This window comes from Micromys minutus, assembly GCF_963924665.1.
Source record: "Micromys minutus genome assembly, chromosome: 3".
NCBI classification, from domain to species: Eukaryota; Metazoa; Chordata; class Mammalia; order Rodentia; family Muridae; genus Micromys; species Micromys minutus.
Genome location: NC_137972.1, coordinates 3,371,018 through 3,504,042, shown reverse-complemented (window position 1 = coordinate 3,504,042; position 133,025 = coordinate 3,371,018). Strand labels below are relative to the sequence as shown.

The 133,025-nt window shown below is 47.3% G+C and overlaps 2 protein-coding genes across 3 annotated transcripts; one reads left to right on the top strand and one right to left on the bottom strand.

Moving 5' to 3' along the window:
- Positions 1-12,393: 12,393 nt before the first annotated feature.
- On the top strand, positions 12,394-72,832 carry RASSF8 (Ras association domain family member 8). Of its 2 annotated transcripts, XM_080913895.1 has the most exons (6): positions 12,394-12,597; positions 35,649-35,750; positions 61,603-61,767; positions 67,080-67,969; positions 68,534-68,678; positions 69,098-72,832. In XM_080913895.1, exons 3-6 carry the CDS (start codon positions 61,665-61,667, stop codon positions 69,217-69,219), a joined length of 1,260 nt encoding a protein of 419 aa, XP_080770021.1. In that variant the 5' UTR covers positions 12,394-12,597; positions 35,649-35,750; positions 61,603-61,664; the 3' UTR covers positions 69,220-72,832. The 2 variants fall into 2 exon arrangements, with proteins under 2 accessions (XP_080770021.1, XP_080770020.1); XM_080913894.1 differs by lacking the exon at positions 35,649-35,750.
- Positions 72,833-104,210: 31,378 nt separating this feature from the next.
- On the bottom strand, positions 104,211-108,565 carry BHLHE41 (basic helix-loop-helix family member e41; the record flags this gene model as incomplete). The annotated part of the gene is given in 8 exon segments (XM_080913935.1): positions 104,211-106,744; positions 107,124-107,235; positions 107,567-107,674; positions 107,978-108,041; positions 108,171-108,337; positions 108,339-108,449; positions 108,451-108,492; positions 108,494-108,565. Coding segments are annotated over 8 exon segments (1,563 nt in total). The 3' UTR covers positions 104,211-105,857.
- Between the last annotated feature and the right edge of the window lie 24,460 nt (positions 108,566-133,025).

Here is a 133,025-nt window from a genome sequence, read left to right as displayed (position 1 = left end):
TTGGAACCACCCGGGAGATACACCTCTGTGCGCCCCTGTGACAGTATTACCAGGGAGGATTGACTGAGGATAGAAGTCCACCCTAGAGGTACACCGCACCCTCCCACGGGCTGAGGCCTCCCCTAAATTAAAGCAGGTAAAAGAAGTGAGCTGGGTGAGCAGTGAGTGAGCGTTCTGTCTGTCTGTCTGTCTGTCTGTCTGTCTGTCTGTCTCTCTCTCTGCTTCCTGACTTCAGAAACAATTCGAGCAGCTGCCTTACACTCCCACCACCATACCTCCTGGCCAGGACGGCTGTTGGCTCACTCCGGGAGCCAAGTTAGACCACCTCTCCCTACAATGACCAAATGTCAGGTTTGGTCATGTGGTTGAGGGTGACTCACAAGCATGCCTAGAGAGCACACAGCACGTGAAGCAGCCACTCCTCCAAGTGCCCTGTGCTCTGTTCCATCACCCTGTTATGTCTGCAGAAAGCGAGGCCCAAACACATCAAATTGCTCAAAGTTCACCCCAGAGCTGCCAGGATAAGCAGGCACTGCCCAGCCTGGTGGCGTCCTCCTCCTTCGAGGATGGGCTTCGAGTCGCTGGGAGGGGTGAAGGGATAATAAACATGGACAAGCAGCATCCTCAGATGCCAGAAGTTTTCATCCTCAGACATTCTGTCTTCTTGAGTCCGTCTTGCTTAGGCTCGGGTTTCTGGAGAGAGCTCTGAACTATTCATGAGTTCACTTTCATCTATTTAACCAAAAATCTTACCGGAGGCACTTCTCATTCTCATCGTCCTCTGGGTATTGGAAAGTCAGTTGGAATAACAGAGAACTGCAGGATGTCCATGCTTCAGAGGAACGGCAGTCCACACCCACACCTTCCAACCCCTTCTGAGCCCATGTGCTCTCCGCATCAGGCCCCTCCCACCTACACAACTGTGTCTGCCCAAGCTGGGGGATCAAATACACTAGCTCTCCCTTTGCATCTGGAGGTTTATGTTCTATTCATCCACATTAACCAAACACTCTGTCTAAAATACATGCTAAAAGCATTCATGAGTTCATGTCGTAAAATGCCTGCGTGCAAAAACTTCCTTTTCCACTTCCAGTGTTTCAGAAATACCTCAATTAAAGCCCTCTGCCTTGACCACTGGTCTCCCAGGTTTTCCTCTGCACAGGGTTGACAATATTCAAGCCTGAAGCTTCAGCTCAGTGTTTTTTTTTTTTAACCTTACAACACTTTTCTTTCAGACACACTAGAAGAGGACATCGGATCCCATCACAGACGGTTGATGGTGAGCCACCATGTGGTTGCTGGGAATTGAACTTAGAACCTCTGGAAGAGCAGTCGGTGCTCTAACCACTTAACCATCTCTCCAGTCCACTTACAACACTGTCCTAAAGCTGCTTCCTGTCACATTATCTGCATCTGTGTAGTGTGGCCGGTTGGTCTGGATTGTCACTTGTAGCCCTTTCCTGGAGCCCGGACATTACTGCTCTCTTGTTACAAAAGAGAAGGTGGGAGAACACCTGTGGCTTTCTCTTTGTTTTCCGAGACTTGCATTCTAATAAATAATGCGTTTGTTTGAACTTTGATGTCCCCAGAGACTATCAAGTGGCAACAATTTTAAAGGCAAAAACGAGAAACTGTTTTCTTTGCCTTGAGAAGAAAATGCTTTCTTTGCCTGGCCCCTTCCTGAAACCCCGCAGGGCAGAAGTGACTCGCCTCCATCCAGAGCCAAGCAGGAGTGTTCCGCGCTGCCTCTGCTTCATATGCCCTCAAGACCCACAAGTGTGTGAATGTCCCAGTGGTTTTTTGTAAGATTGCTTATTTTTATTTAGTGTGTATGAACATTTACCTAAACATTTGTATGTATACTGCACGTGTGCATTGCACGAGGTGGCCAAGAACAGAGTGTCAAATCCCCTGGAACTGGAGCTACAGGCTGACCTGTGAGCTGTCCAGTTGGTGCTGGAACCAAAGTCAGGACCTCTGCAAGAGCACCAAGTTCTCACGTCAACCAGCTCTCCAGCTCCCGTTCTCTATTTTCACTGCCCAGGTCAACAAGCAACACAAGGCAGATGTTGGGCTTTTGGCTTCATTCATTCATCTGCTGTAAAGCTCTAGTGACCGATAGAACTCACAAGATAAGGCCATTGATGGAAAACAACGCTCAGGAACTAAGGCAGACTCAGCACCCCCAATCCTAGACGAAGACCCTGAGTCCAGAGCTTCCTATGGTTAGTGTGACATTACAAGGGGTGTTGTAAAGGTAAGTGTTAGAAAAATGGAGCACCAGCCCTCGCTATGACTGGCACTGTAGGGCCACATGGCACCTGCGGAGTATTTTCATGTCAAACTGCAAACATCTTCACCTGACTCTCTAAGTTCCCAATTCCCATCCCAGTCTGTTGCCTGCTACTCTCTAGTCCCCACCGTGCTGGTGACCATTCTCCTGCAAGTCTCTGTTGCTGGCAGAGGCAGCCTTCTTGCCTCTCTGCCCCCAGTGGTCTCTCTGCTGTGGACTCTGCTCACATTCCCAGCAACTGCCCCCTGTGGTTATTGTCACAATTCCCACTAGCCCGACAAAATTGAAACTCTAGAGGCTTGTAATTCATCAATCAGACTTATAACAATAAATCCCCACTCCACAAAACGTCCACACAATAAACCCAGAGTCAATTGATATTGATACAAACTGCCCACCTATATAAGACAGATTGTTTTATAATAATCCATCCCTTATAAGATATTCATACCTACCGTTGGCTATTTAAAGCCATACAGAGGTGGGTCATCTTTCTGATCCATTTTTCCTTCTTCCCTTCCTCCCCTATCTCTCCGGTCTTTCCAAAACTCTCTCCCCATCTTTCTTTCTCACTGTCCAATCACAAGCCTTGCCTTAGCTTGTGCCTGCGCTCACCTGCATATCGTCCACAGGATGTTTTCTGATTTTTCAGTTACACAGACTGTCTCCTGTGTAAAGGTGTTCACAGTACTGTTGATGGTCATCATAGATACTCTATATGAAGCCAGTGAGCTTCATGCTAATATGTAAGTCCCAACCAGAAGATAGGTCAATGTATAATACATAATATATAATTATAATATATAATATATAACATATAATATATAATAAATATATTATATATAATTATAATTAATATATGATATGTGATATATGATATACAATATATAATATGTGATATACGATATACAATATACAATATATAATATATAATAGACAATATATAATATATATGTGTATGTATGTATATGTGTATGTAGATATGCAAATATTCTATATTTTCCCCAAATCTGAAATAGGAAACACAGAAGAAACTCACTCACTCTGTCCAGGAACTGAAGGGCAGGAGTGAAATACATAACAGAATCAGAAACTGTGTTATGTACCTTTGGCAAGCTGTCCGAAAGCCTTACCTAAACGCCCCTGAGCATTGTGTGTTCAGCTCTACTCACCCCCAAAAGGGAACCTGGCTTAGACCGAGGTAACAACTGCACCAAAGTCCAACTTGGTGAACCATTGATTGAGTTTCTATTGAGGTTGCTTACAGGAGAAGCTACATCGCTGCAGAACCGGCCCCTGCGAGGTAAAAGCCCCGTGGGCGTGGTCAAAGCATTGTGGGCGTGTGCGGCCATAGCACTGACATAAGGGTGCGCGCACATTTGGGAAAGGCCAATCACAGACTGTCGTCTGTCTCCCCGTTTATTAAGGGTTTTAACATTTTTACCCATGTGTCTATGTCTGTGTGACTGCTTACGAAACACGTGCATTTAAAGTGCACTTTTAAAATGCTCCTCTTGCCTTTCCACAAAGAATGGTGGTGAGGAGGGCCGATCTGCCCTCAGCGAGGTGGTGACCCGAGAATCAGCATTCACGAGCGCATCCACGGAGTGGGCTTCAAGAAGCGTGCTCCTCGGGCACCCAAAGAAATTCGGAAATTTGCCATGAGGAAAATGGGGACTCCAGATGTGCGCATTGACACCAGGCTCAGTAAAGCCGTCTGGGCCTATCGCGTCCGAGTGTTTGTCCAGGAAACATAATGGGGCTGAGGAGGCACCAAACAAGCTCCACACATCGGTAACTTACGTGCCTGTTACCACACTCAAAAATCTACAGGGGTCAATGTGGATGAGAACTAACCTGCTGAATGCCAAATAAAAACCTGTTCCTGTTGTTCCCATGACAACACATGACATGTTATAGCTATTAAAGCAATCAGCTACCCGACACATATCACTAACAAACACACCTGTGACAATTCCTTAAAAATGTGGAGGGATGATAACATTGTGTCCCGATAATGGTTCTGAGAATGGCTCCTGTCCGGATAACACTCACATTTTAAAATCTGCTGTGCTGTCCTGGCTTTTTCCTTTTTCTCTCTACGAGCTGTAGATTCTATGGCTGGTGGCGACGCCGGGTTTCTTTCTGACAAGAAGGCTCTGGTCAGTCTAGCTGTGCTGTGAGACAGATGGATTTCCTAGCTTGCCACTAATAAAACTATAATTAAATAGGCGAAGGCAAAACAGAGTGTAGTTCAGTCTCCTGCTGTGACTCAGAAGTCACACCAGGGTCGTCACTATGAAACTCCAGTTACAGTGTTGCAGAGGTGCAGGGAGGCTCCAGAGCTGCATCTGGCTTGAGAGAATGCGCAGAGCTCAGATTTGACCGTGTGTTTATGAGGCTGCAACTTCAAAAACATCTGGTCCCTGCTTTACTGTCTCCCAATATTCTGATCCTAAAATAGGCTCAGGCAGAATCTTAATCTCGATTATCCAAATCATTCTCCAGCCCATAATGAAAAAACCAAGACTTTTTTCATTTTTGTGGGATTATCTTCTTAAGTAACTTTGATCTAAGGAAGGGCCCACTATTTTAAATCTTGTTTTTGATTATATTTTAACTGATCCCTTTCAGTTTAAGCTGTTACAGTGGCTACCTGTAGCGTATGATTTCACCACCACCCCCCGCCCGTGTTGTACTTTATTGCTTGACAAAATACATTGACTATTATCTTCCTGTCCTATTATTACTGGGGGGAGGGTCGTTTAGACTATTGAAATTTAGTAATTAAAAAATTCTTTGAGACAGAGCCTTACCATGTATCTATGGCCGGCCTAGAACTCACTACATAGTCCAGATGGGCCTTGAACTCTTAGAGCTCTGTTCTGCTCAGCCAGCCAAGCACCAGCATCAAAGGCTTTTACCATCATGCCCAGCACTGAACTTTACCTTTTAAGAAAAAAAAAACATTTTTTTTTTTTTTTTTTTTGTGTTAAAGTCCTGGATATGAGAGCTCTTGGTTTTTCTCCAAAGACTTTACATTGGTTAAGTGCACAACATTCAGAGGTGGCTGCAGCCTTCAGCACACGAGGAAGGCTTTACTGAGGAACGGTAAGATGTCACAGTTATTTAACACACCAACCAGGGTAGGAGATGTGATTTCTTTTCCTCACTTATAACCTCTGTTAAAGTAGAAGGCACAGCAATTCTGGCTAAGGACCCAGGACCTCTAATGTCCCCATTTATGCACTCTGAACAAAATGACTAAATCTTTGAATTAATCAAATTAGTACAGGGGAAAAAAACAATTATTTTCTTTTCAAAGCAGGAAGAACATATAGGAAGGTAAAAATTCACAACTGGCTCCCCAGCAAGAGGGCTGACCTAACATGCCTGAAACCCTGGGTTTGAGCCTCAGCATCGTATCAAACAGGTAAATTACACACACCTGTGTCCCCAGCACGTAGGAGGCAGGGTCGAAAGGGCCATCCTTAGCAACACAGCAGAGGCCACACGAAACCCAACGGGGCATTATTAACAACGTACCAGTCTTAGTGTCCTTCTAAATAAAAACCAGGCACCTATTAGACCACCATCTGTCTTCACAGACTCCCCAGCTTCACCTCAAACATTCACAGAGCATAAGATCTAAAGTCCCCCTTTCCCAGCCTCTTAAACAGCTCTCAGCTTTTCAGTTATGTTCTCTGGGACTTCCTTTCCACCTTCACCTTTCCAGATAACTGAAAGGAAAAGTCACGGGGCACCAATGTTGTTAGAAGATGACGTCCCGGGTTTCAGTGCCAATGTTAGGAAAAGGATGAAGAGAGTGGGGGGGGGGACATATGGTCCATGGAGGTGCGGCGAGGCCTGGGGGCAAGGGAGATGCCTCTGGGGGGCCCATATTGAAAATCCCTTCCCCCTGTGGGACCAGCCACACGATGGTATAGTACAGAATAGAGTTTATTCAAGTCATGGGAGAGTTAAGAGGGTGGTAGAGGCAGAGAGGGAAAGAGAAGAGCAATAGAAAAGTAGAGGCCGGCCATGAGCACGTGGGGAGAGAGGCGGGAAGGGAAGGGGAAGAGGAGGGGTAAGGAGGGAGAGGATGGCTGCAAGAGGCCTAGAAAGGTGAGAGGCAAAGGGGGGGGGAAGCAGCCCATTTTATAGTGTCAGGTCACTGGGGCGGAGCACACCTGGCTATTGCCAGGTAATTGAGGGGTGGGGTTTACAGAATCCCAACAATAACAATCTGTCATTCTGAAAATGCCTATATCTCTTAAACCCCTAACACCATCTCACTGCAATTAGCTGTTATATCGGTTGGCAGTTTAGCCAATAGTAAGCAATCCAATACTTCTCTCTCTGATACATCCAGAGATAAGTAGTCTGGGGTTCTTAGATCGGCTTTTTTTTTTTTTTTCAACCTTCTGCTGTCTCTTTTAGCAGGACTTGGAGCCCCTATGATGCCATAAGACTCTTGGGCTATCAGCTATCAGATCCATGCTTGAGGCCAGGAGATCACTACCAGCATACAAAGAAATTGTTTTCCTAAACAACTCTTGTCTACATACACACCATAGGCTAACTAACCACGCACATCTCCAAAGAAGGGTATACGAATGAAAGCATTTCAGCTGAGCACCTGTGTAGAAACTTGGCAAGAATTTGACTTTGGGCTAGGACAAGGAAGTAGGCTCTAGATTTTGATAATTTTGATAAGTCTCTGAATACCACGGGGCTTTGTTTATTGCCTTGTTTGCTCCTTGACCTAGAACTGACCTTATTCTTTGCTTATACTTAGAATGGTATAAAAGCAGACTGGAAAAAAAAAATAAACCCGCCTCAGCCTTAGAGCTGTCTGGAGTCATGTCATATTGTTGTCTAATTGTCTTTTTCTTTTCAATCTTGACTCCCTTCCTTGAGACCTGATTGACTGAACTGGCTTGGTCAAACACAAAGCCAGGTTGCTGTTGTTCAAGAACAAAAAGAGAACAGGAGAATGAAATGGACAGCCACCAGCATCTGCCTCACTTTCCTTAAAAATAGTTTTAAGGTTTTAGTTTTACTTATGTGTGTATGTGTGGGTCTGTGCACCTGGGTTCCGTGGCCATGAGGCCAGAAGAGGGCAGAAGCTCTCCCAGATAGTTGAGTTTGTGATCTACCAATGCTGGTGCTGGGAACAGAATTTGGGCTTGCTGCAAGAGCCATATTTCTCTTAACTGCTGAGCTCCCAATCTTCAGCTCCCAAATATCTCTTTTAAAAGCCTGTTTCCTCAGATGGCATATGAGTTCATGAAAGCTTGACATTATATAGGGTTCATTGTGTAATCCCAGTATCATGATCTATTTAATTATTAAATGAAAGAGTGAATATCTCACATATTACAAGGAAAAACAAAGAAAGAAACAAAAGGAAATGACGTTTAATCACCAAACACTCATTTGTCACTAGTTGAGCTCCTAGTCTAAGTCAGGCATGGGGACAATGGAGGAACACACCAGGATCCTGGCTTCAAAAAGGGTTTAGGCTGAGAATGGCAGGGGACCCTGGGGTTTTTCAGGTAATCAATTTCAGGGACATGGATGAACTCGAATCTGAGGCTGAAAAGATGGAAGTTTACTGTGGCTTGGAGTAAACTTTGGTGGAAAGGAGGAAAGAAACCTGTAAGTTACACTCAGGTAACTGACTCCTGACAGTGCTACATACAATTTCATAAGTTACACTCAGTTACATACTGACTCCTGACAGTGCTACATACAATTTCATAAGTTACACTCAGTTACATACTGACTCCTGACAGTGCTACATACAAGTTTCACTTCTCAACTACTTCCTAGACTTCCTCACAAAGGGACTTCCTAGGATTTTGCACCTAGTGGATTCTGATCCACTGACACCCTGTTTGGGGTTATGAATACATCTGCCAGTTTAAGGTGGGTTCACAATTGTGTCACCTCACTGACTGCCTTGGTTAACTGTCACTTTGACACAGCTTAGAGCTATCTGAGAGAAAAATACATAGGCTGAGGAGTTTTTCAGATCAAATTGGACTGTGGGCATGTCTGTGAACGTATTGTCCTGATGGCTAATGTATATATAGGAAGGCTCAGTCCACTGCGGGCCGCACCATTCTCTGGACAGGTGGTCTTGAGCTGTATAAGAAAGCTTGTAATGAGCCAGCAAGCAGCATTCCTCTATGGTGCCTGCTTTCAATTTTATGCTTAAGTTCCTGCCTTGACTTCCCGCAACGATAGCCCATGGCCTGGAAGTGTAAGTCAAATAAGCCTATTTCTCTCCTATGTTCGCTTTTGTCAGAGTATTTTATCATATCGACAGAGAAGTAATGCACGGACAAGTGACTTCCTAGAACCCGGTCTTATAGGTTGGTGTTCTCTGGTCGGCAAGTTTGGAAAATGCTGTTTAAGCATGTACCATGTAAACTTGCCTAAATGACTCCACTAGACATATCCAAGAGTTGTCAGGGATTTCTAGAACATTTCTATAAATGTTCTCTGAGAACTGGGTATAAGTCCCCTGCTTTAGAAGAAGCACAGGGATGATAGATACCCCATTAAGATTTCTAAGTTTCAGGACTGTAAGATAATACATTCTCCTTGTTTTAAACCATCAAGTTTGCGTCTATTTTCTACAATAGCAATGAGAGACTGGCCACAGAGGTGGAGGCAGTGTTATTGTTTCAGACTACCAACCAGCAACAGCTGGAAAGATTGGGGACTTCGCTCAGGTAAAGCCAGAACCCTAACTTTAAACTTCAGGACAAACTGATATAAAGCAGAGATGGAATTTTTTATTAAAACATATTTTAGCATAGATTTTAGACAGGAAGGGGGTATGGTCAACAGAGAGTCATCCAAAAAAAAAAAAAAAAAAAAAAAAAAGGTAAGGCACACTTGGGACAGCATGGGTATGAACGTATCAAAGGGGGTTGCAATTCATTGTCTGTACAATAGGATATTGTACAAAGCTCTGAAGTTTTCATTGTCAAAGGGCTGCCAAGAAATTTAAAGGAGATGGCAATGAAGTTCCTAAGGTGACCCTGACAGGCACACCAGATGTCAGAAATGTAGAAAGTTGAGCCATCTTATCTTTGCTGTGAACAAAAGTTGGACGGTTTGCTCACAAGAGTCCCAGAAAATATCTGGGAGAAAGTGAGGGCCTGTCCAAGGTCCTGTGGCTCCAGGACTGAAGCTGGACCATTGGCATTTTTTACTTGAAAGTGTTGTTGTGTAAGATAAACCTGTCAATCACATGACAATATTAATATGCCAGAATTATTAATTCTCAGCCATTGAGAGGCTTCACAGACTCCAAAGTGGGGGGCTCCTTTGTTTTCCATGTCCCATAGCCTTCCTTCCTGCCTTACTTCAGAATGACTGGATACTTGCTAATGCATCTCTGTGGGTAGCTCCTCTCTTCTTCCTGCTATCCCTGTTGGCTCCTATTCAGAGTTGCCTCTTTTCTGAAGTCTTTCTCTCAAGTTGTTTCCTACAATCGGATTATGTCACAGACTTTCAAGTGTTCTCAGTCAGGCTGGGTGCTTTTCCAGGAATAGAATCGGAAACAGGAAGTATGAACTGTTTATCAATCCTTCCAAAGGCATTTGGTGGCATCTCAGGAAATCCTAACAGGTACACCACCCTGGCTGAGAAATCTTAAAACAGTCTGTATTATACACAGGAGAGGAAAATTGGGGCCAAATGGGGCTGAGGTAGGAGACAGATCTTTCTGTTTATCTAGAACTGGGTAAAAATTCTGACTTTGCAAGCTATCTAATAAGCCTGTGTCCCAGCGAGGAATAAGATTGCCTCACTGCGTGTCTGGGTCTTAGGAAAGGCCCAGTGGTGGACACAGCTACTCATAGTACATGAAATTCTATTCCCTTCTAGTCACACGAGCTGTGTCATACTGTCATGGGTAAGTTAACTTGTTAACTTGTTTATAGGGAAAAAAGGAATAGATCAAGACTGGCAAATTCTGCAAAGGGCACGGACAGGGCATTAAGATTTTCTACTAGCTTTGGCAGTCAGGCAGGAGGCTGATCCTATTCAGTGGAGCAGAGGATTGGCAGGGGAGGAGATGTTTGGGCTAGTCTACCTCAAGGCCAGAAAACCTCTTTGAGAAGATCCTAGTGGGGTTATGGGAGGATCTCAGGTCCTGAGTCACTGAAAGCCCATTTCCTTGGATTGTGCATTTGACTCCAAGAGAAGGTCTCTCATCGAAATTTTCAATTGTTGCTTCTTCACATTTGTGTCTTGGCTGGCATTCCTTGTTTCTATGCGCTGCTGAAGAAGCTATAGTGAACTGGGGAGTGACTCCAGGTCAAAACCCGAGGAAACAAAGTCTAAACAAGAAAGTCCTCGGACAGTGAGAAACTGGAAGTCATTTTTAGTATCCTTATTTTGATGGTAAAAAGCAAGTACCCGGGCACTAAAGGGGACATTTTACAACTGGAATGTATTCTTGCCTCTCACCCACTGCGCGCAACACCGTCTCTTTTCAAATGAATAACTATTGCTGAGCTTTGGGTATGTGAGAGCATTTCTAGTCCAAAGCCTGAATTGTGTCCACTTCAGTCACTGCATGACACAAAAGCAGTGAAACAACATTCGAAGCTGCACTTCCAGGTCAACGTCCCGATGTCCTTTGCTGATTAAAAGCTATTTTTAAACGTGTGTGGGTGCATTTTTTGAATCTGAGCCCTGTTCTTTCTAAACTTTTGTTACTCACCTCTGATTCATTTATCGTGGTTTTTTTTTTCTCTTCCTCTTGTCTGTTGCCTCTATCATGGTCTGCTGCTGGGGGGGGGGGGGGGGGTTGGTGCTGAATCATAGCCAGTCAGAGGAAAAGCAATCCAAACCATGCTTTGGAGAATCGGAGAGTGCAAGACTTTTTTCTCATTTTTGACAGTCTCACTCTGTAGCCCAGGCTACCCTGGAACCAGAGTATGTAGCCCAGGCTGTTTTTGTTGTGGCAAAATTCCTGCCCTACTCTCTCAGATCCTTCTAACTTCTGTAATATATGAGTCACTCTTCAGGAGTCTGATACTGCCTGTCACTGAGGATAGCCTATACTGACATCGAATTTGAGACGATCCTCTAGCCTCGGTCTTTCCAGCGATCCTAGCTCTTTTAAAACCTTTGTTACATTCGATTCATTCACTTCAATTTTATTTCTCCTCACTTGCAACGATGATAGCTGGTTGCTGTGGTGGACAGCTATATTCACAGTTACTCTATAGGAAAAGCCATTCGAACCAGGCCTTGGTGAAGGCCGGGCGGTTTCTCTCTTCTTTCCTGTCAGCAGACACAGGGATCAGCGGCTGGGTCTCACTCGCCCAGCGACCCCAGCCGGCGAGCGACTGGAGGAAAGGTTACCTCAGCCAGGCTCCAGCCCACCGGCCTCAGCGCCTCCCACAAGGCCACACCAGCGCTGGCGCTCTGGTACCGGTGTCAACAGGCGGGGCTGGCCCGTTGTAACCCGAGCTGGTGAGGGGCCTAACACAGCTCCTTTTTCTTCAGACCCGACCAGAAGAGGCGGAGCCTCTGGCTCTCGGCCCGCCTCCCTGGCCCTCCGCCCCGCCTCCTCGGCCCTCTGCCCCACCCTCCTCGGCCTCCGCCCCGCCTCCTCGGCCTCCGCCCCGCCTCCTCGGCCCTCTGCCCCACCCTCCTCGGCCTCCACCCCGCCCTCCCTGGCCCTCGCCCCGCCTCCTCGGCCCTCTGCCCCACCCTCCTCGGCCTCCGCCCCGCCCTCCTCGGCCCTCTGCCCCACCCTCCTCGGCCTCCGCCCCGCCCTCCTCGGCCCTCTGCCCCACCCTCCTCGGCCCTCCGCCCCGCCTCCTCGGCCCTCCGCCCCGCCCTCCTCGGCCTCCGCCCCGCCCTCCTCGGCCTCCGCCCCGCCTCCTCGGCCCCCCAACCACGCCTCCCAGACCTCGTCCTCCCCGCCCTGGAGCGGCCTCCCTGGCTGGCTCGCGCTCGCGGCCCTCATCCCGCCCCTGTGCAGGCTCCGCGTCCCTTTGGTCCCGCCCTCCCTCCTCCGCCCTTCCTCCTCTGCGCCTCTGCGCACCGCCCTCCCTGCCCGGCCAGGCCGGCGTGCGCCCTCCCCGCGCGTCTCTCCGCCGGCTCAGCCCTCCGCGCGCCGTCCTGCGGCCCGGCCTCCTCAGCCCCGGCCCGCCGCTCGCCCTCTGCCTCCGCTCGCCGCGGCCGCCTCAGCCGCCGCCTCAGCCCGGGCGGACCGGGCCTCAGCCGCGGGCCGTGCACCGGGACGGCGAGGACGGGCTGCGAGCGCAGTAAGTACAACTTTCCCGGCCCGCGCCCCCCGCGGCCCCGCTGTCACCCCCGCGCCCTCGCCCCGCCGCCCGAAAGTTGGCCCTGCCCGGGGTCGCCTCCTTCCCGGTGTCCTTGGCGAGCGACTTTAGAGGCCACTTTTGTGGGCGAGGGGAATGCGCGGCCGGCCCTCTCCCTCTCCAGATGGAAATCGGATGCTCGCCCGGAGGGAGAGCTTCCCCTCTGGAAAAGGAAAAGTGGCGGTTGGAAGGCTTCTGCATTCTGTCTGCACCGTGGCCGCCCTGCGTCCTCGCCCAGCCTCCCGGGTGGCCAGCCCCTCCGGGAAAGCGAGTCGCCCGGAGGCGGCTTGCAAAGTTGGCTGCGTCCTGCACCCCGAAACTTGCAGAGGGCAATCGCGGGGAGACTCAACTTTAAGGGTCGGGGGCTTGGCGTGCGAGGCCGCTGCGGCCCGGCGGTGGGCGGCTGAGACTGGCTTGGGGCTGGGTTGCTCGGCTCAGCATCGCCGAGCTGCCCGGGGTTCCAGAACCACTACTAGCCCAGCATCTCGAGCCCTTCGATCCTAGGTAGGGTTTAATCGCAGTCAGTACTGGTCCTAATCTTTGGAGGCACAGGAGGAAATATGCAGGACACGTTTCCTAGCTGACTCCAGCTTGTCGGGTCAGCTCTGCCAACACATCAAAGCCTTGCGTTAAAAAAAATAAATAAAATAAAAATAACCTCCCCCGACCCGCTGACAGCAGGGACAGACACTTAGCTACTTGACTGTAGATTGGGGCTCAGCCATTTTCCATGAAATATATTTCGTCCCAGGGAAGTATCTTAAATATGTAGTAATCTCTACGTTTCTGCCCAGTTTTGGGATGGATGTATGTGGGGGATGGAGGGGGGTGGGAGGGTGGGGGTGTAGGTAGTTTTTCTTTCCTCTTTAGGAGTCTTTAATCCGTGGTTGCCAGGGGTTGTGACCCTATCAAGGAGGCACAGAAAGCCGGCACCGTTCCTGTTTTGATTTTTAAACCCGAAAAACCCTTTGCTTGAGGCAGTGGGGAATGTCAGCCTATTGCAGGGAGAGGCGTTGGTAAACACAGGGCTCGGGACAACTGCGCTATCAGTTTGGGAAGTGGTTCGTGCTTCATCCTCCAGTGGTCGTGTTAATGGTTCTTGTGACCGAATACATTTCCTCGGAGAACTTCCCCCAAACCTCGAGATTACACATGACCAGTACTCCGTTTAAGAAGACTGGGTACGGCTTGAGGATTCTTCTATTGAATGATCAGATTCAACACAGCATAATTTGCAGTGTAGACAATTAAATCTTTTCAAAAAAAAAATCTCCTAATCATTTATCCCTCCCTTTAAGAGTCTCAAGATGGTACTTCCCATACCGGACTCAACTGGCCATACGGGACTGAGATCTTTGTAGCCCCGTTTCTGGGCTTACAGGAGCTTTGGGGGACAGTAGAGAGCCTAGAGCCAAGTCACAGGACTGACTGCAGACAGGAAAGGTAGAAACACACAGTTCCAGAGGTGCCCATGCCATTCCCGGGGCCACACTTTGCATTTTTTTAAGAGCTGTTTGGAAATTGCAGATTTGGCATCCTACAGGGTTGTTGTGTCGTTTTTCTTCCCATTTTTGTCTTTATAGTGTTTAAGCTTGTGGCTTTTACAATCATAGTGCTCACTTCTGCAGCTGTTGTATTCAGTGGCGTGTGTTAGGGCTTGACCCGAGTGCCTAGCATTCTGAGAAATGGTTAATTTCTTAAGAAAAGCTCTCCTGTTTCTGATTGGACCTCCTATTGTCTCATAATTTGGGAGTAAAACTGTTGTTTACTGCAGTATATCTTTGTTCTTTTTGTTGTAATTAATTTTGGCAGAGTGGCTTTGTCCATTTACAAAATGTTGAAGCCCCAGAGAATTTGCAAGTGTTCAAAACTTGGCAAAGTTCATTCTAGGTGGAGGTGGACTGGGGTTGAGATGTGGATAGGAAACATTAGGAATTGTAAACACAGGATTCAAGTTAAAAAGTAATGTATCAACTACTATCTCTTCTTGGATGTTACTTTGTTCCCATCCTAAATACTCTAATGTAGACATAGTACCTGGTGTTCTATAGGCTTGGGAGGGATGCCTTGTAACAGCTAGCTAGGCTTGTCAGCATCTAGGGAGCTAAGAATGGCCCCGTTCTCTAGCTCTAAATTCACTGCCTTTAAAATGGAGATACTAAAGCTAGGACGGACAGGCACCTCAGCTGTGCCTGGCACGTCTTTGTCTACAATGGCAGCATCTCTCATTTCCCCAGAACTTGACCTGTGCCATCCAGACTTGCAAACTCTTCCTTGCCTGTTCTGAACTCACCTATCCAAGCAAGGTGTCTAGCTCCCTCTGGACTCTCCTCTGCCCGTCAGCCCTCCCAAACAGTTGAGCACCAGTCTCTGCCATGTTGTCAGTTAGTTCAAGCCACTCTGACCCTGAAGTCTGCCCATATCCTTTGCCCCTTCCTGCTTGTTTTCTTGCCAATAGCCTGAAAAAGAAAGTCACTTTTTCTTCAGGCCTTTGAGATTCCAAAGAATCCTTGCAGTAAGGTACAGAGTCCCCAGCAGGCCTTCCTGTCCTGTGTCTTAAGGCCCCAGCCCCTTACCCACGTCTCCCAGCATGTAGACCAGTTCTCCAAGCATACTGGCCTCAGGGCCATTAATTATCCAGCTCCTGAATAACTTCTCATCTTTGAGTACTAGCTCCAGAATTCTTTCTTATGGAAGTCTTCTCTGAGAAGGCTACCGTTTTCACATTTGTTAGACCCACAAGGACAATCATCCTTAATTTTCCACAATTTATAATTATACTGTATTTTATTTAATTATACTGTTTCTTCTCCCTTATGGGCGATAGTGCCCGATTTACTCTCCAGTCCCCGGTGTGCATAACGGAGCTCAGTATAAAGTGGTTCAGTGTCTACTTTTCGTGTCCCACTCTGTGATTTTATAAGTGCAGCATTAGAACAACTATGTTTTATTGCATGAACTCTGCTGTGCCTGATGTTTTACAGTGGGACATGGTTGTGAGTCAGACCGATGATGGGACTGCTCAGTGCCAGATGTCCAAGGAGGTTGGGGAAGCTGCCGCAGGCAAAGAAGGGCAAGGTCTAAGGATGCCCACTAGTGCCCCGGCAGAGTGTGACTTTTATCACCAGATGCCATCTGCACCGATGACTGCAGAGAGGAGCCACCTAGAGGTGGGGACGTTCTTTTTCCTTCTCACTAAAACTTTTTTTTTTTTTTTTTTTTTTTTTAGCAAAAGTAGGCATGATCTTCCACAGCCAGGGAAGCTTAGAGCATTGTCGGCTGTTTCTGTCCGTCATTACCACACATAAAATCCTGCGTCTCTGTGACGTCTCGGCTGCTCGCGCTGCAGGAGCTGGTGTTTTGACAGTCCTCCTTCTGGTCCTTGACTTCTTCCTAAGTCAGTTACTCCTCGCTCTTAGAGCACACGTGACCCAGCTTCTTTCTTGCTGGTCAGGGAATGCACCAAGGACTTTGGACCCGTTGCTGTCCTCAGAAGGGAGTCCTCCTCTGTGGGGAGATGGCGGATACTCCTGTGGCATGGCTGGTCCCATGCTGGATGTAGCCAGGAAGAGCTGCTTAGGTCTTCAGGCCTTCATTTTATTCAGGGAAACCGCCCCCCTTCTCTCTTCTTCCCACTGAAGATAGGGCTATGCCTTCTGTAGGACCTCATGCTTTACAGAGACTCAGACTTCCCTGCATGAAAGAATAGGAGTGGTTTTGGAGGGGTCTGGCATGGGACTTGCTTTGCGCAGGACCTCTGTGCCCCAGGACATTTGCATCACCACTGTAGACATTATTGTGGTTGGGCACCCTTGTAATTTTTGGTCTCTTAGGTATATATGCTACTGGCTACCTAGAACTTAGTTGCCTGGAGTGTCTTGGCACTGGTACCATTTATTACCTTTTATTTCCCCACCCTAATGTCAGAAACAGGTTGGCTTTAGTTGTTTGTATAGGTTATACACTCAGGTTTTATCATCAAGCTACAATGTATTTACTTTTAGAGCTGTCCAGGTTTTATGCATTGTAGCTTGCTTTCAGTAAGCACCCAGTTTTTACTCCCTGTTTCAGAAAAAAAAAAGATATGGATATATGCTGTCAGAAGAGGGAAATCGTAATCATTTTCTTCCATATTTTATTCATGGAGATGTTTACATTGTCTTTCTTGTTGAATATCATTGGCTTTTGAGTGCTAAATCAAATTTACCATTAAGTGTAGTAATTTTATTATTGAAAACCAGCTAAAATAAAATGATCCTTTCAAATGTAAATACATGTAAAAAATTAGACTCCCTTTATTAGATAGACATTAGTCAGAAAAGTAAAGTAAAAATTTCTTATTTTTCCTTAATCTGGTTGAATACATTTCTAATATCTGCAGCTCTGTAATAGAAATACCATTTGGGAATAAGTTAGGCATGGTAGTGTTGAACTCTTTGTGAGTGTAAGGTCTGATGGGAATCCTCGCCCTCCTGAGCTGGGCTCCCTGAACTGTCTTGCGGCCTTATGTTTTACTCAGATAAAATTGTAGTGAACTAAGCTGCGTGTGCCTGACTGCAGGCTGACAGGCTTGGGTCTATGAAGCCCTCGCCCCCGCCAGCACAAGAGGCCCAAGTGTCTCAGCTCTCTGAGGGTGACACTGCCCCAGCCTCCCCTTCAAAGCTTCCCTCTGCTCTGTCCCTGTAGAAGCCTGACTCTTCTAGAATCTGAGCACAGTGGAATCATTACTGTCTTGTCTGACTCTGCTGGTATTTGTGGCAGTGGGGCTGGGGCGTAGCTCAGTTGGTAGAGAGCTTCTTGCCTCCATGCACAAAGCCCTGGCTCAGTCTCCAGCACCCTTTATAGGCCGGATGACCAGAAGTTCAAGGTCACCCTCCATTGCTTGTGAGTTTCAGGGCAGCCTGGGACGCCGAGGGCAGTTCTCAAAAACAAACATTCCACATGCCTGCCTGCTGTTTAACTGTATCTCCACTCGGGAATCTGTTGATGGACTTCTGAACCCCTGCCTTTGGTTGTGAGCTTAGCTTTTAAAGAAAGTGCCAAAGTATTTCTAGGCACACTCTACCATTTTACATTTGCTTTGCTTCTGCTTTGCAGTGTTTGCCTGGCCTTGAACTGACCTTCCGGCCTCTACCTCCAGAGCTGGGGGTTGGGGGCTAGAGGAGGGGCTGGTGGGGTGGCTAGGGGAGGGGTTGGGGGTGTTTATGTGCACCACCATTGCACCTTCTATATGTGAACACACTCATGTGTGCTTGCTGCACATGGTGTAACCCGTCTCTCTTTATTAAGAGTCCAGGTGTCCAATGGTCTGTTTCATTTGACTTGTCTAATGATTGATGCTGGACATCTCTAAATTCACTTTTATTTTATAATAAAATAAAAGTGTGGGTGTTTTGCTGGCTCGTGTGTCTGCGCATGCCTGGTGTCCTCTGAGGCCCAAAGAGGCTGTTGGGTCCCCTGAGACTAGAGTTACAGATGGTTTTGAGACACTGTATGGGTGCTGGGAATTGAACCCTGGTCTTTTGTGAGAGCAAAAATTAATCTTAACTGCTGAGGCATCTTTTCAGCCCTGTTCACATTCTTAGCTGGGTTTTTAGAGTGAATTTTGAGAGTTTTGTGTATTTGGGCACAGTTACTCATCAAATAGATTTTTCTGCCAAAGTGTCCGAGGCCTGCCTTTGACTCTGTGCATGGGACTTTCTAAGAGAGTTCTACATTTCAGTGAAATCTATCCTATGGGTTTTTTTTCTTTTTATTGGTGGTACTCCTACAATGTGGTACTCAAAACATCTTTGTTAACCCAAAGCCATAACTATATTTTCCCACGTTTTCTCCTGAAAGTGTTATAGCACCAGGTCTTAGACCCATGATCTATTTCAAGTTAAGTTTTACACAATGTGCATTATGGGTCATTTTCCACATATAGAAATTCAGTTGCTCTCACATTGTTTATTACAGTACTTTTGCCTGATAAATTCTCCCCTGCCCCATCTCTAGTCTTGTTAGTCAGTGGCTAGTCAGCTGAATGGAAGCTAAGTCCAGTTCTTGATTATATGTCTGGGGCATGTTTAGTGATGCTTTTGGTCTTTTTACTGTGACATATGGAAACCTTCCTTTCTCAAAGCTTCCTTTATTATTTTTGAGTTGTTGTGAGGTGAGAAGCTGTTGTCACAATGATGTAGTCACAGCAAGTCACAGACCTTGTTATTTCTTGTCAGTCAAAGTCCCCACTGCTGTCTTCCATCCTAAGTCGCTGCCTTCGGTTTTGCTTTTTTCTAGTTTTATCTTTCCTTTCCTCTGCTGTATTTTACTGAACTCAAAGTAGCTGTTAGAGTGTCCACTTCAGCTGGAAGCCCAGGGCAGGGCTAGAGAGATGGCTCAGCTGTTTAGAGGCCCTGTGCCTTCCCAGAGGACCCAAGTTTAGCTTCAGGAGGGACTTGAGAATCACACACAGTGGGGTACCTAGGCCTGTAAAGGCTTGGTCAGCCCACATTCCCCCAGCCTTTGGCAGCCGTCCCAGTCTGACCTTTTAGCTAGCACCATGCTGCCCACCTGTGGTCCAAAGGCAGGTGGGTCTTGGAGTTTGAGGCTTCCCCTCCCCTTTCCTCCCTCCCTCCCTCTCCTCTCTGCCTCTCTCTCTCAAGGAAAGAAAGTTTTTATTCAGAACAAATCTTAATGATTCATTTTACACTCTAAGCCACAAGGAAAGTCCCACAGCAAAGAGAAGACTACAAACTGAAATGAAGCTGTTTAGCGTCTTTCCCTGTGATCTGAAACACTGAATTGACCCAGGCCCTGTCTTGGCCTCTTTTCCCCAAGACATTCTCTAGTTTACAGCTCGCTCATTCTGGATTAAAACCACCTTTCTCCTGAGGGTCAGAGATGAAAGATCAGGGATGAGAGTCTCTAGGGTCCCGAGTGGCCGAGGCAGAGGAGAGAATGTAAATGTCTGGGTAAGTCTCTTTACTGAGGGGAACCGGTTCTCACTGGTGACAGTGACAGTGGAAGAAAGGAGTCTTTTACACGTTTGTGAATGTTTTAGCCTGTGGTCGCTGTAGGCAGCGGGCAGCCCACGGGCTCTCTGAGTTCCTCTCAGGATGCCTGCTCATGGGCCTTTTCTCTGTTTCTGCATGCCTGAGAAGTGCACAGCTTATCTGGCTCTAAAGTCAACCCAAGAGGAACGGCCTCTGCACTACGTTGCTTCTGCTCGAACATTCAAACATGGCTGTTCTTCCCTATCTGTTCCTCCAGAGCTCTCCAGAGTCCCAGCTCCCACATGGCAGGCCTCCAGGACTGGTGTGGCCACTCCTTCCTTAGTTCCTACCTAGGGCTACGGCACACCGTGCATCGAGTTCATTCTTCCTTGTCTCTGTCACCCCACTCTGACTGCCTTGTTCATAGCATAAGTGTCCTTCGCCTTCCCCCATGGCCCGGATTTATCGTCTCTCAGACAGACAGTGGCCACTTACCCGGGCTCCTTATATGACATTGCCCTGCATGCGTTGCTGGCTCAGGTGAAGACTGTTGGTGTCTGCAGGGCTAATTCAAACCCCGGGATGTAAGTAGGACTTAAGCCAGGGTATTTACTGCTACCTCTGCAACAGTAACTCTGGTGTGCTTTGTAGAGAGCACAACCCACATGACTGGTACCAAGTCCCCTTGCTCATCACAGTGTCCTTCAGCTGAGGACAGAGAGAGCAAGGGGCCTGACTGGTAAGAAGAGCAAGGGCCTTGGGGACCTGTGACGTGGGCAGCTCCTCACCTGCTGTCCCCGGTCAGAACTTTCAGGGATCATTTCTGTAGGTTGTCACCTAGGACCTGACTCTGGTCTTGCTTGTACACTAGGCTCTAGTCTCCTGCCCTAGCATGAGGTGACTGTCCTGCCTTCTTGCTTCATCTGTCCTCCCGTGCCTCATCCATCCTGTGTGCCTAATAGCTGGAGCAGGACCAAATCAAGGTGTCTTGTGGTAATGGCTGATAAGACGCAGTTTGTTCATGGGAATAAGAGGTTCAGCCCCTCTTCCATGGAGTAGCTTTAAAACCAGCCCGACGGTGCTTGTCCCTTGTAGAGGTGCTCAGTTCCCTGGGAGCTAGTCTTTTCTCTACGTGGGCATGCCTACCTCTCTATTGCCTTGTGTGGTAATTTTGGAGCACTCCACTTCAAACAGGTGAGCTTCTGAGGGGCTCCTCTTGGCTCATTTGTTCCTGAGTTCAAAGGGACTAAGCAGGCTGTGAGCTCGCTCGCAGTCCCCTGTTGCAGTTCAAGGAGTGTAAGTAGGCTCTTTGAAGCTGCACAGCCAGCAATGCCCTTGCTGTGGGTGTTCTGTGAGGTATCTTTTTCAAAAGTGGAGCAGCTTTGTCTGCATGAAAGTCTCTTGAGACCAGAGGCTTCTTCATAATATTTTGTGGCCTTGCAGAACCCCTAAGTGACCCTGATGTCCAGGTTCACCCCTGGCCATGATTCAAGGGCTTTGGTGTGTTCATCAGTAGCCAGCCTTTCAGATCTCAGGCAGTTTCCTGGCCCCTGAACTCACGTGGACCAGTTTGGCAATGCCATGTAGATTGATGTTAATGTGATATACATGATTGGACAGTGGAGAGGCAGAAAAGGTAGAAAAACGAAAGAGGAGGCAGAAAGAAAAGAAAAATTAAGGTGGAGCTGGAGAAAACAGACCTAGATCCTGGTGGCCATGATTGGCGATAGGTAGATATGAATATTTTTAAGGGATTTTATGGTCTTTTTTATCTCTTATAGAAGGGCAGTTTGTATCTTTTTCCATTGGATGTAATCTTATTGTGTAGAGGGTTTGTGGATTGAGAATTTAATATCTAAACCCACCATGAAAGGCTTTGGAGTCATGTTTGCGCCAGGCGGTGGGGTAAAGAAATGCATGGGGTTGGGGGGTCGTATCCACCAGGGACAGAGTCAGCAGGGTGGGTGGAGTGAACCGCCTGGGAAAGGAGCCAGTTTGCTCGGCTCCATACTAAAGCAGTGTCCGAGAAGTAAGACCGCGGGGGCCCGATAAAGAGGTAAGCCTTTCATTTTAATATTTACTGCAACAGAGCCATCCCACAGATTTAAAAAGAGCAAATTTCTGAGTCGCTCCTTCTGTCCCTTGGTTCATCATCCCCGACCCTGGAACGGTGAGGGTCTAGGTGAGGGGGTGAAGAAGCAGAAGTCTTTCACTGTGCAGCCGCATTCAATCTCTTTCTCTGCAGCCACACTGTACCGTACTTGAACAGTACCATGATCTTCATGCTCAGAGATGATGGACTAGCAGTATTGGTAAAACACTTAGTGTTTTTGGCAGCAGGCATAGACTGTAAGCATGAAGCACCACACAGGAGTTTTCTATGCTCCCAGAGTAGCATTGCTGTCTGCAGCTGAGATGGGAACACTCAGGAGTGAGGCTTCCCAGGCTGGTTCATGCAGTCTTCCCTGCAAGTACACCATGGGGCTTCTAGAAAGCATCATCCAGCCATGCTGGATATCTGCTGGATACACATGTAGCCCGCAACTGTTTTTCCTTGGATTCTTGGTGTAGTTGTCTGTTGAATGGATTCACTGTCTTGTCTCAAGCAGAACATGAAGCAAGTGCCAGATCAGGAAAAAGGAAACCATCAGCGTTTGCCCAACCCCAGGCTTCAGCTTCTTAGGTGTCCCATTGTACTGACCAGTTTTATGTTCTCATAAAAATCTTACCGGCACTCCTTAGTGCCTGATTGATCACTCAGGGCCACGCGACATGCTCAAGTGTGATTATAGGTTGCACGGTCATGTTATTGGTGACTTTGAGTCCTGTTCCTTTATTGTTTATTTTCCGGTTTTTTCTGTGATGAATGTATATTTTATAACTGAAGAAAGGTACTGTTTGTGGGACTGTTTTATTGGTTGGTTGGTTGTATTTATTTTTATGTGCTTGGAATTGAACCTAGGGCCTCCGGAATGATAAACATGTTCTCTTCCACCCTATTATATTCCCAGAAGAGACACAGGCAAGTTTATACATGCTTGAAAAGGCACTTGCCAATTAGACTAGACCATGGGACATAGGAAAGGGAATGAGCAAACAGGGCCATACCAAAACCGATGTGCCTGTGGCACATGTCTGTGGGGGTCAGAGGACAAGATTCGCTCTTGTTGGTTTAGTCTGTCATGGGACCGACCCTTTGATCCCCAGATTCGTTTATTCCTCGGTCAGTTAAATACAATGTTATCTTCCAAGTAAACTGACTGAGGATTAATCTCAGGTAATGAGTCTGAGTTAAACTGTTCTCTGTGAGGCCTGAACTTCATTTGAAAATCAGTGTTCCTCAGTGTGGCTACTGGAGGGGAAGCGTGACCTGTTAGGACTTGAAAGGTTCACATGCCTCCTTACAGTATTTGTTGATCACACACACACACACACACACACACACACACACACACACACACACACACACACACACACACACGGATGGTATGTATGAAGAGGTGAAGTCTGGGAGGTGCAGTTGTGAAGGCAGATCCCTTATGCTCTTACACAAGAGTTAACTATCTAACTATAAGACAGGAATCTAGTTCCCGAGTCTTCTATGGTGTGAGGACATGGCACTGGAGAACCCCTGAGAGCCGGGACATAGGTTTCTACCTGACCTCCAGGACACCTCTAGAACCTCGGAAATACCGAGTTCTGTTGTTTATAAGCCAGCAACCTATAGTGTTTCCCCATAGGAGCCCTTCGGGAGTAAAACAGAGCCTGTCTTCCATTGGCTCAGCTTCTTCTCTGAATGAAGGTGGGGAAAGGCATCATCTGAAAGTGAAACCACGTGATTTCAAGGTCTGCACTGGAACAAAACAAAAGATTTGGGACCAGCGGCTCCTGAGGCAGCAAAAACCCTCCTGCTAAGCATGACCTTCAGTGTGCAAGCCTCAGATTTACTGCTTTGTCCCGGCCACTGGCCACTGGGCAACTGGGCCACTTGTAAACTGTTTCCCCTGATGGTACAGGTGGGAAGGTGAGCAGCAGGAAGAAGAAGGAGGGAGGCACATTGACAGCCACAGGGCAAGCACCTGTTTGAAGGAAGCCTGAGGTAGGCTGTAGTGATTTGTAATGTCTTCTGTGAAGCGTTTTCCCAAGAAGAGGTTTAAATGTAGTCCATATGTCAAAAAGAGGGGACTGTCCCCACACTTATACTTCATGAGGTCAGCGCCCAGATGGAGGACACAATCTGTGAAGCTCACATTGATTCTAAAGTGACCCTTACTTCCCTAGTGTGAAGTCCATGTGTGTAGAAGGCACAGCTTCTCTCTGGGCCTGCTCTGTACCCTGCCTGCCCCTGCCAGATAGTACAGGTAAGCTCAGGGACAGGCTCTTCATGTGTCCACTGGTGTTGGTGAATTGGACAGTGCTGTGGCTCATCATAGGTCCACTCAGCATCTCTGAGTGCTGTAATGACCCTTCTTATCTCCCAAGTGCAATTGGAGGAGGGGCCAGGCATCCTAGCAATCCCAGGATCTTGGAGCCACACCTAAATGCTTCTGGGAAGATAAGGTAGCCTGAGAGAAACTGAGAGTTCCCTTAGTTTTAAAATGAAAAGTTTAAAAACAAAAATCTTCCGAAGCTAGGCCTGATGGGAGAAGTCTGGGAGGAGTCACATCTAAGTAGACCTGCAGAGTAGAGGCACAGTGTTCAGAGATCATGGTCCCTGGAAAACTACCGGCGCCTGTGTTCTCTGGTTCCATGCACTGTACCTTGGGGCCAGGAAGAGTGGCAGGCTCAGGGTGAGGTGTAAAATTCCAGCCCTGGGGTAAAGGATAGCCTCCTAAGCTTTGTTTACCTTTGCTTGCTAGCAAGCTGACTTATGAAATTTCCGCTTGTTCAGATTGTACCCTGAAAAGTGTTGAGACTGAGTTAGAATGAGCTTGACCTCTGAGTGCTGTGCAGTGTTTCAGTACAGAAGGGCTTAGCCGGTTTGTGTTTACTCAACAGACTTTACACTCCCGATGTCGAGGGAGCTCTCTGTGGAGTAGTTGGGTGATGAAGAGAGGAACATCTGCATCTTAGAAAGCTTATCATTTAGCAAAAGCTAAACAAAACCCCTAGGCTGACCTGGGTGTGTGTCCATACAGTGTGCCCTTGTCCAGCCTGGGTGCAGCACGGTGGTAGAGCACCTGCTCAGGTGTCATGTGCAAGGCCCCGGTTCAGCTCGATGAAGTGTATAAGAAATGCTTGAGTGTGTGTCACTCACAAATTAGGAAGTGTCTTAGAAGACAGCATACACCAGATGTTAGAGGAGCAGGAATGTCAGGCAGATGCAGAGGTAGATGATGTAGTGGGAATCAGGACATGGTAGAGGCTGGTCCAGGACACACTCTGCCTCCAGTCTCATCCTTAAGGACATGGAACAGTCCCACCCCCCACCCCAACCTGCCTCTAATCTTACCTGGAGTGCTTATCATTGAGAGTTTTTTTTCTGTCATTTCCACTTTCTTAACTTATTTCCCCAACTCTGAGTGCCAGCTCTGATTATTGATCTAGAAAGTCAAAAATCAGATTACATATGGACACAACACTGGCTGTGTGGAGAATTTTGGGGAGATGGCATAGTAGAGACACTGAGTTTGGGATGATAATGTGAGGGGTGTGGGCTTTGTTGCAAGGCAGCAGGCTTGGCTCAGGCTGTCTGCATTCCCTACCTGCTGTGGTGGCCATACCTCCCCCTCCGACAGCATTCCTGGAAGACCTCTGCAGCAATGCCAGGGAGAGCTGTGGTTTCCAGAGCTTCGGCTGTTTCCCTGCTTGTTGCTCCCCCTGAGCTGGTTTTTCTCACATGGGTTCCTCAGAGCAGTAGCTCTTTCCCACACTTCTGTCTGCACCTAACTTGGCTCTTACCTTTCACAGGCAATAACCAGAGCTGCTGGTTTGTAGCTCAAAGCTGAAGTGGGCAGGCTACAGTCATCAGCAGTGCATGCTGGAAACCAGAGTGAGAGACTTTCCTTTCCTGGGATCCTTCAGCTGAGCTCCTCAGAGCCTTTCACATGGGTGATTTTCAGTTCTTACCCGTGAACAAGCCCAGCAGCCCCAGTGTGAGAGATATGTGTGTTCCACTTCTGCTGGACCTCACGTGAGTGCTCTGAAAGGACTGAGGTTGTGGCCACACCATGTGAGTGGCTCAGAGAGCAGCAGCCTGGCTTCTGTGGGGTTTGCTCGTGAGCATCTTGTCGGCTACCTTCCCCGTGGGATAGAGGCTCTGGCTCTTAGTAATCAAATAACCCAGGATAGCTGCGCTGCAGACTGGTGACCTTTTCTTTTCTTCAGTCTTGCAGACTGTGTTCCACTGAATGTTAGCAAATTAGGTGTGTTAATTTAGTGAGTTATTTTAGCAGTGTGACTTGCCAATTAAGTGTACAAATTAAAATATGGATATATCAAAAGATGGAGACTCTTCCTTTACAAACATTTTCTGCTCTTTTCAGAAGTTACACAGTTGGTTCTTCACAGATGGTCTGGAAACCATCTGGAGTCTGTACTGACTTTAAAGACAGGACCACTGGCCTCCTGGAGCCCTGGGATTCATGACAAGTGTCACTGTCTACAGTCCAAAGTACTTTAAATTAAGACAAGGGCTCAGCTTTGTGTAGGCTTGGCACCCTGGTGACACTGTTGATCAGAGAGTTGCTCCTCTCAGCCTGGGAGACCTGGGAGTCACAGGTGCCATAGACAATGCAGATGTTTCTGGAGCTAGAAGGAAGGGTTTTGTTTTGTTTTTCAGGACAAGGTTTTTCTGTGCAGCCCTGGCTGTCTTGAAACTTGCTCTGTAGACTAGGCTGGCCTCGAACTCACAGAGATCTGTAAGCCTCTGCCTGCTTAGTGCTGGGATTAAAGGCGTGCACCACCACTGCCCAGTGTGAGGAAGGCGTTTATAGCTAAGGCGCCACCAGAGCTGGAGAGAGAAAGAATCCAGTCAGTATCACAACCGTTTAGCGAAAGCACATTGAGAGAACAGAGAAAAAAAAAAGTGTTGCTTTTAGTTCTGAATGGGGCGTCCCTAGAAAGTGGTTAGAAATAAAGAGTTTGGCCTGCAGTGCAGATAGCCCAGCCATCCTTCAGACACATATGAGCATCATCTGTTGGCTGGTCTCACATACGCGCAGTTGAAGGCCAATAAGCTTGTCCTGGAGCACGTGCGTGGGTGAGAGGAGAATCCAGCAGCAGGAGCGCTAGCAGTTGGCTCAACCAGAAGTCAGAGAGAACGAGAACCCACGACTCCCTAGAAACAGGGAGAAGAGTCTTAGCGTGAAAACGGCCATCCTATCACAGAGGAAAGCAGGAAGATGAGGGCAGGAAGCTTTGGAGATGAGCAAGTTAACACTGATCTTCCCAGGAAAGCAGAAGAGTTCATGTAATGGAGATGATTTTATTTTAAAATATTTTTATTTATGAGTGTGTATGTGTTGTGCACACTTGTGTGTGCATGTGTTTGCATGCTTGTGTGTGCATATGTGTATGCTGTGTATGCTTGTATGTGCACCCTTGAGTATATACATGTGTATGCACGATTATATGTGTACACTTGTGTGTGCGTGCATGTGTACATGTACCCAGTCACCTAATCCGTGGAGCTGGAGTTGGAGGCATTTATGGTTTGCAAATCATGTGGCATTGGTGCTTGGGTCTGATCTCTGGCAGTTATGACTGAGCTCCAAGTGTTGTAACCACTGAGTTTTCTCTCTAGCCCCTGATACTTGTTCAATATATGGTCAATTTATTCATGATAGCATATGAATGGGCTGCCAGGTGCTAATTATCTATATTAAATCACAACAACTTCTCTAAAGCCAGAACCACAAAATTTGTCCAAACCCATAGTGGCTGGCAGAGGTGGGGCAGAGCCAGGATTCCAAGACACGGACAGCTCACCACTATTGGTTTTGAACTGTTCACGATGCAGCTTTTCTGCCCCAGAGCTGGGTAGTGTTCTGGGTACCACAAGAGTGGTGGGCATAGACCATCCTGGAGACCAGGCGACAGCAGATAGGACGTCTTGGTTAACTGTGGTGGGAGGTGAGAAGCCAAAGGGCAGAATGGTAGACAGTTTTTGTTTCCATTGTAAGACAGGAAGGGATTAAGAAAATTCTCTTGGAAAAGGTGACTCCTCGGCTAAGGTTCACAGAGGTAAAAGCAAGATGGTGCCTTAGGAAATGTAGGTATGAAATCTGGGATTCCAACCCTGGGTACTTTATATTTTCATCCTACTTTCTGAAGCCAAGGGAGTCCCAGCCAGTTCACGGTAACAGATTCCTGACTGCGGATGAGCATGTGGCGTGGCTAACTGACCATTGTGCTGTGGCACCTGCAATTATAAGTTCTCTTCAGAGCAGGAAACCAAGACCCCTTCCAGGCTGTATTAAGAAAATGTATGGTAGCAGCTTGCCCATTATCTCAGTTAGCACAACATCTCATTTGAAAAGTAAATGCTGTGATTAGCTGGGGCAGGGCAGTGAAGTCTGCCCATCCCCCGTTTGCCAGCATGTGATGGAGGCAGCTCCAGATCTCAGGGTTCCTTCTGGGTGTTGTTGAGGTTCACCCATTTTGTTTCTGTTGTTGTTGTTGTTGTCATGCTGTTGAGCTTTAGGTTAAATAATTGGACTTAAATAATAGTAAGAACATTGAGTTGACTGAAATATGCCAGGTCACGCTGGGCACTTTTTGTTAGACTTCCACAGATCTACAAGCTTTTGAGGCTTGGGGACATTTTTTTTAAAGCTTCAGAATACGTGCTGAGAACCCAGTGGGAAAGACTGGGTGAGGAAATGAGTCTGGATTATGAGGAGAAGCACAGAGCCGTGTCCAGGTCTACAAGAGGAAGCAGGCTCCTTCAGAACATCTGCCTCACTGGACCTCCGTGAGAAAGGGACCTGCGACTCAGAAGCATGTTAACATCATATAGAGAAAGCATATAACTTACCGTCCGGACGGACGGCCCTGCTGGGCCAGACAGCAGGAGTAGACCTGGACTTGCCTCTCTGCTTCTCCTCATAATCCAGACTGATTTCCTCAGGGCCATTTTGACCATCCCTGAATGATCTTTGCTATTACTGCCAGCACCACTGAATCTTGGTTATTTTGGAGGCATGATTTTCAAAGCCATCCTCTGGTAACTATAGCTTCTGGTTATGTCTCCTGCTTTGATCTGTGGGCACCATGGCAACCCTAGTTTCAATGATATACAGGAAAATTCTTTGCGAGCATCCATAATGACCCCGCCCCCCTCTCTTGAGACAGGGTCTCTTTATGCAGCTCTGACTCTCCTGGACCTCACTATTTAGACCAGGCTGGTTTTGAACTCACAGAGATTCACCTGCTTTTGCCCCATCTAGTGCTGGGATTAAAGGTGTACACCGTAACAATTGGCTTAACACTGGTTTTTAAAAAAACAGTTCATGGCTAGTACCTTTTATTATAAGAAAATGAAAGTAGCAGGTACCACTTTGTACAAGTATCCACTGTTTTGGAAGGGGAAGAACCATCTTTTAAAATGATAAGCTGGATCATGTGTTTTGTGTCTTTTCCATTTTGTAATAAAAATAGGGAAAGCAGGGGGAGTCTTGAACAAGAATGTGTGTAGATTGTGATGGTTTGAATATGCTTGCTCTGGGGAATGGCACTATTAGGAGGTGTAGCCCTGTTGGAGTAGGTGTGTCACTGTGGGCATGGGCTTTAAGACCCTCACCCTAGCTGCCTAGAAGTCAGTATTCTGCTAGCAGCCTTCAGATGAAGATGTAGAACTCTCAGCTCCTCCTGCACCATGTCTGCCTGGATGCTGCCATGCTCCTGCCTTGATGATAAAGGGCTGAACCTGTGAACCTGTAAAACTGCCTGGATTAAATGTTGTCCTTATAAGAGTTGCTTTGGTCATGGTGTCTGTTCATAACAGTAAAACCCTAACTAAGGCAGAGATGCAGCCATCCCTTCTCTGTGACTGTGGTAAAACACCATAGCCCAAACACCTTAAAGAAGAGACACAGCTATCACTAACACCATGACTAAAGGCACTTAGGGAAGAGAGGGTTTACTGTGGCTCATACGTCCAGAAGGATGGAGTCCATATGGAGTAGGGGCAGGAGCTGCTGCACAGAGGAAGCAGACAGAGCAGGAAATGGGACAAGGCTTTAAACCCTCAAACCTGCCCATGTAGTGTACTTTCTCCTACAGGTTGTGCCCCTAAAGGTTTTATAACCTCCCCAAAGAGCACCACCCACTGGGGCCGAGATTCACTTCACAGTGGGAGCTACAGAGGAGAGTTAAGGAGAACAGCTTGAAACAACAGCCTAAACATTAAACAAAGACTAAATTTAACACATCAGAGCCAGGTTAAATTAGCATTTGTGGTCATGGCTACCACACTGACTGTGTGGACCTTGGCTAGATGGAATCGGCCTGGGGAGAGGGTGCGAGAGCACGTGCTCCTTAGGCTCCTGTGCTGGATTGTGGTGTCCTGCTTAGATGCAGTGTTGAGCGGTTGGGTAGCTACGGTAGACATGGCTGGCTCTTACATACAGGCTGTATACTTACTGGGAGACTTGGTTTTAAGTCATGTAGCCACTCTGCTCCTGTATGAAGCTGTCATTTGTCACATAGGAGCTTTCTCTTGATCCTGGAGACAACCCAGCATTACAGACACCATCCTGTGCTTTCAAGAGGAGCTGAGACAAGCATAGCAAAATGGACCCCAAACTGTTGGGTCTTGTAATTGCAGAAAGGACCTAGTTAGTGAGTGGACCTTCCTTCAGGCACGGTGACAGGTGACAGGCCACATACAAACCTTGGCTTAAATGGCAGTAAGACCTAAAGACACCCATGATCTTTAAGCCGAGTGTTTTACTGAGTGTGCATTTTATTTTCAATCAGAAATTGAGCTTTAGTTTAAGATTAGCTTCCAGCATGCAGCCGGTTTAAGAAACTAGTTAATTGTTTAAAACAAGCTTGAACATGCCAACGGCCTAGAGTAATTTGTGTTCACCAGTGGAATATCTCATATTGATACCCTTCAAAGTACACTAGAGTCTCTAAGTCAGCGCTGACATGGGAGTGCTCTCCTGTAAGGCGGGCCCCTCCTCCCACAGTCCCAGCCCAGCTACTTTCATCTGTCGGACAGCCATCTGTGCTAGTTTAGAAGATGGACTTCCCTCAGCCTTTGAACATGCTTTCCCCGCACTCCCGTTCTTAGACCATTAGAAAAGAAAGAGACTAGCTTTCTTCGGCCATCTTGGGGTTTCCTTCTGGGAGCAGCATTATGAACAGGTGGTTAGTCCACACCGAGAAGCAGGTGGTGATGGGGTTAGCTGCTTATCTCTGGCGTTTGGGAGGATTTCTGGGGACTGCTCTCTCCACCAGTGTTTGGGACTTCATTTGTGTTGATGTAAAAGTCCAGTGGAGCTGGGGCTTGTTCTGATTAGAATTTTTTCTTTGATTTGAAAACTAATCTCACCTACTCTATCAGTCTCTGTAGGGAAAGAAGAGAGGGTTTTTTGTCATCTACCCCACCACCTATGCACACGCACACACACACTAGTATGCCAGGTTCCTGTGTTGTCAGGGCCTCCTCTTGTCCTTTTCAGGGTGGTTCACATTTCTGTATGAGGTGAGGGCTCCGTGGTATAGAAGAGGAGAGAGTGCAAGGGACAGCGCAGGGTGGAAGCCTGTGGGAACCCTAGTGTGCTGAGAAAAGGCCATGTCCTCACCTGTGGGAGCTCTAAGTTCATTGTCCCCTCTTGGTAAGGCTTGCCTGTCACTTGAACCCCTTTGTGAACCAGCCTCCATCAGAGGCTGTGCTGTGTCGTGCTGTTGGGTGACAGGAGAGTGTTGGGGTGTCCCCTCAGTGCTGTGTGTGTCCCCTCAGTGCTGTGTGTGTGTCCCCTCAGTGCCGTGTGTCCCCTCAGTGCTGTGTGTCCCCTCAGTGCTGTGTGTGTGTCCCCTCAGTGCTGTGTGTCCCCTCAGTGCTGTGTGTGTGTCCCCTCAGTGCTGTGTGTCCCCTCAGTGCTGTGTGTCCCCTCAGTGCCGGGTGGCTTTTCTATCTGTTCCTTGTGGTTTCTTTGTCTTGTAACATTCCGTCAGTTTGAATATCTGCTCTCAAAATCTGGCCTAATCATGTGCTGTTTGTCTTGGTTTTTCTTAGTTTTCGTACCTTCTGGACCACACCATGGGTGGCTATGCAAGTCTGTCCCCAGGGCTCACTTTATTCTTAAATATTTAACCCTGTATGTTCCATTATCACACTCGGTGTGTGTTCTGGAGTAAGAACACAGACCTCTTATTCTTTAATTTTACATACACATACATACACACACATACACACACACACACACAAACACCTGCTGAGTCCCTTTAGTGTGTGTTGATTATGTTTATCAGTTTGTTTTAGGGCTGACATGTTTAAGTTGGATATCTGTCAGGGGCTTGTCTCCAGAGAAGACTGATTTCCCCTCTCTCAGCAGCCCATGGTTGCCTGTAGCTTTCCATCCACTGTTGGGGCTTCGTGACATTTCCCCTGTTCACATTGCTCTTTCAACTGGTTGTGGTCATTGTTTAGGCCTTGTTTTGATGAATAGTTTGTGGGTGCAGTTTCCTCATTATATAGTGTGTGTGTGTGTGTGTGTGTGTGCGCGCGCGCGCGCGCGCGCGTGAGTACGTCTTACACACTATGAAAATTTTTCCTCTTCTGTGATGTTTACTGAGCCCCAAGTATGGGGTTATATAGTAGGTGTACCATCCCCGTGTGGGTTGTATTGTAGGCGTATCATAGGCATGGGTTGTGTTGTAGGTGTGCCTTCCCAGTGTGGGTTGTGTTGTAGGTGTGCCTTCCCAGTGTGGGTTGTGTTGTAGGTGTACCTTCCCAGTGTGGGTTGTGTTGTAGGTGTACCTTCCCAGTGTGGGTTGTGTTGTAGATGTACCTTCCCAGTGTGGGTTGTGTTGTAGGTGTACCAACCCAGTGTGGGTTGTGTTGTAGGTGTACCATCTCAGTGTGGGTTGTGTTGTTGGTGTTGGAGCATACATGTATCATACCTGGGCTACTTCTTGATTACTGTTTCATGTAATTCTGTGACCAAGACTTTAAGAATGGAGTTTTGTTGAGGGGCGAGGGGTGGGAGTGTCTTTTACTCCTAAGAAAAGTAGTTCATGTTTGAGTCTATTATGAAAAATGGTAAAATGGCGGACAGTAACTAGCCTGGCCCTTAAACGTCCTATAAATAGATGCACAGACATCTGTGAAGGGCACAGTGTGAATGTGGCAGAAGCAGACTGTGTCAGCTCTCGTTCCATGGCCAAGATGTCACGTCTCACATTCTCCAGGCATTAGGCAATGGAGTGGTCAGAGTGCTGCCAGGCAGTCCCCCGGGGAGCCAGGTCATTGTTCGAGCCAAGGGAAAGCGTGGCAGAGCTTTGTTTCTGTTCTCTAAAACAACTCTCCAGGTCTCTCCTTCAACATATTTAGCACTCATTTTAGGTGGTTTTCCAAACGGCTAACTGGTAACTGTGCAAGCAGTTCCCATGCTGCTGCAGGGAGCTTTGGGCCGTAGAGAAAGAGGGTGAGAAACCCTTCCTGGGGCACTCTGGGCTGCTAAGTGGTCTTTAAAGAAACAACCGAATTCCTTTTCCAAAGACACGGAAGTGTTAGGTGAAACTCCACAGAAACCCACCCCTCCTAAGTACCTGGGATCAGAGGGTGGGGGGAGAGGTGAGAGGCAACAGAAGACTTGGGAGAGCAGCTCGTGTGTAACTTAAACAGTAACTTAAAGTGGGGGCACTCGTTATTTTAAGGTAGGAATTGGCCATCACTCTGAGAACACTGTGCATGTTTTCAGGTGCCTGTGTCAGCCCCGCAGGATACCAGTGTGGTTCTGCCTTCCCTGCAGCTCACTACCTCACCATGGCTGGCCCTGCTCAAGAGCCCTGCAGGGAGGGAGTCAGAAGCTAGGCCAGCCTGTGAGCCCTTGCACCCTGGCTGGTTGCTCTGAGAAACCTTCGAGAGTTTCGGGAGGCATGCATAGTTAGTTATGTTCAGCGGGGACCCCGGGCTGCAGTGTGAGGTGGTGGCCCGCCACCGTGTTAACATGCCTGGTCAAGCTTGCCTTGACAGATGCATCTCCACCCTCCTGGCCTTCTGAGCACTGCTCTGCCTGCTTGTCAGTTGTCCCCCTGAAAGCGGAGGGGTCGCCACAGGACCCTGCTGGGAGGGCTCCTGGCTTTGTCCACAGTTGTCTTCGACATCCTTGGTGGCACTGAACTGTCCTGAATGGAGCCCAGCAATCTTCTTCAGTGCACACAACCAAGTCCTGGCTTACTTTGCTTCTGGTATGCCTACTTCGTCATCTCGTCTTCGTCTCTCAGAGATGGTCTCAGGAGGAAAAGCAGTCTGACCTAGTTGCGGCAAGTGAATCACTTATGAGCAAGCTGTTCATATTTTACAGGTGAATAAACTGTTGAAGGAAAGCAGTGTTGTCATGCCATAAATTCCTTAGCCCTTCATTTGTTATGTGATTACATGACCCTTGGAGGTCTCACATAAATTAATCTTCTAAAAAATGCATAGCCTCAGAACGTTCTAGTAGGGCTCCCAAGCCTTCAGTTCCATTTCCTTATTAGTTCGGTTCTCATGAAGAACCTGCTATGGGGTTTTGAGTTAGAGGAAACCCTAGTTCAGCCGCAGTGTTGAGAGTTAGACAGTGACGGTCACAGGGCCGCTGATCACATCTGTGTGAGCACCGAGGCCTGTGGAGTTCTGTTCATAGTCCTGCTGTGTGCCTGGGCTGGGGACGACAGTGCTCAGCTGGTCAGTGTCTCTAATCACAGCTGCTTTCTGTGCAGAGGACTGTGACTGAACCTTCATGATTGGGGTGGGGCACGTGCCTGAGGATGTGATCGATTCAGGGATGGGCCAGCTAGCAGCCCTCGGGTTACGCAGGTGAGGGTCAGATGGCGTACTTGGGATTTGCTGCTGAAGAGCTTTTCATTTTCTGTAATTCTTGACTAAATACAGAAATTCCCTTGCCTTTTACCATTATTCCCTTCTTTACAAGCTGCAGCTTTGCCTGTTGATACATGAAGGTTCCACAGAGCTGGGCTGCAGCTGCACATTCATCAGCCTGCCTGGAGGACACAGGACATGGCCTCGCCCACTGTGCGAAGAAAGCATGTCCTTTCTGACTTCCTCGCAGAAGCATCCTCTTTTCTTCTTTGTTTTTTAAGGTTTATTTTTTTATATGTGTGAGTACACTGCAGCTGTCCTCAGACACACCAGAAGAGGGCATCAGATCCCATTTCAGATGGTTGTGAGCCACCATGTGGTTGCTGGGAATTGAACTCAGACCTCAGAAAAAGCAGTCAGTGCTCTTACCTGCTGAGCCGCCTCTCCTGCTCCTTTAGAGGCATCTAATTTTACTGTTAACTTTGATGGACAACAGGGCAGCTTAGCAGTCTCACAACTCCTGGAACACGGTTTCTGTGTTCATAGGCCTGTTACACTTTTTAATGTTATTGCAGTCAGAATATCTATTAAATCAGGTTTTTTTTCCATGAAGGCATAATTTTCAAGTCATTTTTCTTTCCGAGGGTGATGATAGAGAATAATTTTCACTTTTATCATAAGTCAGCTTGTTAGGTTTCTACATTTGAAACAGCAATAACAAACTTTGTGTCCTATATTTTCTTTTTAAAAATATATATATATTACTTTTAATTTTATGTGTGTTTGTGTGTGCCTGGGTATATGTGTACTGTGCCTGTGGGGGCCAGATGCAAGTGTTGGTTCCCCCAAAGCTAGAGTTTCAGTTGGTTGGAAGCAGCCTGACATAAGCACTGGGGACTGAACTTGGCTCCTCTAGAGCAGGTCGCACGCTAAGCCTCGGAGCCATTGCCAGCCCTTGAAGCATATAATTTCTATGAATAGACATATTTAGTGAAATAGGATGCATTTTACAGACTAGTTGTCTTCCCTTCCGTTCTGAACAGGCCGACGGGCCTCCCCAAGACCTTTATGGAGAAGGTGTTAGTCAGAAGGAGAAGGACTCAGCTCTCCAGCCTTCCAGGACTGCAAGAACCCTCTGGATGAAGGTTTGGTGGTGATGTCCTGAGCTTCTGGCAATAAGGATCGGTGTTGGCATAGTCTGTGTGTCTGTGTTTATGTGCCTGTGTACAAGCCCACACACATGTATGTTTAGTTTCACTTCTAGATCCATGTGGCTTTAGTGGAAAATATTTTATATTCTTGTATTTGGTTTAAAGGGTTAGATGAAGGTATTCCTGAATAAAGTTTGTAAGGAAGTGTTTGTGGTTACAGTTTGTACCAAGATTTAAAAAGGCTGGACGTGACACCTCACAGGAAACGGCATGGTAGAGCAGGACATTTTCTGCAGTTCAAGTTGGCACAGTAACTTGCAGCAAGACACACTTGACTTGGCATCCAGGCCCAGTGACAATGAACATCTTGATTGCATTCACCATCTTTGCTTTCCCCAGGACAGGAGCTTTTGTGACCTAATCATGTTGTTACTGGTTTTAGAAGACCAGGAACAGTTTGTCCGTTTTAGCATTTTGAAACTTCATTTATTGAGTAAAGCTGAGGAGAAGGGACATGTCTCTGAGGAGCTGGCACTTGGGGATCTCCATGTGACTGTTAGTGTGTGACTTAATAAAATGTGAAAGAAACAAGATGTGATGAGAAGTAAATGAGTCAGGGTGTCCATTTGTACATGTGAATGTCTAGTATTAAAGTATTGGAATATGGTTTTCATGGACCACTGGTCTAGAAACACTGTTACTTAATGTCAACTTGTTAATGTTTTTCATTTGTGGTATGCTGTGCTGGAGTCTTACTTGGGAACAAGTGTGTGGGAGCAAGAGAGTGGAGCTTTTACTTGTACAGTAAGGCTAATCTGACCCTGTATTCAGACAGGTGTCTGTATACAATAGGATATGGTTTCAGAAAAGAAAATGTTTTGATTTTCTTCTCCATGGCAGTCTACACGATGATAATCACTAAGAAGATCATTTGGAGTAGGGCATGGATGCTTTAGTGCAGGTGGTGGAGCTTAAGCTGTGCAGGTAGTTGAACCCCACATGTGCATGGCTACTTACTTTAGAGTGTGTGGAAAATGGAAGAGTCTGTAACCTGAGTGTTCATAAATAGCAGAGTTAAGGGATCAGCCTAGGTGCCCATCAGTGGATGGATAGATGGATCACACACACACACACACACACACACACACACACACACACACACACGCACGCACGCACGCACATAAACTCATACGTGTACACACACACTGACACACATACTGACACACATACTGACACACAGGTATTTGTCGTTTTCAGGAAAATGTAAAGAACTGAAGTTGTCATGTTAAGTAAAATAAACCAGACTCACAGTCTCCTGTAGAATTTAGGGGAGAGAAACATGAGGGCTCTTCCCTGGGATGGAGAAGGGCAGAGGGTAGAGAGGACAAAAAAGGGTAATAAGGGGATGGATATGCTCAAAGAACATTACATGCATTTATTGAAATGTCACAGGAACACCCAGTAATTAGTACAATTAATGCACCATAATTAAAAAACTAAGAGCCTCTGGCTACGAGAATTCTTTTAAATTGTCGACAGAAACCTGTCGCTGGGAAATAGTTTGCCCATCCTGTGCCACTTAGCATGTTTTGAGAAGCCCCTGTATTGAATGTCACTCTGAACTCCACACATACCTTCAGTTGCTTTAAAAAAGAACACAGCATGTAAAGTTGATCAGCTGTCCCAAATTTTACTGTATGAATTTTGAAAGGCTGTTTTATCACAGAGATAAAATTATTGATGTGAGCTGCTTATGAAAATGAAGTATCAGACTGAGCTCCTGAGCGCAGACTAATGTGGAATTGAAGGTTTTTCTTCTTAATATTGCACTGCATGCCTGTGTGTGATGGAGACCTGCTTCCGGGGAGGAGGGGCAGGGACCAAGGTACCCCAGCAGTGCCCTTGGTGTGTTCAGTCTTGTGTTGCTGTAGCAAAATGCTTTAGACTTGGCGTTCTCTGATGAAAGAGACTTACCTGCTCACAGTTCTAGGTGAGGCTGCTGGCTTCTGTACGCATCTCTGTCTGTGTAATCCAGGCTAACTAGGAGGCACCAGTCCAGAAAAAGAAGAAAGGGGGATCCTGTATGAGGAGCCCACCCCTGAGTCAGACAATGGTGTGAATCTATGCATGAGGGTAGTTCTGTCTTGGCCCCACCTCTTGATGCTGTTTCAATGGCAGGTGAATTTCAGCATATTTAATCGAGTTGAAGGCATTTTGGAGGGGACATGCACTCAGATCCTAGCAATCTTTGTTTTAGACCCTGCCTCGTTTCCTATTCCCTCTATATACAGTGGTGTGTAGGTATTCACACGTAGTCATGGATGTGAATGAAACCGTCTTCACTGATCGCATGCAGTTGGAGAGCTGTTTCAGTTCTATGACCATGTTAACTTGCTGTTCACTGTACCCTTCCCTATTGACACTAGTGAATCCACCTGGGCTTGTCAGACAGAGTTTCAGGAATGCTCCTGAAGCTAAGTGTGTAAACAGATTACAGACCTTTCACATCCTTCTGTGGCTAGAGCTAGCTGTGGTCTCGTGGGATGTAAGAACCTAAAGAGGTCAGACTATATTGTCCTGACACAGTCTTGGATGGAGAACCTCCTGGCCGTCTTTCATGAGGTGAAGTTACTCACAAGGGCACCACTTTAAGTTTAAGTAAAACTTGGTTTTATATCACTTGAAATAGTTTAGTTTTTCTTAATTATATTCTCTAAGGCAAAAAATCAGTTACTGTAGACGGATCTTTCCTAACATACCACCTGCTCATTACTTTTCCTAAATTCTGTAAAAGTACTTCTCCCCTTCAAAGGCAAACATTAGTCATGTATATATTTTTAAATTGCTCATTAAAAAGAAACTGTAGTTCAAAGTATATAGGAAGTGTAAAGCTTGGTACAATAGTTCTAAGCATCTTAGAAAGTCTGAAATGAGAATATAGGAGCTTCAAGCCTATAGAAACACTGCAGTGCAAATTAATATAGTAATTCAAAGCATATAGGAAGTGTACGCACAGTGTGAACTAACACAGTAGGTCAGAGCATATAGGAGAAAGGCAGTGCCAGGGTGTCTGTGTGGTACCCACAATCACACTGCCCTGTCTCTCTGCTCCTTTCTGTCAGAGCCCAGGCAGGTTGTACTTGTTCCTTGGGAAGGTTGGGAACATTTTAACCTCTCATTTCAGCACAAGGTCCGATTCTCACGCCCTGTAAGTCCAGGGATGCTCCATCTTTAGTGATCATCTCCTTTCTCCACAGTCACCCGTTCTCTCTCTCTCTCTCTCTCTCTCTCTCTCTCTCTCTCTCTCTCTCTCTCTCTCACACACACACACACACACACACACACACGCACACACATGCACACACACACACACACACACACACGCATAACTCAGATCAATCAAAGATCAATCAAATCCCTCCCTCCCCTTTCCTCCCTCCCCTTCCCTCCCTCCCCCTTCCCTCCCTCCCCCTTCCCTCCCTCCCCCTTCCCTTCCCTCCCTCCCCCTTCCCTTCCCTCCCTCCCCCTTCCCTTCCCTCCCTCCCCCTTCCCTCCCTCCCCCTTCCCTCCCTCCCCCTTCTCCCTCTCGGTTATTCTTTCCCTTCAAGATGTCTCAATAAGTGCCCTAATCTGTCATTTCAAACATTGTCATGTCATATGAGTGAAGTCACATTCCATGTTAATGAACGGAGTGCCCTTTATTGGCTTCCCACTCAACACTGGGAAGAACATAAGAACATCAGTTTCATTGAAAATTAAATTGTGTGTGTGTGTGTGTGTGTGTGTGTGTGTGCAATATATGGCTTGGTTTATAATCAATTCAATGAATGAGAACTATTGTTATTTTAATTAAAATAATATGGCCTTTCTACCCAAATCTCATTTCTGTTCTAGACATAGTCTGTGCACATTTTATGTTAGAAGACTTCCATTCTCTTATCCTAAAGGATCCGACCAAGTACTTGGGTAGAAAGACGTATAAACCAGGACACACAGTCATTCCCTTGTGCATAACCCTAGTGACTCACAAGCATGTGCAGAAAGCAGGGACTGTGGGGGGGGCGCTGTGGGGCAATGGGGGGGTGGGACAAACTAGGCAATAGCCTTCTTTCTCCTCCTCACTGATTGAGGTTCCCTGTACCTGTGTCCATGGTGATCACATAAAGCACACTGGACAGCTCCTAGTCCCTCCAGCACTGCACTGAGGGTGAGCTCTGTCTGCAGACAGTTCTCCATGCTCTGTACTACTTAGGCTTTGTCCGCACAGCTCTGCAGTGTGTTCTGTGGACAGACGGGAATTCTGACCAGCAGTCCCGTAGCCGGCCGCACAGGAGATTGGTTGCCCCCTTCCCGCCCCCCATTCCTCCGTTTCCACATTGGAAGGTGGGAACTGGGGTCTTTGCCACCTTTCCCTTACACACCCTTACACACTCCTGTTGGATGTGCTTTCGCTTATGCTTGCCTCTTCCTGGGGTAAACCGAAGTCTGAATGGGTGAAGTATTACTTTGTAAGATTTAAACATGACATTCACATGCGTTTAACTCATAGACACTGGTTTTGCACACAAGCTTCCTATACTTTGAAGTTATAATTGGTCATGTCCATGCTAGATTTTATCTTTTTCTTATGTTCACTAATATTGTATGTGTGTATGTGTGAGGGAATTTTTTAGTGTTCATAATTTCTTTAATCTTAAAATTAAACATTTAACAATTCTCTTTCTCAAAAGGGTCTTGCTATTTTAAATTACTCTCCATTGAAATAGCAGATAGACACTTCACATTGAAAGCTACACTGCAAACCACTTAAAATTTCTCCCATTACAAAGGAAATTTCATAGAAAATAAATTATTGTAGATCATTAAACACTACCACCTTCAGACAAATGGGACAATAATTAATTATTGCTATTTCTATTCAGTTCACCTGAAAGAACATTTGAATCATCCCCTCCAGAGCACAGTGGTTTATAGTCAGTGAAGTCGAATTCCGTGCAGCACCGCATCCAGTCTTAGGGAGGCTGAGCCCTCCAGCACCGCCGACTTCTGTATTTTCTCACTGAGGCACATTGTTGGCATCTACACAGAAACTGAACTGTTTCTGCTTGAGGGCATTTGGAGACCCAGATTAAATGCTGAAGAAATCATTGCTCGGTATAGGATGGGAGAATTCCTTCTAGACTTTCCTTCTGGATTGAAATGGCTGTCTTTGTGTGTAAAGAGTAAGTGGAGGTCGGTGGAGTGCTTACCTTTTTCCTCCACACACCTTTGCTTCCATCCAGTCTAGTGTTCCCTGTGTAGCCACCCTTCCTCGGCTCCCTTTCTGCTCCAGTGCAGCAACCCAAGGCCTCCAGTGAGGTACAGATGCCACCGGCCATTGTAACTCCACCCCGACTCCACCCTGCAGTCCAAGAGCTTGCCTTGAATGAGCATCAGGAACAAACGCTTGGCAGGAACGAGCCTGTGAGAAAATGGAAGGTGCTTAGAAGTCAAGGAGCTTTGCTGCAAGAAATAGACACCCACGAGGGGAGCGAGACTGCGAGAGCTGGTTTGTTAGGATGGCCGACACAGCTGTCCTTTGACCCCTTGGGACAGAGAGCATGATGGTTCTACAGGGGGCATGGTCTCCCGGCTCTTGGGCCTGTGGTTCCCAGGCGTCCAGGAGCCAGTGATTTCAGGCTGGAAGATTTTCACTCTCACAGGCTTGTTCTTTCACGGAGAAGATTGATTAGGTCAGGCTCCGTCAAGGGCATGAACTCTAGCCAAAAATTAAATTAAACATTCATGAGAATTTAGGAAGGAAGGGAGAGCCAATCACCTCGTGTTCATGAGCAGGTTCTTAGAGCAGCTAAGGTTCCTCCTCTGCATGGGGTCTGCTCTGTCAGGATGGCTTAGGCAGGGCGGGGGATGGGAGGAGTGGTTCTCAAGCATCACAGGAGCTGCGTGGGCATCTGGGAGAGGAGCCACCCACACGGTTCGTGTTTGTGCACGCGTGTGTGTGTGTTGTATGTTTAGAACTTCCGCTGTAGTAACGTCCTATGATACAACGTGAACAAGCACTTCCAGAAACAACTCATACTCATGAATTTGACTTGAAGCTAATTTGTGGTCATAGTCGTTCATAGACTTTGCATATGGCCAAGTTTTTTATGAACCTTACATTCAATCACACAGCACCACATGGACTCTAACCGGTGTTACGTTAAGAATATCGGGTCATAGCCCTGCTTAATAAGCTTTGGTTTAGTTTCATTCAGCTACTCCCTTGTGCCCATAGGAGTAAGTCACCATTGAAAAGAGTGAATACTGGCTCTAGCCGGTTCAGAAAGCTTAGTCATCTGCTTCCTGGAAGGTCTTTCCTTTCCCTGATAAGCAGGACTGTTTTTGATAGGAGTAGATTGTTCTGCCACACCCTTCTTCTCAGTCCTGAGAGTCCAGTAGCCGGACTTAAACTAACCAGGCATCTAGACTGACTGTCCTGGACTGACTCTGCAGCTCTCCGCTCCCTCCCCATGCATCCCAGGGGGCTGGGGACAGGGTCTTTGGAAAGTGACTGGGGTTTTAGAAGTCCTGGGTGGAGCCCTTCACGTTTGGGTTGGCGCCCATGTGAAATGGACCCCAGAGAGCCGCCTCGTCTGTTTTGCCGTGGGGCAGCAGAGTGGGAAGGCAGCATCTGTAGGCAGGAGGCAGGTCCTCACCATACAACGCATCCGGGGGCCTGTTCTGGACTTACTACATTTGTGTTATTAGTAAACTACACATTTGCTGGCCTTTGTTATATATATGTCGACGCACTAACACACTGACTCCTGTTTAGCATCGTTAAGGTGCCTGTCAGAGGCTCAGTACTCAGTAGGGCCATTAGTGAATGCCTCCACTATTTACTTGATATTTTAGGGTCAGAGGGCTACTTTGTGGAACTGATTCTTTTCTTCTAGCCTTACATGGGCCCGAGGGATTGAACACAGGCTGCCAGGCCTGTGCAGCGACCACTGAGCCATCTTACCTGCTGCCCTTCACAGTGAGCGGGCCAGCGCTGGGTCTGTGAGCTCCACTGCACACCCATGTGCCGCTTGGACATAATGGTGCCCATGCGTGTCTTACACACAGGGGTAGCAAGTTGAGTTTTACAAAGCCGTGGGCTGTAATGAACATCCTGGTCTGTTTCCTTCTGGGTATCGTGAGTTTGTGACATTTCTTTCTGAAGTAACTTAAGATCTGTGCAGTCTGTCCCCTCTCTGCTCCTGGACCCAGAAGTGGAGGCTGTAAAGTGCAGGTTTCCCTGTGGCTGGGGCCTGTTTTCCACAGGGCCTGATGTCATCTTGGGCTCTCACAGATCAGTGAAGGGCAGAGTTCTTGTGGCCCAGTGCGTCTGGAGACTGCACCAGCCCCTCTGTGTTCTCAGCTCTAGTTCCCTCTGTACTGTTACCGTCTGCCGAGCAGCATTTGAGTTTCTGAGACTTTTAAGTCACGTCTGTTCTGTGCAGACGAAGCCCTGAGCACACACTACCATGTGTGCGAGGTCATTCCAAACCCATAGTCAGAGTCCACTGTGACCCCAGCCTGCTGACGGTTAATCCTGATTCCAGTTCACTGCCTCCCACCTCTGCTCAGTAACACTGCGGTAATAGGGCACGGAGCAGCGATCTGGCCTGCTCGTTGGAATCGTAATCATAGAGTGACATTTTCTAGCAGTGTGGGAAGACTTGGTACTTACTAGCTGTGAAGACATTTTTTAAAACAACAAAGGCATGTGCCTTTCCTTAGCTGTGCTCATTCTTGCTGGCTATGACATGTGCATTTCCCAACAGCTCAGCTTTAAAATGTTTTTGATACACACTTTGTCACTACAGTAAGTTTCATATGTTTGAAGTCTTTAATGTAGCAGTGTTGAATAGGCGCACAGTAAGACTCTGGAATTCTTAGCAGAGTGTAATTACCAGTTTTTATCCCATATTTGGTAGCTCGGTGAGTAGTCCTAGGAAGAAGAAAAGGTTCTATTTCTGTTACCTGTAACCATCACTTACACCCGAGTGCACGGCTCCTCTCTGTGAGGATGGTAGTTGAGTGTGTGATGTGCCTGTGGCTTTGTGCAGTGTGTTCCTCTTGTGCACTGGAACAGTGGCTTCCTGTGAGAACTGAGCGTCCATAGCAGCTATCCAGCAGAAACCTCTGTGTCAAGACATCTCAGTGACCAATCAGTATCAGCTCGGAGGAACCCGAGCTGCACTGGGAATACTCCTGAGGACTGTGACTTGTAATACTAGGCTGATAAGCTCTGCTTTAAGCATTCATAGTGTTATTTGGTCTTGGCAAATTTAAGGATTGTTCCTGTTCTAGGGTCAAGGAAACTAATTGAAAGCCACCTCGCCAGTGAGTAGCAGGGTCAAGTGATCGTGAAATATGTCATGGGTGCTCTTTCCACTCCTGCAGACATCACTAATCGATGGTAGTATATGTTCGTGCTGAGCCTGACCAGTGGGCCTTTCCCACATCCATTCTGACGCCTGTAGCTCAGCAGTCACATATGAGGTCATACAAAACATGTGGCGTGCTGGACTGCAAAGATGCCCATTTGTAACTTTCTCTTGAGCCAGTGTGTTTGGAAAACAACAGATGAGACAAGTCATTGCTTCAGTTTAGAGGGAGAATGAACACACATGATTTTCTGTTGTAAATCTAATACAAGTTATTTCCATTTTAATAGCATTTTAAAGTCACTCTTATGTGAAAAATATTTTAGTTGGTTATAAATATATAATCAAATTATTTTAAATCATAATTTATCTATTTTTGAAAATTATTTTTCAAATGGATATTTGAAACAAATTTTACATAAGCAGCAGTGATTGGCTATAAGGCTGCAAGATAAAAATAATAAAGGTAAAATATAAAATCTTGTTAGGATTAACATTACAACTCTTTGACAGCTCTACTCAGATTACAGGCAGCATTTTCAAATTTTAAATTTAAAATAAAGTCCATGCATACTCAAAAAGATGCCACAGTCACTCCCCTGACCCCGTGTAAGGTCCTGTATGTCAATATGGCCATGAAAGAGCACGCACGGTCCTGCATGCCCATAGGACCATGAGAGAGCACTCAGCAGGACTCAAGGCCAGAGCTGGGGCAGAGGCTGGAACACCCAAGGTACAGGAACACACACGGTACAGGAACACTCACAGCACAAGTGTCTCCATCTTGTCTGCTGTTCAGTGTTTAAAATTTTACAAGATACTTTATAAATTTATGTCTTAACTCAGGGACAGAAGAACTCAGAAATAGAAAACAATTGATATCAAGGTATGTTTCCATTGATAGGCTTCTTGCCCATGAAGACACCAAAATGACAATCCACAATTTTGAGCAAGGCCACGGAAGATGGCTTTCCTGCCACCCTTCAGCTGTGCTCTCCAGTGCGCAGTTACTTGACTCAATTTGCAAAGGCATGGGCAGTTTATTTTTTTTAAAGATGTTGCTAAACTTGTGTGTGTGTACATGGTGTGCGTGTTCCTGTGTGTGTATGTGTGTGTGTGATGTAATATTAAACTGTAGTTGTAAGAAATGCTGACTTGTAAAATAATCGAACTTATTTTGTTTGAAAATTCTTTGTAAACATAAATGAACTTGAGAGAAACAACATGTTAGCAGTGTTCTGCAGGTTTCCCCTGCCTGTTCTCAGTCACTTTCCATCTTTTCCTCTATTGACAAGGACCTGGCTGTTCATGGCTCAGAAACAGGGGCAGTGCTCTGACCACACACTCCACCAGCTCAGCATTAGGCTGTTTGCAAGGCCTGGGTGTTAGCTGGCTTTCCTTAAGTTCTTGCAGCCCCATTTTCCAAGGCTTCACCAAAGCCAAGAGATTTTGTTCATTGTTTTTTGTTTTGAGACCCTCGGGGGTGGAGGGCTGGGGTAATCATCACGGCTGATTTAGTGGGTTTGTTGATGTTTAGCTTGGTTTTATTTTGTTTTGTTTGCTTGGTTGGCTTTGTTTGGATTATCCAGCTAATCGCTCTGATTCTAAGACCTAGTGCTTTGCTTTTCCATTTAGGGCCAGGGTGAGGCCCCTTTGGATAAGGATTTGCCTCTGTTGGGTCTGCGATTTTGAGATCTAATAATCCCTTACTGTAGTCCTTCTGTCTTGACTGTGCTCTTTAGATGTCATCTTAATCAATCTGAATGTCGTTACTCTCTGTTCTTAAAAGTCCTGTTTGGGGACATAGGGCATGGCAGGGGAATCTTTAGATGACCTAGTCATCTACATGTGAAGGTCTTTAGGAAAAGCCCTATGAACTGCAAGGTTCTGTGCAGGCTTAATCCTGAGTGGGCACGCGTTCTTCAGCAATTATAAAGTTTAACACCACCAAACATCACCACAGTTTCTGCCTAGAGTTTGGGTTGCTTGTAAAGAGAGTTGTTTGATAGCAGCTCGATGTGTCTGTCCACGTAACAGTGTGAAGGTATCTCCTTCCCTTCTAATTCTGCACCTTGTTAGAATCCGTCCTACTGTTCAGAGGTGGAGGTCCGGAGGCAGAGACCTGGAACAGAGGAAAGTCCCAGCTGGGGCCCACTGCATGGAATTTACCAGAATGGGCTAGAGATGGGCATGAAAATACCGCCCCAGGTGCTTTCTGTGGACTCCAAACTAGAGAGCTGCCCTTGCGGCAGGGCTCACACACCAAGGACACCGCCACTTTGCTTCATGAGTTGTTGAGCTGGGCAGAAAGCAAAGCCTGCCTTGTGAAATTCACCAGTGTTCCTTTGCCAGAACTTCACCCAGTGTGCTAACCACAGAAGCACTTAGGAGCCCAGACCCATTTTCATAGACCAGGCAAGAGCGTGAAGCCGGAGCATAGAGAGCTATGTTCACTCGTAAACACAGCCTAGATCTTTCATGATGCAAGACCTCACCTGATTTCATTGCTGTTGGTGTGTCTGTGGAGGGTGTGCACATTGCTGCACACTGTAGTTCACTCTGGTTATGGAGTGTGTCTGTAGACTTGAGATGCACCTTAGAAAACCACCTTGTTAGAAACAAACATCTTGCTAACACACAAAGGAACACCGGACCAAAGAGAAGTTGGCTCTTCAAGGCACTTTCTTTTTATCAAGAAGAGTACACCCCAGGCTAAGACAGCGCACAGGACAGAAAGCTCACTTGATTTTCTTTCCTTACTGGCTGAGGTCTGACTTCAGTCTCTTGCAATTTTCTGGATTTTAATGACTCAAGCAAAGCTAATGAAGGAGAGGAAGAAAGAGGCTGATTATGTTAGTCACTTTGTATAAGCAAAAGTTTTACCAACTGGGGATTAAAACATTTGCATAAGAGTTTTATGAGGTGGTGGTGATGGTGGTGATGGTGGTGGTGGTGGTGGTGGAAAAAAACATTTGCTTAAATGTTTTACAAGGTGGGGGAGCTAAAAAGATTGGAATTCCTGTCATAAATAAAAGTTTAGTGTTTGAGAGAAAAGAATGATATTTAATATTTCTTACAACTTTTTATTTTTTACACATTTATGATTTAAACGCATTATATTATTTCATCCTATTTCTTTGTTGTAGTCATTAAACAAAAACGTAAACAACACACACACACACACACACACACACACACACACACATACACACCTATACCTCAGGAATGGACATGGCCATGTTAGGACTTAATTCTTGCTGAAAGAGAAGCAGCTCTAATTTGTCTTTTAATTTAAAGATAATTAAAACTATGTGAATGTATGGATTTAAAAAATCCTATTATAATATATCTTACTAAAGGAAGTAAAATCGAGGCTGGAGAGAGGGTTCAGCTGTAGAAGCACTTACCTCTTCTTCCAGAGGACCCTGGTTCTTATCCCAGCACCCCAGTAGCTTTAGCTCCAAGGGATGTGATGCCTGCAACCTCTTAAGGCACCTGCACTCACATGGCCCACACATACAAATAATAAAAATAATAAAAACCAAAACCATTTGATAAGACCAAATGAATGCCTTCCTTCTGAGGAACCACAGACTCAGCAGGATGTGGCTTTGTCTGGCTCAAGCTGCTGTTCTGATGCCCCATGCCGCTCTGAAGAAACCAGGCCTTGAGTGGGCACTGAGCCAAGCGTAGGTGGCGATCTGCCTACCAGAAGGCTCTTCCAGTGCACGAGCAAGCTTCACATGGCCCCAGGTCAGACGTCTGCTTCTGGACTCTCTGCAGATGTAAGTCCTATAAAATGTGGCTTCAGAGGCCACTTGACTTGCTGTGCCCAGTTTTCCTGGAAGCCATTCTTTTCTCCGGGCTTGACCTGCACCCTGGCAGATTTAGGCCTGCTGTGCGTGAGGCAAGGGAGGGAGGAAGAGGAGGTCCAGCTGCCACCGGAGAAGTTTGTCCAAAATCCTAAGTGATCCAATGCAAGGTGGCTGTCACTGAAAGGTGGCTGTCACTGAAAGGTGGCTGTCACTGAAAGGTGGCTGTCACTGAAAGGTGGCTGTCACTGAAAGGTGGCTGTCAGTCACTGATCAGGGGTCAGCTGTGTTTCTCTACCCTACTGAGGGACCATCACAAAATAAATTAAAAATGTCGGCAAAAGCACTACGAAGAAGAAGAAAGTGCTTAGGGGTGTATTGCCACAAAAATTATAGAAGCCAGACACAAAATGCTCTTAACCACGGCTGGAGAAAAGCTAAGACCTAATTAGGACAGAGCGTGTTGAGGATCCACTAGGTGTGCTCGTGCAGACGGAAGAAGGCCGTCCAATTCTCACCTCCTGCACGGGGCGGAAGTAATGACAGATTTAAAGAAAAGAAGGAAAATAAAAACCTCTTCAGCTCAGGCAAATCCCCGGGGCCCAGACAGCAGTTTCTTGTGCGTCACGAAGTACCAGGGCAGCAGAGGGAAGGGATGCACTAGATACCAGAAGTAAAACTTGGGTGCAGGCAGTGCCATCATAAAGGGGCAAGAACCTTCTGTAATGGAAAATATTTGCACATAATTTGTTTGATAAAGGACTCATTTCTAGACAATATAAAACTCTTACAGCCTAGTTATTTTTTAAAGACAATTAGCTCAAGACTAATTGTCTTAATTAGCTCAAGCCCAGGACTTGGAGTGGCTGCTTCTCCAGAGACAGATGCCTGACATTGCTTCTCAAGGAAGTGTGAAACACTAGAATAAGCTACCTGTAATAAAAAAAAAAAAAATGCAGACAGTCACTGTGGTACAACAATAAACAAATGAAAACCATCACAGACCACTAACAGACACACGAAAGCGACCCTGCCACGTGGAAACCAGCCCGACAGCTCCTCAGTGTGGGAGTGTACAGCCTTGCAGTCCTGAGTGTGTGTCCAAGTGCAGTCCACATTCCCATGCAAAGCTGCACAGAGGTGCTCCTGACAGCACTCAGTACCAGCATGGAGTGCTTGCTGGTGAATGGGGGCAGGATGATTCCTATTGGTGGTGAATGGGAACAGGATGATTCCTATTGGTGGTGAATGGGAGCAGGAAGCAGGATGATTCCTATTGGTGGTGAATGGGAACAGGATGATTCCTATTGCTGGTGAATGGGGGCAGGATGATTCCTATTGGTGGAGAATGAACAGGATGATTCCTATTGGTGGTGAATGAACAGGATGATTCCTATTGGTGGTGAATGAACAGGATGATTCCTATTGGTGGTGAATGAACAGGATTCCCATTTGCTGCAGCACATGATGACAAGGGCTGTGCTGAAGTCAAAGAAGTTGGTCACAGAAGTCACGGGCTGGTAGATTTGTTTCCACCAGACCCTTAAGAAACAGGAGTGTGGCCCTTTGGGTTGTCATTGCTAGGACGGAGCGAAGTTGCACCATGAAGAGCTTGAAGCCATGAATTTAATTGTATACGTTTTTAAATGTTTCAACCGCTGTTTCATCCCCCACTGCCCCCAAATTCAGGTTACGGCTATTTTCATCTTCTTGAAGCCTTGGCTAGGGCTTCGATGGCAAGTGGAAAGTGAGTACTGATGGGTTTGAGGCTTTGGAGGCAGGGGGTTGACGACAGTCCCAACAGATTGGGGTGATGGCTACACAATGAGCTTGCGCCGTGACTTACGGGAATGTCTGTGGGACAAACTGGACAGTGCAGGTTGTCGTGCTGCACTCTAAGCTAGAATGACGGGAGGGCTGAAGACCCAAGGAGAGTCCTGGGAAAGGAGCAGACCTTTGGATGTTTTTAGGATTCACAGCTTAAGCCTGCTTTAATGACTAACTTGCCAGTTAGGAGTTCAGACCTTCGTAGATAAGAGGTTGCTGCTGTGGGTTCTGACTGACCTTCGAGCAGAGAACTTCCTGGGATTAGATTTACAAGCCATTAATCATTAGTAAAAATCTAACGTTTATCAAGATTTATCTGACATTTATCAACATACGTACATCAGCCACATCCCTGTTGGGGACCTATTGTATACAGGGCACAGCGACCACATCCTTGGTAGTGGATTCCACCAGCAAGTCCGGAGGGCAGACATAGTAACTCAGGAGACTCGCTTAACCCTCGAGGGGGCATCCTCAAGTGAAGGCTGGGGGAGGACCAGACAGATGGAAGAAGGCCGAGGAGGAGGGACGAGCAGTCAGGATGGACGAGCGTAGAGGAGGAGCCTGAACACCGATGCTGTGGGGACATCCCAAGGGGAACGTTCTTCAGGGAACACAAGGGACGGGGGACGGTTGGGGGCACAGCCTGCAGCGCAGGTTTTTGGTGATGGCGTGTGTTTCAAAGTGTTTCGTGCTGTGCTTGGCTCGGTCTCCCACACCCAGCAGTTATTTAGTGGTTTATTTCCTCAAAGCCTTTGCTATTTTCTGTGTACTCTCAATGAACATGCTTTACTTTTGCTGGAGAAGAAGTTGTTTTAGGAATCTGAGTTTTAGGAATCCCACTGATTTGCAATAACTTTGTCAACGTGCTGAATACAACTCTCCAAAGAGGACATCGTGAAGAAACTGGTGACTTTCAATCACACTTGTGTGGTGACATGAGGAACAGTGTTGTGCAGGGTTTTAACCCCTTGTTAGCCAGTGGGTCTTTCCTCAATTGTCCTTGGCTGTTGTGTACATCAAGTCATCGAGAAGCACCTCGGGGCCAGACTTAGACCTCCCCTGAAGTGGTGGAGTAGACTCGTCTCTCCCCTCTGTGCGGTATTTGGCTCCAGGCACAGTGATAGACTCAGTTTCTCTTGGCTGGTTTTTTTGTTTTGCTTGGTTTGGCTTTGAGATGGGGTTTTGCTGTGCAGTTCAGGGTGCTCTCAGAAATGTGAACTCTCTCAGCTCACATTCGACCCTGCTGTGCTGTGAATCATGGGCACATGTCACCAGTGCCCACCAGTGCCCACCAGTGCCCACCAGTGCTCACCAGTGCTCACCAGTGCCCACCAGTGTTCACCAGTGCTCACCAGTGCCCACCAGTGCCCACCAGTGTTCACCAGTGCTCACCAGTGCCCACCAGTGCTCACTAGTGCCCACCAGTGCCCACCAGTGCCCACCAGTGCTCACCAGTGCTCACCAGTGCCCACCAGTGCTCACCAGTGCCCACCAGTGCCCACCAGTGCTCACCAGTGCTCACCAGTGCCCACCAGTGCCCACCAGTGCTCACCAGTGCCCACCAGTGCCCACCAGTGCCCACCAGTGCTAGCTCTTCCTTCTATTTGGTTTCAAATATATATGTGTAGCCTAGAAGCAGCCCTGGCTAATTTACATTTCTATGAAGCAGTAGAAAATGTGACTGCAGTTTTAGCTGAGGAATGCCTGGGAGTGATCATATTTATACAGGAAGAACTCTGGATAGCCCTTCCAGCTCTGCCTTACATCTTACTAGCTTGGCAGCTATTCCACGGCCTCTCCTATGCTCTCAGTGATGAACTTAACTCTGTTATATCTAGGGGTCTAGCCTCTGGGGCTGGTTCACTCCTGCTGTCTGCTGCCTGTACTAATGGAAGGGGAGGCCCACCTTCACCTTTCCTTTCAGTCCTCCAACAAATCCAAGTCCCCTGAAGGGCCTTGCCAGTGCTGTCTTGTGTCTTTCTAGGGAAGAGCGACCTCTGGTGGCTAAAACCATAAGCCCCAAACTATTGAGAAAGCTCTGGTCACCTCTGCTTCAATTGTCTGTTCTTGTCACTCTGACTGTCCAGCCCGCATTTCACATATTTGGTGTGTTTTGCTACATGTTCACGGGCTGCATCTCTTGTTACCACACATGCCCCGTGTTCATAGTCAGCCTTAGTTCCAGGCCCACATACTCCTTCCCAGTTATTTCCCAGACATGCTTGTCTCACAATGAAACCTAACCCCTCAGTTACTTGAGATGCTTGTTTGTTTTACCTGTCGGCTGAAGAACTGTGCCGTCTGATTCATACCCTAGCTGCTGCCTGTCTCTGCGTCTGTCTGGTACTTACTGGGCTGCATCCTCAGTTTGGTTAGTCTGCCATTAAATGCAGCCTGATTGTCTGTTGTGGGCTCCTATCAGTCTTTCAAAGTCTACTTTCCTGTGGCTCACTTTTTAGATGAAGGGCGTTAGGTAACTTACAGGGAGACCTCGACTGTTGAAAGCAGAGATGGAAATGAAGTCAAGCAGCAACAACTTAAAGGGCAGCGTTGTCCATGGGTCACAGGTTGTACCTTAGAACCTGCGGTGTCTCACCCTTTCGTGAGAATGTACATCAGAGGTATGGGTGATTTAATTATGGTGGTTTTAATGGTAAAGTCATTCTTAGTTTTTCCCCGTCATCAAAAGACTTTCATTGGGAAAAACATCTTTGATTAAGAGCCGTGGAGTCCAAGGCGTTTCTAGGGAAATACAAATCCATGTGGCTTCCATTTCACAGTCCTGGGTGGGGGGCACACAGACCCACGTGTCTATCCGTTCTGTCTATTAAGAAAGCTGTAGCTGGCTCAGGAACTAGCTCTTTAGAGCCACTTGTTCAGTGAGATGCTGCACTGGGTGTGTTTTTCACACACAATCGTCTGTGCAGCAGTGATTCTCATGTATCGACTCCATCACAAAGTTCCAGGCTGTTCTTAGGAAACAGAAACTCCCACGGACCTACCTCAATAGAAAAGCATCATTTGAGTGAGAAATATTTCTTTTGAAAGCTAGTGGTGATCCTGAATTTGAGTTTTCTCTAAAATTCAGTTGTACTTGATAAGTCGGTCTGGAGTTGTGCCTGGAACAAAAACACAAGGATTCACTTCCTCCTCATGCAGCACGGGTGCTTCTCAGGATCAGCCGCGGATCCTAAAATACAACCAAATAATACCACAAAGGCAGCCAGCCCGGAGGCCAGAACATACTTAATTATTCTGGTATCAGACCATTAACCACTCCTCTGATACCTAAGATATAGTAACTTCTAAGTGTGTTTTCAGTCTTTTAGCAGTATATTGTAGAAATACAGTACTTCAGTGCCCTGTTGTAACATAACAGGGGGAGACTGCAGTTGCTGGTGGTGGCCAGAAGAGGGCACCTGTCTCTTGGTACTGGAGCTACAGGCAGCGTGAGACACAGAGCATGGGTACTGGGAACCAAAGGATTCTCTGAAGAGCCGCAAGTGTTGTAGAAATGCTCTGTAAGGTACCAGGATGAGAGAACGGCAGTGTCAGACCCATTGCAGAGGCAACAGCAGCTATAGACCGTCTACAGATCCCTACTCAATGGGAATGAGAGGTCAGATTTGGGGTGGAAAAACTTAAAGAATACAGAGTTCTTCATTTCAGCAGCAGCCACAAGCCCAGAGCCAAAAGGTTTCTCCACCCTTGAAACTTTCTTACTCAGCAATATCAAGAAGCCCTGGGGAAGGGCTTTGGGACCTTGACCTGCCTTATGTGCCCTTCCCTCTAAACATTCCTTATGTGCATTACATGTGTGAGCACATGCAAGTTGTTTCTTAATGAGACATGTTTCTGTGCTTAACTTTAATGAGACCTTGCTCCTGTGTGAGCAGCCACCGGAAGTTGGTGATGGAGCTTTCCCATGTTATGGGAAAGGAGTGACCAGACAGTTTTAGGATACTCGAACATTTTATATGTGGAAATTGTTGGGATGGTGTTTTCCACTCCCTTGCTTCTTTGCAATGCGCTTCTTTGCAATGCGCTTCTTTTGACTCGGCCCCTGGCCCTGTCAGTCTGAGCATCCCCTGTAATGCTGTAGTCATTGTCATGTGCTGACTTCTAAATCTTTCAGGAAGTTTGATATTGTGTGTGTTATCTTTTTCATATAAGAAAGCAGGAGAAATTGGGTTATTAATGTAATAAAGATTCTTAAGTCTGCATCACCTACATTTATAGAAGATTGTTGAAAATTGTGGAGGAAGGAAGTATTCGTACAAAATATACTACTCATATTGAATGTGTGCTCCAAGACCAGGGTCTGAGACTCTTGGGAGTTTTCTGTGACTGTCTAAATTATCTCAGATACTTATTTTTTAGAAAGGAAAATAATAAAAATGTTGGAAATTTCTACATTTGTGTGCAGCAAAGATTCAGATATTTTGGAGACACCAGCACCTCTCTGTGTAGCCCTGGCTTTCCTGGAACTCACTCTGTAGTAGACAAAACTAACCTTGAATTCATAGATCCACCTGCTTCTGACTCCTAAATGCTGGAACCAAAAGCATGAGCTCCCACGCCCTGCTTCCTAGCAATTTTTAGTGTACTTTTTTTTCTACTAGTCATAGCCATGAAACTTAGAGACTTATTACAATTGAAAGAGAGAGATGAATCCATCAGCACACAATTCCTTTACCTTTCTATGCTTATTCCAAGCAGGTTCCCCATGGGAATATCAGCTGAGAAATTCTATTAATGTTTGAAATGCCTGGAGTACCTGTATAATTAAACAGCATATGAACACTCTTTGGCCACACCCCAAAACCAATGATTATGTGTCTAACATTAATCCCGTGTGTCTATAGAAGCTGTTAGAGCAAACATCTAACTCTTGTACTACCAAAGCTAAAGTATCGCAGAATGAGTTAAAAGAAACAGCTGCAGAGATGTACCACAGAGAGCGATTTGTGTATGGTTCTCCTTTAAAGCAGCAAAGCACTTGAACTATGTCAGCTGTCCTTCACCTGTGACTTTCCTTAAATGTTGCAAGCGCACACATCACATGCTCAGTCGGCCTTATGTTACTATGACAACAAAGAAGCGATTTTCACTTAGAGATGACTTCGCAGGCTGCATTTCCGACACACTGGCTGCTGTGGTCCGTGGAGGCAGAGCACAAAAGGGGTGGGATGGCGAAGCATCAGGAAGCAGAGAAAGTGAACTGCTGCAGCTTCTTCCACTTCCAGCTGTCCTTCTGTCCCCTTCTTGCTGTCCAGTGTCCATCACCTCTAATCATGTCTTTACAAATACGCTCAGAAGTGAGCTTTCCTGAGCTAGACTTTTCTAGATCCAGCCAAGACTCAGCCTTACAACACTGGATACTTTGTAATGAATCGGGTTTCATTCATTGGAGACAAATTTCTTATGTAAATGCCATGGCCAAGGTCTCAGTTCATAATAGAAACCGAGACTGTGGTGGTGCTCCTTTGGCTTAGATAATTTGGAAGGACTTCATCCAGGAATTATAACTATTGTCCATTGTGCTAAATCAGCAACGCTGTTGGCTGATGGTTTTCAAGGAATCTTGTGACTTTAACATTTTTTAAGACAAAGTTTTGCTGTGTGTCTAAGGGACCCTGTTCGAGGACCATGGCTGTCCCAGAACTCACTGTGTAGACCAAACTGGCCTCCAGCTTGTAGGGATGTGTTGCTTCTGCCTCCTGAGTACTGGCATTAAGTGAGTGTGCCACCATGGTTGGCACAAGTGTCTGTAGTACAGATTTTCATTCAGCATTCTACCCCGTTACTCTGAAGGAAACCACATGACCTGAAGATGAGTATGGCTTTTGTGTTTTCTTCATAATTACTTCAGAAGTGGGCTTATTTAAATAAACTTATAACTAATAGTTCAATTTAGAGAAATCAGGTGATTTGCCTATTTTATTAAGTGTTTATTAAATATTCAATGTTTATTAAATGTATTTGTCACAGAATGTCTGACCCTGTGGTGGTGTAATTCCCACAGAGTTCATGAGTAAGGTCGCTGATTGAAAGTCAGATCCTCCCAGATGGAGCTATGAATCCCAGCACTCTGAAGGCAGAGCAGATACATCTCTGAGTGCAAGACCAGCCTGGGCTACAGGACAAGTTCCAGGACACCCCAGGGGTACCAAAGAAGCCCTGATTTGAAAAACCCCAAAAAGATAAAAAGAGGGAGGGCGAGAGGATGGGTGGGAAGGAAGGAGGAGGAAGGGGGGGAGAAAGAGTGGGTTGGCTCCTAAGCATTTCTTGTCTTTGATCTGCCTGAACATGTATGTGCTAACTCAGAACAGACTTTGTATTTTATTTTGTTGGTATTCTAATGTTTGGGTTTCTCTGATTCTTACTGTGGGGTAAATGTTTGCTATCTCCAGCCCCCAAAGGCCATTTATAAGGGCTAGATCTTTGGAGGGGGCTGTGAGGGCTTGTAGGTACAGGGTGCTCCTCCACTCTGTCATCAGACACACAGAGGCACCGGGTTTACCAAGTCACATGCTGGAATTGCTAAAGCCATAGCCGCCTTTAAGGTTAATTATCTTGGTATTCTGGAATGGAAGCTAATGGTTGTTTTCATGATGGAAATATGCTTTTATTCTTGGTTTCAGTTTTTTACCGTGTATGCGTGTGTATGTGTGTGTTTTGGCTGTGCACAAGCTCCTCTTCCTTCTGGAAAGTGATGGAAACCTGGTCACCAGTTTACATGACAGCTAAGAAAGCAGAGAGCACGCGTGCACACGCATTTCTCCACACATGCACACATCCCATACATGTGTGTTTACACACAGTAGAGTGCAGTAAGGAGCTATACTGAGTCCAGCCGGATCTCTGTGGGGATGGAAAATTTGACAGCATCACATCTCCTCCTTGAAACTTGGCGCCTTGTGTCTAGTTCTTCCTGTAAGTACATATTTCTAAGTTTTCTGCACAGCTATATAGAAATACTTGTGAAATTGAAAATATGCAAAATTTAATTTACTATTTTTCTTCAGCACAGAATCTTACTGAGACAGTAGGGTTTCTTTTCTTTTCTTTTTCATTTTTAAAAATATTTCCATTTATTTATTTATTCGCTTACATCAATCGCGGCCCTCCTAGCACCCCTTCACATAACCTTCCCCCAGTACCCTCTCCCCTTCTCCCTGGCTATCACCCCACCCTAGCGCATCTCATTGAGGCCAGACAAGGCAGCCCAGTTAGGGGAACAAGACCCACAGGCAGGTAATAGAGTTGGGGTAAGCATCTTCTCCTCACCCCACTTTCTCCAGTTGTTGGGGGACCCACATGAGACCCACATGAGTACCAAGCTGCTCACCTGCTACATGTGTACCTAGGTCCCACCCGTGTGTGCTCTTTGCTTAGTGTTTCTGTCTCTGAGAACCCCCAGGGGTTCAGGTTAGTAGATCTTGGTGGTCTTCCTGTGGAGTCGCTGCCTCTTCAGATCCTTCATTTCTTCCCCCAACTCCCCGAGCTCCATCTGATGTTTGGCTGTGGGTCTCCGCATCTGTCTCCGTCAGCTGCTGGGTGGAGCCTCTCAGAGGACGGTTGTGCTGGGCTCCTGTCTGCACGTGTAACAGAGCATCATCAACAGTGTCAGGGATGGTTCTGCCTGTGGGATGGTCTCAGGTTGGGCCAGTCACTGATGGGCCATTCCTTAGCCTCTGCTCCACCTTTGTCCCTGCACTTCTTGAAGGCAGGACAAGTTTGGGGTTGAAGGTGTGGGTAGGTTGGTGTCTTTATCTCTTCACTGCAGGCTCTCCCTGGCTAGAGAAGGTGGTTGCTTCAGGATTCATATCCCCTGCTGCTAGGAGTCTCAGAGTCCCCCTTATAGCTCTGGCACATCCTGGAGTTGCACCCCACCACCTGCTGCATTTCTGTTCACTCTCCCAGCCCCTCTTCCCAGTTCACCGTATGCCTGATTTCCCCTTCCTTTTCCTCCCCCCACTGTCCTAGTCCCTTTCCTTCCTCAACACCCAGTTCCCTCCCTCTCTCCACCTCTGCTGGGTTTTTCCCTTCTGAGTGAGATTCACTCAGGATGATATTTTTCTAGTTTCATCCATTTGCCTGAAGATATCCACATAGTCTTGTTTTTATAGCTGAGTGATATTCCACTGTGTGAATTAACACATTGTCTTTATCTGTTCATTGGTCGAGGGGGGATCTGGGTTGTTTCCAGTTTCTCTGGCTGTTATGAATGAAGCTGCTGTGAGCATAGCTGAGCACGTGTCCTTGTGGGATGGTGGAGCATCTTCTGGGTGCATGCCCAGGAGTGGAATAGCTGGGTCGAGGCAAAACTATTCCCAGTCTTCTGAGAAACCTCCGAATTGATTTTCAGAGTGGTTTTTACAAGTTTGCACTCCATCAGCAGTGAGGAGTGTCCCCCTCGCTCCACACCCTCTCCAGCATGTGCCCACCACCACTAGGGTTTTTGATCTCAGCCATTGTGATTGGTGTGAGGTGGACTCTCAGAGTCATTTTGATTTGCATTTCCCTGATGACTAAGGATGTCGAACCTTTCTTTAGGTGTTTCTTGGCCATTAGGATTCCTCTGTTGAGAATTCTTTGTTTAGTTCTGCACCTCATTTTTTAATTGGGTAATTTGGTTTGTTGGTGTCATTTCTTTCTCTTTTTTGAAAAGCTCATTCTGGAGACTGACATCCATTTTCCTATGACACAGACGATGTGAACACACACCCACACTGAGACGAGCTCTGTAGCTAGTGGTATTAAGCAGCATCAAAAGTTCCGACAGTGCAATGCTTAATTGGGTGAAGAATGATGCTTGTTTGTGCTTCAGCCTGTGGTGTGTGCTGTGCACTAGTCTGTGTTGTGTGCTGTGCACTAGCCTGTGTTGTGTGTGCTTGTGCTTCAGCCTGTGGTGTGTACTGTGCACTAGCCTGTGTTGTGTGTGCTGTGCACTAGCCTGTGTTGTGTGTGCTGTGCACTAGCCTGTGTTGTGTGTGCTGTGCACTAGCCTGTGGTGTGTACTGTGCACTAGCCTGTGTTGTGTGTGCTTGTGCTTCAGCCTGTGGTGTGTACTGTGCACTAGTCTGTGTTGTGTGTGCTGTGCACTAGCCTGTGTTGTGTGTGCTGTGCACTAGTCTGTGTTGTGTGTGTTGTGTGTGCTGTGCACTAGCCTGTGGTGTGTACTGTGCACTAGTCTGTGTTGTGTGTGCTGTGCACTAGTCTGTGTTGTGTGTGTTGTGTGTGCTGTGCACTAGCCTGTGTTGGGCTGCAGAGATGGCTCTGGGTTACAAAGGATTGCTGCTCCATCAGGAAGGCTGTGATTTCGATCCTTGTACCATGTTACAGAGCTTGAAAATACCTATAATCCAGTGCATATACTTACTCAGACAGATAGACACACACACACGCACACACACACACACACACACACACACACACATATTTAAGTGAGCAAATTTTGCTTCAAGAATAGGGTCTAAGTTCAAATGCAGAATATTCATGTAATAACTATAATTCAAGAATTAGCAAAATCATTGTTTACCAATGTTAGAAAACAGATGTTTGTAATAACTGAGACTTGTCTACAGACTTGGCTCCATTTTCAAACAGTTCTTCCTGGGATCATCCACACACCCTGACTAACACACCCAGCAGCTCGTTGTCCCCAAATGCCCCTGGTAACTTTTGGAAATCATTCTAGTGCCCTAAAGGAGCACAAACCCCACAGTCGGACTGGACGCCTGACGTCTGGCTGACAGAGTACTGCCACAGCAAGTACCCTGACAGGGACTGTGAGCCAACATCAAACCCTGCCGACGGAAATGGGCACTATGGGACTGGGACCACTTCCCTCCGAGCAATGGAGACACAATGGCCTCGCCCACGGCCCCCTGTGCAAGCTGCTCATGACAGCCCCATCTCTGTGTGGTCAGTGCCAACAGGAGCGCCACTGCTCTGGGCGTGCCCACCTCATCCCGTCTCCCCACACTCCAGCTTGCTTCAGCCCCTTCAGCCACTAACTTATCAATGAACATCCCCAAAAGTTGGCTCTACCTAGTGGTGCAGGCCTTTGAGAAAGCTAGGGGCTCTTCAGAGGGTATCTCCTCTAGGCATGAAGATACCGTGACAGTCTGATTAATATTATTCCTTGACACACCAGAGACAGACCAGCTTCCTAAACGAAAGAGGTCCAAGTGTCTACCCTCTAGTGGGGTTTCTATAGAAGGTACCACATGGTGGCAAAAGCCAAGCAGAAGGAAATGATCACATGCACAGGCAGACATGAAAAAGGAAATTGGAGTGGGGCTGGGCCTGGCGAGGGTGCCTTAAACAACCCTCATGCCAGAAAAAACTGGGGTCCTGGAGGAATACCTTGATTCATTTTGAGGGCATCTCTACTGGGCCCCATCTCTTAAAGGTCCACTCTCCCACCATGGCAACCTAAGGAACCAGGCATTCAACAGACAAGTCTTTGGGGTACATGCAAACCACATCCAAAGCCACAGTGGCTCAGAGTTCCCTGAAAACAACTGGGCAAAAACACAGCAATTTATGGCATCAAGCAGCCCAGCTGTAAACATATTCCAGTACAGTGTCCAGGCAGAGATTTCGGGTAGACATTCCTGTATGCGTTGGGGAGATTTTCCTACTGTTTGTCTTATTGGCCCAAAAACTCTCAAAAAAATTAGAAATAATGAAGAATTGGGATTGCAGCTGTAATTATTAAAGGGAGCATGGAAAGCCATCTGTCTTGGTTCTAGGACTTAAACCCTCAGAGACACCGTGAATGGGTAGTACCCTCTCACACCTGTAGAAATGACGAGGGACTGGGGCCCCAAACTCCTGAGATGAGCCCTAAACTCAAGCATCACTTAAACTGTGGCTTCTGCACATGCTTCTGCATACACTGCTGCACACACTACTGTATACACTTCTGCACACACTGCTGCACACACTACTGTATACACTTCTGCACACACTACTGTATACACTTCTGCATACACTGCTGCACACACTACTGTATACACTTCTGCACACACTACTGTATACACTTCTGCACACACTGCTGCACACACTACTGTATACACTTCTGCATACACTGCTGCACACACTACTGTATACACTTCTGCACACACTGCTGCACACACTACTGTATACACTTCTACATACACTGCTACACACACTGCTGTATACACTTCTGCATACACTGCTGCACACACTACTGTATACACTTCTGCATACACTGCTGCACACACTACTGCATACACTTCTGCATACACTGCTGCACACACTACTGTACACTGCTGCACACACTACTGTATACACTGCTGCACACACTACTGTATACACTTCTGCATACACTGCTGCACACACTACTGTATACACTTCTGCACACACTGCTGCACACACTACTGTACACTGCTGGGTGTGTCACAGCAGTGGACACTGGCCAGTGGGATATCACAGCAAGTATGCTTTAAAATGGTTCAGTTGTGGTTTCCGAACTTAGAATCTCTTGACACTATCGTAATGAAAGAATCGGAAGAGAGAGAGATAAAACCAAGCACATGCACCTGGGACATGGCGGAAAAGTTATAATGAATGTGTAGAGATGCTAGTCAGGGTTGGGCTGTGTAGTAGGAAGTGGGTTACCTCCCCTACTCTGCTAAGTTCTGCTCTGTAAAGGAGGCGTGGACTTTAATCACAGTTGTACATTTGTTGTTATGTTAGAGTTCACGTAATACAGGGGAAGTTTATTTTAAACAAACATTTTTCCTTTTTTAGCTGTTTCTGAAGCCAGAGCCATGACCTGACACCCTGATGCCCACTGTCAGGGTCTCTGCACCATGGAACTTAAAGTGTGGGTGGATGGAGTTCAGAGGATCGTCTGTGGTGTCACGGAAGTCACAACTTGCCAGGAGGTTGTCATAGCCTTAGCCCAAGCTATAGGTAAGTAAAAAATGGCAAGTCAAGAAAATGGCACTTCATGCTTGTCTGGGGTGTGGTGCAGCTGTGTGTGTGTGTGTGTGTGTGTGTGTTAGCTGTCTTAGCATCCTGATGAACATGCCTGAAAGATAACTAAGGGGTGCATATTTGGACTCATAGTTTCTTGGCCTAAAATGCCTGGGCAGAGAACATGTTCAAGGAGTGCATGGGGTGAAGAAGAGTGAGAGAGAAGGGGAGGGAGGAGGGAGGGAAGAGGAGGGAGGAAGGAGAAAGGGGAAAGGGGAGAAAAGAGGAGAGGAAGGAGAGAAGGGGAGAGGAGGGAGAGAAGGGGAGGAAGAAGGGAGAGAAAGGGAAGGAAAAGGGAGAGAAGGAGAGGGAGGATGGAGAGAAGAGGAGGGAGAAGGGAGAGAAGGGGAGAGAAGAGGGAGAGAAGAGGAGGGAGAAGGGAGAGAAGGGGAGGGAGAAGGGAGAGAAGGGGAGGGAGAAGGGAGAGAAGGGGAGGGAAGAGGGAGAGAAGGGGAGGGAAGAGGGAGAGAAGAGGAGGGAGAAAGGAGAGAAGGGGAGGGAGAAGGGAGAGAAGGGGAGGGAGAAGGGAGAGAAGGGGAGGGAGAAGGGAGAGAAGGGGAGGGAAGAGGGAGAGAAGGGGAGGGAAGAGAAGGGGAGGGAGGAGGAAATCAGTCTGGCGATTCCTCAGAAAATTGGACATAGTACTACCTGAAAATCTAGTTATTCCACTTCTAGGCACATACCCCAGAGACACGCCAATATACAACAAAGACACATGCACTACAATGTTCATTGCAGCCCTATTTATAATAGCCAGAAGCTGGAAAGAACCCAGATGTCCTTCAGTAGATGAATGGATACAAAAATTGTGGTATATTTACACAATGGAGTACTACTCAGCTATCAGAAACAATGACTTTATGACTTTCTTAAGAAAATGGATGCATCTAGAGAATATCATCCTGAGTGAGATAACCCAGTCACAAAAGAAAAGACATAATATGCAGTCACTGATAATTGGATACTAACCCCAGGAAGCTCTGAACACCCCAGAAACAACTCACAGACTGTGTGAAGTTCAAGGGAAAAAAAGAAAGAAAAAAAGAAAAAAAGAAAATGAAAAACCATTATGCTTAATCTTTACACACCAAGAAAACTATGACTAATTCCAGGTTACATCTTGTTTTACATGTACTTTATGCTCTTTGTAACCAGTAAGATCTTAATGCATACTATCAAACCTTTAAAAAAAATCAAGTACTGACAAAAATGTATTCGTATACTTTTATGCAAAAATGCTTAAAATCTGTACATTTATCTTTTTTTTAAATAAAGTTGTTCAATTAAAAAAAAAAAAAAAACCCTGCCCCAGAAGCTTTCGTCTTAGCTGGGTCCCATCTTCTAAAGCTTCTAGAACCTCTTAAAACAGTGTCACCATCTTGGGACCAAACACATGAGCCTTTAGACACTCTATGTCTAAACTATGACATTCTGTTACATCCCCAAAAGTCTGAATGTGTACCTTATAGTTCACAGTGCACTGGATCTGTCCAGTGTCTTACAGTTTAACATAACACTGTTCCAATGCCCCAATTAAAAGTCTCTTGGACACTCAGTGGACTCCTCGCTACGAGCCTCTGTAGAAGTGAAGAACACATTATAAAATCACAGCATACAGTGTCACAGACTAAATATTCCTGTTATAAGAAAAAGAGAAATATTAGACTAAGGCTAGAGAGATGGCTCAGTGACCAGAGAGGACCCAGGTCAGATCCCAGCACCAATGCCATAAAGCTCACAACACATGTGGCTGCAATTCTAGGGGACAAGACACCCTCCTCTAGCCTCCAAAGGTACAAGCATACATGTGACACACAGGCTCAAACACACGCATATCAATGAGGATAAATACCAACAGAAACCATTGGATCAAGGCGTGGCTGAACCCAGTAGGCCAACAGAGCACACGGTGACAAGAGTCCAGTGGCCTTGGGCAGTCAGGTGACCCGACTGACCTCACAGAGTGCTGTCCTTGACACACGCTGCCTGGCTTCCCAGGTCTCTTCCTTTGAGACCTGGATGGACGTTTCCATCTTTCCACAGCTCTTTCCTGCATGCCTGTGAAACTAGCACCGTGTGGATGACGCCAAGTCTGCTGCCAGCCCAGGCATCCCGGGCCTCAGACTACGGCTGCTCTGCATCTGAGTACTTGGGCCATTGTGCACTAGGCACCCCAAGGCTACCTCCTTCCCAGGGGAAGCCCTTTGAAGGGATGTCACTATGTCACACTCTTCACCGTGAGGGCGCAGTGTCTCCAGTTCAGTGCCTCCTGTCATCACAGTGGACGGCTCCGGCGCTCTGCCCACTTTGTCCTTCCAGGTCCCCCGTAAGCCTGGCCCACGGCCTTGAGCACTGCCTGGATACTGTGCTGACTAAAATACTGTCCACCTGATTAACTATTCCGCCCCTCTTAACTCAGCCTCCCGTGAAGTCTCAAATTATGAACAAAAGGTAGACATTATTTGCCACAACAGAACACAGATGACTTCTCTTCCAGTTCCCAACTGAGTTGTTCCCATCTGAAACTTCGTGATTCGGGCCTTTATTGCCCACACTCCGACGGGAACTCTGCTCCCCTGAGCTCCAAACAAAATCACCCATTAACCCACTTACAGCACTGTAAGCCTTTCTTCAAACTCTCTCATGTTCATCCCACAAACTCCTACAAACCTCCGGGCAAATGCCACAGTAGCCTAGCCTCTGCCTACGCTTGGCCCCGGTTCTCAGCAGCAGGTGCTGCCACCTAGTCACCACCGGATGCCTGACACAACTTTCACGTGAGCATTGCTGACCTGTTTCACATGGTGGGTAATCATATGACACAGCTCCCTTTTGGTAGTTGTCTTCATCGCTGTTCTATTGCTATGAAGAGACATTGTGACCAAGGCAACTCTTAGAAGAGAGACTCTTATGAGCATTGATTAGGGGCTCATTTACAGTTCAGAGGTTTAACCCATTATCACCATGGCAGGGAGCATGGTGGCATGTAGGCTGGCATGGTTCTAGAGAGAGAGACATTGTGATCCACAGGCAGAGACACTGGGCCTGGCATGGGTTTTGGAAAGCTCGAAGCCCATTCCCGTGATGCAGTTCCTCCAGTAAGGCCACACTTAGTCCAATAAGGACACGCCTCCTAATCCTTCTCAAAATAGCACCACTCCCTGGTCACTAAGCACTCAATATACGAGCCTATGGGCCATTCTTATTCAAACCATCTTAAAACTAAAAGGACTACAGTAAGAGGCTAGGGCAGTAAGTCACCCCAAAGGACATGGTACCATAGACCAACTTCCTCCAATTAGGCTCTATTTCCCATCTCTTACCACTTCCCAATAACACAGTCATAAATCTGTCAAAGGATGACTCTATCTGTTTGGTCAAGTTTCTAATTATCATCTCTAGAAATACTGTCATAGGCACCACAGATCTGTGCTCGCTACTCTAGATGAGTAACACAGCAAATGGGCTTTTAACCAATGTCTGTGGGCACACACTTACATTCTCTCTTAATGGGCTGCACGTTGTAATAAAATGAAGTTTTCAAGTCTGGGTATATATATATATATCCATTTTACATTGTCACTTTTTCTGCATCATCAGTACTTGAGAAGTGACCCGGCTGGTGACTCTCCTTCCCGTCTGCCATGAGGCTCCACAGCCACATTGTCAACTACTTAAAAATATAACCAGTGTCTTATTAGCAATTATTTACTTCTGCACTTACCTAGCAAACAGCCTAAACTGTCAGTGCTATAGAAAGCTGGCTGGGTAGACAGACTGACAGACATTCCAGCTCCATCCGTTTGGGCATCCTTGTGCTCTGCTGAGTTGCTGGGTGAGTGTTCATGTCTGCGTATCCAGATGCCTCTGATGCCACAGTGATCGGGGAGATGTGGCTCTCTGTTCAGAAGCTTGTGGCGTGTTTCGTGATGTGCCACCACAGTTGTGAAATGACAGGACAGGCATTCTCTCTAATTTTCTTTGCTTTATATGTGTGTGTGTGTGTGTGTGTGTGTGTGTTACCCATGTTCACAAAGGTCAGAGAGGACAGGGTAGAAGCCATTTCTCACACACTCTCAACCTTTTGTTTGAGTCGGTCTTTACTGCCCCAAATCCCACAGGGATCACAGGTGTGCCCTGTTGTTCCTGACACTGTCTGTGATTTCTGGGCCCCAAGCTCAGGTCTGCTTGTGCCTATGAGGAAGGCTGACATCTCTTCTCACCCCCTAATGTACGTGTGTAATGGACCCCTCAGACAGTGTGGCCACATTTCTGAAAGAACTCTGCATTGACAGAGCCTCCCCACCTCCCCTGCCAAGGTTCAGCCTCAGGTGGACAAGTCTCTCCCCTTCACAGGAGGGCCGAACAGCACTACCTTAATGACTGTCTACCGAGTGTGTTTGCGTCTCCAACGCATTCTTCTTTTTCTTTTCTTTACTCTATCTGTTTGTTTGGGAAGCAACAAATATACCAAAGCTAGAAATCAGGTTTTTGTTTCCCAGGGTCCAGGATCACCAGACTTGGTGGCAAGCATTTTTTCCCACTGAGCCATTTTGCTGGCCCTATAGTGTCTTTTGAAAGTTTATTTCAATTACATAGTTAGTAGGTACAGCATATTTTTTTATTCATTTTATTATGTTTTGTCTTTAGTAATAAAATCTAAATTTTGTCATTTTTTTAGAAGAACCTTTGAAACTATTCATATCTGCATTCCTCAGACCCTTTTCACAGAAAGTTACTTCAGAGAGTCATCTTCATGGGCAACTCCCAGCTGTGTGAGCTATAGGCCAGCTGAGCCCTTAGGGAGCTCTGAGGCTGGGGCATTTCAGTCACCGTGTCTCTCTTGAGGAAGCTTAGACAGTGAATATCTATGCAGGTTTAGAAGCTCTGGTCAGCGCCTAGACCACCACTCTTTGCTGCGGGGGGCACATTTCCAAAGTTTCTCTTTGTTCCATCCCCAGACATTCTGAACACGTACACGTTTGACCAGAGTGCAAGTTCTCTCGGTTAGGAAAATAGAAAGTAGAATTTCTAAGCAAGCCAGAAGCATGCTTATAATTCAGATCTGAACAGTGTGCTGTCACAGCTTTGGGGGGGTTGGTGTCTTCTGACGCTGCCGAGCCACCTGGACTGGACTATAAACATGACATTCAGATGCTGACTGAGAACCGTAGTCAGACGTGTCCTATCTGTTGCACTAGTGATGATTGTGTGTCCCACCATGACAGTGTCCTCTCATCTCCGTCTAGGTCGGACTGGAAGGTACACCCTTATAGAGAAATGGAGAGACACGGAACGTCACTTGGCACCACACGAAAACCCCATCGTGTCCTTGAACAAGTGGGGACAGTATGCTAGTGATGTGCAGCTCATCCTGCGCCGGACCGGGCCGTCTCTCAGCGAGCGGCCCACCTCAGACAGTGTGGCCCGCGTTCCTGAACGAACTCTGTACCGACAGAGCCTGCCCCCCTTAGCCAAGCTTAGGCCTCAGGTGGACAAGTCCATCAGAAGGAGAGAGCCTAAGAGAAAGTCTCTCACCTTCACCGGAGGGGCCAAAGGGCTGACGGACATATTTGGGAAAGGTAAAGAGACTGAGTTTAGGCAGAAGGTGCTGAGTAACTGCAGGGCCACAGCAGAGGAGCTGACGAGGCTGATCCGGCTGCAGACGGGGAAGCTGCAGACCATCGAGAAGCAGCTGGAGTCCAGTGAAGCGGAGATTCGGTTCTGGGAGCAGAGGTACAGCTGTAGTCTGGAAGACGAGATTGTCCGCCTGGAGCAAAGGATCAGGAGAAACGACGTGGAGATCGAGGAGGAAGAGTTCTGGGAAAACGAGTTGCAGATCGAACAAGAAAACGAGAAGCAGCTTCAGGATCAGCTGGAGGAGATCCGACAGAAAGTGACCGACTGTGAGGGCAGGCTGAAGGACTACCTGGCCCAGATCCACACCATGGAGAGTGGTCTCCAGGCAGAAAAACTGCACCGGGAAGTCCAGGAGGCACAGGTCAACGAGGAGGAGGTGAAAGGAAAGATCGAAAAGGTCAAGGGGGAGATGGACCTTCAGGGGCAGCAGAGCCTGAGGCTGGAGAACGGCATTAGAGCTGTGGAGAGGTCTCTGGGGCAGGCCACCAAGCGCTTACAGGTAAGGGTGCCGTAGTGAGCAGGGTACCGCATCCTAGGAGGGAACATTTAATTAGCAGGACCCAGGATACCTGATGGCTCTGTAGCTTAGGCCTGTTTGTTATAGGGTTAAGAACCTTAGACTGAGAATTATGGGAGGCTCTTGCTTTCCTCGGGTTATAAAATGAATATTAGTAGGTAAGACTCCAACATCTTATCAAAACTAAGAACTGTCAACTCTTATGAACCAAACTGCTACTAAATCACAGTCAGTTATAAAGTGTACAAGAAGGAAACTTGTGACCAGATCATTAGACTGTAGCACCTGGGCATACAGGAGCTATATACTAGTCATACATTTTTATGACAGATGAAGAATATTCATTTTCTTTGTGGGTCTGTGGCCCTGTCCAGAAGGAAAGCCTCATAGCTAAGAGGACGGGACAGTACTGTTTGGCTACTGTAGCCACATAACCAGGTGTGTCAACGAGTCCTTCTGAAAATGGACCCCATCCCCCACCCCTATAGCACAAGGTTTGTCCCCAGAACAGCCCCAGTTATAGATTAACTGGTGTTTTCCGACCAGGACAAGGAGCAGGAGCTGGAGCAGTTGACCAAAGAGCTGCGGCAGGTCAACCTTCAGCAGTTCATCCAGCAGACAGGGACAAAAGTCACCGTGCTGCCAGCTGAGCCCACTGAAATCGAGGCCTCGCAGACAGACGTAGAGACAGGTAAGGCCAGTCACCTAAAGTGGCGTCTCATTTCTGGGGAAAATGGTAATATTTGGGTAATATGCTCACTGAGGTGGCCATGTTGTTTATTTTAAACTGCTTCTTGATGGGCCCGTTTACCAAAGTACAAGCATAGGTATGAGTATCAGCTGAGTTAATTTGCATCCTCCAGCCTCCTGATTTCCCTTCCCTGAGCCTTGTCTCATCTCTTCTGTCATTGAGATACCCGCCCACCCGTGTGCTGTGGCCTCGGCCACCGGGAGACGCAGCCGGGCAAGGTGCTCCAGCTTCCACAACGGTCACCACCAAGCCCCTGCCTCCTCCTGCCTGGGTCTCCACTGCACCTCAGTTCTCTTAGGTAGAAGTTGACACGTTTTTCTGGTTAGCCAGTTCACCGATGATTTCTGTTTCCTGTGTAGAGGCGCCTTTCCAGTCTGGGTCCCTGAAGCGACCTGGTTCATCACGGCAGCTCCCCAGTAATCTCCGTATTCTACAGAACCCTGTCTCCTCTGGGTTTAACCCGGAAGGCATCTATGTATAACGCTGTCTTCGGGGGAAGGATCCAGCAAAGGTACCATGGACGGTAAAATCCTTCAGTTTGTGCCAACTGAACAGAGGGTCTGTTCCCGAGCCGTGTCCTCTCTCCCAACCGCAAAGCACTCGGAGCCATGCCCCGTGCACTGATGGCGAACACGGAGCCTGTTCACTCTCAGCAGTATTGACGTGTTGTCCAGCAGCTGGAACGCCAAGACTTTGCTTTTGTTTGTAGCATTTTGAGAGCATTAGGATAGCATTAATCTATGTTTATACATGAATACACCCTGAATTAAGAGTAAAGTTATGTGACTGCTTAGTTTAATTTATTCCATGGAATTGATTAATGTATGAATGTTGCCCTTTAATGTTTTATTAATACTTATCCTGTGACGTAATTCTGTTGAACATTGTGGGATTCTGACTGCGCATGTTGGCAGACTCCATCCGAGCTTTGCTCACGTACACAAGCCTCATGGGGGGCTCCACCATCCAGACTGACTCCACGGAGCCCGCCACACTTATATGGAGCCTCTCTTAGCCCTTGCTTAAGTGAGATAATTCAGCTTGCTTTCTAGTCTGGAAATTAATCGTTCCTTTACAGTATTCCAAACATGACACCACAGAAATATGTTAATGAGGTAAATCATTTGTGTAAAATGTTTGTGATGACAAATGTCCTGGTGTCACAGGTACTCTGTGAGGCTCTCCTGCCTTACTGTCTCCTCCGTGGGTCCTCACGACTGGTAGACATGAGGAGAGGTCCCTGGGGATCGGGTTGGCACAGGTTGGGAACCATGTGCCGGGTGCTGCACCTCCGAACAACCCACTTCTCCAAGCACTTCCTGCCGTCACAGCAGGGTGAGCGCTGCCCGGACTTCCGTGGCCTGCGTGCGTCCTCCAGGCGTGGAGACAGAAGGACAGCACTGCGCTCCGATTAAATTCAGAGTATGTTTTATTTTTAAGTTTGACTTTATAGGATATTAGATATATTTATATCATCTGTCCTTTTCTCGTGAGCAGTGACTTTCCTCCGTTAACCAGGAAGCTCAGACAGGTGCTGTTGGTGCCTCACAGCCCTTCCTTTGTCTCCCAAACTGAGCTGTAACCTGAGATCTGAAGTAGCTTGTACTCCTGAAGAGAACCCACCCGTGTTGTTTACATGTAGTAACCGTGGGGTAGGACAGTCCTGCCATAGCAACTCTCAAGGCGAGTTGAGGTGTGGGAACACGTCCAGCTTAACTAATGTTTGATGAATGTTTGATGAAGCTGAGAATGCTGCTTGTTTGGTTTCTGATGAAAACGCTGAAGAATGGCTGTGAATTAGTAGACAGTTCTGGAGAACTGAAATCCGTGCAGTGTTGCCTTCTTACCCAAGTGAACCGCAGACCTCAACTTAAATGCTCACTTGCCCCGTGGGACTTGCTGTCACTGCTTTGCAGGTGACTTGAAAAGTCAATTATTCTCTCAGAAATAACTATGGCCTGAACACATTTGCTCCAGATCTGTTACAATTGTTTCATATCTGTATACACTTAAAAATAATGATTCAGAGTCAGTAATTTGTAGCTTTTGGTGAAACTGGTGAGTCCACAGGCCCAGAACCTGCCTTACTCCAGACTCTTCCTCCACGAAGTCATTGTGTTTTCAGTTAAGCTGAAACCTTGTTCCTAAAGGAAACCATTGTACAAATGGACTGTCTCTGACTTAACCAAATGTTAGCTGTAGGTGGGTTAAACTCTGAAAAACGAAAGGAGAAGCTGGGCTTGGTGGCACTCAGGAGGCTGAGGCAGGACAGTTGCCAGGAGACCGAGGCTGTCCTGAGTTACAGGGGACTCTCTAGGATAGCATGGCGTCTGGTGTGCAACCCTGAGAAAGAAGGGTGTGCCGACACCTCGGCATCCCTGGCAGGCACACTGCTCAGCACACGGACCTGCAGCGGGGCGGCTCGTCCTCCACTTAGAAGCCACACCTACTTTCAGGTCTGCGGCCTTCCTGGGGTGCAGTTTACACAGGAGAGTAGCTGTCTCCAGGGCCAGGGCCTTCGCAGGCACACCACTGCTGCGTGTTTTCTACGTCCTTCTAGCTCGGGGAAAACAACTCATTTGTGTAGGAACATCGGAAAGTGTTTTAGTCTGCTGCCACAGCTTTTACCTGTTGTGACGAACTGGCTCATGAACCCCACCTCTGGCCACGTCAGCAGGGTGCAGCCAGTGGTATTCAAAAACTACCAAATATAAATTTTTGCATATGGAGAAATATACAGGTTCTAAATAATAAATTAGATCACAACTTTTCGTGTCTTTTTAATTAGTACTGCAGGCTATATTATGTGGTTTTTCTACAGGTATTAAATCTATTACAAGTTTTTGTTTTGTTTTGTTTTTAACCAATGAATAATTTAAATACCATTGGTCTCTATGACCTGTAGAACATCCTCTTTCTCAGAGAATCACCCACAGTGGGTTTCCTCAGTTGTGTGTGTGTGTGTGTGTGTGTGTGTGTGTGTGTGTGTGTGTGTTTCATTTTCTTTATACTTTGGCTGTTAGTGTTTCTTTCTTTGACTCAGTGAACGGGGAAGTTTTATATGTGAGGCTTCAGCTGGTATTGATAGATATCTGACTGTGCAGATTGATAGATCACTATCGGTGAGCAGCTCCGTCCAGCATCATCTGCACGGCGAAGATGCAGCTCAAGGCACTCGTGCGGAGTGCGGCACAGGCCACAGACGGACTAGCAGTGTTCCCACGGCTAGGACAGCGCAGTCCTGCGGTAATGCAGCTGTTTGTAAGTGCACAGAGTTAGAGCGACATCGGGGAACCTCGATAGATTGAGGAAACAATGTGGGGGACAATGACCCGGTCTCAGGCAGGTGCAGGGAGACGGGCGGCTCGCATTGGACATCGCCTTTGACAGGTTGGGCCTTAATGTATAGTAAAAGATGCTCTGTGTGCTTCCCAAACACAGCCTGTCCGGATCGGTAGACACTGTGCTGAGGCTAGCTCATGAGTATTCCTTTTGTATCACGTCAGTGTTTTTATGTTGTATGTCGTACTGTCTGCTGGGGTATTTTTAAGTCCCGGGAGAAGGCTGCCGGCTGTGTCAGTATCTACTCAGTATTGCTGCTCCGAATTTTCCCAGTGCGCCTTCGATGCCAGGACGGGCTTCGTCAAAGCCGCGGGGGCGCCTTCCCGTTCGTTTTATATATTTTTAGAAACCAAATGACTGCAGATGACTATGTAGTGTACTGTTAAACCAGCAGAACTCTAAAGGCAATAAATATGTGCATGTGTACAGGGGAGGGAACGAGTGGAAATACAGGTTTACAGCCAGACATGGTGACACCCTTCAGTGTATTTCTCTAGCTCTTCACTGACCTAGAAGGATTTGAGTTGCTGCAGGTTTAGATGGAAAATGTCCATGTTTGCTGATCGTGGGCCATAAATACGCTTTTATTACTGCTTTGCTATGTATAAATAAGAAATCTGTAATATGTACCATATGTAATTATTTTCTTTTGACTTTATTTCAAAATGTATATTTTCTGATTATTATCATGAGGTATAAAGCAAAAAGATCAATATCTGATATTCTCCCAAATAATAAATTTTCAAGATTCATTGGGGCAATACAACTGTTGCTTTATTTCATGTGTACTTAAGACTTTAAGAAATATTGTTTCCTTTGAAAGATGCCAAAGAAAGTAGGTCTGTGTGTCGGTGGTTTTTTTAAGATGTTACTCTGAAGATGTACTGTACTCAGAAGGTAGCAGGCTCAGGAGGTGCTCAGTGGGTCAATCAGTACCTGGTACACAAACATGAATGCGTATTCAGGTCTTCAGCATCCATGTGAAACATGTCACACACCAGTAGCATCAGTGTTGGGGAATCAAAGACAAGTGGACCCCGTGGGCTCATTGGCCAGCCAGTGAAGAGCTGAAACCTGCCTCACACCTAGATGGAGTGTGACTGAGACCTGTACCCATGGTTGACCTCTGGCCTCCGAACATGGATGTGCAAACCTGCACACACAGCACACACAGAAAACTAGCAAAAGGAACAAAGGAGCTGCCTCATTAAGGTAGAACTTGTAAGAGCCTAATGTCCCACCCCTGTGTTTCAAATGTGAAAAGAAGGTACTTGTTAGTCCGTATTCCCAGATCTCTTCAAATCTGTGGGACGGCTTTAAGACTTGAACTCTGCAGTGTCCCCGTCACCGGGGGCCAGGTACTGGTGCCTCATGAGTGAAGATTCTTGTCACAGTCACCCCAGGAGTTACTTAACAAGCCACCATGAATAAATAGCTGATCACCTTGAAATTCAGATCTTCCAGCCCCCCAGAGCACTTCCTTGTGACCCTGGTGAAATTGCCGGGGCTTACCAAGGACAACATCTGTATCCTGCCCCCTCTGATGTGCAACTGGATCCACTTTTGTAGGAGTATTTGTAAGTAGAGGCCAAGCATAGGTTAAGAAAATACACATTGAGTGATATGCTCTAAAAACAAAGAAAGAATGAGGAGATCTATTCAGTTGGAAGCTTTAGACTTGTTCTTTCATCTGCCCCTCTAAAGCATGTGTTAGTGGCTGAACAAAGCAATGTCCTCTGTCTATGTGACTCCTCCTTGGCCTTTTACAGTCTTCATGTGGAGTGCCATTGGGGTATGTATATAGTGAACCCTACTTTTGGCCAGACTGGACTGAACTATGGGTCCCCCACTTCAAGGAGTTAACCCTCTCGTAGGAAGGTGAACCTCACACGTTAAGTTCAGTTAAATGGGTGAGGGTTCGTTGTCATGGGACCATGGCTGGAAGGCTTTCCCTACCAGCCCAAGCATCAGGACCCTGGAGAAGGTGATAGGAATCGAAAGGGCCTCTGTGGGTTCATGTCTGTATGCAGGGGAGGGCAGAGACAAGAAAAGGCCAGGCCTATGATTGGGCAGTGAAAAAGAAAGGTGGGGAATTTTAGAGACAGAGCACAGAGAAAAGGGAAGGAAAACATGGAGGACCCAGATCTGTGTGGCTTTAAATAGCCACGGGTAGCCACGAATATCTTATAAGGGATGGATTATTACAGGACAGTCTGTCTTATCTAGGTGGGCAGTTTACATCAATATCAGTTGGCTCTGAGTTTATTGTGTGGACATTTTGTGGGATGAGAATTTACTGATAAAAATCTGGTTGGTAAATTACAGGCCTCTAGAGTTTTGATTTTGCAGGGTTACAGGGATTTGTGGCATCTAACTTCTAGATGGGGGAGGTCGTTGCGCGGGGCTGGCTGTGGCGGCAAGATTGTCGCAGGGGCCAGAGATTAGCTGGGGCTAGCATAGTTTGGAGCCTTTTTACATGTATTTATATTTACCGCTACAGGCCTCTGGCACTGTTCGGGAGCTGGAACTATGAAGGACTAAGTAGCTATGGCTAGAGGGTGAATGGAGGGTGGACAGACATCGTGGTAATGAAGGCCTTCGTTACACCCACAGGTTTTCCGGATTGGACGCTTGGTCCTATTTTAGGAGATCATAGAACCGTAGGCCTATCTGGGCGAAGAGGACCAATGGGAGATGGACCAGGAGGGTGTATAGTACGGCCCACTTCCCACTGGTTTCCTTCTGCTTCCTGGTCCACTGGGATTCAAGCAGTCAGCTGGTGCACACTTCCACAGAGCCCCTGACCTCCTCACGGTGATAAACTTCAGCCCCTCTGACTGAGCTTGGGCCAGATAAACTCTTCTTTAAGTAACAAATATGAACTCCTTCCCAATTGCTGTGGGCACATCACGCATGGAAATGACATGGTCAGAACAATATCTAGGGAAGTGTGGAGTCACTGGAGTCATGTGACGATGTACCTCGTAAGAAGCCTAGAAGAACCAGCCAAAGGTGGGCGAGCTGAGGAGTGGGGGCTTATGCGTTAGAAAGGCCACAGAACATCTGCTTGCTACCAGGAAATAAGGAGTTGACAGGATAAGAGAGCTCCATGGAGCAAGGGCTCATGGGCACCTCTCTGATATGAGTGGGTTTGGAATATGGCAGCATATTCTTGAGGAGGTTGTAGGGTGGCAAGGTTGCATGTGAGGGTGCTTGCTACCTAGTGAAACAATGTGTGTGTGTGTGTGTGTGTGTTTAATTTTATATGTATGAGTTTTGTACCTGCATGTATGTCTATACACCATGTGTGTGCCTGATGCCACAGAGGCCAGAGAGGGCATTAGATCCCCGAGAACTGGAGTTACAGATGGCTGTAAGTTACCAGGTGTCTTAGTCAGGGTTTCTATTCCTGCACAAAACATCATCATCAAGAAGAAAGTTGGGATTTGTTCAGCTTATACATTGCTGTTTATCACCAAAGAAAGAACTGGAACTCTAGCAGGTCAGGAGGCAGGAGCTGAGGCAGAGGCCATGGAGGGATGTCACTTACTGGCTTGCTTCCCCTGGCTTGCTCAGCCTGCTTTCTTATAGAACCCAGGTCTACCAGCCCAGGGATGCTCCACCCACAATGGGCTGGGCCAGGGATGGCACCACCCACAATGGGCTGGGCCAGGGATGGCTCCACCCACAATGGGCTGGGCCAGGGATGGCTCCACCCACAATGGGCTGGGCCCTCCCACCTTGATCACTAGTTGAGAAAATGCCTTACAGCTGGATCTCATGGAGGCATTTTCCTCAACTAAGGCTTCTTTCCCTGACAATTCCAGCTTGTGTCCAGTTGACACACAAAAACAGTCAGCGTACCAGGTAAACACCAGGGAGGGCTCCGTGTGGTTTCTCTCCTCCCTGGTTCAAGTGCTGGTAAGTGCATGTGCCTTTGAGAGATGTAAATTGTATTAAAAGACAGATGAATGGGCCCTGTCCTCCACAAAAGGAAAAGAGAGTCCTCTCCCAAGTCAAATCACCTGGAATGAGACCCCAGGTTGTGTGTTCCGCACTGCACTCCATGTGCCCGCCCCTCCCCCACCTTCAGTCTTTTGGCAACATCACAGTGGTGGAGGATCTCAGGAGAGGCCGAGGGCTGACTGAGGCCTGGGCCCTTCTCACCCACACTCCTCTTACTTGTTTTCCGGCAGTCATCCCACCTCTGTATAAGCAGTCTGCCCGTCGACAGAAGGTCCTGTGGCCTTGCCTCTCAGCAAGGGTCAGGAACCAGCACAATCAGCAATCCAACCTTTTCCTACTTCCATATCCGCCATGAAGGTTCGACACAGACACCAGAGATACAAGTGGGTGAGTTTTATTTCTCCATAGACTCTCCTCAGAACCTGTATTCATTCCTAAAATGGGCTCGTCTTTGGCCCAGATACATGAGGGATACGATGTAACATAAAGTTAGATTAAATACTCTTGTCCAAACAAAGTCGAAGGTCATCTTCTCTGCCTCATAAGAACGTGAATGCAAACTGCCAGATGTGGTGGTTTGGTCTGTTGTGACTCTCCATGGCCACTTGGACTATGTGTACTCACACCTCTACCTCTGAACTCTCTGTCAGGAAGCTCCTAACTGCAGTCACACAGAGAATGCATGTACAAAGAAAGACAGACACCGAGTCCCTCCTGGATCTCCAACTGCCACACTTCTCCAGAATGTTCCAGAGGCTCTTTCCCAGGACTTCCCACTCTAGGGCCACAAGGTTTTGCTGCCTGGTCATCTGGTGCCCTCTACAGGGAGACTCTTCATTGGCGGCGGTTAGACCCAGATGTCCCCAGGATTGTCTGCTGTCTTCATGGGACCAATGCTCTAGCATGTGGCTCTGTAAGGATTATCTGTACTTGTAACCATTCTGGCAGGGCTGGAGATGTTCTAAAGACGGTCTGTGCTCCTTGCTTTGGCTACTGAACTATGGAAGCAGTGAACCTCAAGAAATTAGAACTTCCCGGGAATCTCAAGCTGGGAGAAGAGAAAGCCTGGGTCAGCTGGCGGGGAAAAGATTCACAATTGTGTAGACCACTGTACAGAAAGGAGAATGAGGGATCAGATGAAGGGTCAGAGGTGGCAGCACCACACCTGGACCAGGGCTGCCTGTAAGTGCACACCCTGGAGCTGCTGAAGCCCTCTTCCCAATGTGGCCAGTCGGGCTCATCTCCTTTTCCTGTTACAACTAATTTGCCTGTTTTGATTGCTTAATCAAGACTAATAGCTGAACCTGGTTTGTCCAGGTATATATTAATAAATGATAGATATTAGATGGGCAACCAATAAATAGGTGATAGCTGGATGGACAGACTGACAGACTTCTCTGATACAGACAGACAGACTTCTCTAGGACAAAGATCTAGAAGAAGGAATTGCTTTGTGAGGTTATAGATGCTGAGAAGTCTCACAATCTACCAGGAGAAGCTGAGGCCCCAGGAAGCGGTTGTGTATAAATCTGAATAAATCTCAGTATAAATCTGAATATCTATGAGCCAGGAGTAGTGTCACTGTGAGGCCTGCGTGAGAGGCAGGAGAAGGTATCTCTGGACCCTCAGGCTCATGTGTAGAGGAGTCACAGGTGGGGCCTTTGGGGTTGACGGTGGGCCTGCAGCCTGCTGACAAATTCATATATTAATGAGCTGCTGGGAGGTTTTAGAAACTTTAGAAGGTGGGAGAAAGTCGGTGGTTGGGGACATAGACTCGTGAGGTGTATTTTGCCACCATCTCTCCCCCTTGTTACCACGAGAACAGCTTGATGTCATGATGTTTAGCCTTGCCGCTGGCCTATAAGCAACCACAGAGCAAAACCTCAGGAGCCATGAGACAGAAATGAAACCTTTCTTCCTGAGTTGTTTCTCTCAGGAAGCTTGTCGTCATGATAGAAAACCAGTGTCCAGGGCCAAGCAGTCAGGCAAAGTAGAATTCTCCCTACCTCCTCCTGTTTCGGTTCAGACATTCAAAATATTAAATGAAAGGCACCCATGCTGGAGAGGACCTCAGTCCACCATCCAAAGCTGCAGGCAGGAGTGCTTTCCCGACACACAGGAGAAGCCTGTGAGTCAGTCAGGATGACTAAACCTCACAGAAGGGAAACAGGGCAGAGAGGGCGTGGTTTCAGGGCAGAGAGGGCGTGGTTTCAGGGCAGAGAGGGCGTGGTTTCTGATCATAAGGGCTGAGGGCCGTAGGCATTATTTATCAAGAACTGACTAAATGAGCCTCTGCCTTTGGAGAGACAACACAGGAAGCCAAGACAGGACTTCATGAGATCATCAAAGAGATTTTTTTTTTACAGGCCAACAAAACTATTAAGTTGTTCCTGTGGTGGTTAATCTCGGTTGTCAGTTTGATGAGCTCCGGAGTCCCGTGTGAGATGGACCTCTGATATCTTGATTGTGTTAGCAGAAGCGGGAAAGACAGGACTGATGGTGTCATTCTCTGCGCTAGGGTCTCAGGCTGAATACAAAGAAAAAAGGCAGCTCAGCACAAACGCCCCCCATCCTGCTTCCTGACCGCTGACACCTCAAGCTCCGGATGGATTGTCCCTTGGACCTCCAGAGGCAAGACAGAGCTTTCCCAAGTTGCTTTCCTTGGGGCAGCAGCTTATGTGGTTCTTGTTTTCTGTCACTGCACAGTCGGGGACTCTGTAGTAAAATGTGGGCACTCAGCAGGCACAGACTGGCGGATTTCTGAGTGGGCAAGCCTGGTCTACACTGTGCCCAGCTACACACACACACACACACACACACACACACAATAATAATAATAATAATAATAATAATAATAATAAATAACTAAAACTGTGGTAAGCATTTAGGCACTTTTCCTCCACCTGTGGAGAGGCAGCACTTGAGTCAGAACACACCTAGGGTGTTATGGAGGTCAGGACACCATCTTGTGGCTTCAGCCACAGAGTGAGTTCCTCTATTCCTGCCCCTGCCTGGCATGTGAGTAACTTCTGACCATTGTCTGGACAGGAATAAAACACCCACCACATTCTCCCAACCAGCTACAACCAGTATTCCTGTTTGGAATGGATGTAAGCCAAGAAAACGACACCAGACATTGATGGTATTTTATGAAACTGGCTCAGCTACCTGGGGACGGGGTCACAGACGCACGGCCTCTACCCATATGCAAGGCTCTCAGAAGCTCCCTGTGCTGGCTCCACTAGCCGCTTGTCTCCGTCACGGGACTCTACGCCATCTTACCTCCCATCTGTGCTCTGTAAAGGAAGTCTCACAGGACAGAGGGACATGAGCAAGAATAGAGGTGACCTACGTGACCAGTGTGCATCTGCCACCCCTAACCTCTTGTCCACACACAGAATTCTTGATGTCCTGGCTCACGGGGCAGCTATCGGCTCCCACAGAACCTGGACTCGCAGTGACATAACTCTCTGGCCCAGAATCAGGAGGATGAGTCCCGAAGTGCCCTCCGAGACTCCAGACTGCCAGCCACGTCTGCTGAAACTATTGACAGAGGCCAAAGGGGAAGTGGGTGGAGCTCCCTCTTACCCGGCTCTGAGCTTGACAGGAGAGCTGTTCGCTCTTCTTCTCACTATGTAAATATGGGTAAATTGATTTAATATTTAGAGTCACATTTGAAATTGCCATTTTTAAAACACGATCAGCAGAATGTGCAGAGAGAAGCCAAGGCATTTTACACTGTCACGGTTTCCTTTTCTGTCAGCGCCGAGTCCTGCAAGTTACATGGATGACTAGAACTAGAGAAAACGCTGGGAGGGGGGAGAGGGGGAGAGAGACAGAGACAGAGAGGAGAGAGACAGAGAGGAGAGAGACAGAGGCAGAGATTTAACAGCCATTCCTCCTGGAAATCGCTGGAAAAGTCTTCTAAGCACTCATTCTGAAAGACATTGTAAATATCTCCATTACTTTTATTATCCATTTATTTTCTTCTTTTTTTTAAATGACTTTATTTTACAAAACAAAGATAAATGTACAGATTTTAAACATTTTTTGCTTAAAATTATACATTTTTGTCAGTACTGTTTTTTCAGACATTAAAATAATTTTTACATAAAACCATGTGAATATATTTTTTTTAGTCAGTACTTGATTTTTTTCAAGGGCTTGACAGTATGCCTTGAAAACCTAATAGTTACAATAAGCGTAAAGTACATGCAAAACAAAACGCAACATGGAAACAGTCAAAGTGTTCTTGTTTTGTAAATATATGTATATTTTTTTGTTTTCTTTATTTCTTGGACTTCATACAGTCTGTGAGTTGTTTCTGGGGGAGTGCAAGCCTCTGGGGTTAGCATCCCACTATCAGTGACTGCATATTATGTCTGTTCTTTTGTGACTGGGTTATCTCACTCAGGATGATATTCTCTAGATGCAGCCATTTTCTTAAGAATTTGGTTAAGTCATTGTTTCTGGTGGCTGAGTAGTATTCCATTGTGTATATGTACCACAATTTTTGTATCCATTCATCTTCTGAAGGACATCTGGGTTCCTTCCAGCTTCTGGCTATTATAAATAGAGCCGCTATGAACATTGTGGTGCATATATCTTTGTTGTGTATTAAAGTGTCTCTGGGGTATATGCCCAGAAGTGGAATAGCTGGGTCTTCAGGTAGTACTAGATCCAATTTTCTGAGGTATCGCCAGACAGATTTCCAGAGTGGTTGTATTAGCTTGCAACCCCACCAACAGTGGAGAAGTGTTCCTCTTTCTCCGCAGCCTCGCCAGCATCTGCTGTCATCTGAGTTTTGGATCTTGGCCAATCTGACTGGTGTGAGGTGGAATCTTAGGGTTGTTTTGATTTGCATTTCCCTGATGGCTAAGGATGTCGAGCACTTCCTCAGATGTTTCTCGGCCATTCGGTGTTCCTCAACTGAAAACGTTTTGTTTAGCTCTGTACCCCATTTTTTAATAGGGTTATTTGATTCTCTGGTGTCTAGCTTTTTGAGTTCCTTGTACACCTTGGATATTAGGCCTCTATCTGATGTGGTGTTGGTAAAGATCTTTTCCCATTCTGTTGGTTGCCGTTTTGTTTTCTTGACGATGTCATTAGCCTTACAGAAACTTTGCAATCTCATTAAGTCCCATTTGTTAATCTTTGACCTTAGAGCTTGAGCCATTGGTGTTTTGTTCGGGAAATTTTCTCCTGTACCTATGTGTTCTAAGGTTTTCCCTACTTTCTCATCTAATAGTTTCAGTGTATCTGGTTTAATGTGGAGATCTTTGATCCACTTACACTTGAGCTTTGTACAAGGAGATAAGAACGGGTCTATTTTCATTCTTTTGCATGCTGAGTGCCAGTTGGACCAGCACCATTTGTTGAATAGGCTGTCCTTTTTCCATTGAATGTTTACTGCTCCTTTGTCAAAAATCAGGTGACCATATACATGAGGGCTCATTTCTGGATCTTCTATTCTATTCCATTGATCCACATGCCTATTTCTGTACCAGTACCATGCAGTTTTCAGCACAATTGCCTTGTAATATAGCTTGAGGTCAGGGATAGTGATTCCCGCAGATGTTTTTTTGTTGTTGAGGATGGATTTCGCTATTCTAGGTCTTTTGTTATTCCATATGAAATTGCACATTGATCTTTCCAATTCCATGAAGAACTGGGTTGGAATTTTGATGGGGATTGCATTGAATCTGTAGATTGCTTTTGGTAGGATGGCCCCATTTATTTTCCCTTCATAAGGCTTCCTGGCTGATTCAAGAATTCGGTGCCTGCAGTAGCTAATAACCAGCCACTAGGGGGCAGCAGCCACCGTCAGTCAACCGGCCGGTGCTGCAAAGCCTGATGAGCTGGTCTGCACAAAGGTGGGCCTCAGTGCCCGCGAACGGTGCTGCTGTTCCAAGAATTGTGTTGATTCTGAAAGAGGATGTTCTTCCTATGCCAGAAGCTTAAGTCGTTCTTTACCAGTGCAGAAACAGCGGTGAGCATGTTCTATAGGCTAACGCATCATAGGTCTCCTCTGAGGTAACGAAGTCGCATTTTGTAGAATCTTCAAGTTTAAAATTAGTGTTTCCGTAAGGTCTTGTAGTAATTGGTGATTTTTTTTTTTAACCTACTATGAATTTGACCCTCGCTGCCAAGGTCACTATAATCAAGTGTGAACACTTCGGTTGTAGAGACTTTGAGGGAAACTGTCAGGGTTAAGGTGACAGCTGGGAGCGCTGGAGCATCAGAAAGTCACAGGAGAATGTTTGCAGAGAGCGGGCAGGGCTGTCTGCTACTTCCCTGGTTGCTATGCTAAAATGCCTGGCAAGAGCGACTTACAGAAGGCAGGTTGAGAGTCTGTCACAGTGGGGGTGTGGTGGGAACAGGCCACGTGAGCTACTGTTGGAAGTGTAACTGTAGTCAGATGAACGCTAGGACCCAGAGCACAGCATGGTGCTACTCAGCACTGGGGTGAGTCTTTCTACCCCTAACCCTATCCAGAAACTCCCTCACAGACACACCCAGAAGTTTGTCTCCCAGATCCTGTGGAGAAGACAAAACTAACCATCACAGTGGGTCATGGGCAGAGAGTAGCATCACCCAGGGCCCGTGTGTTCCCAGAGACAGCTTGGGATACTGTACCCATGTGTTCCGATGAAATACCCAAATAAGAAGTTTATTAAAAAGGCAGATTTAAAGTTCCATAAAACAGCGCATTAAGAAACCACTTCTGAATCCAGACACTCCAGCAACACTTAAGAGAGAGCATCTTTCTGCCCCGGCTAGTGGCTCTCAGCTAGAGCAGTTCCATCCACCTGGGGACATGCAGAAATTCCCAGAGCTGTCTTTGGTGGCCCCAGAAATTGGAGGCATTATTTCTCTTTAATAGGCAGTGAGATAATTCAGTGGCCCAAGGACTCCGACAGTTTTCAAACCACGCAGACAGCTTCCGGGTTCATGAAAGAAAAATCTCCTCAAATTAAAAGAACAGTGAGACACTGCCTCACATGGTATAGTGGCCACTGAACAAACAAGACAGAAGTGAACATTAGTGAGAGTGGAGAAAGGCTCCTTGCACACACTGGTGAACAGTGAAGCTACACAGGCATCCTAGATAACAGCATGGGAATACCTGCATGGAGCCAGCATGCCTCTCCTGGGTACACACAAAAGGTCATTGTGTCAAAGGGATAACCACACTCATGCCTACTGCAACAGGCTTCACAACAGACATGTAGAATCACGTGTGTGCACACACACAGGTCTGTGTATGTGTGTGCATGTGTGTGAGTGTGTGCATGTGTGTATGTGTGTGCATATGTGCATATGTGTGTGCATGTGTGTGAGTGTGTGCATGTATGTGCATGTATGTATGCATGTGTGCATGTGTGTGAATATATGTGCATGTGTGTATGTATGTGTGCATGTGTGTATGTGTGTACATGTGCATGCATGTGAGTGTATGTACATGTGTGCGTGTGTATGTCTTCAGAGTCAGAAGTGCAGACTTTCATGGTGGCTAGAAGGAAGCAGAGTGGATTGGGGTGAGAGGTCCAGGTTTGGGCCAAGTGCGCAGCATCGGCAAGACGGCAGGAATACTCCTGACACTCACAGCACAGCAGGGGGGAAAGAGTTAAACAGCTAAGGGCATGCTTCAAATGTCTCACTGTAAACTGATGTGACAGTGACAGGCCAACAGCAGTCACTGTCATCACCTCACATGCTACAGAACATCATCACTCCACAAATGTCACCATGGGACCATCATTTGCTCATCAGACGTGATTAACTTAGAGAGGGAGGGGCAGGTACCTTAAGTTTCTATGGAACATGCAGAATTATCTAATGTGGCACTTGTCTAAAATCTCGGCCCTTGAGGAATTGGGAGTAGAAGGCCAGCCTGGGCTACATGGGATCCTGTCTCAAAAAAAAAAAAAAAAAAAAAAAAGGAAGGAAAGAAAGAAAAATTACTGTATTGACTTTTTCCTGACCTTTGAAAATCCCTCTCTACAGGTAAGCACGAAGTATTCCTAGCACAGTTCGGATGGATTTGAGAAGTACAGGAACACAACTACAAGCGGCTGAGGAGAGTGTGATGTCAGGGTGTTAGCCCTCACATGTTCACACACACCCAGCAGCAAGCCCATTCTGGGGCCAATGTCACACTCGGTTTTCCGGGTGCCCACTATGCCAGGTTAGCTGTTAAGCACCTTTGCGGTTTCTGCTGCCATGTCAGCTGGTGGAACTGAGTCAGCCCTGGCTCCCGGAAAGTCTCAGCGCACGTGTCAACGCATCTGGAGCCATTTCCCCGGAGCAGCAACTGTGAGCAGGAATCAAGGGGACAGTCACTCTGCCTCTTAAGCTCCAACATGTTCTCCTTGTCACCTTGGAGAGTGTTACCTTGGAGAATGTCACTGTGTCTGTGCTTCACACTATCTGTGCACACACTTCTGTACCTAGATCTCTCCCCGTCTTCTTTCTTTCTTTGTGCTGCTCCGTTTGTCTGACTCTACTGTGCTGGGGTGATGCTCTGAGCGTGCACTCGGAGCAGCACAGAGCAGAGTCCAAGAGTCTCTTCTCACTTTTTATTTTCCAGACAGGATTTCACTAAGCTGCCATGGTCGGCTTTGAACTCACCGTAGCCCAGGCAGGCCCTGAATTCCTCTGTCTCAACCTTCTAGGTAGATAGAATGACGATCCTGCGTCACCAGGCCTGGCCCAGCTTGCTGCTTTTCATGACATTCTAGGGATATAACAGAAGGGCTTGTGTACCCTGTGGAGCCAAATCTCAGTCCCTTTCCTACACATACATAATCAAATTAGGATGTGTGTGTGTGTGTGTGTGTGTACATACACATTTTCTATAGATTTCTACATTTCCAGCTTGTAAAGCATTATAACAAGGTATTTCTTATATAAAAGGGATATTGGGTCTCATTACCATACCCAGTCAAGAAATGGTCTGTCAACAATAAGAAACACTAAGCTGAGCATCTGGCCCACACCTTTAATCCCAGCACTCAGAAAGCAGAGACAGGAGGATCTCAGTGAGTCTGAGGTCAGTCTGGTGTACTTAGAGAGTTCCAGGCCAGTCAGGGCTACATAGGGAAACCCTGTCTGGAAACAGAAGTAGCAGAAGGTACTGTCCCCTGTTGGGTAGGAATGTGTTGGTTTAAAAACTTACTCTATCAGTTCAATGACTGTGCACTGGTTACTTGCTCAGACCTTCACTCAGCACAGAGCAGGAGCCGGGCAGACAACGGCAGCGCATTTCCATCAATACCAGAAACGTGAACAGCATTTGTAGTGGTGCCTACGTGAAGAAGGTTTCTGGGATTTGTCACTTCACACCTGCTCACACCTGCTCTATCACACTCACCCCCATAGTTGCTTCATACACACAAGTACTCTCTCTCTCACTCCCTCCCCCACAACTCTCTCTCTCTCATATACACACACACAAGCTCTCTTACACACACAAAAGCTCACACATACACACAGAAGCTCACACATTCACAGAAGCTCACACACATATATGATCACACATATACACAAGCTCACACACACACACACAAGCTCTCTTTCCCTCTCTCTCACACACACAAGCTCACACACACCCCTCTTAAATGCTTACTAAGTTCTAGGCATGATCCTAAGATGTACTATGGACATTCAGATTAATATTTTTAACCCAAACTCAATAACCTAGCTATTGGGTATTAATAAACTTCACAAACAGAACGATAGATGTGAGTACATCAGAAATGTTTCAAGTGGGCACTGTTGGGCCGTAACCCAGAATCCCCAGTCAGAGATTCCCATTACTTGCTATGCCGTTCTGTGCTCTGGGCTAGCTGGAGAGCTCAGGTTGTCCGCTACGAGAGCAAAACAGGGCCACCATCTGCAAAATAGCCACTTGTTAGCAGGCTTAGCGTCAGAGTGGAAACAGACTTCTTCAGGGGTCTGTGGTGGTGTTTCAGGAGACACCTGGAGGGAGAAGAATCCCCTGAGCGTGAGCAGCACCATCTCATGGGCTGGGGTACCACGCTTAGCAAGAAAGAGAAAGGAAGCCTTCCTTTCTTTCTCCTGGCCATGGATGCAATTGACAAGCCATGCGGATCTCCTGACCCTGTGGCGTCCCTGGCATGACTGAGAGCCCAAATAAACTCTTCCCTCTTTAACCTGCTTCCGGTGGCACAAGCTCACTGTGTCCGTGTGGAGGTCAGAGGACAAACTATAGGAATCCGTTCTCTAGTTCTACCGCATGGGTCCTGGGAATCAAACTCAGGTTCTTTAAAAACAATCACTACCCATTATTTTACGTGGATGGTTTCTTTTACCTGCGTTACTTGGCTGTGGATCATGTATGCAATGCCCATGAAGGCCAGAAGGGGGCATCAGATGCCCTGGAACTGGGTGTGAGTCTCTATGTAGATCTGGGAATTGAACTTGGGTTGTCTGGAAGAGCAGCCAGTGTTCTTAACCACTGAGCCACCTCTCCAGAGGAAGACTTGGTTCTTCAGCTGGGCAGCAAACCTTTAGGGCCATCAGACTGGCCCCCCACACTGACCTTTAAAGTGCCCAGTGTCTTGGCAGGCCTACTTATCAGGTCCCATAACTAGCTCCCAAAAGTCGGGCAATCTGGGGGTCTTTGGGTGAGGCCAAGGGTATGTGGAAGCAGCCAAGTTTCATGTGTTTGAAAGTCGGCACTGGGCTCAGTCAGGCAAGGGTGGGGGTTGGGGGCAGTGGGCCACGCCTCTAATTCTTCAGTTGGCAAAAGGTTAAGGCCACCTCTCTCTCAGCATGGGTGGAGAGTGAATCTGGTCTGATGTCACTGTTCACAAGGGAACCCATTGCATCTTGGTGTCTCTTCCTCTTGACCTACTGTGCCCAGTCTATGATAGGTACTGGTCTCCCAACTGCTCTTTGGATATGGGACATCCTGGGCATGTTCCCAGCTCATACTTGGTCTCTGAGCTGGAATGTTCTTTCCCTGGACCTCTCCACAAAGCTGCTTCTTCATTCCCTTAAATTATTGGAAATGTCACTTTCTTCTACATCTATAAAGCTAACAGCCATACATTGCTACACACTTAGGTGCCTAGTGTGCAGTGTGAGATGAATACGTGTGTGTGTGTGTGTGTGTGTGTGTGTGTGTGTGTGTGCTAGAGAGCGCGCACGCGCTCAAGCATGCATGTGCGTGAGTATGTGTGTGTGTGTACATTGTGTGTGTGTGTGTGTGTGTGTGTGCAAGCACATATCCATATGTGTCAACTGAGATCCTAGGCCCTCTGTGCGTAGGTGCAGACTCAGATGAGTCACGTGAGCGACACCCTCTGCATTCCTTTCAAACCCGAGGGCAGGACCATTTCCTCCTCACCCCAGTTGTCTGTAGATTTGAGCCCTCAGCTGTGGGGCTGAGGCCCACACCTGTAAGCTAAGGCTGTCTTGGATTTCCAGACCATTCTTACAATGACAGGTTGGCCCCTCCCACACTTCAGGGCTTTCTTGCTCCCTTCTCTTCCTCCTCACTGGGCCAGGAAAGATTTTCCAACCTTAAGACCCGGGGGAGCTGGGCGTGGTGACACATGTCTACAGTCTCAACACCCAGGCCACTAAGGCCAAAGGCAAAGAATTTTGAATCTGAAGCTTGGCCTGAGGTAACAGGGGAGTCAAGACAGGTCTGTTATCCTGTCTCAGAAAAAAAGGAAAAATAAAAGAAAACAATAACAACAGATGAGTTTGGGTACATCAGATAATCCGAATTCACCCCCACCTCATACCTGCAGTTCCCAGTGACTGCAGCATGTGAATCTTGGGGAGAATTGACCACATCAAATTTAACAAGTGCCTGTATTAGAAGAATCTCTTCCAGAACCAACTGTCAATTCTACAGTCACCCTGGGAAGAAAACAACTCTTTTTTTCCCCTTAGGTTGGGATCCCTCCCTGTCTGGAGGTCAGTGTATGTCCTAAATGCCAGAGCAACCTGTGTGCACTTTGAGGTCTGGAGACCTGACCCTTGAGTTCCAGGTCACAAAGAAAGATCTGATTCACACAGTTGTTGTGAGAAGGTTATAAATCATGACCTTTCTGTTGGTCGGGGCTGATTGAAAGAGTTCTTTATCCAAAGGACTGGGAATAAATACCTTTTGCAGGGAGGAATGTCTGGGAAGGGAAGCTTATTGGCTAAGCTCTTTCAGCCTCTAGGTACCTCATTAGCGTGGAGAACTCTGTTTTGGGCCTATGTGACCATAGGACAAATTTTATGTGAGGAGCAGGGCACGTGTTCCAAGTCAGGAGTCTGATAGGAAGCTGGGAGTCACCTAAGCCTCAGGTGTGTGCCACCACATCTCCGGGTCTCAACCTGCTCTACCTCACCAAACTAACTGGCATGATTTTACATCCCACAGGAGATGATTAATTATTATTTTATGTGTATAAGTATTGGCTTGCATTATGTATGCATACCACATGCAAGGCTGGTACCCATGAAAACCATCTGATCCCCTGGAACTGGGGTTACAGATGGTTGTGAGCTGCCTGGTGGGTGCTAATCTGTAGCCTCTGGAAGAGCAGCCAATGCTCTTAGCGACAGAGCCATCTCTACAGGCCCCTGCCCATTCTCTTGATTGCTAATTGAAATAGGATGGGCCAGCCCACTGTGTGTGGTGCCGTCTGTGGGCAGGTGCCCTGGGCTGGGCTGTGTAAGAGAGGCAGCTGTACAACCCAGTGGAAGCAAGCCAGTAAGTGGCATTTCTCCATGACCTCTGCCTCAATTCCTGCCTCCAGGTTCCTGGCTCTGCTTCTCTGATGATGGCCTGTGACTGACTTGTAGACTGAAATAAATCCTTTCCTTCCCAAGTTGGTTTTAGCGAAGTCTTTTATTGTGGCAACAAAAGCTAACTAGGGCACTAGGCAGGCACTATGCTAAGCCACAGTCCCTACCCATGCGCACACATCAGTTCTTAATTTGGGTTAAGAATTTGAGTAGGAAAACTATGGTGGTGAAATGGCCTTCTCCTTACCCAATCCACTGTGTGCCTGAAATCCAAAGAGTTTATGATGGACAATGGGTGGAGTTTCTCCCCAGGAGCACTGTTCTTTTTCTATAATCTTAACTTTCAGAGGGGAATCCCTCAAAATGTTGTTTGTTTTGTTTTTTTTTTTTTGGTAATTTGCACAAACCTAGACATCCCTTGACGCCTCTCCTGTCTTCCTCTTTCTAAAGCTTTGGAACCTCAACTGAGAAAATACTTTCATCAGTTTGCCTATGGGCATGCCTGTGAGGCATCTCTTAAATTAATTATCGGTTTAGGAGGGCCCAGTGCACTGTGGGTAGATATATAGATATAGATTACATCTAGAGAGATGACAGATATAAATATCAATTAGGTAGAGATGGGCAGATATAACATAGCATTGCTATTTGTGGTAACATTTTGACTGGGCCTTTGAGAGGGAGCTAATAACCATTTACACCAAGTACATTAATATCTCCAAACGTTTTCTCACAGCCATAACAAGTTGACCAACTTCAGGAAATTTAACATTAACATCACCTGTGTCAGAGCGCATGGTGGTAGCTCTCTTTCTCTGTAAACCTGAACAGACTGTTTAAGGGACATGTCAGGACACGCTGGAGAAAAAGCAAGGCTGTAACATGTTCCCAAGGACTTGGAAACCGAAGAGGTGAACCTGACAAACCTGGCTCTCTGCCTAGCAGACCTTTATGACTGCTCTGTGGCCACCTAGGAGGAAGAGATCCAAGGTGCTGCAAGGCCGGGTCCTCACAAGATGGAGCTGTGTCTGTCCACACTGATCTCTCTAATGCTATCCCACTGCCTCAAGGCTTCCCCTCACCCACACTTTGTCCAAACCTTCTTTCAGAAATTCAGTTTGAAAGCAGGCTAGCCCATCCATTTTCAGGGTTGAGAGCAGGCTAGCCCATCCATTTTCAGGGTTGAGAGCAGGCCAGCCCATCCATTTTCAGGGTTGTGAGCAGGCTAGCCAATCCATTTTCAGGACTGAGAGCAGGCTAGCTCATCCATTTTTCAGGACTGAGAGCAGGCTAGCCCATACATTTTCAGGGCTGAGACTCCTGACTTCGAAGTCTCTCAACTGTGGAGTGTCAAGACAAGGGACAGAGAGAGGACAAAGAGTTTGAACTAGGAGATATGAAACTAGGAGGAGCTCCCGTAAACAACAGGGTTGGTGAGAACGCTCCAACCACAAACGAAGTGCACAGTGCAGACAGCAGCCCCACGTACTCTGGTCATTGTATGGTTTCACCAACATCTGCAGTTATTTATTTTTAGATGGACTCATGAGGCTGGCGATTCAGTTCAGTGGGTAGCAGCATGCACAGGGCTCTGGATTCATGCTCCGGCACCGCTTAAACCAGGCGTGGCAGTACACGCCTCCAACCCCAGCACTGGGGCGGCAGAGGCAGGAAGACTGGGGGTTTAAAGTCATCCTGAGCTACATAGGGAGTGTGGAAGCTAGCCAAGGCTACCCGCGATTATCTTTATAAACAGGACCAATGATTAACCTTTAAAACAGCTTCTCCCTCCCTGAATTGGATCCATTTTTGTGCGGTTCCCTTCCCCCATACAGTTCTTCGCTGACTGCAAACGGGAAAGGTCTGAGACCTTGGGCATCCATCAAGGTGTGGAAGCCATATGATATCATCAAAGGAAAAACTGCCCCGAAACTGATTACAAATGAACATGGTCTCCAGGGCCTCTGAGGGTTCTTGGCTCAGGGGCTGTGGGCTGGAGCTGGGGACCGAGAGCTGGGGTTGGAGATGGGGGGGGGGAGGCTGGGCTCTGGGAGATGAGTGCTGGGGAGCACTGGGAGATGGGCTGGGGAGCACTGGGAGATGGGCTGGGAGCACTGGGAGATGGGCTGGGGAGCACTGGGAGATGGGCTGGGGAGCACTGGGAGATGGGTTGGGAAGCACTGGGAGATGGGCTGGGAAGTACTGGGCACTCCAGGAGCTGGTGGTGTGGAAAGAAGTCACAACAAAGCCCCAAGAGGCAGCTGGGATTAAGAATGACTGTAGGGTTCTCCTCTTTCCCCTCCCTCCACCCTTCCTCTCCCTTTCTTCCTTCTCCCTTCCTCTTTTTCCGCCCTCCCTCCCTTCCTTTTTCTGTGTGTGGTACATTTTTCTGTGAATTAACATTGGGCCTAACACATCCTTCAAACTACATTAGCTCTGGACCACTGGCCTACGTCTCCAGACCTCTTTGTATTTATTTCGGACCAACCTGATTTGCCGGGTTGGCCTTAAATGCTTGTAGTGATGCAGGCAAAAGTCTGCCCATTACTGCCAATGCCCCAGCTTCTAGAGTGGCTGGAACTACCAGGCTGTGGCTCTGGCCTGGCTTGCTTCAGTTACTTTCCAGTTTGAGAATGTTCACTGAACCAAGTGTGTAACGGTTGGGAATTGTTCTGAATTGCATCTGAATTTTCTTTCCCCAAGAAGGCTGTAGACTGGTGCTTCACTGTCCAGGTGCAGGCTGTGACTCAACAGGTTTCACAATTAATGAAATGCTGCGTTTTGAGTCTTTGCTGCTCAGATGACACCAGAGCAGCTGGTTCACAGCGTAGCCGGCTCACACCTCTCCTGTCTCCCCCACCAGATACAGCAGAGGCAGAATCAGAATCAGAGCTGCCCAAAGAGGGGAGCCGATGCTTCTCTTCCGGGCAGTTTCCGACTTAATCCTGACACCCACAGCGTTCTCTTCTTAGCTTCAAATTTTAGATCTTGTTAAGTTACAAGCATTAGCAACGGCGATGGTTGGTTACCTCCAGGGCGTCGTGACCTAGAACCTGTCTGGGTCAGGTTGGTGTGCGGACGTGTCTGTAAGGGACTGTCTTGATTGTAAGGGGGTGTGAGGTGTGATGGTGACTGCCTATTGCAGTGTGAGTTTGTTCCCTCACTAAACAGAAGCCGGCGTTGGTATTTTATAGGCCCCTCTGCCCACCTTCTCCCATTGGTCTGCTTAGATGCCAGTCTCTGTGCCTTTCCACCACATCTCTCTGAAATGTTTTCTGGGCAAGGAGCTGCCCTTTGGAGGAGTCTAAATTTGCTATCCTGGTCTACCTCTGTCCCTCTGGCTCTCCTGTGTCCGTTGACTTACTTGCTAAGGGAAGACGTGGCAGCCCCGCCTGGTTCTGTGACCATGACTGTAAAGAAAGAGAGCAAGGTAGCTGAGCACTAGGCATGCGCACTGGTTCCTGCTCTTTACTGAGAAAGCACTGGTACAGCACTGGGCATGCGCATTAGTTCCTCTGTGACTGAGATTGTGCTGGGACTGGCTGCTTCAAGTTCCTTCCACCTTGACTTCTCTGAAAGAATGGCCTGGAAGAATGGTCTAAAGGAACCCGTTCTCTCCTGGGTTGCTTTCGTCAGGGGAGCAACAGAAATGAAACAAGAATCCGATGATGTCTGTTAGATTTCCGCACTAACTTTGTGCTCACCTCTCAGCCATCAGGAATGTCTTGGAGATATTTCATTTTGCGTGGGTGTGGTTTGGTTCGTGGTTTTAGTGCCTGTGAGGCCCAGCTCCTTATAAGAGAATCCCAGTTACGCCTGAAGATTTGCCACAGGCCTGCTATAAGCGCCTGGCCCACACTGGCTGAGATCTGGTTTTGTTATATGCACATTCGCTACAACAAAAGTGCTCAAATGCTTGAGGTCACTGGAATGAGTTATCCCAAAAGAAACCAATTAAAATATCCAGACAGCATTATTTTAATCCAGACAGCATGCGAATAAATATAGTGAACGATGAACAGTTCAAACGAGCCTCCACACAAAACCCGCTGTTACAGGTGACTGTCAGGAAGGGTAGGGAAGGCAGGGGCGCCTCCTAACTTCAGTGTGCCCCTTACAAGTCGTTATGCGGTGTTATTCACCCCAGACTGAACTGATAGACACATGGACAAAAGAAAGCATGGAGAAAGAAGGTGGTTGTCAAAAGGAGAAAAGACAGATCGCAAGGGTTAACTGTGTTGGCAGAGGAGGAGGGTAACTTAAACTCAAGCAGAAGTTGTAAATGAAGAAATGAGTTTAGGCTGGACAGATGCCGCAGAGGCAAAGAGCAGGTACTGGTCCCACAGGGGACCCAAGTTCTCAGCACCCACACCGGGCAGTTCCCAACTGCCTGGAACTCCAGCTCCAGGGCATCTGATGCCCTCTTCTGGATTCTTGGCCAGCACCTGCAATCACATGCACAGCACACAGACAGACAGACAGACACACAGTCAGACACACACACACTTAAAAATAAAATAAATGATTTTAAAATCTTTAAGGAATAGTAAATTAAAATTTTAAACCAGGAATCCTAGGAAAAGCTTATAAATTGGCATACTATAAGATAAAACTGGATAAAGATTAGAACAAGAAGATAAATTTTAAGAGAAAGCTGGAAGACAGATTATTAACATTTAATATTAACATTGAAATGAAAAATGAAGTCATCACCTTAGCCAAAATGCCCAACAGTGGGGAGATGGAACCTGAAGAGACACCTCCAGTAGATAGACAGAGCCCCCAGTGGAGGGATGGGGTCACCAACCCACCTTCAACATTTTTGACCCAGAAATGCTCCTGCCTAAAGAAATGCAGGGACAAAAATGGAGACTAAAGGAATGGCCAACCGGAGACTGTTTCACCTGGGGATCCATCCCATGGGTGGGCACCAAACCCTGACAGTATTACTGATGCCATGTTGTGTTTACAGATAGGAGCCTAACATGGCTGTCCTCTGAGAGGCTCTACAGCAGCTGACTGAGACAGATGTGGATACTCACAGCCAAGCATTTATCTGAGGTCGGGGACCCCTGTGGAAGAGTTAGGGGAAGGACTGGAGGAGCTGAAGGGGCTGGAAACCCCATAGGAAGAACACTATCAACTAACTGGACCCCAGGAGCTCCCAGAGACTAAGCCACCAACCAAAGAGCCCTGAGCACATGCCTGTGTAGCAGTAGACTTCCTTGTCTGGCCCCCACGGGAGAGGATGCCTAATCCTGTACAGACTTAATGCTCCAGCAGGGGGAGCACTCTCTCAGAGGCCAAGGGGAGGGAGGATGGAATGAAGAACTCTGGGGGGGGGGGTACAGGAGGGAGGGTAACATTTGGGATGTAAACAAATAAAATAATTAATTTTAAAATTTAAATTAAAATGGAGTCATTTATGAAATAGTTTAGAACATAAAATTCCAAATAAGATTGAAAGTGAAGATTACAGAGTAAGAAGGCTAGTTATGAATATGACATGAGAAGCTGGTTCAGTGTCTGGGATGGACTAAACACGCATAACATATGTAAGTCTGTGTATATTTAACATTATCAAATATTATCAAACTACATTTTCAGAAAGCTTTAGAGGAAAAAAAGAACAGAAAACAATCTAGAAATATACAAAGAGTAACAAACCTTGGTCTTTGCCTTTCCCCCAAAGGCAGTTTTCTAAGGAACAGTGCAGTCTTGTGAGTCAGAAGCACCAGAGCACAATTGGACAGCTTAGTCATGGAGGTTTCCCCTTGCTCCCCTCAGTGAATCCCAGAAGGACAGCCCCAGCCTGGGTAATCAGAGACACAGGAGCTGCCCCAGCAGCCAGCTCACAGCTGGAGGCTCCCACCTGACCAGGAGAAACTCCCTGGCCGCCAGCCAGCTGCATTCCCTCCTGGCTTATCACCTCCAAATTTAGCCCACACTGCAGTCAGAGCAAAGGACTCCGTAGATCAATCACTGTGGCCAGCATTTGTCCAGGGGCTAGAAAAAAACTAGGCACTGCGTTTAGGTTAAAAAAAAAATGTTTACTCAAAATGTGTATTGGGTGTGTCCCCTGCCCCAGAAGTGGAGTGGATTCCAGGAGTGAACATCGGAGGTCCCTTGTGACACCTAGCATCAGAGTCCCCCCCAAGGGAGGCAGGCCAAGCTTGCACACCGAGGCTTGATGCAGGATAATTTGCATGGATTTAAAAATATCATCAAGATACACCTGCAGAAAGCTTTAAAGGAAAAAGCTTTCTTTCTCTCTCTCTCTCTCTCTCTCTCTGTGTGTGTGTGTGTGTGTGTGTGTGTGTGTATGTGTGTGTGTGTATACTTGGTTTTTGTCCTTCCCCAAAAGGCAGGTTTTGGACATCAGAGCAAAGCGGACAGGTTGGCTGGACACCGTGAGCACCTTTCCCTGTGCTGCTGGACGGGAATAAGCGAGAAGGACTCATTGGATGAGCAGTGATGGTGAGGGACAGGAGAACGTGCCCGGTGCCCAGACTCTCCTTACACGGGCAGGCTCCTCAGAGTGAGAGCTAAGCACAGGTCTTGAGAAGAGTGAGAAAGGTCTGGGCGGTCATCAAGCAACGGTCCGACCTCTGACAGACAGCAGCCAAGGACAAACAGAGGTGGAGGAAGTCCCAGCCAGCGTGCCACCAGGATGGACACAGGCACAATTAATCACAGGTTGCTTGGAGTCTCAACATGACAGGAGAGATTAGAGACACCGATCCGTGTCTGTTCTCGCTGCACGTCTGGGGACACTCGGGGTTAAATACTTACAGTATTTTTCTCCTTGAGTACAGAGATCTCCAGCCTTCCCTTGGCAGAATCACAGGTTTACACTTCCCATTTCGTCTGTGAGGCAGGTTCTCAAGTTTGTTGCAACAGTTGGTGACACCGCAGAAGTAGATGCACACATGATCTAAGTTTCAGTTTGGCCCAGGAAAAGTACACGGTCTCCCGGCACCGAGCTGAAACAGCACCTGAGCTGCCTTTGGTTGAGACGCTACACCTCTCTTGACATTTTCTAGGTCAACATTACTCACTTACATGAGCCGAGACTCTCTAAAGTCAGAGGTCATTCCAGGGAAGGAAAAGGCAGAAACAGAAATGACAAGGCTTTGAGTCACAGGTGAGCAGATGTCTACAGTCTCAGAGCCCCCGCTGAAAAGCGGACAGCAGGCGCTGGCCGACGGGAGCAGAGGCTCTGAGAATGTGCAGCAGCTGGAGTGGCCCTGACAAGACATTCCCTAAGGCCGTCTGAGAGGAAGGGATTTTTAAAAAAAGACTTTTAAAATGATCTAAAAAAATAATGTGTATGCTTGTGTGTAGGGAGGTGTGTGTGTGTGTGTGTGTGTGTGTGTGTGTGTGTGTTTACCCATGGAGGCCAAAAGAGCGCATGTGCAGCTGAAGTTATAGGCTCTTGTGTGCTGTCCCACATGGGTGCTAGGAACAGAACTGGGGTCCACTGCTAGAGTAGAGCCTTTTTACCAGCTCCTGAGGGTCTTTCACTCTCAGCACCGCAGGTCCCACTGAGAGTCCCAGAGGAGCTGAGTTGGGAGGAGAAGCCACAGAACAACTTCCCATCTTCCCTTGGGATGTGGCTTTAAGTTATGAGTTAAGGCAGAATGGCAGACCATATATGGCTCACTCTGCGACAAGATGTTAGTCACGAAGACTAAGATTCAAAGGAAAGGCTAAGGCCAGAGGAGACAGTTGTGCAAGTTTGCGGGGATGAGGTACAGTGGCTGCTGAGTTTCAAAGCATGCGTGGGAGGCCTCTGAGTGGAAACTGTTCTGTCAATGACAAGACTCAGCCTGAGGGACAAGTGCTAGTGACTTGTGACTCGGGCATCAAGCACACTCATCTCTGGTTTGGAGAAAGAGGAAAGAGAACCAGAACAGAGGAGGGCCAGGACCGCCTGTCAATCAAGGACCGGTGGCCCACAAAGCCCTAGGCAATCTGAGAGTGCAGCTTGACACAGAACTATAGGGGCTTTGGGTAGTTTTTCAGAAACAGCTTGGTTGTGGGGTTCTTGACCACTAACTCTGTAGACATCAGTGTTACGTTGTAAGGTCAAAGGTTAGACACACCTGGAAGACTTCAGGTCGGTAGGGAGTCCTCAGCTGTTCTTCCTGTACCCCTTCCTTTTAGATTGTAAGGTGCTGGCTGTGCCGGGCTGGCAGGAGCAGGTAAAAGACATGTTAAGGAGAGTCTTGCGACAGTCTAGGTGAGGGAAGGGCAGTGGTTGTGGGAAAAGAGAGGATTTGGCTGCCGGTGGCCCTTCATTAAGTACTTGCTAAGCGCCAGGCCTTGTGGCAGGTCTTGGGGATCCACCAGTAAATGAGGGCAAAAGTTATAACTCCCACCAGCCAGTCAGAGTTGCTACAGCTGTGTGTGTCACCAGAGATCACATCCAGGTCTAATCCATGTGAGGATCACGGGCCATATGAGCAAGGAGGACCAGCTTGTTCTAGGAACCCTGTCATCCACTTACATATGGCAGGCATTCTCCGTGATAGGAAAGGGCCAGAGACGTCTTTACATTTCAACTTTGTAGAATTTCATTAAGCTTCCACGTGATTTTTAAACCTCATCTAGACTAATATGGAACTGATGTTGATTGTGTCAGGACTGGGGAGGCTGCCACATCTGAGCATCCCGAGTCTGTTCCTGGTCCCACAGGGTAGGGGGGGAACTGACTCCTGTGACCCGTACAAAACATTCTGCTGTTGTGCATGAAGGTTTTTTTCTTTCCTCCTTCCTACCATCCATCCTTTGTCCCCCACTCCACCTGGCTCCTCTTTTTTGAGACTCTGTAACCTTCTCCATGGGGGAACTCCGTGGAGTTCAAACATGGCCTCAAACTTGCAGCAATCCTCTTGCCCCGGGTTTCCAAGAGCTGTTTGCCTACGTGATATTACTTCTCCTCGGCCTTGTTTAGTTGAAGTGCTGGGGTTTGAACCTGGGACCCCCTGCACTTCAGGACACACGCCTGTGCTTTACCACTGAGCTAAATCCAAAAGCCCCATGTGAAGTTTCTTAACGCTTTAATGTACACCCAAAGTTACAGGAAACCCCTCACCTTCTGTATCACACTGGATCTTTCATTTGGAGGTTTGAATGCTGCTGGCTTCTGTCTCCTTCCCTAACTTGTTGACTTTATTAATGAGCAATATAGCAGGCTGATGGCTGTACACGGGAGAGGAAGCCCAGGGTAGTGCAGGGAAAATTAAGTCCTAACTCGGAGTACGTTTCGAGTTTAGTGCTGTTGTCTTTGGAAGCAATCCGACTGAAATGGCCTGTTCATTCATTCATCTGCACAGTACGAATGAGGATCAATACACACTTATAAAAGGCAGTTAGACCCTGGGGAGCACAGGCCATGTTCAGGGTGATCCAGGATAGGAAGAAAAGCAAACCTAAGTCCTGGTCGGGCTGGCTTACGTGTTGCCTGCTGCAGTTTAAGCAAGGTCTGTCCAGAGTGGCATTTGAATAAAAGCAAAAAGCAGGGAAGACGTTACATTTATCGATCAAGGTGCTTTGGTGAGAGAGTGTGTGTGCTGCAGGCCAAAGGACTGGCAGGTGGAGACTTTGTGGGAAGAAAATGGTCCCCAGGAGCAGGAGGGAGGGAGGGGAGGCAGGCAGCCAGGGCCAGGGAATGGATGGAGTAGGCAGACACTTGTCTTCTTCATAAGAGTCAGGTTAAAAAAAAATTGCAGAGGGCATGGCCAGTAACTGGCAAAAATAGCAATCGATTGGCAAAGCCAGGGGATCTGAGGGACTCAGTTGTCAGCACCAGGAGGGATCAAGTTTGTATGGCTCAGAACTGTGCCTGACACCAGAATTAATCATGTTCCCTGGTTCAAGGTTAGAAAGCCTGTTTTTATTACGTTATATTAACCATTTAGGCCAGCAGCTTAAGAGGGCTGGGTTTTTTTGTTTGTTTGTTTTTTTCAAATTCAACTACAGAAAATCATGCATATGTGTCATTAAAAGCAAACCCAACCACCCCTGCTCTGTTAATGTCTGTCTCTAGGGTGGCACTCTGGTGTCCTTCAAACTACAGCATTACCTGACTTGTCCAGATATCAACATTACCTGAGATCATTCCCCTGCACATGACTGAATCCTAATTTGCAAGGAAGTGGTGGTGCTAAAATAGCTTTGCAGCATCCTGGGGAGAATTATGTAAAGAGCAGTAACCCTCCCCCCCCCAACACCTCCAATTCATTTATTTTGGACCTCTTATAAATGTGTTGTGGGAAATGTTATATAACCAAAGAATATGGTCACCTCAAAAGGCCAACCTCTGAGACCACACGATTTTTTTTTTCCTGGAGGAATCGGTAAATAACGCTATAGTTAAAACAGAACGACCCAGCCTTTAGGCTGAGTTTATCTTACTCATCAATCGAAATCCACTAATTTTACCGACCGCCCCTCCCCCCAGCCCCTCATTATGAGGAATCTGCTTTACTAATCTTCACGCGAGGCCGGTTCAAGGGATGCCCAGGCTGCACGATTTACTCCATGCTCCCACAACCAGGAAGGCTGAGAAACTGCAGCGTCATCAGCTGCAGAAGCCTGAGTCCCTAAGGCTTGCGCAAGCGCACTGGGCCTCGCCCCGCCCCCTCTCACGTGCGGCTCAGCGTGCGCAGTGACACGTGTGAAAGCACGAGACCGTACAAGGCCCACAGAGCAAGCTGTACTGATTCCGGGAGTGGGGGGCGGGGGATGACATCATCTCCAGCCTTGTCGCTAGGCAACCTGAGAAGGCGTCTCCCTGCCCTGACAAGCTCCTTGCTGCTCCAGAGGCTGTGACCATTGTGCTCTTTCTGACCAGCTTTCTAGTGAATGCGCAAACCCAGCAGTGTGGCGTTACACTCAGTGTGTCTGCAGAGAACTCAGAAAATTGGGTGTCTCTATCTGTCGGGTCACGTGCGGTTTACACAGCTGCTGTAATTGCTCCAGATGGTGCAGGCAAGAAAACGGAGTCCTCCCCTACCTAGTTACCCTAATGTATCTGGAGTCTGGGTAATGCCACGGTTTCCTGGGTTTCTGATGCACACAGCAGCTCAGGCCTCTGGGAAGGGGATTCAGGTCGAGCTACTACCGTTGGACTCTGCTAGGCGCTGGGAGGCAGATTTTATCACAGAAATGCACGAGCTCACCATATCTGTTCACATCCACACAGAGAGGGCCTGGGAGCCGAACTCCAGCTAGAGTTCACCCAATATACCCTATATAAAAACTGCAGCGGGTTGGAAGGTGGCTAGTGCGTGCCTGGGATGTAAGAATAGGAGGATAACAAACATCAAAACCCAAGCGGATGCACCAATGGTGTGTGTGCTCTTAACGTGGAGTTCAGCTCCCAGCTCTCAGGATGGGTGGCTCATCACCTATAACTCCAGCTCCAGGGACTCAGTGCCCTTTTCTGAGCCTCTGTGGGCACTGCATTCATTTGGCAAGCGTGCCACACACACACACACACACACACACACACACACACACACACACACACGGGGAAAACAAAAATCCACCTCTTTCCTATCTTTCCCACGGGCTCAAATCCTTTCCCCAGCTCTAGATTTAGTTCCAGGTCTCTTTAGTCAGAAAGCTCTTCCCTGAGTGAGGGCCGCCAGGGGGGAAGAGGACAACTTGAAAACCCTCAGGCACACATTTCTGGGTGCCTCCAGAGTGAGGGGGCAAGAGACTGGAACACTGTTATGGATTTCGGACCTGATTTCTCAGAGTTCCATCTCCTGCTTCCCCATCCCCCACAACCGCTCCCCTACATTGCTTGGAATCAACATACCCTCACTCTTAAGGTCATGGGTGGCCTAGCCCAGCTCATTCCTTGACAAAAACCTAACTCTCTGCAGCGACACTGAATAGAGCGACTCTGGGCCAGAGAATCTGGTTCCAATCTTGGTGGTCCTGGCAGAATTTCCTGCCTGCACCCTCACCCTCTCCTTGGGGTTGTTCTTGAAAGAGTTGTCCTTAGAATGCCTGTCTTCTCTTATGTCACTGACTGAGAACTGATCACCTTCACAATAGGGACAGAAGTCACCATGGGGTATGCTTGCCTGTTCTGTGTTTGCTTAGAATACACGCCCACAGGTAGCAAGGCAGATCTGACTTCACCATGGTACCATTACACAACAATACAACTCTACCTCCCACTTCCATTCACACAGGAGATGCTGAGGCTAAGAGCCAGCAGGCAGTCAAAGGCCTTGAGAGGCAGAGCCATTAGGAAACCCTTGCTCTGACCTCGAGTTTACTATTACTCATGAAACTTAAAGCCGGTGCAGCCTTTTCAAGAACTCTTGTCTACTCTGCAAATCCTGGTCAGTCCTCCAAGACGTGCCCCACTTACCGAACCCAGCGCACTGCATCCGAGCATCTCTCACACCACTGCCGTCACCTGTTAGGTTACTGTGTACTGCCTTAGTACTATTCTGTGACCCCGATGACACTGAGGTCCCCAGGTTAGTGTTTCACTCTCCACCACTTTCCACAGCCTCTTCTATAAGAGCAAAATATATACATGGCCCCCATACCCGTTGTCTTGAGCCTTTAGGCTCAAGAAGAAAAAGATTATGTATGGGCCTGAAGCTTCTCCCCTGAGCTGCCATGGGTGTGTCTGAGTATACTGGCACACCCGCCCACCCAGACAGCTCCCAGAATGTTCACTGATGTGCTGCTCTCCCTGACCTGAAAGAAAGAAGCACCTAGCCAGTTTCTTAGTTCTAAAGTGAAAATGCTATTCTTCTTGTCAGCTATCCTCTGAAACCATTAGCACCTGGTTTTATTTTTACCTAATGAAATAATAGAAAGGTACATAAAACACTTGTAGATTTCAAATAATCTGATGGGGAACACTGCTGAGAATCCGGAAGTTTTAGAAAATAGAGCTAACTCGCAGAAAGAAAAAAAAAACCATCCTGAGAATATAAGTGAACATGATTTGCTTACAGCAGGGCCCTCCGGGCCTCTGTCTGAACCTGTTTACTCCCATTTTAGACACTCGTGAAAATGGGTGTGGTTCTGTCCCTGCCCACGGTAAACAGTCATCAGATCAGGTGTGCAGTGAAGGCATTTCTCTGACCACTGAGAGTGACAGTTAACAGACTGGCTGGGGAAAGAGGCTAAAACCCTGGAAAAGCAGATGTAGCCAGGTGTGGTGGTGCCTTTAATCTCAACACTCTGAAGACAGAGAGGGGCATGAGGTGTCTTCGGGGGTTCCAGGCCAGCCAGTGTGCTTCATTGTGAAACCCTGTCTCAATATAAGTAATCTGGTACAAAGGCTCCGTAGGGGTGGGCCCAAGTGCGAACGCTGCACACAAAACACACGGTGTAAAAGTGAAGCTTCAATCCCTAAATCGTGAAAACGTTTAACATGCATAGGGGAGTTTCTCTAGAACATTCCAGAGGATAGATACAATAAACTTTAGTATGCTTTCCACTAATTTTTTTGAAAGTAAAGAAAAATAAATAGCAATCTAGAAGCTTCTGCTGTTTATGGGAGCATCTCAAGATTCAGAGTTTTAAGGCATCAGCATATAGAATTCTGAGACTAGCACATTTGTAGTGAAATCCCCCATTTCCCCCAAAATGAGATTTTCTGTCAGTTCTCCACTGAATTCACCCACGAAAAACTACATTTAGGGTAGGAGTGAGCAAGTGTGACAAGAACTTGCTTAAACTAACACGAGAATAGTTGACAGAGCACCTCAATATATTGATATGAAGGGTCAAGAGATTAAGGAAAGTTTTTAGTAAGAGATATGCTTGCTGAGGGAAAAATGCCTCATTCACATAAGGAAGCTGCTAGTCTTAAATCACTCTGTTCATCTTTACCCGACATAAAAAGCCTTTAGGGTCTCTTTGTCCAGCCCTGTCTTCCCAAGGCCTCTCGGGAGGAGCAGTCACCTCTCATGGTGAGGACAAACGTCGACCAATGAGAGACAGCATCAGGCTAAGGTCCTCCTCGCAAGCTAGGAATCACAGGTGTGCTGGCCCTGCAGTCAGTGACAGCATTCAGTCAAGGTTCTTTCACAACCACACGCTAGAATGCCGGTGAAGATTTTCACAGCTGTGGTTTCTAACGCCTTGAAAATGCAAATTTTAGCTAGGTAGTGGAGATATTTATAAATTCAACATAAAGTTTTCTATGTCTATTTATACAAAATGATGAACACTAATTCAGTGTTAAGTTGGAAGATCACAGGATGTACTTAAGTTCAGCTGATGTTTCAAATCTACCTCCTTAGTGAGCTCTGACTCAGCTGTTAATTCATTAAAATCAAACAACAACTCAAATAATAGCTTCCAGAGGCTGAGGGCCCAGGCCAGTGGTAGCACTCTGGCCCAGTTTGCCCAAGGTCCTATGTACCGTCTCTAGAAACACAGGAGATCGCATCTTCAAATGTAATAAGAAAAATACTATTTTTATTTTCTGCCCTAACTTCGTGATTTTATCATGTTACTATTTATAATTTCAGAAGAATAAGCAGCCTATAAAACCTGGCCAAAGTAGAAAAGAAAGCTTCTATTACATGTTACAAAATCATGCAAATGTCAACTGTAGCATCTTCTCAGTTAAGACAATAAAAGCAACACAATGTAGCTAGAAATACTTACAACTGTTTATGTGAGTTTTCAGCTCATCTTTCCTGTGACTGTCATTATCGAGGCTCTACATAGCCTCTAGCTGACAGCATTAGCTGAATAATTTTGTTTTTTTTGCCCCTGTGGTTCACTTTGCTGAGTTTCAGGAGCTTTACCCAGTCAAAGGGAGCATCCTTGGCCCAGAATGCTGCTGCAACAGTCCCCAAGTGGAGGGAGACCCCGGGCCCGGCCATGCTCTGCCCAGTATGACCTTATATGACTTTCTTCCCTTATAAAGTTCAGGGGACTGACCTAGCAGATGACAGAGCTCTGGCTTCCGGTTTACCAGGCCTTGCCAGCTTGTCTGTCAGCAGAGGGAGTACTTCCCCTACATCTTAGAAACTGTCACACACACACCTTAAGTCAGGGGTTCAATACCACCCACCACCCAAAGAAAGTGGACAGCCTTCAAGCACTGTTAGGATCTTGTGCTGGAGAAAAGTCTATAAATTGTTTCCCGAACTCCAAGGCAAAGTCCCATACCAGGGCTACTTTGTAAAAGTTAAGAAGGCAACATAAATGCACGAATGAGACACCCCTCCCACTAGTGTGTTTCGATCTGGACTGAGGAGAAACACCAGACCACAGGCACACACGAGAGGATTATCTGGGGTCACACGGATGGGCTCAGGTCCTTATAGTCAGCTGTGTCTGAAAACTCATGGGGTCCCCAGTACCGTTTAATTATTAGACCACCTCATATCATATATAAAGATTTTATTCCTTAGTAAGAACTTTTAAATCACAAAATAGTGTGGTAATATTTAGGCAACATGGAGTGCTGAAAATACTAGAAAGGTAGTTTCTAGCTTATCTTCACATACTAAACTTAGCTAAACCAGCTGGGTTTTCTTGCAGATAATATTTTTTATTTGTTTAATAATTTAAGACAGCGTAAGCTTGCACCAAGCAGTATGAGCATTGTGGCCAAAGTGCAAACATTTCACCAAGTCCGCCCCAAAAGAGATTTTAACTCAAAATATCACTAGCAGGTATCTTCTCCCTACAAAAATAGCATGTCAGACATCATTAATCGGGGTATTAACAGATATGTACATACCTTGGAAGGCTAAGAAGTTTAACGTTGTTTAAACACAGCGTTTGAGGCAAACAGTAACAGCAGCAGCAGCAGCGAACGGACGACACCCACAGACCCAGATAACTTTCTTCACTCCAGACTCCCGTGTCTCACCCTTTTATGTAACATTCAAGTGAGATTTCTCAGTGCTACCTTGGCAACAAACTAAAAATATCTCGACAAGGTCTTGATTTATGCCTTATTTTTTTTTTTAAAGCTTTCTTCCTGATTATCTGGTATCTGGTTTGGTCTCCTGAAAAATGACATAGAGACTTGAGAGAGCGAGGCCTGGCAGGGCCTTCTGCATGTTCACAGTACTCCCATCACGAGGGACCACAAGCTCCTCTCTCCACTTGGGTCATCTAAGAATTCGACAATCAATAGTTTGGGCTTGTCTCTTTCCAGCCCAGAACGCGTTAACTCCCCCTCCCCCAACCAACCCAGTAATGTTACAAAAATTTGGGACCATGATGGATAAAATAATGAGGGATCAGAAACACAGATATATAACCTATGACTTATATGTGTGAGTTGAGACATGGGACAAAGGGTTTGAGGTCAATTTGTCAATAAAGTGCAAGCAAAGGCGGTGCCACGGGGCTCCAACCTCCCTCTTCCAGCTCCCGCCCTGACACTGCCTGAAGATGGCCCAACTCTTGAGTTTCTCCCAACAGGTGCCAGGTATAAAGGCACCACCACCTCCAGCCACCTCACAACAGGGCAACCGCATCCTCACGTCTTTGAAAAACAGGTACCTTCCAAAATGCTGTCTTGTTCAATACAAAATACCGACATGCAAATGTAACTCTCAAAGACCCTCAGTTGACGGAGCACCTCCTAAGGGGACGGTTAGGAGACACAGCTACTGCTCCTGACCTGGGTCAAGGAGCCCACCAGGCACTCTTAACTGGTTCCACGTGGCTCTCCCACCCAAGAGACTCCTGAACCAGGGTCTGTATTTGGGAACGGAGGACGTGGACTAAATGTACGGGGAGGGCTAAAGAGGATAACCAGTATTTTTAAGGGAGGCTCCGTGACAGCAGGGGTGGAGAAGGGAGTGTCAAAGGGTAGAGGGTGGGGAGGCAAAGGGGTGAGAAACGGGCAAAACAGGAACTCCATCCAAACATACACAAAACACCTGTTTTTGTCCTAAGCCTGTCGAGCGTCGCTTTACTCTTCCTCCCTGATACGCCTTAGGGGAACGTTTGAACTTGGAAACCTGGCGACTCCTCGAAAGACCACCCTGCCCTGTTCTGGAAGGAATGCTGGGTTCAGGGGGCGTCCTTGGCTGGTTGCGTGGCATCTTCCTGAGAGCTCTCCGGGTTCACAGCGCGCGGCAGGTGGGTGCGGCTATGCGCGTGCTGGGGGCGCAGCGGCCCCGGGGGCGCCACCTCGTGCGCCAGGAATGGGGCACCAGCAGCCGAGCCTGCCTTCTCCGGGGGTGGCGACAGCACGGACGACAAGCAAGGGAAAGCAGCGGCGGCGGCAGCGGCGGCCGCTGCGGGGATGCCGGGATACAGCAGCGGGAAGGGTGCGGCCGCCGCGGGGTACAGATACTTGTCCAGGCCGCTCTTGTCTAGCCATGGCTGTACGTAGGCGGCGGCGGACGGCGACAGCAGGTAGAAGGGCAGGCAGAAGGGCGCGGCGGCGGGCTGCGCGAAGGGCGCGCCCCCGCCCAGTGCCACGAGCGAGCCGAGCAGCGCGGGCTCCGGGCCCAGGAGCGCGCCGCGCGCCTCCAGCTTCAGCCTCTTGGGCGCAGGCGACGGGTCTCCCGGTGGCTCCTGCTTGACAGCGGCGCGGCCCGGCTCCGCCTCGCCTCCGTAGCCGCTGTCGGTGTCCGTGTCGTGCTCGGGCTCTATGCCGGGCTGAGTCCGCTGGATGACCGGCACGCAGCGGGCGACACGCTCGGTTCCCGAGGCGGCCGCTGCCCCCGCGCTGCAGGGCGCGCGCCCAGGGCCCCTGGCCGGGGGCACCTGTGGCGTCAGAAGCTGGGTGGCCACGGCGTGCAGGTGGCTGACGAGCTGTGCGCAGCGCGGCTCCCTGGGCGTCCAACTCTCAAAGCGCGCGAGGTATTGCAAGACTTCTTTGGCGCAGGTTTGAAACCCCGAGTGGAACGCATCCAAGTCGGCCTGGACCGGCGATTTCAGAGAGCGCTCCCCTAGGGTGCACAGGGGAGGGAGGCGAGAAGAAAAACCGCGGCGTTAAGACATCTGCTCATCACGTGGGCCCTGCGCTGCCTACAGTGAGCTCGGCTTTTCCTGGGCATTCCAGCGATATAATCCGCAGACTGCCAGAGGAGGGGGTGGCGCGGTGAGGCGCTCTCCTCCTGGCTGAAAAACCCAAATGGAGAGGCGCTGCCGTCACTTTAAATAAAAACGGGACTCCTCCAGCCCCGCAGAAAGCCTTTGGGATGCTCTGGGTACTTGCCACCAAAGGGAAAGAGGCGATGTTCACCAGGAGCAGGATGCAGCGGGGAGCCCTAGAATTGCGCCCCCAGCGTTACCCCGTTTTGTCTCGGCTTCCTCAGACCCACTTACCATTCTGTAAAGCAACTATCTTCTGATGCTGCTGCTCCGTTAAGGCCGTCAGAGCTTTTAAGTGCTTCAAAGTTAATTCCAGCACTACTGCTTTCTCCAGATGCCCCAGCGTCTGCAGCGGTGCAACAGAGAGGGGCACACGGGTTACTTTCAAACACCCAATTTTATTTGATTGGCCTTCCACCCAGCCCAGCAACTTAGGCACACACACACACACACACACACACACACAGGGAAAGAAGCGCTGCTCAGCTCCCCACAGACAGGTCCTCTATGATTTCTGCCATCAGCCTGGAGCCCCCTGGAGTCTCTAGGAAACTCTTAGTTACAGCACAAGTTGAAGGCAGGCCTCTTCATATTTACATTTTAAATCCTGTCTCTGGGAGTTTTATCAGGCAAACGCACCCCAGGAGACCACCAAAGAATGAAAATGGGCATCTTACTGTCAATTTCAGATGTTCAGGCAGTAAATCTTTCAGTTGAGCAATACATTCATTAATTCGGTCTCGTCTCTTCTTTTCTATTAATCTGTGCGGTAATTTGTAGGTGTCCTTTATACACGAGCCGGAGAAAAGATACAGCAGTAAGATTCATTCACTTACTGGCTGGAACCCTCCCACCCCAACCCCCAAACACACTATGTAATGAACTAACTCAGAACTCTCTCCTCTAGACTTCTAAAATGCAATTTAAATTCAGGTGCGGTGTTGAATATCCCCCGGAGTATCCAGCAAGCCACTTAAAATTCGCTGTTAGGAGAGCTCGGGGCTGGAATATATTTGCGGGCAGTTTCCTCGGGAAATCAATGGCCCTAATTAACTATCCAGGCAGGTTATGGGAAACTTAAGACTTACCTTGCTGTCGTCTCGCTTCAAGCTCCTTTTGGGTTTACACATATACAAAGAGGAATAGTCCAGTCTGCAAAAACAGAAAGCAGCATCAGGCCCCCATTCCGGGAGGGGCTCTGCCCTCGCCCGCTCCATATGTAGGGGGGAAAAAGCCAAACCGACGCCTAGACAGATACTCGCAACGGTGCGGACACCTTACCCTATAAAATCCCTATGTTCCAGTAACTGTCTCTCTTGCAAATGAGGGATTCCTTCGTCCATGTTCAATGGCTGTCCGTTTCCTCCGTTTCGATTTGGAGGGTTCTGTCCTGTAATCTGTGGGACGGTCGCCTGGAGAGATTTGGGGGGGATGTGTGCGTCTCCAGGCTGTCTCGCTCTCCCTCTTCAGTGCAGTATTCAAAGTGTGAAGCAGTTGGCTGCCCCTCCGCCCCGTGCTCGCTCGCTCGCCCTCTCGCACACACCCGCGCGCGCACACCCGCGCGCACACACACGCACTGCGCTGGTAGTTTGCTCTCACTCCGGGGCAGTGTTTGGCCACAGGGCACGCGCGTCGCCGGCCAGACCAGCACCCAGCTCACGTGCGGAACGTACCATCCGCGGTCCAGCCGGGAGGGGGGCGGGGAGGAGGGGCCGGGAGGGGGCGGGGACACCTGATTGGGGCCACCTGGAGGGAGCGGCCACCCGTCTTCCCGTAGGCACTGCAAGGCGCGGGGGCGGGGCGGGACGCGGGGCACCCCCGACTCGGCCAGCATCTCGGTGCAGAACCGTGGACGTGGCCTTTTGATTTCCCACCGATTGCTATTGGTTTGGGCCAGAGAAAGAACGCGAATTGGTGGTGGCTAAACTTGAGCAGGGAAGGAGGATTCGGAGTCTTTGCTCATCGCTTACTGACCAGGCGTGAAGGGGGGTCGGGTAGAAAGATCCACTCTAGATCAGGCTGGAGGTCTACCCTGAAAAGGGGTGACTTGCAGTTTGCTCCCCGAATTTAAGATCAGTGAAAATGTAGACACTGATTCTGAATGCCGCATTCCAAGTGGTTTTGGCAACAGTGTCCCCGGGCCACCTAAACTTCCCGCAGCAGCCGGAATTGCGGTGCCACTAATCACGGAGGCAGATGACGTTTGGGGCCTCGGGTGCTCCCGGGAGAGAGGAGGGAGGGGGAAGGGTGGCGCGGAGCGGGAGGCACACAAGCACTGCTGCGGGAAAGCCACACAGTCCTGCTCGCTCCAGTCTGCGAGACGCCGAACAGCTTCCCGCCCCCCTTGTGCGATAAGCCACGCCGAGAGTGTGGCGAGCCCACGTTTACTACTGGCACCTCCGCGGCCTCCCTCCTTAATCCTGTCTCCAGTGGGTACCAGCACAGGGCCGGCAACGTGATGCGACCTGCGGCGGCTGCCACATCAGCGCGCAGGGATGTCGTGCGCGCGCCCCGTGTCCTCGGGAGCTCGGTCCACACGGCCAGGGACAGCCGTCCCCAGGTGCCCAGTGTCCCCGCAACTCAGGATGAATCTGAATTCCATCCCTGTGGGCGGGGAGACCCTGGGTTGCTCCTACACTGAATTGACAATTAAGATTCCCCTCGGACATTCGCGATCGCCAGTGGCACGTGAACCGAGAAGGGACCTGGGCCCCAAATGCACGTGCACTGGAACGCAGCAGGGCCAGGGCAGCAGCACTTGGGTTCCGGAGACGGATCTGGGTCGCCGGCCAGGGTGGCTGGAGCGGGTCACGTGCTGCGGAGCCTCCTCCCGGCCTAGCTGTGCGGCTGTGAAGCCGGAGTCCTGGGCGGAGCTGCCGGGATGAGTTCCTTTCCAGCACCCTCCCTGGTTCCTCCAGAAGGACGACAGGACGTGGCTTGTTTTACAGCAGGCGATTCATTAATGATAATAGTGAAAGTGATTTTTTAAATGCAGATTTTGGATTTTTATCTTAAGCCCGGACACCCATCTCTTGTCTCTAAGTGGTTATCTTTCTGATTCCGAGGCAAGTTAGAGCTCTCAAGGGCTTATTAATGCTGTAAAACGTCCCAGCTTCCTCTAGTTCTTAACTGGCCAGCCTAGGTAGGGGCGCAGGAGGCTAAGGTGAATAAGATAAAAATAACAGCAATTACGCCCCTCTGTTGTCTGGATTTCTGAAAGTTCGCGGCCCTCCAAACATACTCTAGAGCTCATCCTGCTTTTTAAATGATGAGAGAACGTGTTGGAGGGATAAGTAAGCCTGGGTCACTGCGTCTTGGTCTTGTCAGTACACAGAGCAGTCTCAGCCCATCATCTGGTCAGAGGAACTCGGGACTAACTCCGGCCAGCATTTAGCTGAAGCCAAACGGGGACCAAGCTGGCCTTGAATTCAAAGTACTGCCCCTGCCTCTGCTTCCAGAGTGCTGGAGTTAAAGGTGTATGCCATCACACCTGGCTGTGTCTCACAAGCTCCGCCTTAATCACCACTGTAAGCCTTGCTTCTTCCTCGCTGTCCTTTCTCCTGTGTCCATGCTGACTCACCCTGGGGCCTTTCTTTACCCCGCGCCTTCTTCCTGCTAACTGCTGTCTTTCCCCTGGAGTTTGTTGTGTGTTCTGTCTGCCTTCTACATCTAAGGTCATTCTTCCCGTGACACTCCCTGCACATCCTCTGCCTCAAACTTCAGTCTGTTGCCACTTCTGTCTCAAACTCTTGCCTTTGGCGACCAGCCATCCTTCAATGCCACCAAATGTCCCTTGACATCAAGAAAGTTATAACCATAGCGTTTAGGACTAAAGTGCCAGGCTCCATGCTAAGAGCTTCTTAAGTACGGCGTCTCTAACGCTTTCCATGACCCTATAGCGTCTTAACGCTATTATGGTGGACAGGGTGTATCCTTAGTAGAGATTGTGAAATGTGTCAGACGTCGGGGTGCTCCGGACTCTGTGCCCTTTACTCGTTCACGTGAGGTCTAAATGCACACTGAGTCACAGCTGTTTTTCCGTGCACCAGTCTGAGAGCATGCGTAGGGGATATAGGAGAAGGAGAGAGGAAAGGTGGGGGATGTTAAACTTCAGGGTTGGGGAGATGGTTCAGTGGTTTAACAGCATTGAAAACCGCAGAGGACTGGGGTTCGATTCCTAGCACCCATGTAGATGTAACCATTTCTAACTCCCATTTCCAGGGCAGTCCGACACCTTCTTCTGGCCTCCCTGGGCACCAGGTATGTGTGGACACATAGTGCCTAGACATACAAGCAGGCAAAACATTTACACATGTAAAGCAAATGCAAGTGTGTCTTAATTTTATTTAATTTAATTTAACTGGTGAAACATGGGAAATGTAAACATGGGAAGGCCAGACATGCCAGTGAGACACGCAGTAGGAAGTTATCCCTGAGTGGGTCTGAGTCTGAGTTACCCACTTGGCTTTTATAACACTACACAGACGTGCCAACAACACTTCACTGTACAAAGGTGATGGTGATCACCTTCACCATCTTAACGGAGCAAACCAAGCAAAGGCTGATGTCAGACAGGTCAGACATGGGAGAAGGTCACCTGTGGGGAGTCTAGACCCAGAAATGGCACACCTGTTAGACCAGGAACAGAACCCAGACTGCCCTCTTTGGGTGTGTTTGTGTTGAGTCTTACCTAAATACCCCCTGAAGCCAGTGACACACAAAATGAGCTCAAAGTCCCTTGTTGCTTACAATCCAATCGCAGGTGAGCGCTTGCTTACAGTGAAAGATGCCCAGTTTCATCAGCAGGTGATACTGGAGTCATTGCTCCCTTTGCTGCTTCCCTGCTGTCTCTGCATCTCTTCCTCCTTCCTATGTGTGTGAGGCACCTGTGGTATTTCTCTCCCTCCCTCCCTCCCTCCCTCCCTCCTTCCCTCATGTTGATCTGGAGCTCACTGTTTTGCTCTGCATGCCTAGCTCTGGAGTGACAGCTTTGTGTCCACATGCCTCCTGGGTGTTCCGGATCTAAATTCAGGTCCCTGTGCGTGGGTAACAAATATTTACCCATTAAGCCATCTCCTCGGCCCTGTGCCTTTTAATTTTTAAGTCTCTTCCTGTGGAGCGTGAGGACATGAAGCATTTAGCCACATGTCCCCACTATTTTAAGCCTGAACCCCAAGCACCCACTGTGTGGCTTTAGAAGATTTTATGTGTCTTGCTTTTTGCAGAAATCCTCCCCAGAGGATTCTGTTTCCATTGGGATCAGAAGGTCCCTGCCTTGTCAAGACTCTAGGTCTGACTGTTTTTATTTGGGGGAGGGGGTCAGGTAATTGTGGCTATTTCTGGATCCCAGATAGGATTCAAATCAAGGGAACATCTCTGATGGCCTGAGGCACTGAGGTCTGCCCAGGGTGTTGGCCCCCACCTGGGAGGCTATGAAAGAAGCCCTTTAGGTGGGCAGGTGCTTTTCCTTTGAGATGCTGGGGAGGGAGGTAAGGGCCTAGAGCCTGAGATGCGGGCATCCGCCCTCCACCCTTGTGTTCCAGCCCTGGATTCAGCCTCGCTCACCTGTTTCGGGGACTTACCAAGTGTAACTTACCGGAATTCTACAGGATTCTGGGCGGGAACCGAGGAGCTTATGGGCCTGAATCCACAAAAAGCAGCGGAGAATGTTTCACATTGACGCTCACATCAGAGCCTTGGCCCTGGGCGGTGGATACATGTAGGAACTCCTTCTCCCTGGCTGGGAAGGGTTAATCTCATATGCTCACTGAAGTAAGGAAGCTACCTTTGCGAAGGCTCTGAGAAGGAGGGAAGGTTCCAGTTCACCTCTCAGAATCCAGATATGACCTTAAAATACAGATGATGTCACTTGCTGCAGGGACTAGATTCTGGGTCCCGGAATAGAAGGCTAGGTTCCCAGTTGCATATTCTGTGCATTAGCCTGACAGCACCCGCCCCCTTTTCGTTTGTAAGGGGACCCAGTCTCTCCACAGACTGCCGATGAATGTGTCCTTGTGGCTGTGAGGCGACTTAACAAATCACCTTTTATATTTAGGCAGCTCTCTACAGGGAGGTGATACGTTCACTAGCTTGTGCAGCACCAGGGATTTAACTGTGAAACCGATGACTATCACACAACATGGTCATGCTATACTCTCTCCATGCTATTCCACACATCACAACTACATAATGGAATAGTACTCTCTACGATATTATCTACATCATGACTACATAAATAAATAGTATACTCTCTCCATGGTATTACATACATCATGACTACATAAATAGTCTATAGATTTCTCTGCAGACAGATCTCTGGAGCCCTCGCTGGCCTCAGATTTGTGGGAGGCTCCTGCTTCAACCTCCCAAGCAGCAGGATGTGCTGCACCATGTCTGGGAGGAGGACAACGGGAACGGAGTGTAAGAGGTGACTCCTCTTCCACTGAGACCATTTTTGGTCATGTAATTTTCACAGGTGCTCCCAATTGTCCCAAATTTTGTCTTAAAATTCCGGGCTTCTTTCCCTGCAGAAGTTTAGAAATCAAGACCTGGACCTAAGGTCATGAAGAACGTGGGCGGGGAGGCCTCTGGCACTTTGCTTCCGATCTCTCTCTGCGTTTGCGTTTTTCATACCCGTTGAGACTGATCTGTAGTGAGACTAAAAATTCAGAGAGGCGCACCCCTGGGTTCTCTGGGTTCAGCGGGCCTGGCTGGATGGAAGAACACTGGAGGTGTCTCTTTCCTTGCTGCTACTAGGAGTACTAGGGGAAAACATCTTAGAGCTGCCTGTGGCTTGTGACCTCCTTTCCCTGGGGTCATACGCCAGACATATCAGATACTTACATTACAGTTCATGACAGCAGCAAGAGTGCAGTTAGGATGTAGCAATGGAAATGGTTTTATGGTTGGGGGTGAGTTCCTTGCGTTGGCAGCATTAGGGAGGGTGAGAACCAGCGTCTAAGAGATAAAGCATGTTAGTCTCAAGAGGCCTCCTCAGAAAGATGCTCCGAGCAGCTACACCTTTCCCCACTCTGGGCTTTCCAAGGTCTCTTGAGATCCTTTGCCAGGCAGATCCAGGCAGGGTAGACTACAGAAGCTGGAGAGGAGCTGCAGAGAGGGTTTAACCTCTCTTACATCTGGAACCAGCGCGTTACATTTCCCTCAACAGCTGATGCCTGGAGTCAGGGTCTCAGGTGGCACTCTAGCTTGGCCTGGAGTTCAGGGCTATAGCCCAGATGGACAGCAACCCTCACGCCCTGGGACCTCTATGTGCTGGGGTTACAAGGGTGAGTCACCAGGTCTGGCTTTAACAGTTAATGTAAGAATTTATGTATAGCTACCACAAAGTATTTAGTTCTGATACTAATATAATTTCTGCTCATTATAAGCAAATGGATACCAACCTAGGCTGTATGTGTTACATTATTAAGAACTGAATTTAAACCAGGATATCACTGCCCATATTTCTAAAAGAAAAGATTTCTACATCAGTTGTATAGATGTAGGGAAGTTGTCCAGATACAACCTGCAGCAGCTGTTGCGCCCTCATGACACCTGTCTGTTCTCAAGTCACAATTGCAGAAATTGCGCCTGGGAGGAAAGTTGACCAGGTCGTGGTCTTCCTGTGGCGTTCACATGGCAGCTGTGCGTGTCTGGGAAATGTCCATTTCCGTTTGTCTAGTGCTGTCCTTTTTCTGTGCCATCTCTTCACTGTGTCTGCCCCTGGAAGGTGGGAACAGGAGAGACACTCCCAGTAGAGAAGTCTCCTCTGTGGTCCTTCATCTTTCCCGTCCACTTGGCTGGATTTAGAGTCTCCATGGGAACCTAGCTGCTGTGGTATCAGTGACTTATTTCCAGAAAAGTTCCACTAACCAGGGAAGACCATCCCTGACTGTGGGCAGTGCCACGCCATAGACTGGGGTCCTGGACAGAATCAGCAGGAGAGGTGGAACCGAGCACCAGCATGCCGTTTCTGTTCCTGACTGGATGTGGTGTGAGCACCTGCCTCACGCCCTGCTCCCAGGCTGTCTTCAGCTCTGTGCTCTTCCCACGGACCGACCCTCTCCTTCAGCCACCTCCGGTCAGGTATTCACAGCTGAGAGAAAATTAACAAGAACACCTTCTGGTGTCTATTTCCCAGTTGCTTACGGCCAGAAGATAAAGAAGAAGCGTGGTCATATCCATTGTGCTTTACTAGGAAGGGGAGCTTAGATGTGCTCGGGAGTGGGGCCAGATGCAGGCCTGGGGGTACTGGGAGCAATGCATCCTTGGAGTTCTTTGCTGCAGGCGGTGTGATTGTCGACCTTGGCTGTCAGCGTGTTGGGACTTGTAACCACCATAAAAATAAATGTCCAGGCATGTAGAGATGGCTCGAGATTGGGTCGGAAGACCATCCCTGGATGTGGGTGGCACTGTCACAGGGTTGGGGTCCTGGGCTGAATGAAGCGGGGCAGTGCACTGAGCACCGGCACACAACTCCCTCTGCTTCCTGGGTGTGGACACACGTGACCAGCCCCCTCACCCTCCCTCCCACCAGCAGCAACCCTGCTTTCAAAGCACAAGCCACAACAGACTCTTGCTTGCCCAAGTGTCTCCCTCAGATATTTTGCCCCAAGGACACTGGGAGTAATTAATGCAGATAGGTGACATCCTGGGGTTCTCTCAACTCTGTACTAGGCACGTTATAGAAGATGCGCAAGCCCAGCTACAGCCTGGTGCTCTTAGACATGTGAGCACGCTCTGTGGGTTTCCCCGCAAATGCATGCAGGGTTGGGATGTGCTTTGAGGCCACTGGGTAAGGTTTCTATGTGTTTCATATTCTGATTTTCATGTTTTAGCAGTTACATGAAAGTGTCCCCTGTTTACCTTTGCTTGTGCTGGGGGCATCACTGAGGATTCAGAATCGAACCTCATCTTAAACAAGACCTTTCAGGGCTCAGCAGTTGGGAGAACTAGCTGGTCTTCCAGAGGGTCAGGGTTCAGTTCCCAGCACCCATAAGGTAGCTGACACCCATCCCCAGTTCCAGAGAACCTAACACCTTCTTCTGACCTCTGAAGACGCCAGGCTTACATGTGCTGGTATACACACATACATGTAATTAAAACACTCATTCATATTAAGTAACTAAATGCTAAAACAGTAACTTAAAAATAAGCTCACAATCTATTGGATCAAATTTCTCAATGGGGAATGTGGTTACATTTTTAGTGTTTGAAAGCCTTACCTTGGGTTTAGTGCAGAATTCTAGCAGACATTTATTGATGAACTAATACCAATACTCTCCAAACTATTCCACAAGATAGAGTCAGATGGAATAATACCCAACTCATTCTTCGAAGCCACAATAACTCTCATTCCTAAACCACACAAAGACCCTACAAGGAAAGAGAACTTCAGACCAATCTCACTTATGAACACTGATGCAAAAATATTCAACAAAATTCTTGTAAACCGAATCCAAGAACACATCAAAACGATCATTCACCACAATCAAGTAGGCTTCATCCCTGGGAAGCAGGGATGGTTTAATATTTGGAAGTCCATAAATGTAATTCACCATATAAACAAACTCAAAGAAAATAACCACATGGTCATCTCACTAGATGCTGAGAAAGCATTTGACAAAATTCAACACCCCTTCATGTTAAAAGTTTTGGAAAGAACAGGAATCCAAGGTCCATACCTAAACATAATAAAAGCAATATATAGCAAACCAATAGCGAATATCAAACTAAACAGTGAGAAACCCGAAGCAGTCCTACTAAAATCAGGGACTAGGCAAGGCTGCCCACTCTCCCTCTACCTATTCAACATAGTACTGGAAGTCCTGGCCGGAGCAATTAGACAGCAAAAGGAAATCAAAGGGATACAAATCAGAAAGGAAGAAATAAAAATATCACTATTTGCAGATGACATGATAGAATATTTAAGTGACCCCAAAAATTTCACCAGAGAACTTCTGCAGCTGATAAACAACTTCAGTAAAGTGGCTGGATATAAAACTAACTCGAACAAACCACTAGCCTTCCTCTACTCAAAGGACAAGCATGCTGAGAAAGAAATTAGGGAAAAGATACCCTTCACAATAGTCACAAACAATATGAAATACCTTGGTGTGACTCTAACAAAGCAAGTGAAGGACCTGTATGACAAGAACTTCAAACCTCCAAAGAAGGAAATCGAGGAAGACCTCAGAAAATGGAAAGATCTCCCATGCCCATAGATTAGAAGGATCAACATTGCAAAAAATGACCATCTTACCAAAAGCAATCTACAGATTCAATGCAATCCCCATCAAAATTCCACTCTATTCTTTATAGAGTTGGAAAGAGCAATTTGCAGATTAATCTGGAATAATAAAAACCCTAGAATATTGAAGTTCACCCTCAACAACAAGAAAACATCCATGGGAATCACCATCCCTGACCTCAAGCTATACTACAAGGCAATTGTGTTAAAAATCGCATGGTACTGGAACAGAGATAGGGAGGTTGATCAATGGAACAGAATAGAAGATCTAGAAATGAACTCTCACACATATGGTCACTTGATTTTTGACAAAGGAGCTGAAAACATTCAATGGAAAGAGGACAGTCTCTTCAACAAATGGTGTTGGCTCAATTGGCAGTCAGCATGCAGAAGAATGAAAATAGATCCTTTCTTACCTCGTTGCACAAAGCTCAAGTGCAAGTAAATCAAAGATCTCCACATTAAACCAGGTATACTGAAATTATTAGAAGAGAAAATAGGGAAAACCTTAGAACACATAGGCACAGGGGAAATTTTTCTGAGCAGAACGCCAATGGCTTGTGCTCTAAGACCAAGGATTGAGAAATGGGACTTAATGAGATTGCAAAGTTTCTGTAAAGCTAAAGAAACTGTCAAGAAAACAACAGCCAACATATTGGGAAAAGATCTTTACCAATCTCATATCTGATAGAGGTCTAATATCCAGTATATACAAAGAACTTAAGAAGCTAAACACCAGAGAATCAAACAATCTTATGAAAAAATGGGGTACAGAGCTAAACAAAGAATTCTCAATTGAGGAATACTGAATGGCTGAGAAGCATCTAAGGAAGTGCCCGACATCCTTAATCATCAGGGAAATGCAAATCAAAACAACCCTGAGATTCCACCTCACACCAGTCAGAATGGCTAAGATCAAAAACTCAGATGACAACAGATGCTGGCGAGGATGCAGAGAAAGAGGAACACTCCTCCACTGTTGATGGGGTTGTAAGCTGGTAAAATCACTCTGGAAATCAGTCTGGTGGTTCCTCAGAAAATTGGACATAGTCCTACCTGAAAACCCAGTTATTTCACTTCTGGGCACATACCCCAGAGAAGCTCCAACATACAATAAGGACACATGTACCACAATTTTCATAGCAGCCCTATTTATAATAGCCAGAAGCTGGAAAGAACCCAGATGTCCTTCAGTAGATGAATGGACACAAAAATTGTGGTATATTTACACAATGGAGTACTACTCATCTATTAGAAACTTTATGAAATTCTTAGAAAAATGGATGTATCTAGAGAATATCATCCTGAGTGAGGTCACAAATGAACAGACAGAATATGCAGCCACTAATAATTGAATACTAGCCCTAGAAAGCTCCGAACACCCCAGAAACAAATCACAGATCATATGAAGCTCAAAAAAAGAAAGGGCAGAAAGTGGAAGCCTCAGTCCATAAGAAAAACAACAACAAATGTATAGCACGCACTCAGAGTGGGGTACACCTAGACCTTAAATCACTAATAACTCAAGAGCTGAGAAGATAGCCTTGCAGCAATTTTTGGTATTTAAAAATCATTATGTCTAATCTATACACACCAAGAAAACTTTGACTATTTCCATGTTACGTTTTGTTTTACATGTACTTTATGCTTATGGTAACTAGTAAGATTTCAATGCATACTATCAAACCTCTAAAAAAATTCAAGTACTGACAAAAATATGTTCATATAGTTTTATGCCAAAATGCTTCTAAAAAGCTGTATGTGTATCTTTCTTTTTTAAAATAAAGTTGTAAGAAAAAGAAAAGAAAGGAAAAGAAAGCCATACCTTAGTACACCCGGGGTCTGTTTCTGGAGCAGTGCACGTCAGAAACCATCGGACACTCAGCAAGCCCTGCTATGAGCAAAGGCCACTGGATAGGAAAGCCAGCAAGAACACACGCCAGTCTATACCTTCCGCACACCCAGGTCCTCCGTTTGTTCCAACTCCCTGGCATCTGGGTGAATTTCCATTGTCTGCCTGATTGGCTTTAAGGAGCATCCAGAGTATTGAAGAGACATAGAGGAGGGTCATCTCCAGAGAGAATCAGTGGGGGCAAAAGCAGCAGTGGGGGTGGCAACCATCCCATGTTTTAGGACCCGAGAATTAACGGTAAGTGCACATGAGAAAGCCAGCCATAACCTGCTTTATCCCTGTTGCCTGCTGCCGTGGACCAAGCTGCTTCTTGGCAAACCCTCTAAGCCCTGCAGTTCCAGTAAGCCGTGAGCCAAACAAGCCCTCTCTCCTTTAAACTGACTTCCCAGTGCTACTGTTTGGGAATCTTGTTTTACTATTCAGCCTCTTTCAGCTTCCACAACTCCACTTCCCAGCATGCTCCATTTCTGATTCTGCTCTTCCCACTACAGTGGTTCTTTACATTGCTATCATCGATGAACTGGCTCTCTGCGGTTTGGGTTTGGCTTTGCCCTGTACATCACAACTAGACTTCCTTCTTGTGTTCCACACCTGGACAGTCTCCACTAAGCCCCTCCCGCTCAGCCCTGGCCCCTTACCTCTCTCCCTCTGATCAAGCAGATGGCCATGGGGGATTTTTACAGGGGAACTGACAGGGTTGGTTTTTAGCTTATTTCCTCTGCTTCAAAATAGGCTGGGTTTGAAAAAGTGAATAACTCATTCTCATATCCCCAGATCTCCCAGTGCAGGCGTTGTACCTTGTTGAGGTCACAGGTTTCCTTGTTTTTGGGTGTGTTTGCACATGTGTGCAAGCTTGTGCATGTGTGCCACTCACATGTCCAAACACACATGTGTACATGTATATGCATGCATGTGTGTACACATGTATATATGCCCATGCATGTGTGTGTGTGTGTGTGTGTGTGTGTGTGTGTGTGCATCTAGAATTTGAAAGGCCCATGAGACTTCGTTCTCTGTTGTTACTGTTACTCTTTAGCTCAGTGAAGGCAGGTGCCTTACCTGTTCACGCCTGCACTATTACTCTTTAGCTCAGTGAAGGCAGGTGCCTTACCTGTTCACGCCTGCACTATTACTCTTTAGCTCAGTGAAGGCAGGTGCCTTACCTGTTCACGCCTGCACTATTACTCTTTAGCTCAGTGAAGGCAGGTGCCTTACCTGTTCATGCCTGCACTATTACTCTTTAGCTCAGTGAAGGCAGGTGCCTTACCTGTTCACGCCTGCACTATTACTCTTTAGCTCAGTGAAGGCAGGTGCCTTACCTGTTCACGCCTGCACTATTACTCTTTAGCTCAGTGAAGGCAGGTGCCTTACCTGTTCACGCCTGCACTATTACTCTTTAGCTCAGTGAAGGCAGGTGCCTTACCTGTTCACGCCTGCACTATTACTCTTTAGCTCAGTGAAGGCAGGTGCCTTACCTGTTCACGCCTGCATTCCCAAGTCTGAGGCCCTCAGAACAGACCCAAGTCAGTACAGAGACTCCTTGAGTGACAAGTCATATCTGGGCTGTGTGACATCTGAAGGGTCCTGGTTCCTGTTGGGAGTGAGGATTAAATACTGCTCCCCATCCTCCTGTGGCCTTTCAGGACTCCTGTATCGGTGTGAGTCTGTGACTCTTGTGGACAGGGACACCCTCATATGTGGGGGCCTCTGACTACATCCTTGCTTCTTGTCTCATGGGGCCTGTGCTGATTAGGACATGTTTGGGATCCAGCAGGAAGTCCAGTGGCCTGGCAGGGTCCTTGGAGAAGTGGTGAGATGTCCTGGTGGGGGCAGGGCCGTGCCTCTGGAATTGTGGCTGGCTGCCACACCAGGATGGACATATTTTGTGCCCAGAAGGCAGAGACTCCGCCAGCAGGCCCCAGCGGCCGAGTGAGTTGGCATGTGTCAGGCACGGATCTTTACTTCTGCTCACAATGTGTTAGGGTGGCAGAGAGACTTCTGGGACTGGAGCTGGGCCAGCTAAATTCCAAGGTGTGCCGGTGGCCAGGGACTGAGAGGTGGCGTACAGGCCAGGGCCCTCAGGGGCTCACAAGTGGGGAGTGGGCATAGAGTCTGCCACGGTGTGCTGTTTTCCCAAGTCTGCGGGCTCCGTGGCTCACAGGAGGAGGTTTCGGGGCACAGCCAGAGAACTTGGTTACCAGGAGCGCACAAAGAAACAAGCTACTTGCCAGGGTGGAGGAACTGGGCTCAGGCTCAGGGGCAGAGCGGGGCAGTGCAGGACCACGGAATGAAGAAGGCATTCCGTGAGAATGCTGGGCTGGAAGTGAATGAAAAACGTCACAGATGAGTGTGGGAGCAGGGTGTGGGTGACTGGGACCGGGTCTGGACCCTGGGCACAATGAGACATCTCTTGGGGTGGTCAGGCTGCAGCAGGTGAGGGCCACTTCAACTGTCAGCCCCAAACCAACCTTACATTTGTCCCACCACTTAGCAAACACAAGATTCCCACCTGCAAAGTCACGTAGGCAGTTTTGAGCTTTCTGGTCCAGAGGTTGCAAAATCCTACTATACTTCCTGAGGTACTCTGGTGGGTACCACAAGAAACAGTTTGGCAGGCTGTGTGGTGATCTGGGGAGGCAGCTCTGTCTTGACACTGGTCCTCAATGTTAATGATTTTTGCCACATTAGAAACCTTGCTTCAGGCATACCACATGGGTAATGGAGTAGATACATCACGGATTTGTATCCTCTGTTTCTCAAGATTTCTTGTTACTGCCCAAGTGATTAGGTCCTGTGGGCCTGAAAAGCAAGAGGACCTGGGTTCTTAGAAGACGGATATGGGAGGATCAGAAGTTCAAGGTCATCCTTGGTTATATAGTGAGTTTGAGGCTAGCCTGGGCTACACAAGACCCCGTGTCAGAGACTAGGGAGATAGCTCAGTCAATAGAGCATGGGATGCAGCACGGGACTTCAGTCTGAAGCCCAGAACTCACGTGAAATGTCCCAGAGCTAAAGAAGCAGAGACAGGAGGATAGCTAGGGCTAGCTGCTAGCCAGCCCGGCTCAACTGACAAGCTCTGGCCCAACTAGAGACTCTGTCGAAAAGAAGGTGGGCTTGATATTCCTGAGGGTGACACCTGAGGTTGACCTTTGGCCTCCAAACAAACACGCACAGTGGTGCACACACAAGAGTTTGGTTTTCCCGGAACGGGACACAGAGGAGTACTGCTGGTGGCACCATCTGTGACGATGTATAGACAAGTCTGTGGCATAGTAGCTGAGAGAAGGATGGTCACCATTATTTGTGAGCTGCGTGGATGGAGGCGTCACTGGCCTAGACAACATGGATGCCTAAGAAAGCGACAAGTCAAGTCAGGGTACGTCTGCTCTTCAGACAGAAACCTGCTGCGTTCAGTCACAAGATGGCGGTGGTGATGATGATGTTAGAATCTGGAACAGTATAATAGAGGACCAATGTGGATTTCCACCACTGACTGTGTCCCGTGTGCAGGCAGGAAGCACACAGTACTGGCCATCCCCTTGTGTGTTTTTATTCCTGCTCTTCAGACCTTGGTGACAGATCGCAGAGCTTTCGTGCAACTGATGTGGATGGGAAGTTTCCTGGCAGCCAGTCTCTTGTCTTACGTGGACTTGTCTTTTCAGTCTTTGGTGAAAGATATGGTGGAATGAAGCCCTAGGCTCTGCTAGCAGGCCATGGCAGACATTCTGAATCCTCCATCAGTTCTTCTAATAAGGAAGAGAAACTTTCTTGGTGTGTGTATAAGGGTGTATGTATGTGATGTGTATGTCCATATGTGTATATATGTATGTAACATGATTCTGTGTGTATGTGTCCATATATGCATATATGTATGTGATATATATGTTTACGTGTATATGTCAATGTATGTGTCCATGTGTGTATATGTCCAAATGTATATATGTATGTGTGTACATCAATGAGTGTCCATGTGTATGTATGTGTGTATTTCTACACATATGTATGTGTATGTTTCTACAAGTGTGTGTGTGTGTGTGTGTGTGTGTGTGTTTCCTGAGGCTGGAACTCAGGGCTTTGTTCTTGCACTAATTTGTCTTAGGAGGCATGTGTAAATGTCTGTTGCCTTAGAGAAGGCACCAAAGTAAACTCCTGAGCATATGGACAGAGCATAGGTGAGGAGTTACTTACAGGGGAGTGAGTGGTCCTCAAAGAAACAAATGACTATCAAGTCCCACCTCATCGTGAATATCAGCCTCATAGAAGCTGAATTACAGAGTCACCTATAAAATTCTCAGGTAGTTTGGCTGACTGGAAAGTCTCCTCTCTAAGCAATTGTTACTGTTTGTTTAACTTTTGGAGAAGGTCCTTAAGAGCCTTGTAGGTTTCAGGAGCTTTCTGAGACTTGTAAGCTTTATTTACTTCCTCAGTCCTAAATTTCTTCCTTCCCTCTAGGAGGGATTGTTTTGTTTAGATGAAACATCGAAACAACTATGGCAGGTGCTAGGCAAGTGCTCTCCCTTGGAGTTACATTCCCATCCATTTTATAATTTTTATTTTGAGACAGTGTCTCACTAAGTAGCCCAGTCTGAATTTAAGCTTAACTCTGGAACTTAGGGATGAACTTGTGAAAGCCTTTCTCTGGACTCCCGAGTAGTAGAGATTCCAGGCTCTGCCACTGTTCACAATTTAAGAGGATGTTTTAGTGTTTATTCTGTGCCATTCTCTTAGAGCCTTCCAAAGATTAATTAACTCATTAGATAATTCAACAAGCCTCTGGATGGATACTAGGATCAAGCCATCAGAAAATGAGGAAACTGATATATAAGATGCTATTTGTTTAACCTTGGGGAAGGGCCTTTAAGAGGCTTGTAGGTTTCAGGAGCTTCCTAAGACTTGTAAGTTTAATTTACTTCCTGAGTCCTATGAGTCTCTTCTTTCCCTCTTAGAGGAATTGTTTCAGCTTAAAATAAACATCTAGACAACATTTTCATGTGCTAGGCAAGTGCTCTCCCTCTATACATTTCCATCTATTTTATAATTTTTATTTTGAGACAAGATCTCACTGAGCAGTCCAGTCTGACTTTGAGCTTAACTCTGGAACCCAGTCAAGGATGAACTTGTGAAAGCCTTTCTTTGGACTCCCGATTCCAGGCTCTGCCACCAGATACAACTTAAAGAGGACTTTTATAGTAGTTGATTTGTGCCACTGTCTTAGAGTCTTACAAATATCAACTCATTAGCCAACCTTGGGATGGATTCTGGGATCAGGCTATCAGAAAATGGGGAAACTGAAACAGAAGCCAAGTGATTGGCTCTTACAGCATAGAGACTCAATACTGCTGAGAGCAGGCAGGAGACTGCAGGTACCATTCTCATCCTCACAGCTCCTCAGCATGATGCCATACCAGACCGCCAACAACATCCCCATCCATCCTCCATCTGTGATTCTGTTTGAGGTTCACCATGCCAGAAAGTGAATGGGCTTTGGGGTTGGAAACTCTGAGCGCAAGATTTAACTATTGACCCATCTGCTTGTCTGGAAAAGGCAAAGTCTTGACCAGTATGACAGCTTCTGGCCATGTGTGGCTCTTGAGCACTCGAAGTCTGGTTAGCTAAACTAAGGTGCTGGGTTTTTCATCGTATATAATTTTAGCCAACTTAAATTTACATAGCCACAGGTGGTTAGTGGCTGTCCTGCTGCACAGTGAAAAGTCCAGCTGCCTAAGCCATTTCCAAATACCGAAGGCCAGACAGCTTCTTGGCTTGTTCTTTTCCTAGCTTGTGTGGGATGTATTTGTGGGGGAAGAAAATATTAGTTATAAAGCATAAGCTCAGGCAAGTAAAGAGAAATGGCAGCCATCACCCTCCCTAAACTTTGTGATCTGACAAATGTCTGTCATTATCCATCTGCCTGTTATCTATCACCTATCATCCATCTATCCCTCTGTCTGTCATCTATCCGTCTGTGTGTCTGTTTATCTGTCTATCATCTATATGTCTATCAACTATTTATTATTTATCTATCATCTATCATGTATCTGTCATCTGTCTGTCTGTCTGTCTTATAGCCTGTCTATCATCATCTAGCATCTGTCTAACCAAATCTATCTATGATTTGTTTAGTGCAGAAACCAATGGGCTTCATTATAACATTTTCACACGCCTATGTCATGGTACCTTGTATGTGCTCTCCCCCTGCTTGCTCCCTCTGCCTGCCTCACTCTCTGCCTCCTCTTCTTAGCGGCCCCCTTTTTTTCCCAAGAGACTCCTTGTTGCTTTGTGTCACCACACACACACACACACACACACACACACACACACACACACACACACGAAATTTCACATGTCAGGGAAACTCCAGGCTGTTTCCTTTGGGCTCCCCCTGCATTGCATAGTCTCCTTTCAACTCTTATCTGTTAGACCCATTAGAATTTTACTGTAAACCAAATAGTATAATATATCAACATTTAAGAATAGTGGTCATAAATTTGCTGTGAATATTTTATCTGCTTCCCGTGAGTAACTAGTAACATCATAATTTTAATGCTGAATTATAATATGGTGCATGCAGTAGTCAGGGTTAGACGTAAGTGGTGGTGTGGTGGTGAGTGTTTAACTGGTCCTCTGGGAAAAGTGTGTCTGTATGTGTGTGCTGTCTGAAAGATCTGTAGAAAGTGCATACAGTTGTGTGCAATAATAAGATATGCATTACTCATATAAATTCCACGAAGCTGATTAATTCTCAGTGAATGGTTTTATTGATTTCTGCTGCGCCCTGTGTCCCTTGCCAGCCTACGGTTGCCATTAATTCCTAAATGTAATTCCAACATGAAAGTTGGTTGATACTTTTGTTTATTTTTGTGATTAAGGTAGAAGTACTACGGGAAAAAAAGACCTTTTAAAATATCCTTAGTCATTTGTTAAATATACGAGCAATTTGTTACTTTCACTGGGAACGTAACAAATAATAACTCTCATACAACGGGAAATGGTTCTCCACTTCCTTAGTGTTACTCACAGTGCAAAGTAAAGATGCTGCACAGGGGTGAGTGCACTCGGCATGACCCGCTTTCTCTGACCTAACAAGGACACCACCCCCTCAAGCTCCTGCCAGTTCTCATGTAAACACATGCAGGCGGGCGCTTCACTACCAACATGGGATCAGGGAAAATGGAGGCAGGAAGGGCGAAGAGGCACTCCACTGGCCTGTGTGTGGCATTTACCTGATTACCCATCATCAGCTGCGCAGTTTGAATAGCTGGAAACACCTGGCGTGCTGGTACATGAAACACAGGGAACAATATCGAACCGACCTCACGGCACACTCGCTGATTTGGACAAATGGCCAAACGAGGCTGATATTGTCAGCTAGGGGCTGAGTCGGCAGAACACGACCATGACTGAGAAAAACAACATGAAGATCAACTCCAGCCTCCTTGCTCTGAGGCAGGAGCAATTGAAACCAATAGAACCAAAGAAACCCAAGAGCTTCCGGCACCTAAACTAGGGGAGCTACTCCACTGAGGTAGCAGTGATCCTTCCTGAGAGGTGGTCTTTATTCTTACGGACCCTGTAGCACTGGGGCGTGTGTGGTGGTGAACAGGGCATCACTTGAGATTGTGCCGGGAGACACACAGGAGCTCCAGGACAGCAGGAAGCATGCTTTATTTGCTCCTGACTCTCAAAGACAGCCTGGAGCTCAGTAAATATTTGAAGAATGACTAGATGACCTCTCAGAATGGGGCTACTGTTTGTGGTGGAGTAGCTTTTCCATTTCTACACCACTAAAATTTTACTCTGCTATCTTACAGTTATATATCAATATATTATCAAAATCGAATGGATATGCTACTAATACTGTAAAAATCGATTAAAACTGTGTCTTAGAGCTGGGTGTGGTGCTGTGAACCTGTGACCCTGATACTTGGATGGCTGAGGGAGAAGAGGGCTATTTAAGGTCATTGCCAAATAATCACTTCTGTAGCACCCCATCAAGGTACTTTCATCTGTCATTTCAATTAATGTGCACTGGTGCACATTAAGTGACCCACCTGTATCTATAGATTTACCCATTCGGACATCTCGTGTGCACAGCATCATGGGAGTCATCACTGCCCTCTGCAGTTGATTTTATTTCCTGTCAATCTGCAGCAGACAATGTTTCATTAGTGTTTATTGTACTGAACGGTTATCATTTCTCTGCCCACCTATCAGTTGATAGAATCCAGGGCATGGTCTTTTGAACTCTCACGAAGGATGTTCTGAGCACCAGGCATGAGACTTCTTACCTTTGCTTTCATTTCTCTGGGGTGTGGGCTGGGCAGATGCTGAGTTACGTGGTGACCGAGGGACAGACAGCTTTGTGAAAGGGTGGCAGTGCCCTGTCACATTTTTGCCAGAAGTGTAGGTTTCCACCACATGGTCAGGGACATTACCACAGAAAGGTGTGATGAATGTAAAATCGACTTCTTAGTAAGTGTAAATCGTTTAGCATTTGACCTAAAATTTGTATTCGAAGGCACAGTTTCAGTTATAACCTTATAAAAGGAAAGGGTTTGTCAGAGTAAAACTTCTACATGTAAGAGTAAAACTTTCAGGCTTTAACATGCAACCAAGAGCACAGATTTTGGAACACAAGCAAGGATCCCAGGCTGGAAGGGTGTAACTGTCTTTCTTAGGATTCTCTTAAAACTTGAAGTAAATTTACAGTACACGGGTTGGTGGTACCACTCCTGTTATCCCATTACTTGGGAGACACAGGAAAAGGGATCAGGAATTCAGGGCCAGCCTCAGCTACATGAGACCCCATGTCAACAATAACAAAGTGACAAGTGGTTGTTGGGGGCAGAGGACAGAGGGCAGAGGGCAGAGGGCAGAATGCAGAGGGCATAGGGCATAGGGCAGAGGACAGAGGGCAGAGGACAGAGGGCAGAGGGCAGAGGGCAGAGGGCAGAGGGCAGAGGACAGAGGACAGAGGGCAGAGGGCAGAATGCAGAGGGCATAGGGCAGAGGACAGAGGGCAGAGGACAGAGGGCAGAGGGCAGAGGACAGAGGACAGAGGGCAGAGGACAGAGGGCAGAGGACAGAGGGCAGAGGGCAGAGGACAGAGGACAGAGGACAGAGGGCAGAATGCAGAGGGCATAGGGCAGAGGACAGAGGGCAGAGGACAGAGGGCAGAGGACAGAGGGCAGAGGACAGAGGGCAGAGGACAAAGGACAGAGGGCAGAGGGCAGAGGGCAGAGGGCAGAGGGCAGGGGTGTCTTGATTCTGGTTTCTGGAAGCAGTAATGTTTGAGTTCTAGCTCAGTCAAGAAATCTTGTAACAAAATAAGAGTGTGTAGTGTAGAGGGAGTGAAAAGACGAAGCCATGATGGTTTTCCACAAGAGGCCTGGAGGTGCTCCTTCCAACAGGACATAATGTGCCTCATCGTGTGTTTGCATACGGCGTGGAGCATCCTGACAAGCTGTTACTTCTCGCCACCCAGGGCACGAGAAGAAGCTGCCGCGTGCTGGTGTCTGCCGTATAATTGGTACTCAGAATGTGCTGTTTGTTGTTGGTGTTGAAGCACCAAGTCCCAAAACTAAACATTTTGGAAATATTATTCTATGTAGGACATATGCTGTAAGTTTTGATAGCCAAACTGTGGGATATCCAGCTACTGTGTGCCCTGATGTAATACAATAATATTGGGTACAAATGGGCACATATACGTAGACACACACACATACACATATGTACACATACATGCACACACACATACATGCACACACACAGGTACATACACACACTCAAATTCATCCATATTAAGCCTGGAGTTTCAGGGGAAAGTTCCAGAACCCAAACCCTTCTGAGTTGTGTATTGTGTTTGTTCTTAAGGTCAGTCACCCCTCACATCTTCTGAAGTAGCAAACATGAGCCTGTCACTGTGCTATAGTGTCCAATCTCAAAACTTGAAGTTGAGTTCTGCCACCTGAATGCTGTCCTAACCTTGGCCACCCACCATGCTTTAAACCTCCCGCTTGATTGTGTCAGAGGGCTCAAGGTCAAGTTCCTATCAGCCACATGGAGGAAGCACTTGGGAGAAAGTGGGGTGACTCTAAAACAGGACAGGGGTGCTTCTCTTTGCCTGCCCAGCATTCATTGCATTTCATGCACATAGCCTGTGTGGGACAGCACTCCTCCACCCCAGGTCTCAGTTCTGAGTGGCACATTCCAATAAAGGCTTTAAAAGCACCCCCCCAACCTCGCACCCACAATTTTATATTTAATTAGCCATAGCTTTCTATACAGATGCTATAAAACTGGTTTAATTTTTCCATGTAAGCCAATTATTTTATTTCCCTGGGAATTACAATGTTGTTTAACTATCATGGAATATAGTTTAACGTTCTTCCCAAAGAGCTGCTCACAAGTGCCTGTTTAAAAAGAAGCCCGATTCAAAGATTCACTTTTTAATTTTTGTGCAAATATTTGTATTGTTTTTAACTTGGAAAGCTACCTACGTCATTATAAACCATCCCCTGCTAAGATGTTAAAGAGAACCGCACGGACCGTAGAATGAGGACACCGAGTGGATTTCAGAAGGAGGCATAATACGGATTTTTCTAGACTTCTTGAGAACCTAGGAAGGGAGGGCCATTAGCGCAATTCAGCAGTGTGTTCTAGTCAGGATAGTCTTGCCTCTGGGAAAGTCACTCCTGGGATGCTGCGCGTCCGATGTCACTTGTTTGGCTCAGCTCTCCTGACAGCTATTCACAGGCCAGTGTGACCAGGTCTTGAGAGACAGTGAGCTCAGTGTGATCGTTTCCAGGATGCTTTTAAGGTACAAAGTTCTTCAGCATCCCATTCTGGTTATTGGACAGGCAAGAGTTGGAAATAGGCATTTTTAAAATCTCTGTAGCCATTCTAAGTACCTCTCCTTTGAGCAAGTTCCATCCTTCCTTGGAAAAGCAGCCATGTTGGCTGCCAGCTTGAGATGAGCTTCCATGAAAATACTGAAGCAAACCCACTATATCAAGTCATTTTTGATGCTGGGATGAATCACCAATGCCAAACAACATATAAAAGAAAGAACGTACAGTTCCAAATGACCTGAAGGATATGGCAGCAGGTAGCAGGAGTGGAAACTGGCTGATTCCATTTCCATCTACGAACAGGAGGCCATGGGAGGAAGGGAGGGGGTGAGTCAAGGCCCCAAAACCCCTAAGCCTGCCCCCCAGTGATGTCCTCCCTCCAGCAAGGCTGAATCTCCTAACCTTCCCAAACAGTGCCACCCCTACCACCACCCAGGGCTAAATCTGTAGTTAGGAAGCAAGGAGAGGTCGTGCCGAGACATCTGTCAGCGCCCTGCATCTCCCCACTCTCCTGTAAGAAGCATCTTCCCTCCGACATGTCTGCCTTTCTAGTACACACCGCTCCTACTCCATTATGACACATCTATCAAATACTATGTGGCTGTCAGAAACTGCTCAGAGTCCCTAAGCTGCAGGCACACAGGCCTCTCGCCCCGCAGGGCAGAATGCACCTCATGACAGCATCCAGCCTTGAACGTGCCTCGTGGGTCCCATGCTCCGAGGGGACATTTGCTACACATTTCTCACAACAGGGCCATGAGATTCACTGACACGCTTGCTTGCAGACACAGAGAGCACACCTGCCGTCTCTATCTGGTCTAGCATTCCTTACGTGACCCATGCGTGCAGTAGAAAATTGCAAGCAAACCAGCGGTTGGGGGCGGAGCTCTGGAGAGGAGAATTTACCCAGAGTGCACAGAGAAGGGCTAGCCCCGGGTAAGGACCGAACAGCGACAAAAATGTTGTAATTTTCTCGTCTGAGATAACCATTTAACCATTGCCTTTGGGTAATGCCGGGACTTTAGACTGCAGTGGACAGAGTAAGCCGAGGCGCTCTACCTTAGCAGACCTTTGAAAACGGGCAAGTCTCCTAAGCTAGTCATAACTCGGTGACCACAGACTCGAGAATGCTTTCAAGTGTGACTGCCATTCTTCAGATTTCCTGCCCGAGTTTCTTAGCTCTAGACAATCAAAGGAGCGATAATTTGATGGGGCTGGAGAGACGGCTCAGTGGGTCAGGGCACTTGCTGTTCTTTCGAAGGACCCAGGTTTGGGACCCAGCATCCACATCAGGTGGCTCACAACCAGCTGTAGTTCCAGCCCCAGGGAATTTGATACTCGTTTGTTCTCTGAGGGCACCCAGACTTAGGTTCACTTACCCAACCCCGCCCCGCACATATAGACATAATGTTAAAAGTAAAAATAAATCTTAAATAAAAACCAAAACCCACAGCTCTGGTTTGTAGCGTTTGCTCATCCCCACAGTGTAAATACTGTCACTCTGGCTGACCAGAGGCTCCATGCTGGACTTCATCAGTGAAAGTACAACAACTCAGAATTATGTCCTGTTTCTTCTAAATGAATCCCTAGCCAGAATTCACTTCTGAGACTGGTAAAAACCCAAAGAAAGTAGAGCAGCTAGGACGTGCTAAATGTGGACCATATCTTATCTCCGCTTTAATACAATTTACTTAATTGCAAATTATGCAGTTTAAATTTTAGCAATGCCTGTGCCTGACAGCTGGCTTGCAAAATACCTGGCAACTCAAGGTTTCGCTCAGAGCTGCCAGGCCGAAGACACAGCCATCAGCCACTCCCCTGTCTTCCTTCTGAAGCCACCTGCATGCTCTGTGTCACCTGGGAGGCAGGCGTCTACCGCCTCCTCTGCACCCAGGAGCCGGCGTGCTTCTGAAAGTGTGTTTCCTGGCTCACCACACTGTGTCTAGGAACTTCCGCTCATCCCAAATCATCCAGCTGATGCCTCCGGACCCTTCTCTTGTTCACCCTGTCTCCCCGGAGTGAGCATCCTGCGCCAGCCACACTGATCTCATGTTCTTAACAGATCTGCCCTGCGGCGACTTCAGGGCCCCAATATTTACCCCTTGTGACAGAAATGCCTCCCACAACATTTTAGGGCTGGCTGGCTTCTTCTTATCATTCAGGGTCCAGCTAAGTATTTCCTCCCCAGAGAGTCTCCCCTGACCAGCCTAAGGTAATTCCTACCCCACATAGCTCCATCCCTCTGCCCCATTCCTAGGCTCCTGACCTCAGGTACATTACCCAGCTCCGTGGTGCACGGAAGCTGCCGTAGCATCTTCTCCACGGGGTTGTGAGGATCCATTGAGTTAACACATGGGATCTTCATCTGTGCCTGGGTCATACTAAGCACAGCACAGAATTGACACTATACTTACCATCACTGTCATTGTATAGTATCAGCACCATCTCTGTGGTCACTAAAGCATCCGGACGCTTGTCCTTGTCAATCATCTTTGAGTTGTCAGTCAAGGTGATTGACAGGGCCCATTTCCACATTTGATCATTTTTCTCCCAGTCCTTCCCATGCTGAATGGCGATGATGTTTCTGAAACTCTCCCTGTGTGGATGCAGGAAGTCTTCACTGTGTGGCGAGCTTTCTGAGAGTGGTGTCTTCTGTGTGGCAAGGACCAGGCAGACCCTGGAGCACTGAAGGGAAAAGCCAGAGGTAGAAGTCAGGATAGCCACATTCAGAACTAGTGTCTGAAGTCACATAGAGCAGGCGCTGGTGAAGCTCTGAGGAGCACCAAGGACTCCTCCATGTCTTCCCTACCGAGTCCTCTTCAGGAAGCACAGAGTAGAAGGAAGGCTGGCTTTGAGCTTCCACAAACACGCTTTTGTGTACAGAACTAGGTAACTGTTCTGAAGGCCAGCCTAAAGAGATCATAGGAATCTTCTTACACATGATCTATGAAATGATTCCACCCCACTACCAAACAAACAAACAAACCCCCTTTCCTTCATTTTAAAGAAAAAAATGAGACAGGGTCTTATGTTGCCCAGGCTGCCCTTGAACTCACCATGTAGCTGAGGCTAGCCTCTTCCTGCTTCTACCCCCTGAGTGCTGGATTTTCAGGCTGGTACCA

Excerpts from the sequence above, each read along its gene's own strand:
- RASSF8 (XM_080913894.1), top strand. The coding sequence starts at position 61,665 with ATGGAACTTAAAGTGTGGGTGGATGGAGTTCAGAGGATCGTCTGTGGT. Across the intron at positions 67,970-68,533 it reads AGGCCACCAAGCGCTTACAG|GACAAGGAGCAGGAGCTGGA; the intron begins GTAAGGGTGCCG and ends TTTTCCGACCAG. Across the intron at positions 68,679-69,097 it reads GCAGACAGACGTAGAGACAG|AGGCGCCTTTCCAGTCTGGG; the intron begins GTAAGGCCAGTC and ends TTTCCTGTGTAG.